Below are 144,179 nucleotides of genomic sequence, written 5' to 3'. Positions count from 1 at the left end.
ACTTTGAGGGTTACACCACCCTTTAACAGACAGACGCACGCTTGTCGCTGCTGCTTTGAGGAAGCAGGTGCGGCTACAGCCCACACAATTCACAAAGAGAAAAAAAAAGATTTTTTTATTTATTGTGGAGCGCACTTTGAGGGTTACACCACCCTTTAACAGACAGACACACGCTTGTCGCTGCTGGTTTGAGGATGCAGGTGCGGCTACAGCCCACACAATTCACAAAGACAGAAAAAAAAGGATTTTTTTATTTTTTGTGGTGCGCACTTTGAAGGTTACACCACCCTTTAACAGACAGACGCACGCTTGGCGCTGCTGCTTTGAGGATGCAGGTGCGGCAACAGCCCACACAATTCACAAAGACAGAGAAAAAAAGAATTTTTTATTTTTTGTGGAGCGCGCTTTGGGGGTTACACCACCCTTTGACAGACAGACGCATGCTTGGCGCTGCTGCTTTGAGGATGCAGGTGCGGCTACAGCCCACACAATTCACAAAGACAGAAAAAAAAATACAAATTTTCTATTTTTTTTGGAGTGCACTTTGGGGGTTACAGCACCCTTCAACGGACAAGCCAGACGGCCCTTTACTTATGACACAGGCGCACGCTTGGCGCTGCTCCTTTGTCGATGCACGTGCAGCCATAGTGCACACATTTCACAAACACAGAAAATAATTCCTCCACCATTCTGTCAGTGGTGACAGTATCATATGCAGTGACAGTAGGCATGTCAGAAATTGTTGGCACGTCCTTCAGTCCGGACCAGTTGTCCAAACCGGCCCTTGACTTATGACACAGGCGCAAGCTTGGCGCTGCTGCTTTTTTGATGCACGTGCGGCTACTGCGCATACATTTCGCACACAAACACAGAAAAAAAATAATTGTTTATTTTTGGGGAGTGCACTTTGGGGGTTACACCACCCTTTAACAGACTTATGGGACACAGGCGCACGCTTAGCGCTGCTCCTTTGTTGATGCACGTGCAGCCACAGTGCACACAATTCACAAACACAGAAAATATTATTTTTATTTTGTTTGGAGTGCACTTTGGGGGTTACAGCACCCTTTAACAGATGAGCCAGCCGGCCCTTTACTTATGACACAGGCGCACGCTTGGCGCTACTTTGTTGATGCACGTGCCGCCACAGTGCACACAATTCACAAACACAGAAAATATTTCTTTATTTTGTTTGGAGTGCACTTTGGGGGTTACAGCACCCTTTAACGGACAAGCCAGCCGGCCTTTACTTATGGGACACAGGCACACGCTTGGCGCTACTTTGTTGATGCACGTGCAGCCACAGTGCACACAATTCACAAACACAGAAAATAATTTTTTATTTTGTTTGGAGTGCACTTTGGGGGTTATAGCACCTTTTAACGGTCAAGCCAGCCGGCCCTTTATGTATGACACAGGCGCATGCTTGGCGCTACTTTGTTGGTAACCGTGCGGCCACAGTGCACACAATTCACAAACACAGAAAATATTTTTTTATTTTGTTTGGAGTGCACTTTGGGGGCTACAGCACCCTTTAACGGTCAAGCCAGCCGGCCGGCCCTTTACTTATGACACAGGCACACGCTTGGCGTTACTTTGTTGACGCACATGCAGCTACTGCGCACACAATTGACAAACAGAGAAAAAAAAAATATATTATTTGGATTGCACTTTGTGGGTTACAGCACCTTTTAACGGACGAGCCAGCCGGCCCTTTACTTATGACACAGGCGCACGCTTGGCACTACTTTGTTGATGCACGTGCGGCTACTGCGCACACAGGGCCTGATTCAGACCCACTCGCGAGCGGCTGTCCGCTCGCAAGTGGGTCGATGTTATGCACTGAGCATGCGCACGACGGAGGGAGCTCCGTCGTGCGCATGCGCCAGACGCGACGAGCGAAGGAAAGTCCTTCGCTCGTTGTGTCCGATCAAAGGGGGCGTGCTGTCAATGTTGATTGACAGCACGCCCCCTTTGGTGGGCGTGCCGGGGGCATGCCTCCCTGACGGGGGCGTTCCCACGGGAACGCCTCCCGTCAGAAGCCGGCCCACTGACATCACTAGTGATGTCAGTGGGAGTGATTTTGGCTCTGATAGAGCCAAAATCACTCCGGAGCTTGCGGTTGAAAACCTCAACCGCAGGCTCCGGCTCGCAGTTTCGATGGTCGCGATGGTCTCGACCATCGCGGCCATCAAACTGCACGCTCGTATAGGCTGTGGGTGGTGACCCACAGCTATACGAGCGTCCAGGAGGACGCTCCATGAAAATGGAGGCCGGCCCTCATTCAGAGCGTGCGCTCTGCTCAGAGCGTACGGCTCTGAATGAGGGCCACAATTCACAAACACAGAAAAAATATTTTTTTTTGCACTTGGGGGAGCACCCCTGATGGACAGAGCACCCCCGGGACAACACTACAGCACCCCTTTAGGACTGGGACACTGCACAGGACTTTGGAGTGGACACAGCCCCTATGGACAACTGACTGCACAACACAGCCCAGCCAGCCCCTATGGACTTTGGAGGAGTGGACACAGCCCCTATGGACAACAGCAGCACAGCACAACACAGCCAGCCCCTACGGACTTTGGAGGAGTGGACACAGCCCCTATGGACAACAGCAGCACAGCACAACACAACACAGCACCTATGGACTTTGGAGGAGTGGACACAGCTCCTATGGACAACAGCAGCACAGCACAACACAGCCAGCCCCTACGGACTTTGGAGGAGTGGACACAGCTCCTATGGACAACAGCAGCACAGCGCAGCACAACACTACACTACACTACACAGCCCAGCCAGCCGTAACTCCCACCCTCCCTCTTCACTGTCCACAGCCGAGTACGAAAATGGCGCAGACGCGGGTACCTTATATAGAATCCAAAACCCGCGAAACCCAGAAGGCGGGATGATGACGTTTTGCCTCGATTTCAGATCCGAGTCAGGCGGGAAAAGTCGAGCCTGACTCGGATTGGCCTCGGATCGGGGGGGGTTCGGATTTCAGAAATCCGAACCCGCTCACCCCTAGTTTTAACGCTAATGCTTGGGTGTGCAGAAATTAGCCACTGCGATTGCATACGCAGCTTAGGAGCCCACTGCGTGCGAAGAGACTTGCAGTGCCTGCGGCTGGTCAGACCTGGAGTAAACGCTGCATGACTGCCCGATGTACGTCGAGAGAAACCGATATTTACGCTGAAGAGCGTGGTTGGACGGATATGAGAAGGCAGCAGTAGACGTATTTATGGCGCATGTGCTTTGGCAGGCATTACCATATGCTCGAGGCTGCATTCCGTGCAAAATCGCAGCTGTGATCGCAATAACGATCCTTACTGAGTCAGGCCCAGGAATCCTGAGGAGCCTACATCTGGCTGACTTTCATTCTGCACCTGTTAGAGAAACTTTAGGCCTCAATTTTTTATATGGTGAAACTCAAGGACTGATTCAGAGATGTACACATGATTAACGTACACATCCGATGTTGACGGTCCGTGCCTGTGATCTTGCTCGCAAACCCCTCCAAGCCACAGCATGATTGACATGTTGCGGCATATGGGGGGGTTGAGCGGTGGCTTACCTGGTCATCGTTCCCGGAAATGGGGCCGTGTCGCCGCTGTTCCCTGGGAGGGAAGAGGCCAGGGTCTGCGTTGGTGGATGCATATTCCTGGCCTCTTATGTAACCAGCACCCAGTCGGGCTGTGGGAAGCTTCAGCTCCCGCTGCCTGACCAAAAGAGGCCATCGCGACCATCGGTTGTGATGGTGATCCCAGCCTGTGATGTCAGTCGCAGTGCTGGGATCGCAAATGCAGCGAGGAGATGTCTGACGTCTCCTTCTGCATTTGCATCTGAGATGGACGGATTTGCACAGCTGCTTGTGAGCGGCTCTGCAAATCCGTCCTTCTCTGAATCAGGCCTTTAAGCTGTACAGAACACATCCTTCTATAAGAGGTCTGTGTTGACATTTTGATCCCCTGATCCGTCCCTACATTCTCTATGGCATGTTCTCAATGAACCACAAATGTTCACAAAGACAAACTCAATACAAGTGGAAGGTAAACATGACATGAATGGGATTTATGGGACAGCTCAGAACGCAGGAACAGATGTCCACGGTGTAAAGATGCTTCCTCCATCCACAGTCCCCTGAATGTGATCATAGTAATTTAACAAATATAAACCGTGTTGAGGAAAATAAAAATGTTGTCACGGACTCGCCTCCCATACTTTCTGGAGGTCACAGGTTGGGACTTTGCACACTCAGATATAATAATTTGCTGTCTCTCCTGAGGTGGTGGGGGCAAATTTATCAAGCAGTCTTCGGCTTGTTTGTGGGAGAGTTACAAACCGCCAGATCCAAACACGCTGGAAAACCACCATGAAAACCACCATTTTCAAACACAACATGCTGCCATTTGCCATCCTGATTTTGTTCATGTTCTGAATACAAATCACCAGACTTACTAAGCTACAAATGGCAAGAAACCTGCCAGAAGAAAAATAAGGTGGTTCTGGCAGGCGATATTGCTTATGATTAAAACTTTCATTGTGTGCACAGATCTAAATGCAGATATCCACCTTTATGCTAAGTTGCGTTCCTCTATTCACCTGCATTGCCCCTAACCATAGCTGTCATCATTACAGTGTGCACTTACACCAGCCCTCTGTTTGGTGCAAGAGATCGGTCTGACTACATACAGACCTCTACATACCAACAAGTGCCGGCGGTGAGGTAAATGGCCGATCGGGCATATTTATAATGGGTGCAGGGTATGCGGTGCGCACGGGCCCCCTCTGGACCCGCACACCTTGCACCCATATTATACTTACCTCTCCGGAGTCCCACGGCGGCGCCAGTGTTAGCACTGTAAAAATTCTGGAAAATGGCCACAGTAGCCATTTTCACGTCATTTTGCGCACGCGCAATAGAGGGCAAATAGCCGCCGTGGCCATTTTCCTGGTGACCTGCACATGCGCTATAGACTCTGGGCCAGGGTTGCCTACCCTCCCGATTTGGCCGGGAGCCTCCCGATAAACGGGTGCAGCTCCCGGCCCCCCGGAAAGGCAGGCAAGCCTCCCAAATGACGCCGATCTCCCCCGACCCCCCACCCCCGTGATTGATGCCGAAACGCGTCATTTTGGCCTCGCCCCCTGCTTCACAAAGCCTGTTTAATTGGCATTGTGTAGCGGGGGTGGGGCCAAAATGACACGATCACGTGGCCCCGTCACACCCGCAAATAACATCTGCCCACCCAGCCACGCCCCTTTTTGCCGGCCACGCCCCCTGCCCTGCTGATAGTCGGCAAGTATGCTCTGGGCACACTCTAGTGCCCAGAGTCTATCAGTGCGCGCTGGCAGCGCTGCGCTCAGTGCGCTGCTGGCCGCCGGACTGAGAGAAGGGGGCCTTCGACTGAGACTACACACAGGCCCCCTCCTCTCTAGAAATGCCCCTGCTGGGGAGGCACTGGCTAGTATCAGAGTCAGATTTACACATACAGTATATGAACCCGAGGGTTCATGCGCAGCAGTATATATTGCGCGGAAATTTGGTGTGTTTTGATCAGGGATGTGCGGAACAGGTAGACAGGGGAGGCAGTGCCTCACCTGCCATACACTTTTTACTCCAAAAAGATATTTATTATATTTTATTTACATTTTTTCTTATAATATTTATAGTCAAAACTCTGGAGTATACCTAAGTATGATAGGAGAGGCTCCGCCTCACCTGACCGCACATCACTGCTGCGAACAGCTCAGCCTGGGCCGCAGTTCTGTATACATGCCATCAACACACCCTCACTAAGGAACATATATTTATTTATTTTAGGCCCGATAATTATAGTTTGTTATTGCCGCTTATTGTTGCAATAAGACATTTTTGTTGTGCACGAACGTATTAATAATTACTCTCTGGGACAGGGTGCATCCCTGTGATGTGTAAGAAGGGAAGTGATTCACTTCTTCTTTGGGATCCTGAAGTGTTATATGTGCGGCCGGTCATTGCCCAGGAACGATCCTGCAGATCCCTCTCCCGGTAACTATAATGTCCAATTCCGTGTCTTCAAATCCCAAATCCCAAAGCTTGGTATATTCCGCAATATACCATAGCAGCCCCCACAGAAACTTATAAGCGCAGCAATCCCCTGTATATACATTTAGGAGAAACAAGGCATTTTTTACATGATTATTCCTGCTATGGACTAAGGGCCTGATTCAGAGCCGGACTCTATTTACGCTCGCTCGTTCATTAAAAAGGGGTGGCTATTCAAATGAACCGTTCGCTCTTTGCTGTCTGTTCACGCCTCTATGTCTGAACGAGCGAACAAAACTTGCGGTCTTTTTTGGATAACTACGCCCCCTGGCCGCTCGCATCCTACGTCATGTCCGCTATTTATTAGATTAATCGAGTACATCGACCAGCGTATGAACTGCTCGCTATTCTTGTGGTTGGTTTTTCCTACCACAATCTTGCGAGCAGTTCTGACTAAAAATCAACCAAGTGACGTGGTTAATGAAGCTCCTGTATTAATTATGCACACCCATAAAACGCCCGTTTTGACCTTTAAGCACGCCTGCGTTCGGATCTCCACTCCCAGTTTTCAAGCACCTTCCCCTGTTACCACCCACATACGCCTCCTCCTGTCACTCCAAAATAGCAGGCATTCGCTATTTAGCGAACAAACGATTTTCGGCCGCACTGACTGGTTCGTGCATGCGTATTAAAATCCGCAGTTGTGCGAACATCGGTCGGAACGAACGAGCGCTGGCTTACGAGCGGCTCTGAATCAGGCCCTAAATGTACATCGCAGGGACAGCAGTGGCGATAATCGCAGTATATTGGTGGAGTCTTTCACATTTTTGAAAGACTCCTCCTGAGAATCTGACGCTGAGCATGCGCACAGTGGCGGGATGCAGCATGGTGAGAAATGTGGTCAAACCCCGAAATTGCGGGTATGACTGCATTTATCATATGCACCAAGTCCCGGAATGTGATGCACTCCGGGGCTTGGATGCGGTGGGTAACGCCATGTTCCTGATTTTTTTCTCTTACCTTTGAGCATACTGTAAATGCTCTCCGCTTCCACCAGTCAAGATAAACAGAACCCTGTCATAGCTCAAACCACAAAGCTGCGGGCTGGGTGGAGCATTATGTCAGCTGTTGTGTTTTGCCCTATAGGATGCTTGGGGGGTGTGGTAATGATAAGTTATAGAACTGTTCTCTTGTTAGACTTTGACCTCTTTCACCTGATGAATTTCCCACCCTCCCTTCACTATTTTGGTCACTATTTAGCATTAGAGTAAATACAGTATTAGTAGTGGAAGATTAGCAGCCTTGGGAGTTAAGTTGTTCGGGTGCACTTACCTTCATTGTCAGCATCACCCTGAGTGTGGGATGTACTAAGCACCTCATCCAATTGGATGTCTATCAGGGGGCATCCTTAAAGGAGCCCATAGGCTCCTATAGGGTAATGCCATCTATAGATGGCATTACCCACCAGGTCGAAGCACCGGAATGCTTAGTACATTTGAGAAATGAGGTAAAACGCCCGAAAACTGCAATTTCAAAGATTTACCACATTTGAGCCCTTAGTACATCCCGGTTCAAACTGTCAACAGGCACCACATCAACATCCTCGGGCCTTATTTATCAACGAGTTTATCAATCAAAGTGAGTGATAAATATCACTGTTTGTGATAAATGGTCCCCCAGCCAATCAGCTCCCAACTGTCATTTTTCTAACCGTTGACAGTTGGGAGCTGATTGGCTGGAGCACCATTTATCATACACAGTGACATTTATCACTCATTCTGAGTGATAAACTCGTTGATAAATAAGACTGGTGGACCTGTTCATAATGTCTACATCTGAACTGTTGCCATATGCAGTATCCACAGTCTGGGATGCCAATGGTTAGGGTGGAGGTTAGGGTTAGGCGCTGGGGGGAGGGTTAGGTGCTGGGGGGGATAGGGATAGGCGCTGGGAGAGGTTATTGTTAGGAGCTGGGGGGGTTAGGGATAGGAGCTGGGGGTTAGGGTTAGGCGCTGGGAGGTTTAGGGATAGGTGCTGGGGTTAGGGATAGGCGCTAGGGGGGTTAAGTTTAGGTGTTGGGGGATTAGGGTTAGGCACTAGGAGGAGGGTAAGGGGGGATATTGGGGGTGAAAACACTCTACGTAACCCAGCTGCTGAGACATCGTTGCCAGAACTGATCCTCACGTGACAGCCAGGACTCAGAAGAAGGCAGCCGCTGGGACAAGGTAATACACCGATAGACCGCCAGGGAACGTTTGTTAACAGTTTATCATGTTGACATATCATCCATGTAGACTTGAGGAATGTCGACATGAGCAATGTTGATATGCTGTTGACCAACCGTACCCAACCCACCCTGATGGGGACAGCACACCAGCTTTCCTGGGTTAGGGGGGGTATTATTTATTGATAGAGTTGGATAGACACTTTTTTGCGTGTTTATAAAGGCGCCCATGGCCCTCGCCGCCCTCAGTGCATTCCTTTTTTGTGTGTTTTTGCATTGTTCTTAGTTTGCTTTGATAACTGTCCATCCTTTATTTGCCACCATTGCTGGAACAGGGTGTGTTATAAGAGATAGACAGTAATTAGATAAACAATGTCTAGATAGAAACCAGATGTTAGACAGTCAATAGTTAGACAGGGACAGAAGTCAGACACACTAAAGTTAGACATGTAAAAAGGTTGACAGGCACAAAAGGTCGACAGGGTCAAAATTTTGACATGAAATCTTCACCCTTATCCTCCCTCTTGGTGCCTAACCCTAACCCTCCAGTAAGTGCCTAACCCTAACCCTCCAGTAAATGCCTAAACCTAACCCTAAAAAAATAAAATAAATTTGTCGACCATTTTTGTGGCGACAATTTTCATGTCGAATTTTTGACAGTGTCGACCGTTTGTACCTGTCGATCTTTTTATGTGTCTGACTTTTGTCCCTGTGTAACTATTGACTGTCTAACATCTGGCGTCTATCTAGACATTGTCTATCTAATTACTGTCTATCTATAGTCTGGAACCCACGGGAGCAGCAGATCAGCGGCCTCAGGTGCAATTAGTTGTGTAGGTGCACTCGCCTTCTTTGCTATGACAGGGGCAGCACACAGCCTTCCCGGGTGGGCTTCTACTTATTGTTGGCAGGTAGAGTTGGATACCCATTTTTGTTTGGTTACAAAGGCCCCCAGAGTGGTTGCTGCCTTCAATGCATTCGTTCTTTGTGTAGGTTTGTGTTGTTATGGCTTCATCTGATAAAGGGCGTAACTTATTTTGCCACCATACAGAATCAAAATATTATATATATAGAGAGAGAGACAGCTGACCTTTTTATGCCAATTTAGAGTCTTTATTATTTTAGGCTAAGTTCTTATTATTATGTAGATGAAGCACACACACGAAACACACATCAGAGGTTTATGCATTTTAAGAATTAAACTAGTTGAGACCACAATGTATATTTCTACACAGAATATTTTCAAGAATCGAGTCTTAGAGCCGTATTCAATTTGAGCGGACCCGCAATACTTTTCCACCTCCTAGACTTTTCACCTACATCGCGTGTTTTGTAGGCGGAAAAGTATAGCGCACGTGCCTGCGTAACCCTGTATTCAATTTGAAAGTAGGTGAAAACGGGACCCGGAGAAACTTAAACAAGAGGAAAGTTCTGTCAGATTTGGGGAAATCAGCCTGACACCTCCCAAAAGATGCTCTGACATGGGGTTAGCTATGGTACCCCCCGATTTGGCTTGCTGAAGGTATTTGGTGTTTTTAAACGGACTCAATAGCTGCTAAATAGCGTTTTTGTATAAGTGGTGCAGAATAGTATTCAGGAGTATTATTACCAGAAAATAAGTTATCCCAGCAAATTTGGGGTACTTAAAAATGGGGGCCAGCATATTTTAAAGTTGCTAAAGTTAAGTTTCAAAAAACGTGAAAAATCCACCGGCCGCAAGCACCTGCAATGAAAAAAACACCTGGGGTATACTTGGGGACCCCCCAGAGTCAAGTTCGCTAGTTTTTAACTTTGACCCCCAACATTTGTTTTTTTTGCCCCCAAATTCAAAGTAATTTTTTCGGGTGTTCTTAAGTGTTTTTTATTTTGACACAGTTTACCTTTGGGGGGACTGTCTGAAGGCTGCAAGGGGGTTCCCGTAACGCTGCACCACAAAACCCCAATTCTGCACTTTTTTCCACCTTCTATTCATAGACTAAACTTTTTCGCCTATTACACTGCATTGACTTTCCGCCTAGGCGTAAAGTCTTTCAAATTGAATATGGTGATACTTTTCCGCCTGGCAAAATGAAGTAATCGGCGAAACTTTTTCGCCGATTCCAGTTTTTCGCCTCAAATTGAATACGGCTTTTACTTGCAAATAAAGTGGCTGATGGTGGCTGATGGTGAATCTCTGAAATTCATCCAAAGTTAATAATCTGCCAAACTGATTCCCCATTTCCATTACCGGGACATTTGCAAAAACATACAGTAAAGCAGAATATGGCCACAATGGATAAGTGGTGGGAATAGACAGTATGTATGTATGAACAGCTCTGAAATAAATCCTATTCCTTTGTCACTCTCTGACATAATCAGTCAGGAGAGATAATAATATTTTTCAATACCGTGGCTATTCTAGGACATATCTCATCCATGACAGAGCGTGACAAACATAATACATCTCACATTGGCTCATACACAGTGTCTGGAAAATAATTACAGCTTCCCTGCATTATCCCTCTCTTCCTCCATCAAATTTACCTCAGCCAGACATTACACATCCTGACACCCCCCAACTGGCATAATAAATGACAAATATATATACATTATATATATATATATATATATATATATATATATATATATATACATACATATGTCTCAATGGATGTTATATAATGTGTAAATATCTTGTGAAAAATTACTACTCCCTTTGTAAAATCCAAAAACTGCTTTTTGTCCTCAGTGACTTTCCCCTCCCTTCTCACTCCCCTCCCCTCTCTCTATCTTCTCCAGTCTTTCTCTCCCTCACTCTCTTTCTGCCCCATACACTGCTGGACATCTGCTACATAGGTACTTGACCTCAAGCACCAACTTCTTGGGGATGTGTCCAGGGCCAGGCTGACCCCCAAGGAATACAGGAGGATGTGTCCATGTAGTACAATGTCACAGCGAGTCATAGTTCTTCTGGCCCACCTTGTTCAACAGGCCAGATCTGCAGCTGATCAGCACGCATCCTAACAGGATGGGTATGGGATGCAGGAGCTTGGGATCCTGGCGGTCAAAATCCCAACACCGGCAACCCGACAGGGTTATGATACCTACACCTGTCGGTAGGTAACTTAACCCTCACCCACTCCCGAACCTCCACCCTAGTGCCTAAACCTAAACTCCCCCTCCCCTCACCCTAAACCTAACCCTCCCCCCCTAGAGCCTAACCCTAACCCTCCCCCTAGTGCCTAACCCTAACCACTAACCCTCCCCCTACCTTGCTACTTACCTTCAGGATGCTGGCAGTCTGGATGCCAGCTCCGGGATTCTGACAGGTGTTGGGATTCCGGCACTGGTTTTCTAAGCATCGCATCCCCTGTACTGGGATACTGAACGTATCCCATCCTAACATCTCCGGACTTTTTAACTCGTCATGCCGGGTTCTGGCTCCATGTTCCACTCAGTTTATTGGTGTGTGTGTTATAAGTGGACGAAAGGCCTAGTGTTCTGTATAATTTTGGCAGGAAATGATATAAAGGCTGGCAAACCCCTGCACACCCCTTACTAAGGATTTAGTGGGCATGAGCCTAGTGCCCAGAATCAATTGCGGGGGCACTGGCCTAATGCCCTCAGCTATGGTAGTGAATGGGTCTAGCACCTGGAGCATGGGTCTAGCACCTGGAATAAGCTGGCAGCACGGGCCTAGTGAGCAGAGTTAGCTGGTGGCACAGGTCTAGCATCCGCAGTTATCTACTGAGCCCAGAGTGTAATGGCTGGTTAACCATAAGAGGCAAAACCTTGGTAGTCTAGTGGATGTAGATAAACAAGTGGTGCTCCACTGAGGCCTTACCTACTCTAATCTCGCCAGGCACAGAGGGGAACATATGTGCCAGCCCTTACCCGCAGTGGTCAGCACCGCTCCTTAATTTGCCAACTCCTTCTTCTGTCTTACGGCATCTTCTTCCCGCCGTGTCTTCTCTCTTCTGCAACATCTCATCTTCTTTGTTAGCTTCTGGTGCTCTTCTCCTCTCCCTGGCCAATGCTAGACTCCTCATGCTCTGCTCACCATGGCTAATATAAGCTATGACGCTGCAGAATGAGATTGGCTGGTTTTGAAGCTTCACAGAGTCAAAAAAGTCAAGAGTCTATATTTGCTGTGGCCATCTTCATTCAGTACGGGGTCCCAATCTTCAGCGCTGATGAACAGTTAACTCCCCTTCTGTTGCTGCTCCTTTTTTGGGTCTGACTCTAGGCGCAGCTCCGTCTCTCCCCAGAGGCGCACATCTGGATACACTGTTGTATGAGACCGGATACATTGTTACACCTCCCTCTTCTTCATTGCAGTCCCTACAAAGGCATCAGTGGCCATCTCCATCTGCGAGTCAGGGCATTCGTCTATGGGCCCAACAGCAGGGATGTGCTCAAGGGCCCAGTCCAGATAGACTGTAGCCCCACAACCTTCTTCTGGTGGCTTTGATCTCCCCTTCTTTGTATCTACTGACCGCTGCTTAAGAATCCTCTTCAGGAGGGGCAACTCGTCAGGGCCACTCACTTCAGATAACTAGGGGAACTACTCTTCTGAGAGTGCAGCAGCCATCCTACACCTCTTTTTGAGTAACTGCACTGGTGATGAAACCATCCACCACCCAACAGTGGGTTCTTCCAGGGCATCCTCTTCTTTATAATAATTAAAACACTAGAGAGTCACTACATGTGACTCTATTGCCGGGCGCACCTCTTTTGGATTGTATATAATATGTTACGAACAAATCTTTACAACATCAAACAATGTACTAAAACAACCAAAATTTTACACATGCTGCTCCCCAATAAGCAAATCTGGAATGATTCAGATCGAAATAGATATATAATATGTGAAAACATTTAAGCACAATGGGTGTGCATTTTAACCAGAACACACAAGATCAGAAAAACATGAATTAAAAACATATAATTTATTGCACCTAAACTAAGAGATAATACGTCCCTCACAAATCAAGTAATATTTTTTATATGTCAAAACAATTATTTGCTAGTCTACAAAACTAGGATATTGGAAATTAAGTTTCCAAAGTAGTAAAAGTCTAGATTTTTATGGAAACAAAGTGTCATGCAATCTCTTTATCTCCTTATAAGAAGGAAGATTAGCTGCACAGTATCCGAATGGTACTGAGCACACACTTTAAAAGATTTTGTTACCACATGCTGGCGTAACCAATAATGAATTTAGCGTCCCAGCTATGGGTTATCTTGGTAATTTCGTCACCGCTGTTGCTCTGTACAAAGTCACCGCTAACGGTTTCCGTGACTCGATAGTGCCTGTGGTCCGCGGGAGATATATCCCAATGGTGGTAAGGTTCCGTGTGGCTCTATATTGCGGGCGGCAGGCTTGTCATAAAGGTAGCAGTCTGCTCTTGTCGTTGTTTGACCCCGCTCTGTCGTACCGCAACTCACAGTGAATTATAACCGCCGCCAGCTGGATAAGCCGTCCGTAAATCAAAGACAGGTCCTTTGGATAAACTCTGACGCGTTTCTCCGTCTTGTTAAAGTGACGGTTTAATTTAGCCAGACACATTTGTGGACAATAAAGTTAATTAACTTAACATGCAGCAATCAGGACATACTGTATGTGTATCTGGACAATGGCATAAGAACAAACATTAAAAAGGTACATTATACAGAATATAGAATAAAAATAAGCATTCAATATGCAGTATATATGACTAGAAAATATACTAAAAATATGTTACAAAACACATCATAAACATTATTAATGGCATCCTCTAAAGGTGGCCACACACATGGCGATCTTCACACGATCAGCCGATGTGTACGATTTCCCTTGAAATTCTCCCCGGCAGCTCTGCACACGATCTGCAAATGATCTGCACACAATTTGGTGTCCAATCTTCAAACGATCTCTCCTGCATCCAGACTTTCACAGTGCATCACCGCCTAGATTGTCAGATCTGCCCTACAGCACGGCAGATCTGACGATGCGATGTACGACCAGTGGGGACGCACATCGCATCGTGATCGTGAGTGGGGACTAACGATTTACTGAGGATTTGGCCATATTTTACACGAATTGTCGTTCCAATGTGTCGGAATCGGCCAGATCGGGTAAAATATCGCTATGTGTGTGGCCAGCTTAAGAGTATTGTAATTAGGCAGAATTGACATATCTGTTTAAAACACAAGGAATGTATAAACCTATCCTATTTCCTGCATCTTTGCTGTGGCTCAACACATAGAGCACCAGTAAAAGCCCATATACTGTATGTGTCCAAGTTTGATCCCCGTTTGTTGAATCTTTTTATCTTTTTATCCCTTAGATGTAGTTGGTTTCATTCCCTATTTTACTTAAGCCGTATTTGGAATCTCGTAAACAAAGTTAAATGTATCTAAATTTCGACTAGATATCGCAATCATTTAAAGCATAGATCTCAGATTTACTTTCAAGTGCTGGCGCTGTGGATCAACGCACAGTGGGCCTGATTCAGAGCCGGACGCTATTTGCGGACGGTCGTTCCAAAAAAGGGGCCGGCTATTTAAATTGAGCGCTCGCTCTTTGTGGTTTGTTGACGCCTCTATGTCTGAGCGAGCGAACGAAAAATACGCTCGCTATTTTGTAAAGACGCCCCTTTGCCGTTCACATCACACGTTATCTCCGGTATTTATTAGATTAATCGGGAACATCGAAAGGCATCAGAACTGCTCGCAGTGGATGTGGTAGGATTATCCTACCGCAATCACTGAGAGCAGTTCAGGCTAAAAGACAACCAAGTGACGTGGTCGATGACACTCCTTTACTAATTATGCACTCCCATTAAACGCCCTTTTGACCGTTTGGCACGCCTGCGTTCGGATCTCCACTCCCCCGTTTTCAAGCACCTTCCCGTTACCACCCACAAACGGTACATTCTGTCAATCAAATTAGCAGCCCCTCGCTGTTTTGCGAGTGCATGATTTCCGACTGCAATGACTGGTTTGCCCATGCGCATTACGACCCATACGCATGCGCAGTTGTGCGAACATCGCTCAGAGCGAACGAGCGGCCGCTTACGAGCGGCTCGGAATCAGGCCCAGAGCACCAGCATCACCATTCAAACAAACCCTGGTTTGAATCCCAACACTATATTCAGATCCCAATGGTCAATTCTTTATTTATTTTGTGTTGTTTATATATATCACCCAAATAGTTAAACAATATACATTGTACCATATTTAGATCTAGTTTATTTTTATTATATCTACTTAACTGTATCTTTATCATTTTTAATATTGATCACAAGAATTCAAGATTACTCATCATTTGATAACCTTATCATGGAACTTATTTATTATGACACATGACTATACATTAAGATGAGAGAATATGTAAACTATGGCCCTCATTCAGAGCCACTCGCTAGCGGCAGTACGCTCGTTCCGAGCGATGTTCGCACATCTGCGCATGCGTACGGTTTTTAGTACGCATGCGCGAACCAGTCAGTGCGGCCGAAAATCGTTGGTACGCAATATAGCGAGGGCCTGCTATTTTGAGTGACAGAATGAGGCATATGTGGGTGGTAACAGGGGAAGGGGCTTGAAAACGGGGAGTGGAGATCCGAACGCAGGCGTGCTTAAAGGTGAAAACGGGCGTTTTAAGGGAGTGCATAATTAATACAGCAGCGTCATTGACCACGTCACTTGGTTTTTTTTAACTCAGAACTGCTCGCAAAATAGCGGTTGAAAACACCAACCACAAGAATAGCGAGCAGTTCATACGCTGTACGATGTACTCGATTAATCTAATAAATAGCGGACATGACGTATGGTGCGTGCGGCCAGGGGGCGTTTTTATCAAAAAAACGAGCATATGTTTTGCTCGCTCGTTCAGACTTAGAGGTGGGAACAGACTGCAATTTGCGAACGGATCATTTGAATAGCCACCCCTTGTTTTTGAACGAACGACCACAAATAGCGAACGGCTCTGAATCAGGCCCTATATCGTAATTAAAAAGAGGATATTAAACTCATCTCTAATGTCGAAGAGAGCAACAACAACTCTCCCTTAGAATAAAAAAATTAATGAAATCCAATGATACCAAGACAGATGGCTGTAACATGTTCTATGTAGAGCAGGGATAGACAAATCCCGGGGGCCATGTCACCATGGCTACCAGATTTTGCTGCCTGGCTACCAGATTTTGCAGTGAAGGAGGAAGTAGATCCTCATCAGCTCCTTCGGAAATTCGTGCCTATAGTATTGTTGTGTTCATATCATGCACAGGAGTGCATGTGCTGAGTGTCGCCTGCGGTGACTGCTGTGCCTGTGTCCGTCCCGGCCTGCACTAACGACTCCTCTCCATCCTGGCCTGCTGTGATCGCTGCTGTCTGTCCCAGTCTACACTAATTCTCCTGTACGTCCCGGCTGTCTCCTATCTCTGGCTGCATAGAACTCTTCGGTAGTAGGGTCTATGCATGGCCAGGGATTGTGGAGTGGCTTCAGAGGATAGTGGTGTGACCACGAGGGGAGGGGGTTCTGTTGGGGGGTGGAGCAGGGAAGCTGTTCATTTTACTGTATCCATTCAACTATGACCATTTTGTGGACTGGTATAGTGTGCATCACAGTTGCATAACACACAGAGCTGTGCTCCTCACTCACTCCTGTAATTTTTTGGGGGGGACGGTGGTCTGGCTCCTACACTTTCATCCTGTCTCCTAGATGTTAGAAAAATTTGTCAAGCCCTAATGTAGAGGAACATGTAACTAGACAGTATGTTTAATAAGTCTACCTAGGGATGACAAGTCAGCAAGCTTACTTCATCAAAAAAACACTATAGTCTGTTATGCCCAAAACTAGTACCAACTCTCTCTTGGGAACAAAATCAGAGTCTAGCAGTAATGTGGGGCAATCAGACAAAACAATCCCCAGCTAATAAATATTGTTCAGTTCTATATTTTCATTTAGACTGTTTGGTACTAGAGACCCCAACATAAAAATCCAGATTGCCTCTCGCCTGCACAGGAGATTGAACCTATCACCACCACTTTCTTTTTTATAATAATTCTTTGCACTTTTCTGTGCTCGGTCTCGATCAAAGGTCCTCTCCTCTCCGTTCGGCAGCAGCCAGCGCCAGAGTTATAGATTCTGGGCACTAGAGTGTGCCCAAAGTCTATAGCGAATGCGCAGGTCACCGGGAAAATGACAGCGGTGACCATTTTCCCTGTACTGCGCATGCGCACACAATGGGAGAATGGCTGCCTTGGCCATTTTGCAGACATTTTTACAGCACCGGACTCCCACGCCAACGTGGGACTCTGGAGAGGTAAGTATATTATGGGTGCAGGGTGTGCGGTGCCGGGCGCACCTGGACCCAGGGACCCGTGTGCTCCGCACACCCTGCGCACATTATACATATGCCCCTGCTTGACCTCACCATATGTTGTCAGTGAGGGTCAGACTTCTAGGACAGAGAGGACAATCATCTGTGAGCTAGGTTCCAACAGGTCTTCCTGATTCCACTCTCCAGCATCTACTTTGCCCGGGTAATCATCCACATTCTTTAGATTAACCAGACAATCTCAAGTGTGGCGGGTGTCTTCCACTGCACCTCCTTGGGAGGAGTGCAATGTTGGCAAGAGCCTGGACTATTCTCTACAGACTTATGTGCCAGGAAATATTCTTCCTCCATGGCATATTTCCTGGCTTTCACCAGTTTCTGTAACACCTTGCTATCCCATAAACTCTTCAGTTCAGCTTATCTTGCTTCTTCTCTCCATTTCTGAATTTGACCATTAGTGATCATCTGGTCTTCATCCCACGAGCAATCTTACCGTAGTCTCTCACAGAGCTCACACCAGGGCTCTTTCTGTACCCTGTACTTCTCTGTTCAGCAGTGCACCACTTGTTGACCCACCTGGGTGATCTCTTCAGGGGACAAATCCTCCTACTCGCCATACATTGCTATCTCTGGTTCTTCCCAGGGACACTCATGGGCAAAGTGTCTTGGCCCTTGACTCTAACAGTAAGAGGTTACTTCAGTTATCGTCTTCTTGCTTTTCTGTATGTTCTAGCACCTTCTCTAGAAACTGGATCACGCTATCTGATGACGACTCCTCCCAGTCTTGGCCAGCATCTATGTCATTCTTTCAGGAGTGCACCACTCCTGGAGACTTGGTCACAGTGCATTGATCCAAGTTGACCTGCCCTTAGTCTTTGTTCTGTCTGCTGTCCTGATTCCAGAGTTAGCTTGTGGCACGAGCCTAGCACTCAGGGTTACTGTAGCTGGCAGCATGGGCATATCTTCTGGAGTTAACTACTGAACCCTATCTTCCCAATGCCCAGTTAACCATAAGGGACAATGCCCTGGTGGTCTAGTGATTACTAGAACATATTCCACTACCTCACTGGTCCTGTCAAAATTCTGAAACTAGTGGGACTACGCTATACAATTCACTCACTTGCAAGAGATCCGGTGCATATGACACCCCAAAATGTAGTAAAATAATAAAGTGTAGAACAGTAGTCCACCAAACACTTTTAAATCATGGCACCCTAGAGGATCATCTTTTTTTTCATGGCACCATTAAATCAAAAGTTTCTATTGAAGAAATCAGCAAACATTATTAAATTAAGTAAACTGTGCTTACCTGTTATTCTTAGGTTCAGTTATGTGGTGGTGGACACAGTTACACTTCCGTTTGTCCACATATTTTATGATTAGCAGCCACCAGCACTGGTTTTGCCTCTCACAATGACCATAAATAATTTGATCGAACCCTGGACTACCAACCCGTGGCACCCCTGTAAGTGCCTTGCAACACCCCAGGCTATAAAGGGCACCCAGTTTGGGAACTACTGGTGTAGAACGTTCAATGAGAGTGAATTATACTGGTGAATTTTATGCAACATACTTTTTTTAGGTAAAAGGAGTCTTTTAGGTGAGAGATGTGGTAAACTTAAGAGTTTCCCACTTCATCATTAGCAGATTCCAACTCTCAGCAAAAGTACTCAGGTAAACCCATAGCAGTTAATCGTCTTCATAAAAAAACAAAAACACATTGACACGTGCTGGGGGGAAAGAAACTCTTCTCAGCCTCTAAGGCCCATAGGCATTGGCCAACTGTGCTTCACAGGAAATCTGTCCCTAATTCATTCAGAGATATTCCATGACATACAGTATATTTAATCAAGTCGCCTGTGCATGCTGAGGCGTTGGAATCCTCTCTTGGCTGAGAAGGCAGATTAAGGGATTAAATGATGCAGCCCAGTGGAAAGTTCCATTACAATGTGCAGGGTCCAACCTGCTGCCCCAATGAAACATACAGTCTTCTTCTATGGTTATAGCATTTCTCAGAAGGACTCTCTCTAATTACTAAAGCCCTAAAGAGAAGAATTGTAAACATTCGACAAAGTCTGACAACTTGACATACATTGCTCATCCCACCAGGCTGGTATCTCACTGACAATGGATGAAGGAACAGATGGCAGTGAAGGAATACTGGCAGATATGCTTTGAAGTAGTTGTAATGGAGATTATAATTATTTTTTAATTCAAAGTTAATTAAAAATAATGTACACCTTTTTTCTTTTTGCAAAACAATCCTTCTTTAATTACCATAAGCACATTCTCCACTGAGCCTTTTTTATATTTGGACATTTTTTACTTTTAAATCATTTAATAGTTGTTTTATTTTATTTATTTATAATTATTATTTTTTTTCTTAGTGATTTCTTTTTAAACTCATGAATTTCGATTAATTAAGAAACCATATATTTCCACCCATAGCGTTGGAATGTATTATCCTTTAATTTAGTAATAGAGGAATAAAAATTATAAAGTGGAAAAGTAAGTGAGGTAATTAAACAACTATAAAATGAGACAAATATTAAATAAATAAAAATAACCAAACAATAAAGTAATAATTTTTTTTATCATTGTGTTCTACATTGTATTATCATGATTTTTACAACTATCAGATTTATGCAGTATACATGTAAAATATACATTAAGTGACCCAGGTGGCGTTGTATTCAGGTGACACAGGGCATATGGTATGTATCAGCATTTCATCATAGTTCATTTATTGCTTCTCCAGGGAAAATGTTATTGATGTAGATGCATAAACACATTTATATCCAATTTCCTCTATATCTAGAATAACAATGCTAGTAAATTGTGCCCTGTGTTTTACTAATTTAATTATTCACATCTAAGTTTTATCTAAGCTTTGTGTTATAATTTTCCTTAGCAAATTGTTACATTGAATTTCTTAAAGCACAAAAACAATTTTGTGGCTTGTTTCAGTGCAAATAAACCAGTTTTCATTAGAAAGCACTTGTATTTGTGGTCCGATGGTGACGTCTGCTGCCACAGTAATGCTTGCTTCGATTATATGGATTTAATTAAGGTGGTCACAACAATTGCAGCAGGACATTGAAGTTATTAATCCATGGGGCACCACTTACTACTGATCTCTCGGGTGACCTTGGAAGTACAAAATTTACTGCTAAATGCACTTTTGTGCCTTCTGTGAAATGTTGACCTGTTTCAAAGAGGTCATTCAAAAAAATCCTATTTTCACTTTTATAAATGAAATTTTTTCTCTTGAGGTTGCTTGGGGTGAGATTATTTATCCAAGTGTCACAGCAGAATATGAGTATTGTCGAATTCCTGCATTATTCCTTCCAGGTCAGGCATTAATGACTGACTTGTGAAAAGGCTTGACCACTTTACAGTATGAGGCAAGCACCTGGGTTACTTGTAGAGATTAGCGGGTCGCGTTTGCTGAAAACCGAAAACACCCGAAATTTGGGTTTCCGAGTCGAACCGGATCCTGACTCAGATTACTTTTTGGGATTCCGTGTAGAACCGAGTCCTGGCTCGGGTCTTCCCACAAGTCGGATCTTGCATGTTAGCCGCTCCCTTGTGATTTCAGGTGCCAAAATTGGTCAAAATGGACTGGTAATGAACAGGGTCGTAGCTAGGGTAGTGCGGCTGGTGCCATCGCACAGGGCACCACAGGTCAGTGGGCTCTGTTTGGACATGTCAAATTTCTGTTTATTATCATTCTTGCTTGTAGCTTCCTCTTATTTCATCTCCAGCATCTCCTGGCCTCTCCTATCTCTTCCCTGGCCCTTCCCCATGAGGCCATTCCCCTTTTTTGGGTGCATTATGTCCCTTTGAAAAATGAGGGGGGCGCCAATGCTCTTTCTGGCTCAGGGCACCAAAAAGTCTAGTTACGGCTCTGGTAATGAATGTTATTAATAAATAATACTAAAGAACAAAAACAGGTCAAAGTTACATGATTTAGCTGTTTTTATAAATTTATTAAAGAAAACCAAAACCGAATCCGAACTAAAGCACTGGATGTTTTTGCCAAAATATAAACCTTACCCATAACATTTGAGGGTGGTTTTGCCAAAACCAAATCAAAAACACGGGGTCTGCGCACATCTCTAGTTACTTGTGGCTATCTGGTTGTCAACAAACTATAAAGCCTAGAATGCCTTACCATATTGTGGATGTACTAAAGGAAAAATGCGGTAAAGACCATGGTTTCTGGCTTTTGTACCGCATTTTCATATGTACTAAGCCCCGGATGCCTGATTTTCGATGCGGAGGGTAACGCCAGGTTTTTCTGGCGTTACCCTATAGAAGCCTATTCTTACCACATCACGCTTCCCGCTGCCTTGCCATCACGCAGTCCTCCAGCACCTCTCACTGCCACGCCCCCCTCCCCCTCAATTCAGCCTCCTGCGTGCTCCTTCTGGGTCCCCCGCCTCCTTCTCTTCTTCTTCCAGGTGCAGGGAGGAGGAGGAGGAGCCCGGGTCTTCCAGCAGATGTCACCAGCAGGAAGCTCCCGAGGCTAGGAGGGGGAGGAGGCCCGCGGAGACCCCCTCACCCAGCGTCGGCAGCTTCGCAAAGGGCAGCTCATCGCAAGAGCTGTCCTTTGTGATACTAATCGCATATGTTAGTACATATGCTATTAGTAATTTTGTGGTGACTGGCGGGATGTACACCGCAAGTTTAGTATATCTCGGCCTTTGTCTGGATCTTACTTTTGCTAGGCTGTGGTTTATATATATATAAAGGTTTTTTATCGATAAATGTTAGAACACTTTCATGTCTCTGTTGAGCTACAGTAAAGTTTATCCAAAACTGGTGAAATATGGAGTGAACTACTGCGCTACCTCTACCTCCCACTCCTAAAGTATTCGGCTTCACCAAGATGGCTGCTGGTTTGGTTTTCTGTGCATGCACGGTGGTGCCATCTTGACACTAAGTTAGAGCACCGTGTTCCACTTAGCTCCGTGAAACTCTGCCATATATTCCTGCAAGTATCTATACTGTGTATAACCACACTGTTACCCACATACATTATCCTCTGGCCCTCTGTGTCCTAGAGGGCAAGTCTCCCAGTCCGACCGCTACCCATGATAAATCCCTCTCACCCTTCCCGCAGTCACCCACCTTCTCCGCGGCCTCACAGCCGCCCACTTAATGCCAGTAATCGATTTCGCTGCCACGCCCCTGCACCGCCCATCATTGCCACGCCTCCTGACTGCCTACCATTGCAGCCACCACGCCCCCTGCAGCACTGACCTGGATGCCTCCAACTGTCCTATACTGTCACTTGGAGGCATTTTACCCCCTGGAGAACACATTTTCTAGGCGCAGTTGGTGTGGGTTGTTGTATGATATGTCGATATTCATAATGTCAACATGAGAATGTTGACGTGGTCATACTGTCGACATTGACCATGTCAACATTCCTCATGTAGACACTGTTAAAAAAATGTCGACATATCGTCCCTGGTGGCCCAGTGGTGACTTACCTGCTCCTGACGGCTGCAGCGGTTCCAGGCGAGTCCCAGGCGGTCATGTGACCATCATTACCAGGTCAGACCTGTGTTCCTCCAGCATTACGGTAAGTATTCTGCTGTCCCTAAGCCTTATCCCTATCTCTCCCTCTAGTGCCTAACCCTAACCTCCTATCTCCTGCAGCCTAACCCCAACCCCTATCGACTGCAGCCTAACCCTAACCTCCTATCTCCCGCAGCCTAACCCCAACCCCTATCGACTGCAGTCTAACCCTAGCCCCCTGTCTCCCGCAGCCTAACCCCAACCCCTATCTCATGCAGCCTAACCCTAACCCCCTATCTCCCACAGCCTAACCCCAACCCCTATCTCCCGTAGTCTTACCCTAACTCCTGCAGCCTAATCCTAACCTCCTATCTCCCACCCCTTATCTCCCACCCCCTAACTTCCTATCTCCCGCAGCCTAACCCTAACCACCTATCTCCTGCAGCCTAACCTCAACCCCTGTCGACTGCAGCCTAACCCTAACCTCCTATCTCCCACAACCTAACCCCCCACACCTATCGACTGCAGCCTAACCCTAACCCCCTATCTCCCGCAGCCTAACCCTAACCTCCTATCTCCCACCCCTTATCTCCCACCACCTAACCTCCTATCTCCTGCAGCCTAATCTCCCCCAGCAGCCTAACCCTAAACTTCTATCTCCTGCACCCTAACCTTAACCTCCTATCTCCCACAGCCTAACCCTAACCCTTTATCTCCCACAGCATAACCCTAACCTCCCCCAGCAGCCTAACCCTAACCTCCTATCTCCCACAGGCTAACCCTAACCCCCACCAGCATACTAACCCTAGCCTCCTATCTCCCACAACCTACCCCTAACCCCCACCAGCATACTAACCATAACCTCTATCTCCTGCAGCATAACCCTAACCTCCCCCAGCAGCCTAACCCTAACCTCCTATCTCCCACAGCCTAACCCCAACCCCTATCGACCGCAGCCTAACCCTAGCCCCCTGGCTAGCGCAACCTAACCCCAACCCCTATCTCCTGCAGCCTAACCCTAACCCCCTATCTCCCGCAGCCTAACCCCAATCCCTATCTCCCGCAACCTAACCCTAACCTCCTATCTCCTGCAGCCTAACCCCAACCCCTATCGACCACAGCCTAACCCTAGCCCCCTGTTTCCCGCAGCCTAACCCCAACCCCTATCTCTTGCAGCCTAACCCTAACCCCCTATCTCCCGCAGCCTAACCCCAACCCCTATCTCCCGCAGCCTAACCTTAACCTCCTATCTCCGCAGCCTAACCCTAACCTCCTATCTCCCACCCCCTTATCTCCCACCGCCTAACCTCCTATCTCCTGCAGCCTAACCTCCCCCAGCAGCCTAACCCTAACCTCCTATCTCCCGCACCCTAACCCTAACCTCCTATCTCCCACAGCCTAACCCTAACCCCTTATCTCATGCAGCATAACCCTAATCTCCTATCTCCCGCAGCCTAACCCCGCCAGCATCCTAACCCTAACCTCCTATCTCCCACAGCCTAACCCTAACTCCCACCAGCATACTAACCCTAACCCCCTATCTCCCGCAGCCTAACGCTAACCCTCTATCTCCCGCAGCATAACCCTAACCCCCGCCAACATCCTAACCCTAACCTCCTATCTCTCGCAGCCTAACCCTAACCTCCCCCGGCAGCCTAACACTAACCCTCCGGCCTGCAGACAACCCCTAATGTCGACATTCTGACGTCGACATGTCACGTGTCGACATCCTGAGAATGATGAAAATTTTAACAATGTCAGCATCATAACTGCTAAAACATACAGTAAGCTATTCATTTTCAGGCAAACATATATCCAAAGTTGTTGCAAAAGTATTTTGTAATGTGTTTGTGCCACCTTGCTTCATGTTTCACAATTAAATGTGTCATTTGTTTAGAACTATATTTATTTCACCCTTGGCAATTGCATTTCATTGCCGACTCTGCAAATCACTCCCTTCCCTTGCATAGCTATATAAATAAAAACATACATCGGACACGTCTATAAATCCTGCATTTTATTTACTTGTAGGTTCCTGCAACGTGGCACACTATTGTACGATAATGTATACAATACATACATCTTCACCTCTTATTTGCTGACGGGATTTATGAAACCACCTCTCAACGTCAACACAGCTTGGAAAGAGTAAACTGTGTTGTATATACAGAGTTCATGTACATTGCAAACACGTTAACAGGCAGTAGGGGCTAATGTCGCACATGCAGTAATGAGATTAGCAGATCGGGTTATGAAACCTCATTGGAAACTAAACGTTTCCTTTATTTTTTGTAATTTTTTTTTTCTGCTTCGTTCGCTGGTCGTGAAAAATTGATTCAGCTGAACTAATGAGCATAAATACAAGCCCATCACCGCAGGAACTTCACAGGGCTAGTAATAAAATGTTAATCTTTCTATCATTATAGCGAGTTGCCGTCCTCATTAGACTGCTCAGCGACATGCTTATATTGCGTTCTCTGTGGGAATTAAGGAAAGTGTATTATTTCCTATAGGTCCCAGAGTCCAGCTAGCCAGTATGATCCTTAAGGCATGGTGAAGCTTTTATTTGTAAATCTACAGATAAAGCAACATTAATACAGATTATATATATTTTTTTAATTTTAGGCAAATATTTTGATGATATAACTGAACACTCAGGGTCTCATGCAGAGGAGTACTAATCTTGTGAAATAGAAAATGAGGACAGGTGCACAATGTGGTCTGTGTGGGAACTATGGGCCTGATTCAGACCCACTCGCGAGCGGCTGTCCGCTCGCAAGTGGGTCGATGTTATGCACTGAGCATGCGCACGACGGAGGGAGCTCCGTCGTGCGCATGCGCCAGACGCGACGAGCGAAGGAAAGTCCTTCGCTCGTTGTGTCCGATCAAAGGGGGCGTGCTGTCAATGTTGATTGACAGCACGCCCCCTTTGGTGGGCGTGCCGGGGGCGTGCCTCCCTGACGGGGGCGTTCCCACGGGAACTCCTCCCGTCAGAAGCCGGCCCACTGACATCACTAGTGATGTCAGTGGGAGTGATTTTGGCTCTGATAGAGCCAAAATCACTCCGGAGCTTGCGGTTGAAAACCTCAACCGCAGGCTCCGGCTCGCAAATTCGATGGTCGCGATGGTCTCGACCATCGCGGCCATCACAAAGCACGCTCGTATAGCCTGTGGGTGGTGACCCACAGCTATACGAGCGTCCAGGAGGACGCTCCATGAAAATGGAGCCCGGCCCTCATTCAGAGCGTGCGCTCTGCTCAGAGCGTACGGCTCTGAATTCAGTTTCTTCAGAAGGAGTACTAATCTTACATCCCGCCACCCACATTACATCGCGCCCCCCACATGTATGCTTGGGAGGGAATTCAATTAATCACAGGTTTACCCTGTGGCTACTTACCCGTGCGGGGAAATGCTATTCAAATAAATAGCATATTCCCCGCGGGGTGGTAATGCGCACTAACTCACTAACTCATGCGTAAACTGCGGAATCAATGGGTATTCCCCATGTGATAACCCCTGCAGGTGCCTTTTCTCGCTGTTGCCTCGCAGCTAAAGGGTGAGGAAAAGTCCATTTCTGTGGATTAGCGTGGGGGATAAACTACGCTAATTGGATCTCCCGGCGTGGGTAATAAGTGGCCAATTAGATTTTCCCCTTGGTGTGATGCTTATCACATCACCATCAGCGCGCAGTTGCACCTCCCTATACTAAGGGCGACAGATATGTTTGAAAACAGGTGTTTACACTTTACACCCACCTCTGCATAAACCACAGATGCATCAACACACCATCACTGAACCATACCCATGTTAGAACGCCCCATTACAGACCAGTTATGCCTCTTTGGTTGTAAGATGAAGTGCCTAGGTGTGCATCACCTGTACTTGCATACGCTCAGTTTTGAAGCCTGCACAGTGCAAAACACTCAATGTATGCTCAGCAAACAGCTATACATTCAACTCAGACTTACGCTAGGTACACACTGAAGTGAAAGGCATTCGTTCCGACATCGGAACGAATGCCAGTCAACAGTGCTTGTGCGTCCACACTAGACGACTTTAATGAACTGCGTAACGGTCACCATCACATCATTTATCAACAATGCTTTGGCCGCTAGCGATATTGCTAGGTTTGATGTGCAGCACATGAAACCTGGCGACCTTCGCTAGTGACTGTGGGAGCGCGCAATCACGCATACACACCGAGCGATGTAAAAGATATCATGTTACGAAACAGCGTATGGTCCCAACATCGCTCCAGTGTGTACCTAGCTTTAGGGGTATATTTACTAAAGTGCGGATTTTTTGAATTGGAGTTGTTTCCGATAGCAACCAATCAGAACATAGGTATTATATTGTAGAAGGTGCTAGACACTGTAGATGTTAAGTAGAAACTGGTTGCTATAAGCAACATCTCCACTTCTAAAAACCTGTACTTTAGTAAATATACCCCTAGGTGTATGGTATTATTTAAAACTCAACAAATCACAGAAGACAGCAATGAGGGATTAGATCACAACTGATTTTTTTTAGTTTTTTTTTTTAATTTATAAACAGTAAAAGAAATACGTCAGTACCCACTGCAACCAGATTCCAATATGAAAGCAGACGTCATGGGAGACTTACATAATGTGACACATATGGGCAGGTCCATTATCCCACGTACAAAATAAAATACTGGAGATTGAAAGTAAAAACAAGCATCTTGCCTTTGCTTTGGCAAAACGCGCCTAAAATTCCATCCCAAATGATAGCAATGCTCCTCCACAGTAACGTACCATCTATTAGATACTTTCCAAGCAGGATTGGATAACACTGTATGAGCAGCATGGTGCCATGGTGGTTAGCATTGCAGTTTCATAGTTCCGTAGTCACTGGTTCGATTCCCGGCCAGGGCCCTATTGGTGCGGGTCTTGCACTCCAAGTGATCCAGTTTCCTCATCCAAACTAAAAGCTTACCGGTCGGTTAATTGGATTCTGATGAAGTGACCTTGTCTGGTTATAGATTGTGGGCTCCACTGGTGCAGGTAGTGATGTGAACAGTTGAATGCTCTCTGCAATAACTGTTAACAAATATATAACAATTAACCTGTTCCTGAGATTAGGGGTGAAAATATTTTGATCAGTCCTAAATTTCCCTTCTACAACTCACCCCTGAGATATTGCGTATACTGTTTCGTTTTGCACCCCCACCCTCCCCCTGAAAAAAAAAAAATTAAATCCAAAAACATTTTTCAAACTATATTTCCTTTACCGTACATTGAAAATGCAGCCACATGTCAGACAGGAAACTGCGCTTTCATATAATAGCATTCGGTTGCGGTAACGATTTTATCTGACAAGACAAATAATGCTTAGAAATTCCTTCGATTTAGACGCTTCCTATTTCTAACTGTTTACAAACTGAATGTTCTATGAAAACGTTTCCATTCATGGACTGCTGTCCTTTGTGCAGAACTCATGAATGGAATTCCTTGCAGTTTAAAAATAATAACATCATGATGGCCCGTGTGTAGACAACATCATTTCGGATAATTAAAATCATCTGTTGTGGTTTCCTCTCTTTTTACTCCATTGACTTCCTCTTGTTCTCTTGAAAACTGGCTGAAAGGAGTGATTTGTTAGCTGTGTTACGTGACGCTTGTTGTTTGGGTTCCAAGAAGTGAAGAGTGCGTCTTCTAATTGTTTTCCAGATTAGCCATTTAAATGCATTATACATAATCTGTGCTTAGGTATGTTAAACTGTTTCCACAGGTGCCAAACTACCCTTACAGTTGAACTTTTTGTTGTAGAGGGTATTTTAGAGTAATGTAGGCAATCCGGTTCCAAAAACACAGCTATAATTCATCATCAAAAATTTCCAAATAATGCCCTCGACCTATCTATCTATCTATCTATCTATCTATCTATCTATCTATCTATCTATCTATCTATCTATCTATCTTTCTATCTATCTATCTATCTCATATCTATGTATCTATCTATCTCTCTCTCTATCTATCTATCTATCTATCTATCTATCTATCTATCTATCTATCTATATATCTCATGTCTAACTATCTATCTATCTATCTATCTATCTATCTATCTATCTATCTATCTCATATCTATCTATTTATCTATCTATCTCATATCTATCTATCTATCTATCTATCTATCTATCTATCTATATATCTCATGTCTATCTATCTATCTATCTATCTATCTATCTATCTATCTATCTATCTATCTCATATCTATCTATTTATCTATCTATCTCATATCTATCTATCTATCCATCTATCTATCTATCTATCTGCCACCAGGTATCACACAGACTTTATCTGTTAGCTCATAGGCTACAAGATATATTTATATATATATATATATATATATATATGGGGTGAGCGGGTACGGATTTCTGAAATCCGAACCCCCCCGAGCCCCCCCGATCCGAGGCCGATCCGAGTCAGGCTCGACTTTTCCCGCCTGACTCGGATCTGAAATCGAGGCAAAACGTCATCATCCCGCCTTCCGGGTCTCGCGGGTTTTGGATCCTATATAAGGCACTCGCGTTGGCGCCATTTTCTCACTCGGCTGTGGACAGTGAAGAGGGAGGGTGGGAGTTAGGGCTGGCTGGGCTGTGTAGTGTAGTGTAGTGTTGTAGTGTAGTGCAGTGTAGTGTTGTGCTGTGCTGTGCTGTGCTGCGCTGTGCTGCTGTTGTCCATAGGGGCTGTGTCCACTACTTCAAAGTCCATAGGGGCTGGCTGGACTGTGTTGAGCAGTCAGTTGTCCATAGGGGCTGTGTCCACTCCAAAGTCCTGTGCAGTGTCCCAGTCCTAAAGGGGTGCTGTAGTGTTGTCCAGGGGGTGCTCTGTCCATCAGGGGTGCTCCCCACAAGTGCTAAATTTTTTTTAATTTTTTCTGTGTTTGTGAATTGTGTGCACTGTGGCATCAACTAAGGAGCAGCGCCAAGCGTGCGCCTGTGTCCCATAAGTAACCCCCAAAGTGCGCTCCAAACAAAATAATATATGTTTTTTTTGTGTTTGTGAATTGTGTGCGCAGTAGCCGCACGTGCATCAACAAAGTAGTGCCAAGCGTGCGCCTGTGTCCCATAAGTAAAAGGCCGGCTGGATTGACCGCTAAAGGGTGCTGTAACCCCAAAAGGGCACTCCAAACAAAATAAAAAATAATATTTTTTTGTTTGTGAATTGTGTGCGCAGTAGCCGCACGTGCATCAACAAAGTAGTGCCAAGCGTGCGCCTGTGTCATAAGTAAAGGGCCGGCTGGCTTGTCCGTTAAAGGGTGCTGTAACCCCCAAAGTACACTCCAAACAAAATAAAAAAATATTTTCTGTGTTTGTGAATTGTGTGCACTGTGGTTGCACGTGCATCAACAAAGGAGCAGCGCCAAGCGTGCGCCTGTGTCCCATAAGTAAAGGGCCGGCTGGCTCATTTCTTAAAGGGTGGTGTAACCCACAAAGTGCACTAGTCTCCAACAAAAATAAAAAATTATTTTCTGTGTTTGTGTGCGCCTTAGCCGCACGTATATATCAATATAACATAAATGGAGGACCAAGCTTTCTCCGATAAAAATAAAATAGGGAAAGATCAAGAACCACTTCCTCCTAGTGCTGAAGCTGCTGCCACTAGTCATGACATAGACGATAACATGCCATCAACGTCGTCTGCCAAGGCCGATGCCCAATGTCATAGTAGAGGGCACATACAATCCCAAATGACAAAGTTCAGGAAAATGACCTTGAAAAAAACATTTAAATCATCTGAAGAGAAACGTAAACTTGCCAATATGCCATTTACGACACGGAGTGGCAAGGAATGGCTAAGGTCTTTCCCTATGTTCATGACTAGTGGTTCAGCTTCACATGACGATGGAAGCCCTCCTCCCACTAAAAAAATCAAACGAGTTAAGCTGGCAAAAGCACAGCAAAGAACTGTGCGTTCTAAGAAGATATCACAAATCCCCAAGGAGAGTCCAAGTGTGGTGGTGGTTGCGATGCCTGACCTTCCCAGCACTGGACGGGAAGAGGTGGCTCTTTCCACCATTTACACGCCCCCTGCAAGTGCTGAAAGGAGCACCCACAGTCCACTTGCTGATATGCAAATTGAAGATGTCACTGTTGAAGTACAACAGGATGAGGATACTGGTGTAGCTGGCGCTGAGGAGGAAGTTGGCGAGGAGGATTCTGATGGTGATGTGGTTTGTTTAAATCAGGCTCCGGGGGAGACAGTTGTTGTCCGTGGGATGAAAAAGCCCATCACGGTCATGCCTGGGCAGAAGACCAAACATTCCACCTCTTTGGTCTGGCAATATTTCTATCCAAATCCGGACAACAACTGTCTTGCCATATGTACCATATGTAAAGGTGGAATAAGTAGGGGTAGGGACGTTAACCACCTAGGAACATCCTCCCTTATACGGCACCTGCAGCGCGTTCATAAAAAGTTACTGTCAAGTTCAGAAACTTTGGCTAAGACCATAAGCAGTCCAGGGACACCTAAATCCCATTGTCTTGTTGTATCCAAGCGCCTGCAAACCACACCGTCAACTCCCTCCTTGTCAATTTCCTCCTTAGTCAGGATCGGAAGTAGTCCTGCAGGCCATGTCACTGGCATGACTGACTCTCCTATCCGGGATTCCTCTGGAGGATCCTGCATTGCTACGCCTCCTGCTGCCGCTGCTGCTGCTGCTGGGAGTCGTTCATCATCCCAGAGAGGAAGTAGGAACACCACTACTTTTACTAAACAATTGACCCTCCAACAGTCCTTGGCGAGGAGGAGGAAGTACGACAGCAGTCATCCTGAAGCAAAATGTATAACTGAGGCCTTGACTGCTATGTTGGTGTTAGACATGCGTCCGGTATCCGCCATTAGTGCAGTGGGATTTAGACAATTGATGGAGGTAGTGTGTTCCCGGTTCCAAATCCCGTCTAGATTCCACTTCACTAGGCAGGCAATACCGAGACTGTACAGAAACGTCAGAAAAAGTGTCCTCAGTGTCCTGAAAAATGCCGTTGTACCCAATGTCCACTTAACCACGGACATGTGGACAAGTGGAACAGGGCAGACTAAGGACTATATGACTGTGACAGCCCACTGGGTAGATGTATTGCCTTACGCAGCAACAGCAGCAGCGTCACCAGTAGCAGCATCTCAGAAACGCCAGCTCATTCCATGGCAGGCTACGCTGTGTATCACCGGTTTCAGTAAGAGGCACACCGCCGACAACCTCTTAGAGAAACTGAGGGAAATCATCGCCCAGTGGCTTACCCCACTTAGACTCTCCTGGGGATTTGTGATATCTGACAATGCCACCAATATTGTACGGGCATTACATCTGGGCAAATTCCAGCACGTCCCATGTTTTGCTCACACAATAAACTTGGTGGTGCAGAATTTTCTGAAAAGCGACAGGGGCGTGCAGGAGACTCTTTGGGTGGCCCGAAAAATTTCTGGCCACTTTCGCCATTCAGCGACTGCGTGCCGAAGACTGGAGCGCAGCAAACACTCTTGAACCTGCCCCGCCATCACCTGAAGCAAGAGGTTGTGACGCGGTGGAACTCAACCCTCTTTATGCTTCAGAGGATGGAGGAGCAGCAAATGGCCATTCAAGCCTATACATCCACCTATGACATAGGCAAAGGAGGGGGTATGCACCTGACTCAAGCGCAGTGGAGAATGATTTCCGTGTTGTGCAAGGTTCTCCAGCCCTTCGAACTTGCCACACATGAAGTCAGTTCAGACACTGCCAGCTTGAGTCAGGTCATTCCCCTCATCAGGCTTTTGCAGAAGCAGCTGGAGAAAGTGAAGGAGGAGCTAAGACGGAGCAATTCCGCTCGGCATGTGGGACTTGTGGATGAAGCCCTTCATTCGCTTTGCCAGGATTCCAGGGTGGTCACTCTGTTGAAATCAGACCACTACATTTTGGCCACCGTGCTCGATTCTAGGTTTAAAGCCTATGTGGTGTCTCTCTTTCTGGCCGACACAAGCCTGCAGAGGTGCAAAGACCTGCTGGTGAACACACTGTCAGCTGAAGCGGAACGTGACACGTCAACAGCTCCTTCTTCATTTTCTCCCGCAACTGGGGCTGCCAGGAAAAAACTTAGCTATCCTAAGCAACCCACTGGCGGTGATGCAGGGCAGGCAAGACCAAGTTTGGACATCTGGTCCAGACTGAAGGACCTGGCAACAATTTCTGACATGTCTACTGTCACTACATATGATACTGTCACCATTGACAGAATGGTGGAGAATTACATCGGTGACAGCATCCAAGTAGGCATGTCAGACAGTCCATACCTGTACTGGCAGGAAAAAGAGGCAATTTGGAGGCCCCTGTACAAACTGGCTCTATTTTACCTGAGTTGCCCCCCCTCCAGTGTGTAGTACGAAAGAGTGTTTAGTGCAGCCGGAACCTTGTCAGCGAAAGGCGTAGGAGGTTGCTTCCACAAAATGTGGAGAAGATGATGTTCATAAAAATGAATTATCAACTCTTCCAGGGAGACCAGCCTCCAGAACATACAGAGGGACCTGTGGTGGTGGATTCCAGTGGGGACGAGATAATACTCTGTGAGGATGAGGATGTACACAACACTGAAGAGGGTGAGGAATCGGTGGATGAGGAGGATGAGGATGACATCTTGCCTCCGTAGAGCCAGTTTGTGCAGGGACACATTAATTGCCAGCTTGTTTTGTGGGGGCCCAAACGAACCAATCATTTCAGCCACAGTCGTGTGGCAGACCCTGGCGCTGAAATGATTGGTTTGTTAAAGTGTGCATGTCCTGTTTATACAACATAAGGGTGGGTGGGAGAGCCCAAGGACAATTCCATCTTGCACCTCTTTTTTTTCTTTGCATTATGTACAGTTTGAGGCCTAGTTTTTCAAACTGCCATCCTGTCTGCCACTGCAGTATCACTCCTAGATGGGTCACGTGTTTGTGCCGCCCAACAAGTGTCGCTTAGCATAGTCATCGAGCTACCTCGGTGCAACCTTTTGGACATAAAAACACTATTGTGAGGTGTGAGGTGTTCAGAATAGACTGGAAATTAGTGGAAATTAAGGTTATTGAGGTTAATAATAGCATATGAGCAGAAAAACCAACACATTCTGTGATTTTAGCTGTTTTTATGCTTTTTTAAAAAAAAATACAGATCCAAAACACAAAATCCAGAACCCAAAACACGGAAGGGTGGTTTTGGCAAAACCAATCCAGATCCAAAACACGAAGAAAGATCCAGATCCAAAACCAAAACACAAAACACGAAAAGTGGCCGGTGCACACCCCTAATATATATATATATATATATATATATATATATATATATAATCAGTAGAAACTGGCGGCATTCTCGTACATACATTGTATACATTGTATATATAAAGACATATTGAGAGAATTGTATTTAAAAATTGTTTCTTTTCTAGGTACAACAAACCTCTTTTCTTTAATCTGGCCCTGTCACTAAATTCTGTAGTATTTGTTTTTCAGTGTAATACATAGGGTCTAATTTAGAGTTGTACACTAAAGCCACTGGCGCTGCTACGAATGTTGACGGAGCTGCTATGCGAAAATATATATATATGTTGCAGCCGTGGGAACATGTAATGAGACGCCCACCTATGGCTTTGCAAATCCGAGCATCTGCGTACAAAGACGCGGCATCTGTTGCAGATCATTCAATGTTAGCCGTCCTGAGTAAGCCTATGGTCCCATAGAATGGTCCTGGTAACTGAGACTCCGGAGCCATATTTATTGCGTGCGTGATCGCAGTCGAACGCTGTTACAAGCCCGGCAAACATTTGCTACATGCCTGCGTTCTTTGCCCGCACTCCCCGATACCTCCCCCAAACATTCTCTGCTTGTCAATCACACTTCAAGTAGATAGTTGCTGCAAGCGACTACAGTAATGTACCTTGACGTATCCGCAGTGTGACACACTAACATGTTATAGTGCCTGTTCGATTGAACGGTCGATATGCTTTATCTGTAGTGCATCGACAGATGTATACATCTGCCCTGAAGCACAGCCGATTCTGATATATCTAGTTGTGTGCCCGGTCGACCCGCCGACCACCCGTATGCATGCTGCAGGGACCCGTTGGTGATTGACATCTCAAGTTGTGATGCCAGCACTGAAAGCGCAGACACATCAGCAGGACAATTGGTAAGTGTGTATGCACTTACCAGTTGCTAGATGGGTCGGCGGGTCGACCAAGTGTGTACCCAGCATTAGACGCATGTGCAGGCTGCTGATTATCGATCAACTGTGAAATCATTTGCATATCGTGCAACTCTCTATCTATCCTATAGTGCCTTAGACCACAGGCCTAAGAACCCACCACCAATATCCAGATGTGGGGGCCCTTTCAATAAAATTGCCACGGGCCCCGCAGCCACTACTATGCCCCTTACTTTGGCTCTGGACTCTCGAATGACCAAGGTTGCAGCATACTACTACATCATGTCCGCGACAGTACTAGGAACCGACTCCCGGCAGCATCGCGGACATAATCTAGTACACTGCCAGAGGCAAATGCAGGATTTAAGGCCCCTACACTCGGAACGATATAGCTGCCGATCCGATGAATTGAAACGATATAACGTTGCGTGTGTATGCACGATGTTGTGCATTGCGCGCTCTCGTGGAGTCATCCGTCGCTTCTCCTGATCTTTCTGCATGTACAAGAGATTAGGAGAAGCGACTGACGATCCCATGCGGGTCTATGCGGGGGGCGGCATATCGGTTGGTCGGGCACCAGATCGCTGTGTGTATAGGGTACACTTGCCTGCTTTTTTTTCTTCTCTTCCCGAGAGAAGCCCGGGTAAGAGAAGCAGGAGGGTGGCAACGGGGGATGGGGGATGGAGCCTGGCGATTTGTATTATTAAACCCCACCCCTTTGTGATAAATTGCCGTGACTGGCTCAAATTTAAATAGGGGGTGGGGCTGATTCATGAAGAAACGCGTCATTAAGCCTACACGGAGACCCGCGATCGCTGCAGAAAAGCTCCCCATTCTGCCCACTTCACTATAAAGTGGGCAGAAATGCAGGAGAAATGCCTACTCTACCGAGGGCTACCTGAAAAATCAGGAGCCTCCCGCGAATTCCGGGAGGGTAGGCATGTATGGTATAGGGACTGTCCAATATGTCGGCCCTGGTGTAGTCAGTCGCATCGGTGGGTACACATCATACCATGTGTACCCACCTTTAGAGTGGTGGGTGAGAAAGAGAGAGGGAAGGAGGGGGAGAGAGACAGGGAAACAGAGAGGTAGGGAGAAAGAGGGAGGGAAGAGAGAGAGAGGGAGGAAGGAGAGAGAGAGGGAGGGAAAAGAGAGATAGAGGGAGAGACAGGGAAGAGAGATGGGGAGACAGAGAGATGGAGGGAAAGAGAGAGAGGGGGTAAGGAGAGAGAGAGAGAGAAAGAGAGAGAGAGGGGAGAGACAGAGGGAGAGAATGCGCAAGCGCACACACACTACCTGGCTGCCTGTTTCAGTATCAGGTGGTTTCTGATAGGGGCGGGCATATCACAGCATTAGGCCCCACCTACCCATACACCCGCGAATCACGGCATGAGCACTGAGGGGGCGGGGCTTTGATCATTAGTCATGGCACTCCCTGTAGAGGTGGAGACAGCTGTATGCTCCATCTCTCTCAGGTAAAAACAAGACAAGTCCATCAGTGTCGTGGCTGTGTCTGTGATACTGCCGGGAGCTGGCAAGGGAGGGTATGGATTGGCCCGGTCTGAGGCAATGTTTACTGCTGTGTGGGGGCCCCTGGATGACCGCCCCATCTATAATCCGGCCCTGTCTGTCTGTATCCCACCCTATTTATTTTCCCACTCCACCCTCTCTCTATCTACTGCTATGGGCAGGATGCAGCAAGGTGAGATATGCGGTCAAACCCCGAAAATGCGGGTATGACTGCATTTCTCATATGCACCAAGCCCCGGAATATGATGCACTCTGGGGCTTGGATGCTGTGGGTAATGCCATCTTCCTATGGGCTTCTTTCCACAGAGTGCTGTGAGAGGGATCCCTTTTTGTGGCTTAGGACAAATGAAAACATAAGCCCCCAAAATAACCTTTCCTCCCTCAAGGACCCACTCCACCCTCTCCTCTCTCATAGGATAAAGTAAGGTCGTAATACAAAACCAGACAAAAGCCATGATTTAGGTAGTACGTAAACAATGGTCTAGGCAGTATGCAACAATCGGCCGATTGTGTGCTTATTAGCATCTGCGATCCAAACTGAATCAGGCCCACGATCTATAGTTCTCTGCTTACCTGCCCTCAATTAGGGATGGACATCGGAAACCGATGGTTGGCAACCAGCAATATTTCCGATTACCGGGAATTCGATGGTTGCCAGCCATCAGAAGCAGCTTTCCGATGTCCATCCAATGGCTGGCTGCGGGGGTAAGCACACATCGCATTTATTCTCTGTGTAAGGGGAGCCTGGGAGCAGCCCAGCATCTCGGAGTGCCGGGCACGCCCCCACAGTGACGTGAAATGTGGTGCAGTGAGGCTCCGTCCCCTGTCACAAGTAATATAAATAGTATTTTTTTTTTTTCAACAAATTTTTGATTGACAGATTGACAAAATAACAAAATACATAAATATTGCAATATCAGGTAAATTAAACATAGTTAATATAGCAAAAAGCATATACAGCTCAGTGCATAAATATTGGGACATTGACAGAATTTTCATATTTTGCCCTCTATTCACCACCACAATGGCTTTGAAATGAAACAAACAAGATGTACTTTAACTGCAGACTTTCAGATTTAATTTGAGGGTAATTACATCCAAATCAGGTGAACGGTGTAGGAATTACAACGGTTTCTATATGTGCCTCCCACTTTTTAAGGGGCCAAAAGTAATGGGACAAACTAAACAATCCTAAATCTAACTTTCACTTTTTAATACTTTGTTGCAAATCCTTTGCAGGCAATTACAGCTTGAAGTCTGGAATGCATAGACATCACCAGACGCTGGGTTTCATCCCTGGTGATGCTCTGCCAGGCCTCTACTGCAAATGTCTTCAGTTCCTGCTTGTTCTTGGGGCATTTTCCCTTCAGTTTTGTCTTCATCAAGTGAAATGCATGCTCAATCGGATTCAGGTCAGGGGTTTGACTTGGCCATTGCATAACATTCCACTTTGTAGCCTTAAAAAACTCTTTGGTTGCTTTTGCAGTATGCTTCGGGTCATTGTCCATCTGCTCTGTGAAGCACCGTCCAATGAGTTCTGAAGCATTTGACTGAATATGAGCATATAATATTGCCCGAAACACTTCAGAATTCATTCTGCTGCTTTTGTCAGCAGTCACATCATCAATAAATACAAGGGAACCAGTTCCATTGGCAGCCATACATGCCCACGTCATGACACTACCACCACCATGCTTCACTGATGAGGTGGTATGTTTTGAATCATGAGCAGTTCCTTTCCTTATCCATACTCTTCTCTTCCCATCACTCTGGTACAAGTTGATCTTTGTCTCATCTGTCCATAGGATTTTGTTCCAGAACTGTAATGGCTTTTTTAGATGTTGTTTGGCAAACACTAACCTGGTCTTCCTATTTTTGTGGCTCACCAATGGTTTACATCTTGTTGTGAACCCTCTATATTCACTCTTGTGAAGTCTTCTCTTGATTGTTGACTTTGACACATATACACCTACTTCCTGGAGAGTGTTCTTGATTTGGCCAACTGTTGTGAAGGGGTTTTTCTTCACCAGGGAAATAATTCTTCTGTCATCCACCACAGTTGTTTTCCGTGGTCTTCTGGGTCTTTTGGTGTTGTTGAGCTCTCCGGTGCGTTCTTTCTTTTTAAGAATGTTCCAAACAGTTGTTTTGGCCACACCTAATGTTTTTGCTATCTCTCTGATGGGTTTGTTTTGATTTTTCAGCCTAATGATGGCTTGCTTCACTGATAGTGACAGCTCTTTGGATCTCATATTGAGAGTCGACAGCAACTGATTCCTAATGCAAATGTCACACCTAGAATCAACTCCAGACCTTTTACCTGCTTAATTGATAATGAAATAATGAGGGAATAGCCCACACCTGTCCATGAAATAGCTTTTGAGTTGATAGTCCCATTACTTTTGGCCCCTTAAAAAGTGGGAGGCACATATAGAAACCGTTGTAATTCCTACACCGTTCACCTGATTTGGATGTAATTACCCTCAAATTAAATCTGAAAGTCTGCAGTTAAAGCACATCTTGTTTGTTTCATTTCAAAGCCATTGTGGTGGTGAATAGAGGCCAAAATATGAAATTTCTGTCAATGTCCCAATATTTATGTACCTGACTGTATTTTAGAACCATGGAACATTGACAAAAAGAGATCTATAATATTCCTTATCAAATTAGAGCAAACACATAATAACCTATCTAAATCTATTAGAATGGCACCCCTGTGGACACTACCTCCAAATTGTACCAGGTTGTTAAACCGAAACATTTTCGCAATGCTTCCCTTATAACATCAGAAAGTGTGAGGACATATGGGAGCCAAATATCAAAAAACCTGTCTGTCATTTTCTCTTTATGTAAAGAAGTTTCGGTCCAGTCCATAAAAAATAAAAAGGAGAATTTAGTGTGAAATAAATGTAAGGGGATAGGTTCTGACGAGATCCAGTGTGACAGGATAGTTTTTTTTGCAGCAGCTGCCAGTTTAATCAGTAGAACACGATTACCTTTTGTTAATATACACCCCATGCAGGCTGGATATATACCCCAAAAAACCCACTCACTAGTAATCGTAAACTCCATTTTCAATATAGTATTAATATAAGTTTGGAGAGATTTCCAAAATGATTGACTTGAGAACAAGACCACAAACAATGCATAATATCTGCATCAGGTTTTTACATTTGTAACAGTTTGAATCTTGCGATTCCCCTATAACAAATTTTAGTTTTGGAGTGAAATAAGCCCTATGCAGAATTTTAATATGCATCTCCATATATGATAATGAAGCTAAAAGTTTATTGAGTCTCATATAGGCATCGAGCATGTTTGCCATGGTAAGTTCAGGGAATACCTCCTTCCATTTCAACAAGCCTACCGAACCAGTTTCCAAATCAAGTTCAGGGCGAGAATGGGTATATATGGTGGAAGTAGTGAGGGGGTCTTTAGGTTTATAATATAGTATCCTATCAAGAGAGCATAGTTGATTTAAGTTAAAATTTTGACTCCTTAAGGAGGTTTGCGCATAGCTGACAGCTTGTAAATACGAAAATAATGGGATAGAAAGGGAGGGAAATTTTTCTTGTAATTGCGATCTAGTAATTGGAGTTAAATCTTCAATATTCAAGAATTGGTAAATATAACATAATCCCGTATCATGCCATATTTTAAAAATAGATGAATTCTGGCCAGGTGGAAAACATGGGTTCCCCCATAATGGCAGAAAAATAGATTTAGGTTTGGGCAGTTTTAGACTAGATCTAGTCAATCTCCACGCCATACACGTGGAATATAGCAAGATATTGTCTTTAAGTGAAATAGGGAGAGATATTTGAGGAGTGTGTAATAAAGAGGTCAGGTTCCAATCAGGAGTAAAGGATTGTTCAATATGTCTTTGCATGTAGACATCAGATCCCCCAATCCAATCCAGCGCCACTCTGTAATTTGCGGCCAGGGTATAATTACGAAGACAAGGTAAATTAACACCTCCTAACTCTTTTTTTTTGCTGCAATTTAAATAAGGATATTCTCGGACGCTTACCTGCCCATATAAATTTTGTCAGTGCTTTGTTCAAATTTGCCAGAAATCTTTTAGGCGGAATTATTGGAAGCATTTGCGCAACATAAAGGAATCTGGGAAAACATATCATCTTGTATAGGTGACATCTACCCAGATATGATAAGGGAAGATGAGACCATTTATTAAAATCCAAAATGGTCTTTGACAGAAGAGGGAAACAGGTAATATCACATAGATTAGCATGATGAGATGGAATTTTAATACCCAGATAGGTGATGCCAACATCAGTAGCCCATTTAAATAGAAATGATTCCCGCCAGCCCAATTTGGCCTCAGAAAAAAATGTTAGGGCCACGGTTTTAGTGTAGTTAATTTTGAATCCCGATATTAATTCAAAAGCTTCAAATAAATCTAGCATGTAAGGCATTGCTAATTTAGGGTCAGCTAAATATAATAACAAATCATCCGCAAATGCAGAACATTTTATTTCTGTTTGCGCCAACATAATGCCTCGCCATCTAGTTTCTTTAAAGATAAGCCTGATAAGGGGGTCCAGAGCCAAGTTAAATAGGAGCGGGGACAGCGGACAACCCTGTCTTGTACCACGAAAAAGATTAAACTATAAATAGTTTTTACCAGTAAATTATTTTGATGCGAATTTCAATGGTGGAAGCCCAGCCATCATTTGATGGTGGGCTTCTGATGTCCATCCCTACCCTCAATGTGCTGCTCCATGCTCCAATACTCCATGCTTCCAATGTCCATCCCTACCCTCAATGTGCTGCTCCATGCTCCCAGGAAGCTGAACTGCGGAAGGGGCGTTGTCACAAACCTGTTTGCCGAGCAACCTGACTACGGACTCTCCGAGCCTCCAGTGAACAAAATGGCATCAAAGCAACAGGGGAGAAGGGGGGGCCTTCACCCACAGAATATGTAGGGTTAAGCTCTCTTCTCCTGGAGGCAGAATGCAGCACTGTAAATGTAGTTACAAAAATAAAGTTCTTTGTATTGACATGACCTATTGCATACCTCCCAACATGACCCTCTCCAGGAGGGACACAATGCTCTGGTCCTGGACTTCCCTGGTAATTTATGATGGGTGGAGGCTCCAGGGCTGGGCTGCAGTGCAGTCCAAAATTCAAATAGGGGAGTCACACCAACTGCCAGTGAGTCCCAGCCAGTGATGTTTGGCAGCATGTGAAATGACAGTCGGTGTGACTCCCCTACTTGAATTTTGAACTGCGCTACAGCCCCACCTCTTACCAGGGAAGTCCAGGACCAGAGCATTGTGACCCTCCTGGAGAGGGTCATGTTGGGAGGTATGCTATTGGTTGAACCTGGATGGTTTCAATCAAATGTCAGTGGAATGTGAAATGGAGTTTAGTCCACATAGAGTGTCCTTAACCAGGCAACCAGGCTTGCAGGTTTATTGGTAACACAGAGGGTTAACAGCAGTAACAGCAGTACAGCGGTTATGTCAGTGATGAACAAGATAAACAGCAGTATACAGTAATAGCTGAGTTGCGCATGTGTACTACACATAGATGCCGGGGTTCTGGCTGCCTCTTCCGGGAGGGGGCAGCCAGATTGGCAAAATGGGGGGGGGTGGGGAGCCATAGCCGCCGATTGTGGGCGGAGTGGGGTGTGTGGTCCCGTGATCGCATCATTTTGCCCCCACTACACAATGCCGGAAATTTCCGGCATTGTGATGCAGGAGGCGGGGCTAAAATGATGCGATTCGGCGTGAATCGCGTCACTGGCCCACCGCTGCAGGGGATTCCCATACAATTGTGGGGGGGGGGAACAGGAGGGGTCAGTGGCTGCCGGGAGGCTTGCCTGCCTCTCCGCGGGGCCAGGAGCAGCACCTGATTTTTGGGAGGCCCCCGGCCAAGTCGGGAGGGTAGGCAAGTATGGTTCTACAGCATCAGGTAGGAGGTCACACCTTCGGCTGGGTCCTAGTGCCTCGAGTGTTTTGCAAAGGAATTTCCTCTCCAACAGTTTGATTACGGTGGGACCACTAGGTAGTAAGGACCCCTTACTGCCATAGGCTACCCCCTGTACCTCCACTGTTGGCGGCCCTGAAAGCTCCTCTTATTTGTCCTTTTTTCTCCCAATCATTGTCACCTTTTCCTTTATAATTTACCTTTATCATTACCGCCCATGCAGGGGAGCGACCGTGCTTACACCGACGTCTAAGCATGCATTTTTGCTGGAGAATGCACACTAAACAATTGGAACTCCTGGATCATACCTGCCGGTATTTATATTTTCCTCACCGATAGTTGCCTGGAGAGGAGATGCAGGTGGCCGGTGATGGAGGGCAGGGCCAGACTATTTGCATCATTAAACCCCGCCCCTCATGGTAAAATGACAGGAATCCCACATATTTAACTAGGTGTGCGGCCAAAAGACGCGATTCTTGTAGAATCAATTCATTAGGACCTGCCCAGGGTTGGACTGGCCCACACTTGTACAGGGGAGATTCCTGGAGGGGCCCACCCCTCCTCTAGGGGTCAGTAACTTGGTTGATGAACTTGGGTGCTTAGTTTGTTTCTATGGAAACTACACCAAGATTAGCCCTCCTGCCAATCCTGACACACCTCTGTCCCCTCCTTTATAAAGGGACCCTGTTCTTTGCATGTCCTATTTAATAGTTGGCCAAATCCCTCTGTGGTGGCTGGCCACACCCCCTCTGGTGGCTGGCCGCACCCCTTAAGTTTGGGTCCCTATCACTGCATTCCCTCGTGGGCCCTTCAAACTCACCTGGCCACTGAGAACTGACGGGGACGCGCAATGAGCACAGAGAGGTGATTGTCCAGCCGCCGCATGCTGGGTTGAGTGAGGAGGGGATGGGCCCGGGTATGTAGGACGCTGCAGTAGTGGATGGAGATGATGAATAAGACAAATAAGAGATTACTAGCAGGAGGAGGGTTATTCTGATTATTATATTTTGCATATACACTAAAGCTCCAATTCTTTAGAATAACCTTGGGTGAATGGGTTTACATATATTGTGATGTATGTGTTGATAAATGAATTGGAGTCTCACTGTAAATTGTATTTAGATTTACGTATTTCTAATATGCATAATACAGAAATTATTCGGATACGATAAAACATGTACAGCCATGGCCAAAAGTTTTGAGAATGACACAAGTATTGGTTTTCACAAAGTTTGCTGCTTCAGTGTTTTTAGACCTTTCTGTCAGATGTTACTATGGTATACTGAAGTAACATTACAAGCATTTTATAACTGTCAAAGGCTTTTATTGACAATTACAATAAGTTTATGCCAAGAGTCAATATTTGCAGTGTTGACCCTTCTTTTTCAAGACCTCTGCAATTCGCCATGGCATGCTGTCAATCAACTTCTGGGCCACATACTGACTGATGGCCGCCCATTCTTGCCTAATCAATGCTTGGAGTTTGTCAGCATTTGTGGGTTTTTGTTTGTCCACCCACCTCTTTAGGATTGACTACAAATTCTCAATGGGATTAAGGTCTGGGGAGTTTCCTGACCATAGACCCCAAATTTTTATGTTTTGTTCCCCGAGCCACTTAGTTATCACTTTTGCCTTATGGCAATGTGCTCCATTATGCTGGAAAAGGCATTGTGCATCACCAAACTGTTCTTGGATGGTTGGGAGAAGTTGCTCTTGGAGGATTTTTTGGTACCATTCTTTATTCATGGCTGTGTTCTTAGGCAAAATTGTGAGTAAGCCCACTCCCTTGGCTGAGAAGCAACCCCACACATGAATGGTCTCTGGATGCTTTACTGTTGGCATTTATTTATACTAAAATATTGTGAAAATGGGTGTTTTCACACCCTTTTTACTTTTTTTTAGTATCACCTAAATGTACTAAAAGGCAATTGTAGGAGAATTCGCAAAATTCTCCTCCAAGCCCTATTTTTTTAGTAAGCAGATCGCATTTCTCATAATTGTAATGGAAGATTGAATCTGCTCAGATTTACTATTGAATTGTGAAAAAATGATGGGAGAAGCCTTGTCATTATAATGCCACCTGGAGATGGCATTATTAGGGCTTTCCACCGTTTCACAGACTGCTCTGCTCTGACCTTGTGTGCCTAAAAGGGTTGGGCACGGGAGGCCGGGGCTCAGAACCCAACGCCGGCATACCGACAGGGTTAGGATGCCAACACCTGTCGGTAAGTTTCCTACCGTTACCCCTAAACCTAACCCTCCGTCGCCCATCCTAAACCTAACCCTCCCCCCCTGCAGCATAAGTCTAACCTTTCCCCACAGCCTAACCCTCCCCTAGTGCATAACCCTAACCCTCCCATTAGCCCTAATACTTACTATCAAGATACTGGCGCTGGGATTGTGACTGGAGTTGGGATTCCGACACCGGCATCCTGAGTGTCGCCATCCTGACAGCCGGGATATAAACTACATCCCATTTAAATAAATTTAGACCACAGGCTGCTTACAATGAAAAAAAATAATCTATTTAATATACAGTATATATATATATAGGATGAGTGCCAGACCATTTTTGCCAGATTTGGTTCTAATTCATCGTCCGGCTCTGGCTTTGGATTTGGATTTGGATTTTTTGCCAAAATTCGCAAAAAAATCTAAAATGACATAAATTGGGCTTTTTTTCTTCCTAGAGTGTTATTTACCTCAATAACATTAATTTCCAGTCATTTACAGTCAATTTAAGCCACCTCACAGCTTAAATTATTGTTTTCACCATTATTGACCAAGGGTTGCAGTGAGCTGACTGGTTACCAAGCGCCAGAGCAGCGGTGCAGTGGCACAGACACCACAGTTTAAAGCACATCTACGAAACTATGCCACACAGCAGTGGCAGAATTGAAAGGTAGTGCTAGATGGAATTGTCCTTGGGCCCTTCCACCCACCCTTATGTTGGATCTTAAAAAGGACATGCACACTTTAACAAACCAAGCATTTTAGCGACAGGTACTGCCACTTTGTGGCTGAAGTGCTTGGTTTGTTTGGGCCCCCACAAAAAAATCTTCCAATCTACTAAAGGCTACAGGTCTACAGTGGCATGATGTCACCATCATTGCCATCCTCACCCTCATCAGTGTGCACATCATCCGATTCCTCACACAATATCAGTTCATCCCCGCTGGAATCCACCATTACAGAAGTATCTGTACTGTGACGTGATTGGCGGGAAAGGTTTTCCTCGTGAAATTTCCAGTTCATTTTAATGAACATCATTTTTTCTACATTTTGTGGAAGTAGCCTCCTTCGTCGTTCGCTCACAAGGTTCCCGGCTGTACTGAAAACTCTCTCCGAGTACACACTGGAGGGTGGGCAACTTAAGTAATGCAAAGCCAGTTAATACAAGGGTCTCCAAATTGCCTTTTTTTTCTTCCAATATTCAAATGGACTCTGTGACATGTCTTCGTGTACGGTGTCCTGAAAATAATCCTCCACCATTCTTTGGATGGTAATCATATTAGATGGAGCTACGGTAGAAGTGTCACTGGTGTTGGGCAAATCTTTTAGACCCGACCAGATGTCAAAATGTTGATTTGACTTATCTGCATCACCACTGGGTCTTTTGGAAAAGGTGATTTTTTTTCTGGCTGCTGCTGGAGAAACCGTAGGAGGAGATGTCATCGTAGTGCAATGTGTCACTTCAGCTGCCAACTTGCTCACCAGGAGCACTTTGGTTCTTTTAAGATCTGGGTCAGTTGTAAAAAAAGACACAGCATACGACTTGAACCTAGGATCAAGCATGGTTGCTAAAATGTAATGATCAGATTTCAAGATCTTGGCCACCCGTGGATCCTGGCGAAGTGAACAAAGGACTTGATCTATCAGTGTAGCATACTTTGTGGAATCACTTTGTTTAATCTCATCCTTCAATTTCTCCAGCTGCTTTTCCAAAAGCGAAATCAGGGGAATCACCATACTCTAGCTAGCAGTGTCAGCACTCACTTCACATGTGGCAACTTCAAATGGTTTGAGCACCTTGCACAAGATAGAAAGTTCTCTCCACTATGCTGGGCTAAGGTACATTCCCCCTCCTCTCCCAATGTCATGGCTTGTCGTATAGCTATGGATGGCTTTTTGCTGCTCCTCCATCCGCTGAAGCATATATAGGGTTGAGTTCCACCTCGTTACCACTTCTTGCTTCAGTTGATGGCAGGGCAAATTAAACTGCTCTTGCAGGTGCTGCAATCTCCCGCATGCTGTTGCTAAATGCCGAAAATGTCCCGAAATTTTTCGGGCCACAGACAGCATCTCCTGCATGCCCCTGTCGTTTTTTAAAAAAACGTGCACCACTAAGTTTATTGTGTGAGCAAAACAGGGGATCTGTTGGAATTCACTCAGCTGCAATGCTTTCACTATATTTGTAGCGTTGTCATAAATCACAAATCCTGAGGAGAGTCCAAGTGAGGTAAGCCATGTTTCTATGACATCTCTTAGTTTTTCTAAGAGGTTGTTAGCGGTATGCCTCTTATTGAATCCGGAGATGCACAGAGTTGCCTGCCTCTGAATGAGCTGGTGTAGTTTGTTAGGTACTGCTTCCGCTGAAGGTGATTCACCCACCCAGTGGGCCGACACAGTCATGTAATCTTTAGTTTGTCCACTATTGCTTGTCCACATATCTGTGGTTAAGTGGACAGTGGGTACAATAGCATTTTGCAGGCTAATAATTAGGTTCTGTTTAACGTCCTGGTACAGCCGAGGAATGGCTTTTCGGGTAAAATGAAACCGAGATGGGATTTGGTACCAGGGACACATGACCTCAATTAACTGTGTAAATCCCACTGCATTAATTGCGGATATTGGACGCAGATCTAATATTAGCATAGCTGCCATGGCGTCAGTGAACCGCTGTGCGACAGGGTGAGAGGTGTCATACTTGCTTCCCCTTGGAAGAGATTCTTTAACAGTCAATTGTTTTTTTGGTATACTACTAGTAGTCTTCTTGGTCCACTTCTGGGATGAAGATCCACCAGCAGCAGCAGCAGCAGCAGGCCTAGCACTCAAAGATTCAGTTTCTTCTGAGGTGTCCTGGAAATTGGAGGAGTCACCGTGACTTAGCATTAACAAATTGGATGCTGTACTACCACTGATCATTCCTGAGGATATTGAGGAGGAAGGTGTTGTCGGCGGAGATTGCAGGTGATGGGATTTAGTAGAGAGAAGGCATCTATCTAATGCTGGGCTGCTTGTTGTTATTTTTTAGCAGTAGTTTCTGTTATCAAACACCTGTCATGAGCTCGCTGCAGATGACGTAATAGCGTGGAGGTTCCTAGATGCTTAAAGTCCCTACCTCTACTAACTGTGGTCCCACAGAGACTACAAATGGCTTGACAAACGTTGTCAGGGTTTGGGTAAAAGTAATTCCACACAAAAGATGTGGATTCGTTGGTTTTATGCCCAGGCATGGCAATGGCCTTCTTATCTTGGCCAAGAGCTGCTTCCACTGGGGCCTGACTTATACAAATAATATCCTCATCCTCAACATCCTCATCAGTGTTAGCGTCAGCTGCACATATATTCCCCTCATCCTCTTGCAATTCCAGGGTTGTATCCTCAATTTCTATGTCCTCGGCAATACTGCTCATCCCCACAACTACAGATGGAAAAGAAACTGTGGAGGGTGGCTTCTCTGAAAGGTCAGGCTTACACATAGCAATGCCACTCGTGGACCCACTTAGACTCTCCTCAGGGATTTCTGACATTTGTGTTTCAAAAAACATAGTTTGATCTACTGCCTTATTGGTTTTAAATTTTTTCACACTTCTATAGTCTGATTGAAAAGGTCTTTTATCGTTATGAGAGGCACAAGATGCCTCACTGACAGTTGCAGAACCACCACTCAGAAATAAAGGGCAAAGCCTGAGTCTTTCCTTGCCGCTACATGTGGTGAATGGTATGTTGCCAATTTTCTGTTTTTCTGCAATAGTAGTAGTCTTTAGAGGTGTTTTTTTGTCTTTACCCCTGTGAAATCTAATTTTTTTAATTTTAGGTTCCCTAAGTTTTTAAAGCCTCTACACCCTTGAGCATCAGCTTTAGATGAAAGTGATGGACTTCCAGCCACTGCAATGCTAGCATTTGCTTGTTGTTTCTGCTCTCCTCTTGGTTCATTCTCATGATCCATATTAATTTATCAATATGAACTGGAGTCACGGAGCTTGTATACACACAGTGGGCTATGCCCTTTCACGGAGCTTGTATAATAGACACAGTGGGCTTATGCCCTGTCACAGAGCTTGTATACAAACAGTGGGCTATGCCCTGTCACGGAGCTTGTATAATACACTCAGTGGGCTATGCCCTGTCACGGAGCTTGTAGAATAGACACAGTGGGCTATGCCCTGTCACGGAGCTTGTATACAAACAGTGGGCTATGCCCTGTCACGGAGCTTGTATAATACACTCAGTGGGCTATGCCCTGTCACGGAGCTTGTAGAATAGACACAGTGGACTATGCCCTTCACGGAGCTTGTATGCACTCACTGGGCTTATGCCCTGTCACAGAGCTTGTATAATACACTCAGTGGGCTTATGCCCTTTCACGGAGCTTGCATAATACTCAGTGGGCTTATGCCCTGTCACGGACCTTGTATAATAGACACAGTGGGCTTATGCCCTTTCACGGAGCTTGTATAATAGACACAGTGGGCTTATGCCCTTTCACGGAGCTTGTATGCACTCTCTGGGATATGCCCTTTCATGGAGCTTGTATAATAGACAGAGTGGGCTATGCCCTTTCAAGGAGCTTGAATGCACACAGTGGGCTTATGCCCTGACACGGAGCTTGTATAATACACTCAGTGGGCTTATGCCCTGTCACGGAGCTTGTAGAATACACACAGTGGGCTGGCTGTGTTGTGCTGTGCTACTGTTGTCCTTCGGGGCTGTGTCCACTCCTCCAAAGTCCATAGGGGCTGGCTGTACTGTGTTGTGCAGTCAGTTGTCCATAGGGGCTGTGTCCAATCCAAAGTCCTGTGCAGTGTCCCAGTCCTAAAGGGGTGCTGTAGTGTTGTCCAGGGTGTGCTCTGTCCATCAGGGGTGCTCTGTCCATCAGGGGTGCTCCGCCAGAGTGCAAAAAAATAAATATTTTTTCTGTGTTTGTGAATTGTGTGCGCAGTAGCCGCACGTGCATCAACAAAGTAGTGCCAAGCGTGCGCCTGTGTCATAAGTAAAGGGCCGGCTGGTTTGACCGTTAAAGGGTGCTGGAGCCCCCGAAGTGCACTCCAAACCAAATAAAAAAATATTTTCTGTGTTTGTGAATTGCGTGCACTGTGGCTGCACGTGCATCAACAAAGGAGCAGCGCCAAGCAGGCGCCTGTGTCCCATGGGTAAAGGGCTGGCTGGCTTGACCGTTAAAGGGTGCTGTAACCCCCAAAGTGCACTCCAAAAAAAATAAAAAAATATTTTTTTTTGTGTTTGTGAATTGTGTGCGCAGTAGCCGCACGTGCATCAACAAAGTAGCGCCAAGCGTGCGCCTGTGTCATTGGTAAAGGGCCAGCTGGCTTGACCATTAAAGGGTGCTGTAACCCCCAAAGTGCACTCCAAACAAAATAAAAAAATATTTTCTGTGTTTGTGAATTGTGTGCGCAGTAGCCGCACGTGCATCAACAAAGTAGTGCCAAGCGTGCGCCTGTGTCCCATAAGTAAAGGGCCGGCGGGCTTGTCCGTTAAAGGGTGCTGTAAACCCCAAAGGGCACTCCAAACAAAATAAAAAATATTTTCTGTGTTTGTGAATTGTGTGTACTGTGGCTGCACGTGCATCAACAAAGGAGCAGCGCCAAGCGTGCGCCTGTGTCCCATAAGAAAAGGGCCGGCTGGCTTGTTCGTTAAAGGGTGCTGTAACCCCCAAAGGGCACTCCAAACTAAATAAAAAATTTTTTTCTGTGTTTGTCTATTGTGTGCACTGTGGCTGCACGTGCATCAACAAAGGAGCAGCGCCAAGCGTGCGCCTGTGTCCCATAAGTAAAGGGCGGCGTAACCCACAAAGTGCACTAGTCTCCAACAAAAATAAAAAATTATTTTCTGTGTTTGTGTGCGCCTTAGCCGCACGTATGTCAATATAACATAAATAGAGGACCAAACTTTCTCAGATAAAAATAAAATAGGGAAAGATCAAGAACCATTTCCTCCTAGTGCTGTTGCTGCTGCTGGGAGTTGTTCATCATCCCAGAGAGGAAGTAGGAACACCACTACTTTTACTAAACAATTGACCCTCCAACAGTCCTTAGCGAGGAGGATGAAGTACGACAGCAGTGATCCTGAAGCAAAACGTATAACTGAGGCCTTGACTGCTATGTTGGTGTTAGACGTGCATCCGGTATCCGCCATTAGTGCAGTGGGATTTAGACAATTGATGGAGGTAGTGTGTCCCCGGTTCCAAATCCCGTCTAGATTCCACCTGCATCCTCAAAGCAGCAGCGACAAGCGTGCATCTGTCTGTTAAAGGGTGGTGTAACCCTCAAAGTGCGCTCCACAAAGAATAAAAAAATTCTTCTTTTTTTTCTGTCTTTGTTAATTGTGTGCACTGTAGCTGCACGTGCATCAACAAAGGAGCAGTGCCAAGCGTGCGCCTATGTCCCATAAGTCTGTTAAAGGGTGATGTAACCCCCAAAGTGCTCCAAAAAATAAAAAACTATTTTTTTTCTGTGTTTGTGACTTGTGTGCGATGTAGCCACACATGCATCAACACAGTAGCAGCGCCAAGCATGCGCCTGTGTCATAAGTCAAGGGCCGGTTTGGACATCTGGTCCGGACTGAAGGACGTGCCAACAATTTCTGACAAGTCTACTGTCACTGCATATGATACTGTCCTCAAAGCAGCAGCGACAAGCGTGCGTCTGTCTGTTAAAGGGAGGTGTAACCCCCAAAGTGCGCTCCAACCAAAATAAAATAATCTTCTTTTTCTCTGTGTTTCCATGTGAAATGTATGCACAGTAGCCGCACCTGCATCCTCAAAGCAGCAGCGACAAGCGTGCATCTGTCTGTTAAAGGGTAGTGTAACCCTCAAAGTGCGCTCCGCAAAAAATAAAAAATTCTTCTTTTTTTTTCTGTCTTTGTGAATTGTGTGGGCTGTAGCCGCACCTGCATCCTCAAAGCAGCAACGACAAGCGTGCATCTGTCTGTTAAAGGATTACATCGGTGACAGCATCCAAGTAGGCATGTCAGACAGTCCGTACATGTACTGGCAGGAAAAAGAGGCAATTTGGAGGCCCCTGTACAAACTGGCTCTATTTTACCTGAGTTGCCCCCCCTCCAGTGTGTACTCCGAAAGAGTGTTTAGTGCAGCCGGGAACCTTGTCAGCAAAAGGCGTAGGAGGTTGCTTCCACAAAATGTGGAGAAGATGATGTTCATAAACATGAATTATCAACTCTTCCAGGGAGACCAGCCTCCATAACGTACAGAGGGACCTGTGGTGGTGGATTTCAGTGGGGACGAATTAATACTCTGTGAGGATGAGGATGTACACAACACAGAAGAGGGTGAGGTATCGGTGGATGAGGAGGATGAGGACGACATCTTGCCTCCGTAGAGCCAGTTTGTGCAGGGACAGATTCATTGCCAGCTTGTTTTGTGGGAGCCCAAACGAACCAATCATTTCAGCCACAGTCGTGTGGCAGACCCTGGCGCTGAAATGATTAGTTTGTTAAAGTGTGCATGTCCTGTTTATACAACATAAGGGTGGGTGGGAGGGCCCAAGGACAATTCCATCTTGCACCTCTTTTTTCTTTGCATAAATGTACTGTTTGCGGCCTAGTTTTCAAACTGCCATCATGTCTGCCACTGCAGTGTCACTCCTAGATGGGCCACGCGTTTGTACCGCCCACTCGTGTCGCTTAGCATAGTCATCCAGCTACCTCGGTGCAACCTTTTGGACATAAAAACACTATTGTGAGGTGTGAGGTGTTCAGAATAGACTGGAAATGAGTGGAAATTAAGGTTATTGAGGTTAATAATAGCATATGAGCAGAAAAACCCACAAATTCTGTGATTTTAGCTGTTTTTATGCTTTTTTAAAAAAAAAATACAGATCCAAAACACAAAACCCAGAACCCAAAACATGGAATTGTGGTTTTGGCAAAACCAATCCAGATCCAAAACACGAAGAAAGATCCAGATCCAAAACCAAAACACAAAACACGAAAAGTGGCCGGTGCACACCCCTAATATAGCTATATACGTATGTATATATATATATATATAATATATATATATATATATATATATATAATAAAAAATAACAGTTACCTAAACCCAGGGACCGGTGATCCAGTGAGCTCCTCTATGCTTCTGGTCAGATGATGTCCCAGTTCCTGCTCCGTGACCCCAGTCATCTAATGTGTGATGTAAACCGGCAACTCAGTTTACAGCACAGAGCAGCTGACCTGGTCATGGAGCAGGAGCTCGGCGATCAGCTGACCGGAGTCACAGAAGAACTCACTGGATCACCGATCCCTGGTCCCTGGGTGCAGGTAAGTGTAAGCTTGGCGGTGACAGGGATAAAGTGAACGGTGATAAGGTACCAGACAATCAGCTCCTAACTGCCATTTTTCAAACACAGCCTGTGACATGGCAGTTAGGAGCTGATTGGCTGGTACCTTATCACCGTTCACTTCTAACTAGGGGTGAGCGGGTTCGGATTTCTGAAATCCGAACCCCCCCGAGCCCCCCCGATCCGAGTCCGATCCGAGTCAGGCTCGACTTTTCCCGCCTGACTTGGATCTGAAATCGAGGCAAAACGTCATCATCCCGCCTTCCGAGTCTCGCGGGTTTTGGATCCTATATAAGGTACCCGCGTCGGCGCCATTTTCTCACTTGGCTGTGGACAGTGAAGAGGGAGGGTGGGAGTTAGGGCTGTGTAGTGTAGTGTAGTGTAGTGTAGTGCTGCTGTTGTCCACTACTTCAAAGTCCATAGGGGCTGGCTGTGTTGTGCTGTGCTGCTGTTGTTAATAGGGGCTGTGTCCACTACTTCAAAGTCCATAGGGGCTGGCTGGACTGTGTTGTGCAGTCAGTTCTCCATAGGGGCTGTGTCCACTCCAAAGTCCTGTGCAGTGTCCCAGTCCTAAAGGGGTGCTGTAGTGTTGTCCAGGGGGTGCACTGTCCATCAGGGGTGCTCCCCCCAAGTGCTAAAAAAATAATATATTTTCTGTGTTTGTGAATTGTGTGCGCAGTAGCCGCACGTGCATCAACAAAGTAGTGACAAGCGTGCGCCTGTGTCATAAGTAAAGGGCCGGCTGGCTTGACCGTTAAGGGCGCTGTAACCCCCGAAAGTACACTCCAGTCCAAACCAAAAAAAAAATTATTTTCTGTGTTTGTGAATTGTGTGCGCAGTAGCCGCACGTGCATCAACAAAGTAGTGCCAAGCGTGCGCCTGTGTCCCATAAGTAAAGGGCTGGCGGGCTTGTCCGTTAAAGGGTGCTGTAAACCCCAAAGGGCACTCCAAACAAAATAAAAAATATTTTCTGTGTTTGTGAATTGTGTGTACTGTGGCTGCACGTGCATCAACAAAGGAGCAGCGCCAAGCGTGCGCCTGTGTCCCATAAGAAAAGGGCTGGCTGGCTTGTTCGTTAAAGGGTGCTGTAACCCCCAAAGGGCACTCCAAACTAAATAAAAATTTTTTTTTCTGTGTTTGTCTATTGTGTGCACTGTGGCTGCACGTGCATCAACAAAGGAGCAGCGCCAAGCGTGCGCCTGTGTCCCATAAATAAAGGGCGGCGTAACCCACAAAGTGCACTAGTCTCCAACAAAAGTAAAAAATTATTTTCTGTGTTTGTGTGCGCCTTAGCCGCACGTATGTCAATATAACATAAATAGAGGACCAAACTTTCTCAGATAAAAATAAAATAGGGAAAGATCAAGAACCACTTCCTCCTAGTGCTGTTGCTGCTGCTGGGAGTTGTTCATCATCCCAGAGAGGAAGTAGGAACACCACTACTTTTACTAAACAATTGACCCTCCAACAGTCCTTAGCGAGAAGGATGAAGTACGACAGCAGTGATCCTGAAGCAAAACGTATAACTGAGGCCTTGACTGCTATGTTGGTGTTAGACGTGCATCCGGTATCCGCCATTAGTGCAGTGGGATTTAGACAATTGATGGAGGTAGTGTGTCCCCGGTTCCAAATCCCGTCTAGATTCCACCTGCATCCTCAAAGCAGCAGCGACAAGCGTGCATCTGTCTGTTAAAGGGTGGTGTAACCCTCAAAGTGTGCTCCACAAAGAATAAAAAAATTCTTCTTTTTTTTCTGTCTTTGTTAATTGTGTGCGATGTAGCCACACATGCATCAACACAGTAGCAGCGCCAAGCATGCGCCTGTGTCATAAGTCAAGGGCCGGTTTGGACATCTGGTCCGGACTGAAGGACGTGCCAACAATTTCTGACAAGTCTACTGTCACTGCATATGATACTGTCCTCAAAGCAGCAGCGACAAGTGTGCGTCTGTCTGTTAAAGGGTGGTGTAACCCTCAAAGTGCGCTCCACAAACAATAAAAAAATTCTTCTTTTTATTTCTGTCTATGTGAATTGTGTGGACTTTAGCCACACCTGCATCCTCAAAGCAGCAGCGATAAGCGTGCGTCTGTCTGTTAAAGGGTGGTGTAACCCCCAAAGTGCGCTCCACAAAAAATAAAAAATTCTTCTTTTTTTTTCTGTCTTTGTGAAATGTGTGGGCTGTAGCCGCACCTGCATCCTCAAAGCAGCAGCGACAAGCGTGCCTCTGTCTGTTAAAGGGAGGTGTAACCCCCAAAGTGCGCTCCAACCAAAATAAAATAATCTTCTTTTTCTCTGTGTTTCCATGTGAAATGTATGCACAGTAGCCGCACCTGCATCCTCAAAGCAGCAGCAACAAGCGTGCATCTGTCTGTTAAAGGGTAGTGTAACCCTCAAAGTGCGCTCCGCAAAAAATAAAAAATTCTTCTTTTTTTTTCTGTCTTTGTGAATTGTGTGGGCTGTAGCCGCACCTGCATCCTCAAAGCAGCAACGACAAGCGTGCGTCTGTCTGTTAAAGGATTACATCGGTGACAGCATCCAAGTAGGCATGTCAGACAGTCCGTACATGTACTGGCAGGAAAAAGAGGCAATTTGGAGGCCCCTGTACAAACTGGCTCTATTTTACCTGAGTTGCCCCCCCTCCAGTGTGTACTCCGAAAGAGTGTTTAGTGCAGCCGGGAACCTTGTCAGCAAAAGGCGTAGGAGGTTGCTTCCACAAAATGTGGAGAAGATGATGTTCATAAACATGAATTATCAACTCTTCCAGGGAGACCAGCCTCCATAACGTACAGAGGTACCTGTGGTGGTGGATTTCAGTGGGGACGAATTAATACTCTGTGAGGATGAGGATGTACACAACACAGAAGAGGGTGAGGTATCGGTGGATGAGGAGGATGAGGACGACATCTTGCCTCCGTAGAGCCAGTTTGTGCAGGGACAGATTCATTGCCAGCTTGTTTTGTGGGAGCCCAAACGAACCAATCATTTCAGCCACAGTCGTGTGGCAGACCCTGGCGCTGAAATGATTAGTTTGTTAAAGTGTGCATGTCCTGTTTATACAACATAAGGGTGGGTGGGAGGGCCCAAGGACAATTCCATCTTGCACCTCTTTTTTCTTTGCATAAATGTACTGTTTGCGGCCTAGTTTTCAAACTGCCATCATGTCTGCCACTGCAGTGTCACTCCTAGATGGGCCACGCGTTTGTACCGCCCACTCGTGTCGCTTAGCATAGTCATCCAGCTACCTCGGTGCAACCTTTTGGACATAAAAACACTATTGTGAGGTGTGAGGTGTTCAGAATAGACTGGAAATGAGTGGAAATTAAGGTTATTGAGGTTAATAATAGCATATGAGCAGAAAAACCCACAAATTCTGTGATTTTAGCTGTTTTTATGCTTTTTTAAAAAAAAAATACAGATCCAAAACACAAAACCCAGAACCCAAAACATGGAATTGTGGTTTTGGCAAAACCAATCCAGATCCAAAACACGAAGAAAGATCCAGATCCAAAACCAAAACACAAAACACGAAAAGTGGCCGGTGCACACCCCTAATATAGCTATATACGTATGTATATATATATATATATATATATTATATATATATATATATATATATAATAAAAAATAACAGTTACCTAAACCCAGGGGCCGGTGATCCAGTGAGCTCCTCTATGCTTCTGGTCAGATGATGTCCCAGTTCCTGCTCCGTGACCCCAGTCATCTAATGTGTGATGTAAACCGGCAACTCAGTTTACAGCACAGAGCAGCTGACCTGAGTCACAGAAGAACTCACTGGATCACCGATCCCTGGTCCCTGGGTGCAGGTAAGTGTAAGCTTGGCGGTGACGGGGATAAAGTGAACGGTGATAAGGTACCAGCCAATCAGCTCCTAACTGCCATTTTTCAAACACAGCCTGTGACATGGCAGTTAGGAGCTGATTGGCTGGTACCTTATCACCGTTCACTTCTAACTAGGGGTGAGCGGGTTCGGATTTCTGAAATCCGAACCCCCCCGAGCCCCCCCGATCCGAGTCCGATCCGAGTCAGGCTCGACTTTTCCCGCCTGACTCGGATCTGAAATCGAGGCAAAATGTCATCATCCCGCCTTCCGAGTCTCGCGGGTTTTGGATCCTATATAAGGTAGCCGCGTCTGCGCCATTTTCTCACTTGGCTGTGGACAGTGAAGAGGGAGGGTGGGAGTTAGGGCTGTGTAGTGTAGTGTAGTGTAGTGCTGCTGTTGTCCACTACTTCAAAGTCCATAGGGGCTGGCTGTGTTGTGCTGTGCTGCTGTTGTTAATAGGGGCTGTGTCCACTACTTCAAAGTCCATAGGGGCTGGCTGGACTGTGTTGTGCAGTCAGTTCTCCATAGGGGCTGTGTCCACTCCAAAGTCCTGTGCAGTGTCCCAGTCCTAAAGGGGTGCTGTAGTGTTGTCCAGGGGGTGCACTGTCCATCAGGGGTGCTCCCCCCAAGTGCTAAAAAAATAATATATTTTCTGTGTTTGTGAATTGTGTGCGCAGTAGCCGCACGTGCATCAACAAAGTAGTGACAAGCGTGCGCCTGTGTCATAAGTAAAGGGCCGGCTGGCTTGACCGTTAAAGGGTGCTGTAACCCCCAAAGTACACTCCAGTCCAAACCAAAAAAATTATTATTTTCTGTGTTTGTGAATTGTGTGCGCAGTAGCCGCACGTGCATCAACCAAGTAGTGCCAAGCGTGCGCCTGTGTCATAAGTAAAGGGCCGGCTGGCTTAACCGTTAAAGGGTGCTGTAACCCCTGAAAGTACACTCCAGTCCAAACCAAAAAAAAAATTATTTTCTGTGTTTGTGAATTGTGTGCGCAGTAGCCGCACGTGCATCAACAAAGTAGTGCCAAGCGTGCGCCTGTGTCCCATAAGTAAAGGGCCGGCTGGCTTGACCGTTAAGGGTGCTGTAACCCCCGAAAGTACACTCCAGTCCAAACCAAAAAAAAAATTATTTTCTGTGTTTGTGAATTGTGTGCGCAGTAGCCGCACGTGCATCAACAAAGTAGTGCCAAGCGTGCGCCTGTGTCATAAGTAAAGGGCCGGCTGGCTTGACCGTTAAAGGGTGCTGTAACCCCCAAAGTACACTCCAGTCCAAACCAAAAAAAAAATAATTTTCTGTGTTTGTGAATTGTGTGCGCAGTAGCCGCACGTGCATCAACAAAGTAGTGCCAAGCGTGCGCCTGTGTCATAAGTAAAGGGCCGGCTGGCTTGACCGTTAAGGGTGCTGTAACCCCCGAAAGTACACTCCAGTCCAAACCCAAAAAAAAATTATTTTCTGTGTTTGTGAATTGTGTGCGCAGTAGCCGCACGTGCATCAACAAAGTAGTGCCAAGCGTGCGCCTGTGTCATAAGTAAAGGGCCGGCTGGCTTGACCGTTAAGGGTGCTGTAACCCCCGAAAGTACACTCCAGTCCAAACCAAAAAAAAAATTATTTTCTGTGTTTAGCCGCACGTATATATCAAATTGATATAACATAAATGGAGGACCAAACTTTCTCCGATAAAAATAAAATAGAGAAAGATCAAGAACCACTTCCTCCTAGTGCTGAAGCTGCTGCCACTAGTCATGACATAGACAATAACATGCCATCAACGTCATCTGCCAAGGCCGATGCCCAATGTCATAGTAGAGGGCACATACAATCCCAAATGGCAAAGTTCAGGAAAATGACCATGAAAAAGACATTTAAATCAGCTGAAGAGAAACGTAAACTTGCCAATATGCCATTTATGACACGGAGTGGCAAGGAACGGCTAAGGTCAATCCCTAGTATGTTCATGACTAGTGGTTCAGCTTCACATGACGATGGAAGCCCTCCTCCCACTAAAAAAATCAAAAGAGTTAAGCTGGCAAAAGCACAGCGAAGAACTGTGCGTTCTAAGAAGATATCACAAATCCCCAAGGAGAGTCCAAGTGTGGTGGTGGTTGCGATGCCTGACCTTCCCAGCACTGGACGGGAAGAGGTGGCTTTTTCCACCATTTGCATGCCCCCTGCAAGTGCTGAAAGGAGCACCCACAGTCCACTTGCTGATATGCAAATTGAAGATGTCACTGTTGAAGTACAACAGGATGAGGATACTCGTGTAGCTGGCGCTGAGGAGGAAGTTGGCGAGGAGGATTCTGATGGTGGTGTGGTTTGTTTAAATCAGGCTCCGGGGGAGACAGTTGTTGTCCGTGGGATGAAAAAGCCCATCATGGTCATGCCTGGGCAGAAGACCAAACATTCCACCTCTTTGGTCTGGCAATATTTCTATCCAAATCCAGACAACAACTGTCTTGCCATATGTACCATATGTAAAGGTGGAATAAGTAGGGGTAGGGACGTCAACCACCTAGGAACATCCTCCCTTATACGGCACCTGCAGCGCATTCATAAAAAGTAACTGTCAAGTTCAGAAACTTTGGCTAAGACCGTAAGCAGTCCAGGGACACCTAAATCCCGTTGTCCTGTTGTATCCAAGCACCTGCAAACCACACCGTCAACTCCCTCCTCGTCAATTTCCTCCTTAGTCAGGATCGGAAGTAGTCCTGCAGGCCATGTCACTGGCATGACTGACTCTCCTATCCGGGATTCCTCTGGAGGATCCTGCATTGCTACGCCTACTGCTGCCGCTGCTGCTGTTGCTGCTGCTGGGAGTCGTTCATCATCCCAGAGAGGAAGTAGGAACACCACTACTTTTACTAAACAATTGACCCTCCAACAGTCCTTAGCGAGGAGGATGAAGTACGACAGCAGTGATCCTGAAGCAAAACGTATAACTGAGGCCTTGACTGCTATGTTGGTGTTAGACGTGCGTCCGGTATCCGCCATTAGTGCAGTGGGATTTAGACAATTGATGGAGGTAGTGTGTCCCCGGTTCCAAATCCCGTCTAGATTCCACTTCACTAGGCAGGCGATACCGAGACTGTACAGAAACGTCAGAAAAAGTGTCCTCAGTGTCCTGAAAAATGCCGTTGTACACAATGTCCACTTAACCACGGACATGTGGACAAGTGGAACAGGGCAGACTAAGGACTATATGACTGTGACAGCCCACTGGGTAGATGTATCACCTTACGCAGCAACAGCAGCAGCGTCACCAGTAGCAGCATCTCTGAAATGCCAGCTCGTTACAAGGCAGGCTACGCTGTGTATCACCGGTTTCAGTAAGAGGCACACCGCCGACAACCTCTTAGAGAAACTGAGGGAAATCATCGCCCAGTGGCTTACCCCGCTTAGACTCTCCTGGGGATTTGTGATATCTGACAACGCCACCAATATTGTGCGGGCATTACATCTGGGCAAATTCCAGCATGTCCCATGTATTGCTCACACAATAAACTTGGTGGTGCAGAATTTTCTGAAAAGCGACAGGGGCGTGCAGGAGACGCTTTGGGTGGCCCGAAAAATTTCTGGCCACTTTCGCCATTCAGCGACTGCGTGCCGAAGACTGGAGCGCCAGCAAACACTCTTGAACCTGCCCCGCCATCACCTGAAGCAAGAGGTTGTGACGCGGTGGAACTCAACCCTCTATATGCTTCAGAGGATGGAGGAGCAGCAAAAGGCCATACAAGCCTATACATCCACCTATGACATAGGCAAAGGAGGGGGTATGCACCTGACTCAAGCGCAGTGGAGAATGATTTCCGTGTTGTGCAAGGTTCTCCAGCCCTTCGAACTTGCCACACGTGAAGTCAGTTCAGACACTGCCAGCTTGAGTCAGGTCATTCCCCTCATCAGGCTTTTGCAGAAGCAGCTGGAGAAAGTGAAGGAGGAGCTAAGACGGAGCGATTCCGCTCGGCATGTGGGACTTGTGGATGAAGCCCTTCATTCGCTTTGCCAGGATTCCAGGGTGGTCAATCTGTTGAAATCAGACCACTACATTTTGGCCACCGTGCTCGATCCTAGGTTTAAAGCCTATGTGGTGTCTCTCTTTCCGGCCGACACAAGCCTGCAGAGGTGCAAAGACCTGCTGGTGAACACACTGTCAGCTGAAGCGGAACGTGACACGTCAACGGCTCCTTCTTCATTTTCTCCCGCAACTGGGGCTGCCAGGAAAAAACTTAGGTATCCTTAGCAACCCGCTGGCGGTGATGCAGGGCAGGCAGGATCAAGTTTGGACATCTGGTCCGGACTGAAGGACCTGGCAACAATTTCTGACATGTCTACTGTTACTGCATATGACACTGTCACCATTGACAGAATGGTGGAGGATTACATCGGTGACAGCATCCAAGTAGGCATGTCAGACAGTCCATACCTGTACTGGCAGGAAAAAGAGGCAATTTGGAGGCCCCTGTACAAACTGGCTCTATTTTACCTGAGTTGCCCCCCCTCCAGTGTGTACTCCGAAAGAGTGTTTAGTGCAGCCGGGAACCTTGTCAGCGAAAGGCGTAGGAGGTTGCTTCCACAGAATGTGGAGAAGATGATGTTCATCAAAATGAATTATCAGCTCTTCCAGGGAGACCAGCCTCCAGAAGGTACAGAGGGACCTGTGGTGGTGGATTCAAGTGGGGACGAGTTAATACTTTGTGAGGATGAGGATGTACACACTGAAGAGGGTGAGGAATCAGTGGATGAGGAGGATGAGGATGACATCTTGCCTCCGTAGAGCCAGTTTGTGCAGGGACACATTAATTGCCAGCTTGTTTTGTGGGGGCCCAAACGAACCAATCATTTCAGCCACAGTTGTGTGGCAGACCCTGGCGCTGAAATGATTGATTTGTTAAAGTGTGCATGTCCTGTTTATACAACATAAGGGTGGGTGGGAGGGCCCAAGGACAATTCCATCTTGTACCTCTTTTTTTTCTTTGCATTATGTACAGTTTGGGGCCTAGTTTTTCTAACTGCCATCCTGTCTGCCACTGCAGTGTCACTCCTAGATGGGTCACGTGTTTGTACCGCCCACTCGTGTCGCTTAGCATAGTCATCCAGCTACCTCGGTGCAACCTTTTGGACATAAAAACACTATTGTGAGGTGTGAGGTGTTCAGAATAGACTGGAAATGAGTGGAAATTAAGGTTATTGAGGTTAATAATAGCATAGGAGCAGAAAAACCTACAAATTCTGTGATTTTAGCTGTTTTTATGCTTTTTTTCAAAAAAAATACAGATCCAAAACACAAAACCCAGAACCCAAAACACGGAAGGGTGGTTTTGGCAAAACCAATCCAGATCCAAAACACGAAGAAAGATCAGATCCAAAACCAAAACACAAAACACGAAAAGTGGCCGGTGCACACCCCTACTTCTAACACAGCTTAGTAAATAGACCCAAAGTGTACATGTTGATCTATCTAGTGAAAATTACATAATGAAAGCAAATCGGTTGCTTTAGGTTAATGCACTTGTATGGATCATAATATAACACCCCTTGGGGTACATGTAAGAATACCATGTACTATTGAATGGAGTTACCCTCAACAAGCAACCATACTATAGTCTGTCTTATTTATAATAGGGCATAAGGGACCCAGGGCATAGACCTTGCACATATTTCATGACCAAGGAACCAAAAGCCAGGCATTAAATCCGAGGTAAATAATTATATGACTATTTTAAACAATTCTATTCATAGTCTGTTCAAAATAACACCCTATGCATCCAAAGTTACAGACAAATGGGCCGACGGGTCATTTGTTATACGTTATGTATATGAAATAGATACTGTGTGGTTGATTCTGCAAAACACTTTAGTTCTGCAAATTACAGGGTTTATTGAAATTCTGTTTATTATTAGGTATTAGGGCCAGAAAAAATTTCTTCTTGGTGTGGATTATACGTAGAAATGTTCCACCGCTGATCCAGTGTTTGTGCTCAATTAAAGTGAAAAAGACACTCACAGATTTCATGATGTATATAATATATATACCGTAGAGATGTGCGGGTCCGGTTTTCTGAAATCCGAACCCACACGAATTTAGGGGTTCCAAGTAAAACCAGATCAAGGTTTGGGTTCACTTTTGTCACCCGGTTTGAACAGAGGGCCTGATACAGGTTGGTTCGCAAGGCTGCGTTTGCACGCAGGCAGCCGATGTTTGCATTCTGCGCATACGTATTAGTTGCAATGCGCGTGCGTGAACCGGCCACTACGATTGGTAAGCGATCGCAGTGAGCACACAGAGGCCCTGATTCAGAGCCGGACGCTCTGACAGAGCGCTCGCTCTGAATCAGGGCGTCTTTTTTTTTTTAATGGAGCGGCCTCCTGGCCGCTCGCATTGCTGTGGGTTGCCACCCACAGCTAATGCAAGCGGCCAGGATGATGGTCGCGATGGTCAAGACCATCGCGACCATCGGGCTTGCGAGGAGACCGTTGTGGTAGGGTCTCGTGGTCGCAAGCCCCAGAGCGCTTTCGGCTCTAACAGAGCCGAAAGCACTTCCACTGACATCACTTGTGATGTCAATGGGGCCGCCCCCAAACAGCAGGCGTTCTCATGGGAACGCCTCTGTTTGGGCAGCCACCCCCCCCGGCCCGCTCACCAAAGGAGGCGAGCTGTCACTCAACATCGACAGCTCGCCCCCTTTGGTGCGAGACCCGGAGCGACGGAGTGCCCGTCGCTGTCCGGGTCTCGCGCATGCGCACGACGGAGCCGGCTCCGTCGTGCGCATGCGCTCTGGTCCACCATCGACCCGGTTGCGAGCGCTCAGCGCTTGCGACCGGGTCTGAATCAGGCCCAGAGTCCTCACACAGTGATTGACAGGAAGTGACCATTTGAGGGTGATGACCGGGTGGTGGTCAGAGAAATGCAGGCGGCCTGGGGCATTTAAACGCTGTTACAGGGGTGTGCATAATTAAGCCCCTGCGATAGCATACGCTGGTAGAGGTCTAGATGGCGACAGGAAGTTCAGCAGTTTCTGCGGTAGGGCCAGGTCAGCCACAACTGTGCATATGGTTCCGATGTTACTCGATCATACCGATGTTTTCACTGACTTGCGGATACATGTCATGGGAAGTGGGCGGCTTTATACCATGGTGGGCATCTTGGTATTGGCACTGCGATTGCATTCATTAGCATATTTTCACAGCGAGCGGGGTGTGTGCGAATGCGGCCTTGCATTCCAACCAGAATCAGGCCCAGAGTCCCGGTTCAGATCTGTTACCAGTTCGGAACTTGGATTTAAAAAACAAACTTGGGTTTTGGATTCAGACATTTTAGCTGTTGTTACCGATTCTTTATACATTTTTAATCGATTTTTATCTGAATCCAAAACCAAAACACTTGAGGCAGAGGCGTCACCTGGTCTGGTGACACCCGGTGCGCACTCTGACTATCTTTGTGTGACGGAAGCACGCCCGCACCTGAAAAGATTGTGAGGCCTAAAATAAAGGGATGTGGGGACCCCGATGACTTCACCCCGGGGGCAGCCTAGCACTGGCGGAGATGCTTAGCTGCCCCCAGAGACTGGGCAGTTAGCACTGTCGGCTCCTCTTCTATGACAGGAGCCGGGTGCTGCAGAAGATGGTGACACTGCAGCACCCTGTCACTGTTGAGGAGCCGGCATTTTGGTGTCATCCACTCAGAGGGTGAGAGCCAGGTGCGGCCTGCACCCCTCTCATGACGCCACTGACTTAAGGGCAGAGTTGCCGACTTGTAGCTCCCTCCTTCCGGGAGGGAGCTGTCGGGCATCCTCAGCAGGGGGGCGTGTCCCATCAGAAGGGGGCGTGACCCAGACTATGACTAGTCAATGGGGGCGGGGCATGGGCGTGACAACGCGATCGCGTCATCGCGGCCCCGCCCCCTCTTCACAATGCCAAGATAAATGGCAGTGTGAAGCAGGGGGCGGGGCCATGATGACGCGAATCGCGTCATCGGGCCCCCCGCTGACGGGGATAATACTGTATTTGCGGTGGGAGCGGCGGCGAGCCAGATGGATCGCCGGGGACCGGGAGACCTACCTACCGCTCCGGGGGGCCGGGAGGCTCCCGACCAAATCGGGAAGGTAGGTAAGTATGCTTGAGGGTGGTTTTGCAATACCAAAACACGAAGATGAATCTAGATCCATAACCAAAACCCAAACCCATCTCTAATATTCGGGTTCTGTTTTACACATATATAATCCTTGAAGATGGCAATAATCGAATAGTTCACCTAAAATGCTTACTCTGTGCCTGTTTCTTCACTGTTTCCTTTGCAATATAATTTACTTGACAATAAGTAAAATACAGTAAGTAAACTTCTGCAGCTTCATATTACTTTAATTTATTTTGACTCTCCTGCAACTTGTGCTCATTATATTACTTTAGCTCTCTGGTCGCCTCCTGTTTTTTTTTTTCTGCCGTGTTGTTACATTACTAGCGGAACAGTTGGGACAAAATGGCGGCTGTCTTGTTTGTCTCCTTTCTGGACATGTGTTTTATGGGTATAATTGCTCCTATGATTTCTATGCAATGCTTGTCCATACTGATCTTAGTAGTTTATTGTTTGGCAGTCTGAAGCGGGGTGCAAACTGTATAAAATATATTGACTGGCGTATACTGTAATGTGTATCCCCACATTACACAATGAATTGTGCAGTCGCATCTTCCCATCTGGTGTGCTGCACATCAGACGGGACGAACCATCGTTCGATACTTTGTGGGAACATTAACCCTGCAATGATATAACATGTCATCGTATGGTGGATTATGTAGTGTATACGCTGACGCAACCATCCTTAAATCGTATCGCAGGTCGTCCAACTGTGTACCCAGCTTTAGGAGGAGATTTATCAAACATTCTAAGGAGGACAGATGGAGAGGTTGCCCGTAGTATTGTATAGAATGTACTACAGTAACTTATAGCTAGCGGGAAATTTACTAAGATTCGATTTGGTCCTGATTTGTCCCGTTTTTGAACTCGGATAAGATCAATCAAAAATGGCCCTTTTTGTTTCACTTAAAAAATCGTGAATTTACCAAGGTCCAGGTTTTGATAGGATCGTTTTGATTGATGGTGAATTTGGTCGATCCTGTCCGTTTTGAAGTCCCGATTTCACCGCCCGAATTTCTCTCCCGAACAAGCAGGCTGCAGGTGATATATGTGCAGACTGTTGTTTTTTTTCCAAATTTTTTGGGTTAATTTAAATTTTTTATTTTTTTATGTGAGCCCCCCCCCCCCCAAAAAAAAGGCTAACCAGCCAAAATGAGTCGGGTTCCACTGTGATTTAGGTACCAGCACTAGGCCGTATCTGAGCGTTCATTGGCTGAGAGAGGTGAGCTCCCGCCTCTCTCAGCCAATGAACGGCTCCTCCATTGAAGTCAATGGAGAGCCGCAGGTTGCTAAAGTTTATTCTGTTATAAAGTTATAATGCCCCTGCATGCTGGTACTTGTGGTTCTCCAAGTACCAGCATGCGGGGAAGGCTTGCAGGGACCTGTAGTTCCACTGTAAAGACAATGTTATTTCTATTTTTTACAGACTACTTACACTATCAACCTGCCAGCCACCGCCCTAGGGTGGCGGGGATAGCCCCGGGCTATCAGCTTAGGCCAGGGGTGCCCTGGAGAGGGGGATACCTTTATTGGGGGGGATCCCTGGCCTGACTAGCAGTCAGGACTGATGCTGCGGCTGGGGGGCCCGGTGAAAGGTCTCCCCTGGCTGTGGCATCAGCCCCCTGCTAGAATGCGTCCGATGCTGGCTTTAATTATAGGGGGACCCCTACGCAATATTTCACCCCTTTAATTAAAACCAGGACTGGCCCTGCAGCCTGGTGCTGGTACCTAATTTACAGAGGAACCCTACTTGTTTTGTTCCCCATACTTTTAGGTACCAGGACAGGCTGGCAGGTCCGGGGCTGGTCAGCCTTTGGGGGGGGGGACCTCACGTCATTTTTTTTATTTAATTAACTCTTAGAACACGCTTGCCATTCAGAAACATACACAAATCACACTGATTTGTGTATGTTCGATGGCAACTCGCAGCTCAGGAGGTGGTGCATTTAAAACGAATAATGGTAAACTCCTGATTTGTATAAAAAAAGTCAAAAGTACTTCCGATTTGAGCTGATGGTGATATAATTTCTATTGTTCCAAACGGGCGAATTTGCGGCATTGAACCACCCGATTTTTCAACCTGAAAAAATTAAGAAATTATCCGACTTTAATAATAGTAAATTCCCAATTTGCTAAAAGGTGATATCACCCGAAAATGCAAATCGGGACAAACACGGATCTTAGTAAATTTACCCCCTAGAATCTGTTTGGTTGATTCTGCTATTTAGAAGGTTTGATAAATCTTTTATTACTTCTTTACGAAGACTGCTGGCCACAATTAAAATTCCAGTGCAGGTCCCCCATGTCTTGTGTGATGCGTGATCTGATTTGACACCATACCGGCTTTTAATCCATTTTTTAAACATTTATTATACATGTGTCTGGCACTTCATTTACTCAAACTGACACACCTAATACCACTGGTATCCTACGCAAGTCAGCTGTTGCTATCAAGTGCTACACATAGCTGGCCCACAGTGCTGGTTTAGCAGCAGGGCAGCCGGGGCAGTCGCCCAGGGCCCCCCACACATTGGCCGTGTGGGGGCACTGTGGCATATGTGAACTGGGGTTTCTCTGTGGCATAATGTGAACTGGGGGCAATGCGGTGTATTTGACACATTTGTGCTGCTGGGAGTATTTACACAGTATAGTTTATTAATATCATCGCCAGCAAGTCATATTGACAATTTTATGGGTAGGAGCCCTCATATGTTAATTGCCAAGGGCCCCCACAAACCTTAATCTGACCCTGCTGGCCCAATATTATTGCATCCAATAAAGAGATCCCAGAACATCTGTGTGGTATCCACTGACAACGAACATAAATAAATAAAAAAAATACTTATCTATAAAAAACAGAGAGGAACATAAAACGAGGTTTTTAATGAAGCTCGTCATAAATGCAAAGATTTGCATGTTTGAGAATAAACAATTTGATTTATCAAAGATTGTATAAATCTCCACTTTTTAGAAAAATATAGATTTTTGAAATACAAACAAATTTGAAATAAAACAAATGGCATCCAGTTGGTCACTCTACGCATTGATGCCATTCTGCGCTGTCGCAGGGCAACAGTGTGCCCTGTGCCTGCCCCGCCCCCATAACCCGTGCCTTTCATGACATCACACCAAGGACTCAGGGCTACTGCCTCTGGGAAATAAACCACCGCCCAGAGCATCCTAAGGACTCTCCGTACAGCTCTACTGGTTGCAGGGTGCCTACTCTGAGTGTCCTTTGAACTCTCCCGGTGACTCTGCGGAACCGCTACTGGCTGTAGGGTACCTTTCCATGCACACTGCAAACCACATGTAGGTGCTTTGGGGCAGCGACCCCTAGTTATGGCCCTGGTGCCATTTACTACTGTATGTATGTAGTCCCTGTGTATTAACTATAGCTCCCAAAGTGGTGCCATCATCCTCTCAGTCCCAGCCCGCATACTGTGTATAACAATAATATATATCATCGTGGTAGCTTCATAACAACTAGCAGGGGCAAACGCAGGAATTCTAGAGGGGGGTTTCCAAATGCTTAATTTCTGTGCAGAGCAAATAAAATAAATAATAGAAATAGAAAAGATATTTAAATTTAATAACATATGTTGAATTAAAAAGAGGCATAAAAAGTTGTAGATTAATGTAAAAAATAAATCCATGTTGTAAAACTCTACTAACCCACCCTTATATTCTATGAAAATAATGCTGGGAACGCATTTAGATGACGGTTCGGTCGACAGAGCGATCCACTGTCAGAGCGGCTGATTGGTAAGCTATACACACTTACCAATCAGCTGCTATACTGTATATGTCTGTGCTGACATCAGAACTGGGCGGGCATTTCAATTTGCCTGCCCATTTGTTACGTCAGTGTCGGCAGTCCCTGTACATTGTCTGTGCTGCAGATCTGACCTGATATGTTATGCTATTCCCAGGGGAGGGCCAGGGGGATAATATTTATTAGATTATGCCAGGCTGTCAGCTATTCCCAGGGGTGGGGGGATGGGAGGATAATATTTATTAGTTTATGCCATCTGTCTGCTATTCCCATTCCCCCACCTCCTGGAATAACATACAGAAGACAGCTGGCATAATCTAATAAATATCCTCCCCCCTTCATCCCCCCACCGCATACATGGAGCAGTCGAATGTAATGTTTAATACATTATATCATGAACCCCTACTGGCTGCCCCGCCGCCCGTACCTCTCCTCTCCTCTCTCCGCTACACACCACACCGCCGCCCGCCCCCCCACCGCGCAGTAGAAAATGGCACCATTCAAAAAAAATACTACTAGGACTCCCAGCCCCCGCCGCCCGCCCGCCCGCAAGATCCCCGGCGCTCCCCCGACACAGCAGTAGCTTAAACAACTAAACATTATCCCCCTCGGGTGGGTCGGCGCCGCACCCGGCGGCCACCTACGTCTTGCGGCCGCACTCAACTGCTCCGGAGCCTGGCGCAATCCACACAGCGCGCCGCTGACAGTGTCCAGGGCGGCATGAGAGGCGCTAATGACGTCACGGTGCCTAGCCTGGGAACTGGCTGGGAGGGGCTTGCACGCTGCAGCTCCCCCTACAGCCAGCCCAGGCAGTGTCAGTATGTCTTAAAAAAATAATAATTTGTTAAGCAGCGCTGCTCGCCGGGTCGGACAGGGGGGGTTTCCAGGGACTCGGAAACCCCCCTGTGTGCGTGGGTGACTAGAGCACAGGTTCTCAAACTCGGTCCTCAGGACCCCAAACAGTGCATATTTTCCAGGTTTCCACACTGAATCAAGTGAAATAGCTCCACCTGAGGACCTTTTAAAATGTGTCAGTGAGTAATGACTACACCTGTGCACCTGCGGAGTGACCTGCAAAACATGAACTGCGTGGGGTCCTGAAGACCGAGTTTGAGAACCACTGAACTAGAGGAAACAGATCTCAAAGCATCGCTGACCCAGAACTCGCCCCTTTAAAAAATCTACAGCAAAATATTTCCTACCGTCAAATTTCAATACGTGTTCCAAGAACCTATAAAAAATTAGTTCACTTTAAAAAAAAAAAAAAAAAACACATAAAAAAGAATAACATTAAATTGCAATCATTGTACTCTATGGCAGCTGCAACACAGTTTTGCTTCCTATGAACTTATTTTTAAAATAAAGACAATTATTTTTGAAGAGAATGCAGAAATTTTGGTCCAGGATGCCAATGACGGTCCGAGCTTCAGCGTTATTGTCCGGCCTGGCCTCTCCACATCTTCCGAACAATTTCCACATCTCGGGCAATAACCAGGAATAAGCAGGCATTGGGATACAATCTCTATACTCCTTATTAACACTCCATTTAAAAAAAAAACAGGAAGTTGGAAATAAAAAAACACCATCACTTGTCGGACTCAGGCCTCGGAATGAATGAAATATATAAGAAAAAAGACATTTTGGTAATTGCTTGTTAGAATCAGCATTTATTGTGCAGATTTTTTTTTACCTCTTGTGTGTCCTTTTAAAAAGAATTTGCACAAGACATCGGCATTGTTTGTCAGACAGCTCCAGGGCAGCACAAAATGAACTAATTGATTTCTGCTGAAAGCAACGCTAGCGTACTTCTCCGCATTCCTCGGGAGGAGTGATTAATATTTGGTACCTCATCCCCAGATTTCCTTTTTCATGTAAAGCTAGAGCCTTCGATTCTCACAAACTATTCTCGCAAATTATCCTCTCCCAAATATCTTGTCTAAGAGCGTAGCTGGAGAAGGTCAGGGCACGCAGTGAGAATAGGGGAACAGGCAGTTGTGCTGCAATGAAAGGGGCCTTACAATCGGTTCTTTAGGCTGGTACGGGAGAGCATGTCAGAATGACTCAGTTTACAGCATTACAAAAAGCAATCCTATGGCAGGGATCCTTCCACTACTCCACTTCATCCAGAGCACCGTTAGCTTGTTATTTCCAGTAAAATAAATTCATTATTAGCCAAGCTATTGCAGATGAATGGTGGGGTTCAATAGAGTCTTGCACAGAGTGAACACTGCCATCTCGGTAGAATGGGAAAAGAAAAGAAAGTGTAAAGCACCGTTTTAGGAGCTCGTTCAGACCCGCTCGCTAAGGCACGCTCGCTCGCTGGGAGCGATTTTCGCACATCTGCGCATGCGCATAATTCGCAGTGCGCAAGTGCAAGTCATTCGTTGCGATCTGATTTTGGTAGCTCGCAAGCCACATTCAGGTCGCTGCTTTGAGTGCCGTTTGTGGGTGGTAACAGGGGAAGGTGCTTGTGAACGGGGGAGTGGTTGTGCGGATGCAGGCGTGTCAGGCCACCAAAACACGCTGGACTGCAAGGTATTACGGATGTGAAATAGCGGCAGTGGGCGTCTCTATGCTGGCTGTGCGATAGCTTTCATTAGCATATTATCGCAGTAGGTCTGCGTGTGTAATCTCAACTCCGAACGCAATAGCCAACTGCAGTGAGTCAGGCCCTAACTTGGCGTGAAAAAAGCTGCATCGTGGCACTTTGTAATTGTATACAGACTCAGCTGCACGCGGGCATACAAGTGTCGCGCAAAATCAGTGCAATTTTGCTGCATCACATTGCAATTAAGAAGCACATTCGAGTGAAAAAGACAGTCATGCCAGCAGGGGCGCACTGGACCTAGCATGCTGAGAGGGGCTGTTTGGTGTGACTGCAGCAATAGTGTATGAGGAGGACACATCTGTTATCAATATTCAGTCCTGTTATCGATCCTCCAGTGTATTTGTAGGGACCAAGGGCCTGATTCAGAGAAGGACGGTATTGCGCAAGGAAGCAGCTGTAGGAGGTCTCTGTAGGAAATAGACACCTCCTTGCTGCATTTGCAATCCGAGTGCAACGTCCGTAGATCGATGCTCGCAATAGTTTCTCCATTGACCAGGCTGCGTAAGCTGAGACTTAGGTTCCTGGCAGTCTGCGAGGCTAGGAAATATGCATCCACCGATGCAGACCCTGGCTTCGTCCCTCCTGAAAAGCGGAGTCGACATGCCACATTTCTGGGAACGCTAGCCAGGAATGCCCCTGTTCTGCCCCCCAAACATCGCAGTGTATCAATTAGGCTGTGGGATGGAGAGACTGCGAGCAAATTAGCAGATGGAGGGCTGCACAGGTGCAGTACACATCCTGCGTATGCGCAGTGCTCCCACCATCGGAAATGTACACTAACCATCAGGTTAGCGTATATCATACTTGTCTACACTCTCGCGGGAGGCTCCACATTTTTCAGGTAGTCCCCCGAACCTCTGAACGTGTAGGCAGATCTCCCGCATCGCGCCCACTTCCCAGTGAAGTGTGCAGGATGGGAAAATTTTAGACAAGTCCGTCGTGAGGGGCTAAAATGACGCGAATCTCGTTATTTAGCTCCACCCCTCCTCGTGGACCTGCAAATCGTGGTCTTTTCCTGTGTTGGGGCCTAATGACATCTACAGTCCAGCTCCGCCCCCCAAAGATGTTTGCAGAATCTCCTGTCTGGGCTGCTCCTGGGGAGGAATTCTGCAAAGTAGGTAAGTATGGCGTATATCTCTGAACCAGGCCCCAAGTCGCGTTTTGTATTTAACATAATTTCCACTTTAAATGTCTCTTAACTCCTTTGTAAGCATTTAAATTAAGAGACCAAAAAGTATCATAAAAAAAATTATTATTTTCGAGTACTGCTATTTGCATCTTTGGAAAGGTGGATTAATATACCAAAGCAAGCACCACAATGTATCTATTTGTAAATGTATCAACCCCTGTTTCGTTATCTGGCCATATGATGACACAGCTCTGCAGAACTACCAGCGCAAGACCATGGGCATTCCTGGGAGGTGGCTTGAAGTGAACGCAAAAAAGGCAGTGTTGCGGGCACGTTATGGGAGGGTTACGGGCGTGTCAGTGAACGCAAGGGTTAAAGTGGGCCGGAACGGGGCGTAACTGCGTTCCGTCAGTTCTATTTGGAGACGGAATCAGTTCCGCCACCTCCTCCGGCCCGCCTAACCCAGCCTGTCAGCCCGGCGCCGCAGGGAGATGCTGGGCGCCCGCTGAGATTTTGTTACCAGTGGGTGCCCGGCTCCTTCCCCACAGCGGCAGCACGAGGCTGGAGTTCACTCCTGAGCTCTGGATTCCGGCTCCTGCAGTGTGCACTATGGGAGAGATGTCATGACAGTTGGACGGCAGCAGACACAGGAGTGGGGCCTAAGGTAGGTATTGTTTTTTTGTGTAAGGGACACTGCTAATTGGGACACTGCCACTTGGGGCATTACTACTGGGGGTCATTCTACAGGGGGCATTACTACTGGGGACACTAATAATGGGGGGGCATTTCCACTGGGGGCACTACTAAAGAGGGCATTAACACTGGGGGCATTACTACTGGGGACACAACTACTGGGGGGCATTACTGCTGGGGGCTTTGCCACTTGAGGCATTACTACAGGGGGCACTATAACAGGGGGCATTACTAATAGGGGCATTGCTACTGGGGGCACTACTACGGGGGGCATTACTACAGGGGGCACTACTAATATGGACATTGCATAGGGGGCACTGTATATGGGGCACCACTCCTGGGGACACTGTATAAGGGGCACTACCACTGGGGGCACTGCATAAGGGGCACTACCACTGTGGGCACTGCCACTACAGTGGGCATTGAATAATGGGCACTACTGCTATGTGCCTTATGTGTAATGGGCACTATTGCTGTTGGGATTGTATAAGGGGCACTACTACTGTGGGCACTGCCACTACAGTGGGCATTGCATAATGGGCACTACTGCTATGTGCATTATGTGTAATGGGCACTATTGCTGTTGGGATTGTATAAGGGGCACTACTACTGTGGGCATTGGCACTACTACTGTGGGCATTGTGTATAAGGGGCACTAATGTGGGCATTGTGTAAATGAGGCACTACTATGTTTCATAAAATGAACAAGGGACACTACTGTGTGGTGTGATGTGCATCAGGGGCACTATGTGCGGTGTTATGTGAATAAGATTGTGCTACTGTGTGAATTAATTTGGGATACTATTATGTGACCACACCCCTTTCTTGTTGAGCCCATGCCCCTTTTGAGACCACGCCCCTTTCTGCACCGCACAGTCCCTTTATTAAATAAGCACAGAGGGGAGTGAGTTCCACCACTTCTCTAGAACCACTTTAAGCACTGAGTGAAGGCATCTGCATTCCCAAACGTAGAATCTGTGTACAGCAATTTCAGAAGGAGACACTGTGCCAGCCATAGGCATTGAAAGTGGGCATCTCAGGGCTTGCCATGTCCGATGCACGCTAGTACACTAGGGGGAAGCTGAAACTATCATTTGCATATTATATATATTATTATTACATCTATTACATATTACATCTGAGTCAGGCTCAGTGTTTCATCACTCAACTGATATCCCTACAACCTGAGGCCCCTGAATAAGAAAGGAGTAAAAGTCCCACTTTATTGTTATAGAGAAGCGAACGCCAACACATACTGTAAATGGAGCAACAGCAGCAGCCATATAGAGGGAAATAGATGCAGGAAGGTAGTGTGACTAGTTTGGAGGGGTTAATGAGAGACAGGATGAGACAACAGAAGAAGGAGGAATTAGAGATGGACATCGAAGATCGATCTATCGGACCAATGTGTTTTAGTTTTGGTTCTAAATAGAGATGCGCAGTTCGGTTCTCCAGAAATCCGAATCCAACCGAATTTCGTGAATCCACGTAAATCCGAGTCGCGGTTCTGATCTCCTGAGGAGATTCGGGTAAATCTGGGTCGCGGTTCTGATCTTTTTGCGGTTCGGAATTCGGATTTTAAATCCGAATTTAGGGTTTTGGATTGCATAAATTGCATGATTTTAGCTGTTTTTAAAACTTTTTATCTATTTTTTTTTTTTTTTTTAAATCCAGATCCAAAACCAAAACAGCTGAGTGTGGGTTTGCAAAACCAAATCCATATCCCAAACCTTGAAGATCCAAATCTAATAACAAAACATGGGGGTCGGCGCACATTACTAGTTCTAAATCTAATTATATTTTGGTTCGGATTTGGTTTTGGTTCCATTTAGGATTCCTTTAAAATCAATAAAAACAGCTAAAACCGATTTTGGTTTTTAAATCCGAGTTCAAAATGATGAGAACACCCGAGCTGGGATTTGGTTCCACTCGGAACCCCATAGTGATTATGAACTGGAACTTGATTCACCTAAGTTTAGGTGTGTTTGTTTTTCACATCTCTACTTTTAACAAATTAGTAGGGGAGCTTGCCTTAATCAGTGTCTTTTTTCGTCTATGTTTTAAGCTTGTGCAGGAGGATTAGGAGAGTAATAGATGGCAGTTGCAATTAATTTGTGGACACCTAAGACTGTGCAGGAGGAGTGAAGAAGTTGTACATATTTTTGCTTTTTGTAACCAGTTAGATGCTTGAGGATCTATTGGAGATTTCCATATTCCCTTCAGGTTGCAGCCAAGTATGAATAGCCTGGTGCCCAACTTATTGTGTAGCACCGCGTCATTGCGTAACATCTGTGTCCACACTCGGGAATCACTAGATGTACAGTGCATCTGGAAAGAATTCACAGCGCTTCTCTTTTTCCACATTTTGTTATATTACAGCCTTATTCCAAAACGGAATAAATTCATTTTTGTCCTCAAAATTCTGCACACAATACCCCATAATGACAACGTGTAAAAAGTTTTTTTTGAGCTTTTTGCAAATTTAATAAAAAAAAAAATCACATGTACATAAGTATTCAAAGCCTTTGCTCAAGACTTTGTTGATGCACCTTTGGTGCAATTACAGCCTCAATTATTTTTGAATATGATGGCACAAGCTTGGCACACCTATCTTTCGGCAGTTTCACCAATTCCCCTTTGCAGCACATCTCAAGCTCCATCAGGTTGGATGGGAAGCGTCGGTGCACAGCCATTTTCAGATCTCTCCAGAGATGTTCAATCGGATTCAAGTCTGGGCTCTGGCTGGGCCACTGAAGGACATTCACAGAGTTGTCCTGAAGCCACTCCTTTGATATCTTGGCTGTGTGCTTAGGGTCGTCATCTTGCTAAAAGTTGAACCGTTGCCCCAGTCTGAGGTCAAGAGCGCTCTGAAGCAGGTTTTCATCCAGGATGTCTCTGTACATTGCTGCATTCATCTTTAACTCTATCCTGACTAGTCTCCCAGTTCTTGCCGCTGAAAAACATCCCCACAGCATGATACTGCCACCACCATGCTTCACTGTAGGGATGGTATTGGCCTGGTGATGAGCGGTGCCTGGTTTCCTCCAAACATAATGCCTGGCATTCACGCCAAAGAGTTCAATCTTTGTCTCATCAGACCAGAGAGTCCTTTAGGTGCATTTTGGCAAACTCCAGGTGTAACTGCCATGTGCTTATTACTAAGGAGTGGCTTCCGTCTGGCCACTCTAATATGCAGCCCTGATTGGTGGATTGCTGCAGAGATTGTTGTCCTTCTGGAAGGTTCTCCTCTCTCCACAGAGGAATGCTGTAGCTCTGACAGAGTGACCATCGGGATCTTGGTCACCTCCCTGACTAGGGCCCTTCTCCCCCGATCGCTCAGTTTCGCCAGCCGGCCAACTCTAGGAAGAGTCCTGGTGGTTCCAAACTTCTTCCATTTACGGATGATGGAGGCCACTGTGCTCATTGGGACCTTCAAAGCAGCAGATATTTTTCTGTACCCTTCCCCAGATTTGTGCTTTTATAGACAGGTGTATGCCTTTCAAAATCATGTCCAAACAACTGAATTTACCACAGGTAGACTGCAATTAAGGTGTAAGAATATCTCAAGGATGATCAGAGGAAACAAGATGCATCTGAGCTCAATTTTGAGCTTCATGGCAAAGGCTGTGAATACTTATGTACAGGTGATTTCTAAGTTTGTTTGCTTTTAATGAAATTTGCAAAAATTAAAAAAAAACTTTTTACACGTTCTCATTATGGGGTATTGTGTGTAGAATGTTGAGGACAAAAAAAAAATGTATTCCATTTTGGAATAAGGCTGTAACGTAACAAAATGTGGAAAAAGCGAAGCACTGTGAATACTTTCCGGATGCACTGTAATACCTGCATGTGCAGAGACTCCGTAGTAGAGATGTGTGCCGACCCTCGTGTTTTGGTTTTGACTTTGGATCTGGATCCCGTCTGGTTTTGGATCTGGATTGGTTTTGCCAAAACCCCTCCTCCGTGTTTTGTTTACGTGTTTTGGTTTTGGATCTGGATTTTTTTCTTAAAAACCATAAAAACAGCTAAAATCACATAAAATGGGCCTGTTTTTTGTTCCTACAGTATAATTAACCTCAATAACATTTATGTCCAGTAATTTCCAATCAATTTTGACCACCTCAAAATATTATTTGCTTCATCTAGTTAAGGCCAAAAGGTTGTATCCAGCTAGCTGGCTGACTAAGCTAAGTGACACAGTGGGCGGCACTAACATGTGACAGTGCAGCTTCTAATTTCCAACATGGATACAGTGTGGGTTGGATACACCAATAGTGCACTTACTGTGACAGCAGTGTCGGCAAAGCGGGGTTGCTGATGGTGTCCTCAGTACATGGAATGGCAGTGCTGCGGTGCTGGCAGTGTCCTCAGTGAAGGGTACCGGTGATGTTGGCAGTGCGGTGGTGCCAGCGGTGTCTTTAGTGCAGGTTTGCTGGCTGTGTCGGCAGTGCGGGGGTGCTAACGGTATCTTTAGTGCAGGTTTGCTGGCTGTGTTGGCAGTGCGGGGGTGCCAACGGTGTCTTAGTGCAAGTTTGCTGGCTGTGTCAGCAGTGCGGGGGTTGCTGGCGGTGTCCTCAGTACATGGAATGGCAGTGCTGGGGTGCCAGCGGTGTCTTTAGTGCAGGTTTGCTGGCTGTGTCAGCAGAGTGGGGGTGCCAGCAGTGTCCTCATGCAGGTTTGCTGACTGTGTTGGCAGTGCAGGGTTGTTCTCAATGCAGGGTGCCAGCTGTGTCGGCAGAAGGGGGGTGCCTGCAGTGTCCTCAGTGCAGGTTTGATGACTGTGTCGGCATTGCAGGGGTGTTCTCAATGCAGGGTGCCGGCGGTGTCAGCAGAGCGGGGGGGCCAGCGGTGTCCTCAGTGCATGTGTTCTGACAGTGTCGTCAGTGCAGGGGTGCTGATGGTGTCGTCAGTGTGGGAGTGTCGGTAGTGTCGGCAGTGTGGGGGTCGCTGACAATGTCCTCAGTATGTGGGGCAGCAGTGCAGTAGTGTCGGCAGCTGTGGTGTTGGCAGCGGGGGATGCTGCCAGTGGGGGTCCCGGCGGTGTCAGCAGCGGGGGGTGTTGGTGGTGTCAGGAGGCGGAGATGGCGGGCGCCATCTTCTTTTTCTTTCTCTCTGTGTATTTTCAATGGGCTTAACGCTGATTGGCTGAGAGCCGTGACAGATGGCTCTCTCAGCCAATCAGCATTGCGCCCGCTCAAAACACAACCTCTTGACCCGACAGCAGGGTCGTGAGGTTTTGCAGGGAGATACAAGCTTTGCTCTGATCGCCCCGGATCCTGAAAATTCGGGTGGGTTCGGATCACTGAGATCCGAACCCGCTCATCTCTACCCCATAGTCACTAGTTGCCCACATCCATAAGCTAGCCAGGACAGAGGGGTGTATCAGCGAGGAGGTAAGCTGTCTACCCATGCACCGCATACACAGTATCACAGGGTTACATGGCCTACCTGCATCAAAAGTGCAGCAGCAGCCTCTTCAGTGCCCCCCCCCCCCCAGTCGGTGGTGCTTCAGCTAGCACATCTGAAGACTGCTGCCGCTGAGCTCCAGATGGTCAGAGACTGGAGCAGGTACAGATGCCTTGCCCCTCCCCCTCTGCTCTGCTCTGGTAAGCCTGCATGTCAGACACTGGCACCACCATGGAAGCTCTTCCACTAGCCACCCTTGCCAGCACCTGGCAGTCAACTTCTGGTTACCTCTAAATCCCCTTCAATTAATGGATCCTGACGTCATCATTTACAATCATCGTGTACATCTATAGGGAACAGTAACCAGTGACGAGCGAAGCTTACCACCATGCCCTAAGTGCGGCAAGCGAAGCGAGTACTCGAGGGTAGAAGTTTCTACTGTCGGTGGCAAGATACTATATTTGGGACAAAATAACAGCTCTTTAATAGCATGGAACCACTCTTCCGTCCTCACTCAACGTCACATCCAGGTCTATTAACTGAAGGGGATCTAGACACAACCTAGTGTGTAGATGCCCTTCGCGGAGAGGACCCTGACATCATCAGCTACAGTCCAACATCATTCCCTACCATCCTCGTGGACATAGAGGGGGAATATAGTCTTGTGGCTAGCGAAGCGAGCCACAGAGCCCAAAGCGTGACGAGCGTAGCGAGCTCGCAAGGGGATAAGTTTCTTCTTTAGGTGGTCCTCACCTCACATCACTTCCAGGTCCTTAGCTCGAAGGCAAAATAAGATATTGATGTTGGATGTGATGCGCTTAAATGTCACAAAATGGGCAGTGAAGGGGTTAAGTGAGTTTCATGCTGTATCTTTCCCCTAAACTTCCTGCGCCCAAGCCGAACACTTTTTTTCTTTGCTGTGAATGGACAAAGGAAGAAAATGGAGAGCATGGCACTACAGTTTCTCGATGGTATGCGGTGCCTGAATACCGTGCGCGCCTTTTACGCCAATGGTCACTGCTGCGTTTGTTTACCATCATCCAGTTTCCTATTCTTCTTTCTTTCACATGCTGCCTAAATTAACCGCTTTCTTTCCTCCCCTTGAACTCTTAAGCCGAAGGTCCAACCTCGACTAAGCTCTTTCTAATTACACTAGGCAGAAAAATGTTAAGAGGTATACTTCACTCTCTCCTTACTCTGGCATAAGGATCAGCGCTAGTCACCAAGGGAATTTCATTAAACTAATTAACTTAATTGGATTGTTTAATCAATTGCTTACTTTAATTGGGCCCTGCTCCTAATGAATGGTATGATCCACTGCCAGAAACGAGTGGACTTCTGTCTCCGTATGTGGCACCACTGCTAAAGAATGAATACATTCCTAGCTAAAAAGGCAGATTCTCATACATACCCCGTCAGTTATCAGGCACTAATGACTGGCTAGGAATCTATTTTAACAGACCATGTGGTTCTACACTTAATTAGAGCTTTGGCAATAAAACAAAACGTTTTTTTTTTTTTTTTGCAGTATACTCTTCACTTTTGCATTAAGAGACTCATTTTCAGAAAAGATTAATTCACGCTGTTATTAACATGGTGTAACATAAGGAAACATTTAACAAGAGTCTGTTATTCAAAATCACTAATGTATCTTTTAATGTTTGTAATTCCATATAAAATTTCTACTGTTTTTCATGATCATTTGGTCACTAAGTGGCGCTGTTCTATTAATGGATGATATTTAATTGATGTCAGTTTAAAATCACATGACTGTGGTCAGCCCCTAGGATGCTGCAAGTAATGTGCTTTCTTTTTAAATATGAACTTTAGATCTATACATGCAGCTGAAGAACCATTCAATTATCTAAGGGTAATTTCATTCTTCTAAGCTTGTTTTTCAAATATTTACATCAGTATTAAAAATATAATTTCACATATTGTTACAAATATACTGTATTATTTTTTTTTTAATTATCACTACAAATACTAAACACTACAATTATTATTATTACTGATGGATGTATATATATTAGGGGTGTGCACCGACAACTTTTCGTGTTTTGGTTTTGGATCTGGATCTTTCTATGTGTTTTGGATCTGGATTGGTTTTGCCAAAACCACCCTTCCGTGTTTTGGGTTCTGGGTTTTGTGTTTTGGATCTGTATTTTTTTGGAAAAAAGCATAAAAACAGCTAAAATCACAGAATTTATTTTTTTGTTGTTCCTACGCTATTATTAACCTCAATAACATTAATTTCCATTCATTTCCAGTCTATTCTGAACACCTCACACCTCACAATATTGTTTTTAGGCCAAAAGGTTGCACCGAGGTAGCTGGATGACTATGTTAAGCGACACGAGTGGGCGGCACAAACACGTGGCACATCTAGGAGTGACACTGCAGTGCCAGACAGGATGGCAGTTTGAAAAACTAGGCCCCAAAGAGTACATAATGCAAAGAAAAAAAAGAGGTGCAAGATGGAATTGTCCTTGGGCCCTCCCACCCACCCTTATGTTGTATTAACAGGACATGCACACTTTAACAAACCAATCATTTCAGCACCAGGGTCTGCCACATGACTGTGGCTGAAATTATTGGTTCGTTTGGGCCCCCACAAAACAAGCTGGCAATTAATCTGTCCCTGCACAAACTAGCTCTACAGAGGCAAGATGTCATCCTCATCCTCATCAACCGATTCCTCACCCTCTTCAGTGTTGTCCTCATCCTCACAGAGTATTAATTAGTCCCCGCTGGAATCCACCACCACATGTCCCTCTGTACTTTCTGGAGGCTGGTCTCCCTGGAAGAATTGATAATTTATTTTATTGAACATCATCTTCTCCACATTTTGTGGAAGCAACCTCCTACGCCTTTCGCTGACATGGTTCCCGGCTGCACTAAACACTCTTCGGAGTACACACTGGAGGGAGGGCAACTTAGGTAAAATAGAGCCAGTTTGTGCAGGGGCCTCCAAATTGCCTCTTTTTACTGCCAGTACAGGTACAAACTGTCTGACATGCCTACTTAGATGCTGTCACTGATGTAATCCTCCACCATTCTGTCAATGGTGACAGTATCATATGCAGTGACAGTAGACATGTCAGAAATTGTTGGCAGGTCCTTCAGTTCGGACCAGATGGCCAAACTTGTTCCTCTCTTCCCTGCATCACTGCCAGCGGGTTGCTTAGGATACCTAAGTTGTTTCCTGGCAGCCCCAGTTGCGGAAGAAAATGAAGAAGGAGCTGTTGACGTGTCACGTTCCACTTCAGCTGACAGTGTTTACACCAGCAAGTCTTTGCACCTCTGCAGGCTTGTGTCCGCTGGAAAGAGACACACCATGTAGGCTTTATACCTAGGATTGAGCACGGTGGCCAAAATGTAGTGGTCTGATTTCAACAGATTGACCACCCTCGAAGCCTGGTAAAGTGAATGAAGGGCTTCATCCACAAGTCCCACATACCGAGCAGAATCACTGTGTCTTAGCTCCTCCTTCACTTTCTCCAGCTGCTTCTGCAAAAGCCTGATGAGGGGAATGACCTGACTCAAGCTGGCAGTGTCTGAACTGACTTCACGTGTGGCAAGTTCGAAGGGCTGGAGAACCTTGCACAACACGGAAATCATTCTCCACTGCGCTTGAGTCAGGTGCATACCCCCTCCTTTGCTTATGTCATAGGTGGATGTATAGGCTTGAATGGCCTTTTGCTGCCCCTCCATCATCTGAAGCATATAGAGGGTTGAGTTCCACCGCGTCACAACCTTTTGCTTAAGGTGATGGCAGGGCAGGTCCAAGAGTGTCTGCTGGTGCTCCAGTCTGCGGCACATAGTTGCTGAATGGCGAAAGTGGCCAGAAATTTTTTGGGCCACCCAAAGAGTCTCCTGCAAGCCCTGGTCATTTTTCAGAAAATTCTGCACCACCAAATTTATTGTGTGAGCAAAACATGGTACATGCTGAAATTTGCCCAGATGTAATGCCCGCACAATATTGGTGGCGTTGTCAGATATCACAAATCCCCAGGAGAGTCTAAGTGGGGTAAGCCACTGGGCGATGATTTCCCTCAGTTTCTCTAAGAGGTTGTCGGCGGTGTGCCTCTTACTGAAACCGGTGATACACTGCGTAGCCTGCCATGGAACGAGCTGGTGTTTCGGAGATGCTGCTACTGGTGACGCTGCTGTTGTTGCTGCGTAAGGTGATAAATCTACCCAATGGGCTGTCAAAGTCATATAGTCCTTAGTCTGCCCTGTTCCACTTGTCCACATGTCCGTGGTTAAGTGGACATTGGGTACAACCGCATTTTTTAGGACACTGAGGACTCTTTTTCTGACGTCTCTGTACATTCTCGGTATCACCTGCCTAGTGAAGTGGAATCTAGATGGGATTTGGTACCGGGGACACACTACCTCCATTAATTGTCTAAATCCCACTGCACTAATGGTGGATACCGGACACACGTCTAACACCAACATAGCTGTCAAGGCCTCAGTTAAACGCTTTGAAACAGGATAACTGCTGTCGTACTTCATCTTCCTCGCTGAGGACTATTGGAGGGTCAATTGCTTAGTAAAAGAAGTAGTGGTGTTCGTACTCCCTAGATGGGATGATGAATGACTCCCAGCAGCAACAGCAGCAGAGACAGCAGTAGGCGTAACAATGCAGGATCCTCTGGAGGAATCCCGGATAGGAGAGGCAGTCATGCCAGTGACATGGCCTGCAGGACTACTTCCGATCCTGACTGAAGAGGAAATTGATGAGGAGGGAGTTGACGGTGTGGTTTGCAGGCACTTGGATACAACAGGACAAAGGGATTTAGGTGTCCCTGGACTGCATACGGTCTTAGCCAAAGTTTCTGAACTTGACAGTAACTTTTTATGAACACGCTGCAGGTGACGTGTAAGGGAGGATGGTCCTAGGTGGTTAACGTCCCTACCCCTACGTATTCCACCTTTACATACGGTACATATGGCAAGACAGTTGTTGTCCGGATCTGGATAGAAATATTTCCTGACCAAAGAGGTGGAATGTTTGGTCTTCTGCCCAGTCATGAACGTGATGGGATTTTTCATCCCACGAACAACAACTATCTCCCCTGTGCCTGATTTAAACAAACCACCTCACCATTAGAATCGTCCTCGTCAACTTCCTCCTCATCGCCAGTTACACCAATATCCTCATCCTGCTGTACTTCAACAGTGACATCTTCAATTTGAATATCAGCAAGTGGACTGTGGGTATTCCTTCCAGCTCTTGCAGAGGGCATGCAAATGGTGGAAGGAGCGACCTCTTCCCGTCCAGTGTTGGGAAGGTCAGGCATCGCAACCGTCGCCACACTTGGACTCTCCATGGGGATTTGTGATATCTTCTTAGAATTAGAACGCACAGTTCTTTGCTGTGCTTTTGCCAGCTTAACTCATTTCATTTTACTAGCGGGAGTAGATCTTCCATCGTCTTGTAAAGCTGAAACACTAGTCATGAACATAGGGAAGGACCTTAGCTGTTCCTTGCCACTCTGTGTCGTAAATGGCATACTGGCAAGTTTACGTTTCTCCTCAGACGATTTAAATTTATTTTTTAAGGTTATTTTCCTGAACTTTGTCATTTGGGATTTTATATGTCCTCTACTATGACATTGGGCATCTGCCTTGGATCCGGCTCAAATCGGGGGGGCTCGGGTGGGGTTCGATCTCAGAAATCCGAACCTGCTCATCCCTAATATATAGGGACAGACAAAAACACATTACTGGCTGCAGATAGTTTCCATCCAATACCGTTGAAACATGAATTACCTTTTCCCAAATGCTTAGGGTTGTACGTATCACCTCTAATGCTTCCGAACTTCCTACAGCATTAAAACACATGGGTGACAAATTCCTTGATGGAGGGTACTCTACAACAGAAATTGATGACGCTATTAAACATTGTAGTGGACTTACACAATCAAGTGCATTATTCAACAGCAAGCGCAGTGACCAGAACAACAGACTACCTTTTATTTCCACTTACTCCATTGCCTCTGCTCATACTTGGAATATCATACTCAGACATTGGCATTTTATTCAGTCTGACGAAACCATAGGGCACTTATGCCATGAGAAGCCACTTTTCTGTTATAAAAAGAGCAGTAATATCAAGGATGCAATAGCTGAATCTGATCTTGGGCTGATCAAATCCACCACTTGGCTGATGCCAAAAAATTAAGTTTTTAAATATCGCGGTTGTGGGGGAGGGGCCCTGCTGCCCAGGGGAGGGGCACCGCTGCACATGGACCCCCTCGGACGTTGATACTCCCCTGTGCAAGAGATAGAGCAAAATGCATCAAGCCTTCTAAAGAGCGGAGAAGAGGATAAGTGAAGTTGCCCATAGCAACAATATCAGCTTCTAGATAACATTTCTCAAGTACATTCTATAAAATGATAGGCTGGAAACTGATTAGTTGGCAAATTCTCCAATTGTCCGCTTCTCCTCCTTAATCTAAGTGATCGTATCGTTATCATTCATATAGTGTATTTTTCGGTGGCCAACGACCTGCGATGCGCGGGCACATATGGACAATAACAATATCATCCATCGCCCGTGCATGCAGGCCAACCTGGTCGATATCGACCAGGTTACTATAGGGACCCGCGATCAACTATATCGTTGGCCATCATTGGTGGGTTCATGGTGTGCTGGATGTTCGATAACGAACGTACAGCACACCCGGGAGATCGTACAACTATAGAGCAGGGAGTCCACTCGGCCTTACAGGAGACTAGACCCTACCACAGGGTCTTACCGCAAGGCAGATGGTCGCGATAATCGCGATGGTCTCCAGGCCGCTCGCATAAGCTGTGGGAGGTCTCCCATAGCTTTGCAAGTGGCAGGAGCAAAAAAAAATGCCCACAGATGCTGCGAGCTGCCTGCGACAACGAGCGGGTCTGAATCAGGGCCATTGTGTACCCAGCTTAATTTGACCAATCAGGAAGAATACAAGTCGGAGATGTGAAGATAAACAAGTGAATGGGAGTTTAAATATTTTTTTACAATGTGTAATTCTGATATGTGCAATAACCCATAGCAACCAGTGGAATAATTGATGATTGGTTGCTATGAGTTACATTTAAGAGAAGACTTGAGTGCAAGTCAGCCGTAATTGTTCCTGGATTGGATATACTAAGGGCTCTATTTACTACAATCCGTATTTGTAATGCAGATTGTAGTGTGATATTATCGACTGAATTCAGATCACAGGGATTTACTACAAATCCCTTGCAGGGACAGAGCTTGCGAGAAAGCTCTGTCCCAGCGAATCCCCTCCGCACACTAGTCAAGATATTTTTGCACGCACCAACCGGCCGCCGCTGCTACCCCCCCGGCATAAAGCCCCGCCCCTGACACTAAGCCCCACCCCTGCGATCGCGGAACCCCCCGCGACAACCCCCCACGACCTCCCCTCCCTTAATAGCACTTACCTGCAGTCATCGGTGCTCCAGCGATGTCTTCCATGCCTCCGGTCATCTGATATCCCATACTGCACTGGGACCCGATCACCTGATGACCGGGCCGCAGTGCAGCATGGGAGACCAGCTGACCGGAGGGGAGTCATCACCGAAGCCCCGACCACCGGTCCCTGGAGTCATGTAAGTTAATTTTTTTTTTTAGTATTTTTTCAGCTTGCGGTCTGTTTAGACCACACAGCTGATCACTGGGACCGGCTCTGGGATCTGCTCTGCACGTTAGAGCAGAGTAAGAGTCAGGTAACCGGGGGAGACCCTGGATAACGCCACCTACAGGTGGCATTATTATCACAGGGCTTTCCCCGGTATATTTTTACAATTTATTTTTACTAACTTTGGTCGGATCACAGGGCCTGATTCAGAGCCGGACGCGCTCGCTCTGAATCAGGGCCCTCCTACCTAAACTTGGAGCGGCCTCTTGGATGCTCGCATAGCTGTGGGTTACCACCCACAGCTTATGCGAGCGTCCATGATGATGGTCGCGATGGTCAAGACCATCGCGACCATCGGGCTTGCGACAAGACCCTGCGGTAGGGTCTCGCTGCCGCAAGCCCTGGAGTGATTTTGGCTCTATCAGAGCCAAAATCACTCCCACTGACATCACTACTGATGTCAGTGGGGCCGGACCTAGACGGTAGGTGTTCCCATGGGAACGCATCCGTCTGGCAGCCACGCCCCTGGCACGCCCACCAAAGGGGGCGTGCTGTCACTCACCATCGATAGCATGCCCCCTTTGGTGCAAGACCCGGAGCGACAGCTTGGCTGTCGCTATACGGGTCTTGCGCATGCGCACGACGGAGCTCCCTCCGTTGTGTGCATGCGCATTTGGGTACCATCGACCCGCTTGCGAGCGTCCTGCGCTCGCGAGCGGGTCTGAATGAGACCCACATTTCCCATTACAATTATGGGAAATGCGATCTGCTTCCTAAAAATAAGGGATACTTAGGGGTTGGAGCAGAATTTTACGAAATCTACTCCAATTGCCCTATAGTAACTGTAGGTGATACTAAAATAATGTGAAAAGGGTGTGAAAACACCCTATTTCACTTTATTTTAGTAAAAATAATGTTAATAAATAGAGCCCTAGATGTTTTTACTTCTCATGACTAGTTTCATTTTTTTGTGTTTTTGTGAGTCTGCCAGTCCGCATTATATTTTATTCTGTATTATTATTGATATTGTTTGATTGTATATTATGTGTTTTTGCCTAAATTTAGGCTTTATTTTCCATTTTGACTACCGAATTTATCAATCTGTTTTATGTTCATTTTATATTTATCAATTGATCATTTTCTTTTATTGTGTTACTATGCTTGGCATTGTGATATCTGTTGCTCTAATTTATTTTACAACTCAAAATATAAAAATACTTGATTAAAAAAAAATGGTTTTACTCGCCTGCGTGATCAGTAAAACGCATGCCTGAGACTGGTGGGAGTGCCTTACCCTAAGTTCCCCCAGGGGGTGCCTAAACCTAAGCCTCCCCCGTGGCTAAGACTTACCTGGGTCCGGTCTCTTACGATTGGGATGCCAGCTGTCAAGATTCCGACGCCGGTTTCTAGATCATAAGAGAGATAGCGGCGTCTGCATCCGGTGGAGGGATATTGGCTACATCCCCATTTTGTTTTGTAGCCATCATCCTTATCAGTGCGAGCTTACAACAGCCCTATTTTTGGTGCAAAATCCATCTGAAAACAGGAATAATTACACGTATGCATGGCTCTGCATACGTGTAATAAGCGGGTTGGGTATGCAATCCCGGCTGTCGGGATGCTACTGGTCACAATACCGACAGTGGCATCCCGGTAGCCAGAATCTAAGTATTTTTTTAACCTCTACCCTAACCCCTACACTAACCTTCCCTCCCCGGTGGCTAATCATAACCACTCCCCTGTCACGATCCAGAGTGCGGAAACACACTATTTACCTATCCTGGTTGGCACAGAGGAGATCCCAGCTCGCGCGCTGCATCCGGATGGCTGCTGGGCACAGGCATGGTACTCCGTGTCCCTGTACTCCAGGCAGGCAGGCCGCCCCTCCAGAGCCAGTCATGGGCGCGGCCATCTTGGACTCTGTCACATGAGTCCAGTCATCCACTCAGAGCATGGTCTGTGTGTCTGTTGACTGCACTGACCTATCATCTGGAGTCCAGCCATATAAATTCTTTCCTAGGACTGAACTCCTCTACCAGTACAACGTCGCTTCTACTCAGTGGCGTAAGTTCATCCTAGACGCCCAGAGGCAAGTTATAATGTGGTGCACCCCACCCCCCCATCACAGCCGCTGACACTGTAATATAGCAATTCACATGCAGACAGGCCATAGATAGACGAAGGCAGCAGCTGCTGGTCTGACATGGAGCTCTCCACTAGTGTATGGTGGCTTTTCAGGTGCCGGGAAGGGGTGCCATGTATTGGGCGGCTGTGACGGTACGCTACGGGTACATGGTTACAGCCCTAAGTGGGGTGAAGATGTTGTGGACAATGGAGGAGGCGCCCCTTCATCTGGTAAAATCATCAGCTTCCTGTATTCATTGGGTCCGTGACTGTTCATATACTTTTGGGACTTGTAGTTCCACACACACTAACTTTTAGCCATAGGAGGCTCTTTCCATTTCTAATATATGCATTGTAATCATTGGGATCAACTACACAAACGGCTCCTGTTATATTATTCTTTTACTAGAGTGAACTATCATATTTTAGGATATACAGTATATGTGACTCGGATTATTTATTACCAATTGCAAGCAATACAGTGATTTTAAATTCAATCCTAGTAATATTAGATATTTATATCATTTTAAATATGCATTTTATATTTATTAGTGTGTCATACAGTATTTAATATTTTCTTATATTGGTATTAGCACAGATTCACTTGTTTGTGTTGGCACTGTTTATTAGGTTTTTTCACTGTGTGCCTTGAAACTAGCTGTTGCTGGTTAATTAATCCCACTATTAATTAATCCCACGTATACTTTTTACATATGTGGAGTAATTTTTCAATATATTCCCACAATTTTGTTTAATTAGCGCCAAGGATACTGTTTTTACTGTAAAATCACTTTGTATTAATTCTTCACTAAAGATAACCATTAAATGGCTACAGCTGGCTCTTCACAAGAAATATATTTATCTAGTAATCCTACAGATCTACTTGGTGTATCACAAGAATTATCCTATCATTGGCGTGCTCTAGTGCCGACATGGGGTGTTTCAATGGCCCTTCCCACTGCCGGGTCATAGACTACTCCCCCCCTCTTCAGGGCATAGACTACTCACCTGGACGGCCCAGGTGAGTAGTCTACAGTATGTCCCAGAGAGGGGGGTAGTCCATCTATGTCCCAGAGAGGGGCTATTTCATGACCCAGTGGGAGTGGGAGGTTCCGTTCCAGCACCCCCATTGCTGGCTTCTGAGCGCACCTACATCTATACTATATGTATTTAAATATATATAACCTCAAGTGTAAAATAAAGCTTTCCCATGGAATTTTATAGATTCTGACTACTATTTAGTTCAGTAAATGTTATCTTTAAATAGATGAGCTTCTCTAAACCTAAATAGCAATGTCCAGGACCAGTCTCGGACTGGGGCATGAAGGGCCTACTAGGGGAGGCAGTGGTAGGGGCCTATGCTTAAAGGGTGTGGCCAGCCACCACAGAGGCTTGGCCAACCATTATAGGGGACATAGCCTGCAGATAACATGGATACTACAGTGCATGGTCTGTTCATCCATGTTCCTGCTCTACCAAGTAACTGACCCACCCTGTAATTGAGGAACAATGTTTAATTTGAGTGCACTGTCAAAAATCTGACATATTGTAGGAAGGGGAGGTGGGGCCCTCAGGCAGTGGGGCCCACCGGGGATTTCCCCTGTACCCCTGTGGGCCAGTCCAACCCTGTCCAGGACACAATGCAATGTACGGAGCTACTGGCTTTAATCATGACAACCTGGGTCACATGGGGATCTTGATGTGTGCACGAAGTGTAGTAATAACAAAATGGAAGCCTTTTCTTTATATGGTACCATTGCAGCTCTGTTATATATTTATGTCAGCAATAGAAGAAATATCTATCACAGCAAATAGGACTGGAGTGTGTGAGCAATAAATGGGCTCATCCCACCAAATAAATGTGTCTCAAGCTAGAATCAGCTAGAACATGACACTCTGCGCTTCTCTCTGGATCGGATCGATGCACCACAAGTCTCAGCAGTTTCTGTAACTGATATCTGTGCTGAGTTTTCCATGTAAGACCTCTGGTCTCACTGGACACTTTCTGCAGCTGTATGCCTCTTGTTGTTTTAATCTATCTTTATATATTTGCTGCATATATTCTGCAACATTTCGCTCTCTGCAGCATCTCGCAGACAGCTTTTTCTACAGCACCATCCGTACTCCCAGCGGAGTCTCCTCAGCCCAGCTCTCGTGAGGTCCTTCTGCCCTGCTTATCATTCAGTTCTCACAAATGGGCTCCAACATAAAAGCTCCAGTGTATCCTCCACACACACACACACGTTGGCCTGCTTTCACTGGCTCACCGGGACTCAACACCTGTATCCGCGGGTCTGGACTCTGTCCTCCTCCAAGGAGACCCGTGCTTTCAACTGCCCAAAGCTTGCAGTCTTCCTTGCAGTCGTGGCAACTGCAAGTGTGCTGGCACGCCGATCAGGTGATTCCTTGCAATGGCGGGGTACCAGACTTACACAATAAGGGGTCTAGTTACTAAGCAGTGTTAGGAGACAGAGTGAAAAGTGATAAGGTGCCAGCCAATCAGCTCCCAGCTGTCATCTCACAGGCTGTGTTTGAAAAATGACAGTTGGGAGCTGATTGGCTGGCACCTTAGCACTTTTCACTCTGTCTCCTAACACTGCTTATGCTGGGCATACACGGCCAGATAAAATGCCTGTCAGACCGACAGACATTTTATCTGGCCGGCTGCCAGCCGCAGATGTCGCTGGCATACACTGTGAGATTTCTCTCACAGTGTATTCGGCAGACATCCGCGCTCCGCCCCCGGGGGAGGAGACATTTCCCTGTTCCTTCCGTAGGAAGGAACACAGGAAATGTCTGTCTGTCGGCCGCGGCTGGGCCTACTCTGCCCGATGCGGCCGACAGTTTACTGGGAAATATCGCATCGGACGGGCATACTGGACAATCCGGCATGCCCGACTGAGCAATATTTAACCCTCGGTCGCCCCCCCACACGCTACAATTATCGGGGCGATCCGCCGATATCAGGCGGATCGCCCCGATAATTGTAGCGTGTATGGCCAGCATTAGTAAATAGACCCCTTAGGCTTCAAAAAAACGTAACCAGCTGTACTGCAGCAGCAACAAGCACCACATGTACAGAAAAACAATACATGCAGGAGCAAGGAAGGAAACTGTCGCCGTCACCGGAACATTCTGCCAATCAGAAATGGTTAAATAGTGCCGGTGACCGCCATCATAGTAGTTATCATGTATTTGCAGTGACAAATGATATGACTTGGACAGGCGAATAGGGATTTCTGTGTCTGCATCTGTTAGCAATTTTATGGACACACTCTTCAGTTAGTGCACCACTTCCTCCCCGCACATCTGGGTGCTTGGTGATCCGGTTAGGTTATGATAGCAGTAGGTGTTGCCAGCTTTTGGCTGTGACGGTTTTCCCCAAAGTGGAGAAAGCTGCTGCTTGCTACTGAAATGCCATAATCCATAGATCCTGTTTTAGGTCAACTGCAAGCTGGAAACAGTTTAGCAAAAAAAAAATGTGGGGGGATAGAATAAGATATATAAATATATATATTTTTTTTAACTTTTAGTAAAGACATTTACAGATCTTTCATCTGGTACAAAGTGCTCCGCTCCTGAACTTTTTATTTATTATTGCAACTATCTGGTATGAATTAGCTAATTAGGCCGGGATGTACTAATCTTTGCTTTTGACTCCCGGTAAATTGGCAGTGTTTTTTGGCTTCTTATCGTGATTTTTTTTTTACCCAAATTTTTGTTCCATGAAATGTACTAAGTTCAGTTATCATTTATATAGAGTGCGGTCACAGCTGTCTGACGCGGTGTCATAGCGGAGCACCATTTCATTACCGCTCATGTGCGGTATCCGGGGGCGTTTTAGATGAGGAGGGTGCCCCTGTGCAGCCTCCGTTTGGGCCCCTTCCTCTCTGTCAGCGCAGTAGATTCTGGCTTCCTGCCAGAATCTACTGCACATGCCCCGGTCTCCTGGAAAATGGCATGCGCACCTTTCTCCCGAAGACATCTCTTCTGCACATGCCCGAGTCACAGGGAAAATGGTCGCCGACAGTTTCCCTGTGATTTTTTGCAGTTCTGCACCATCGGCGGAAAGGTGAGTATTATTAACTATGGGTGCAGGGTGTGCGGTGTGGGCCCCTCTGGTCCCAGGAGCCAGCGTACACCACACACCTTGCACCCATTATAAAGATGCCCCTGGCGGTATTGTATCACAGACATGCGCTGTAGGTCTTTAGAGATGCCAGCCTGTTCCAGGGCGCGGTGCCATTTTAGTTTACTGATGAGACATATGATAAAATACAAATTTAGGTATTATTCCTCAACAAAAATATACATATAAATATATATAAATGTATACACAGTATATATATATACACACACACATATATATATATATATATATATATATATATATAACTATTGAAAACTATTATTAAACAGATATCTACTTTTGGTTTTTGCACATCCATAAATATAAATGCCTGTGTTTGGGAAAATCATATTATTTCATGGCACTAGCCAATAATGATACACCTAACACTTTCATTACCTTAGCTTTACATAAACAGTAACATCTACTACACTCCCCTGATGTAACCAACTAAAATCGCCAGCTACATATGGCGACTGTTCACCGGCAATCTGTCACAAAAAAAATAAATCCTATGCCCTTAGTACATATGGCGGCAGCAAAATCACCACAGGAGTACACCACCGGAGCACCGATCACCAGCCCCGGACTCAGGTAAGTTTTGTTTTATTTTTTTTAGAGAGATCAGCTTGTGATCTGTTTAGACCACACAGCTGATCACTGGTGCCGGCTCCGGGCTCTGCTCTGCCTGATAGAGCAGAGCAGGAGTCCAGTAACCGGGGGAACGCCCGGAATTTTTTCACAATTTATTTTTAGTAAATCTCAGGCAGATGGCATTTCCCATTAGAATTACGGAGAAAAGCGAACTGTTTGCTAAAAATATGTGATAATTAGAGCTTGGAGTAGAATTTTACGCCATCTTTAGACGGCCCTTGTTCTTTGATCCCTGCTCCTTCCTATGGGAAGGAGTTCCGGGGATGCGAAAAGGGATCCGAGCGGATCCATTCACTGTCTCCTCACCGACCCCCCGGCGGCTTTGCGCATGGGTGATCTCAGGCCGTACAGAAGTAACCATCTACTTCTGCTTTTTGGAGAAGCTGTCCCTGCAGCGGAGCAATGATGAATTGCTCCGGTGATAAGTATCCTCTGGCCCTTGATGATAAATAGGCCCCCAAGAGTTTATGTTAAATTTTTTACAACTACATTCTTTGGGCCAGATTTAATTAGCCGGGGTAAGTAAAAGGGTGGTAGCCTCAGGCTTTTACGCCCGAGGCTATTCAATTACAACCCCTTTTCCTTGTGTGGTAAAATTGTGGCTAACGCACGTTTATCCATAGGTTCAGGTTAAAGTACCTGCAGCTAAGAGTTCACACGTTTGCTTCACTCGCAATAACAACACTTCACATGGTGACACTTCAGATATCGTCATTGTGAACATGTCGACATTCTGAGGAAGTTGACATGGCGGCTGTCGACAAGTGAACATTCTAATGTTGACATTGTGGTGTTGACATTACGATTGTCAGCACGGTAAATGTCAACCATGTGACCGGATCCCAGAGGAAAGCCATTCTGCACACTCGCCAGTGTGAAGTGAGTGGGGTATTCTGGGATGTTTGTTTTAAAACTTTTAAGGGGTAGAAGCAAAACTCATGCACTTCACAAGTTCCTAGGGGAACACAATCACTGGACCAATGGCGTCTTCATCGCACCGCAGGGAAGTCAATTAAATATTAATTGAATATGTGTCTCCTTACAAAATACTGTAGCCTATAGCTAGCAAGCTCACCTAGGCCCCTATTTGCCGCAATCTGCATTTTTAAATGCAATTGTAGTGTGATATATTGGACTAAATTCTATCATTCTGCCCGTTGTACCATACAGTACACCTCTCTACTGCCACCACCCATAGTAAATAAATGAGCCACAGGTCCAACACTCTATAATAATTGTACAGCAACACAAACTAACTCACAGTTAGTTTGTCTTTCCCTGTTTCTAGCAATAAATAACATGAAGGACATATGATATGACAGGAGTGTCATAAACCTCCAGGCCTGTGCATTTTACTCTCCTCACTGGCAACTCAGGAGTTAAGTTTTTATGGGGAGGGACTTTGTTTTTTGTAAGGTCCAATAGTTGCTTGTCTAATTGTAGATGGGAGGAGCTTAGAGTTTTTCAGGGGTGGGTGTATATACTTCTTTCTCTTCCTTTTTGAAGTTGGATAAGAGAAGTCCCGTTTTTGTGCTCTATATATATATTATATTAAAGTATTTTCTATTGCCTTTTTCCTGTTCAACTCCTCTTTTTCCTTAATTTTCTTGTTCTTCTGTTTCTGTTTGCTATCTGGAGGGACTAGGAACAGGCCTTATAGGGATGGTAGGTCTTATGCTGAAGTGGTTGCTCTGCCCCTTTCGTCCAGCAGGGGGGTTTCAGCTCGGGTGCGCAGCTGCTGGTAGTGATGCTGCAGCTCGGGAGATAGGGTGTTGTTTAGATGTTTCAGCAGTGTCGGCTTTATGTGCATCGGTCGTTTTGGCAATAGTCCCCCTTTTAACCACTGGGCCCGGTGGGTGGGTGGGTTCAGCCTTTGCGACACAGCAGGATTCTACACATATGGCGTCACGATTGGCGCAAACAATAAAACCGGCGGTTACTGCTGCTGGTACTACTCATGCAAGGGAGGGCAGAGTTTCAGTGCAGGATGTTATGGGGGTTTCAGATGTGGTTACTAATGTTGTGTCCTCAGTTGCAGAGCATTCCTCTGACAGTTTGGTGATGGACCCTGGTCGAGCAGAGCAGGCTGCGTCTGGTCGCAGGAGTTTGGGAGAGCTGTCCCCAGGGTCTGGTGAGTCTTCTCCAGATCCAGATTGGGCTCCTAGTGGGGCATCCTCTAGCGAGTCGCATAGATCCAATTCAAGGGGTTCAGTTAATTCTGGGGATTGCAATCCAGCTCGGTTGTCTAGTCGCAAACGCAAGCAGGATAGTGGGTCTAGAAGTTGTCATAGCCTATAGTCTATCTCTTCCGGATCCTCTTCCAGAAGCGGGCATAGTATAAGAAAATCCGGAAGGTCTTCTAGCAGCAGCATGTCGGTGGAGTCAGGTCACTCATGGCTGTGGTGTGAGGGCTCCGGCCCAGAGTGAGGGAATCAGGAAGGGGCGTTATGTCAATATATTTGCATTATCGAGCAAGGCAAAAAAAGCACTGGTGCGTGCGAAAAGGAAAGGTGTCAGCGGGGAGGAAACGAGCATGTCCTATCATAATTGGCTTTTGGGGCATATACGTTTTCTCCGCATTTTATTTAGAAACACACCAGGAGGAACATATGAATGTTATCCGTTACTTGCACCTTATTCATGAGCTTTTAGTTTTTAGTTTGGTGAGGGGTGCCGCATGGCGCGTTTATGATGAGGAATTTCGGTGCAAGCAGCATGGGCGCGAGTTTATTGATTTTGGTACCAGAGACGTAGAGGAATTCGTAGATGTGACGCAACCTGATCTTGCTTTGTCTGACGGCGTTAGTCAACGTTGGATGGGAGGTGGTTTGTTTGCAGGGGTTTCTGTGGGGGGCTAAAACTCCCAGTTTGCGGCCAAGACACGGTAAATGTTTCAAATTTAATAATGGACAGTGCTCTTTGGGGTCTCGGTGTCGGTTTCTGCATTTTTGTATGCGGTGTGGGGGGCCCCATCCCATCAATGACTGCTCGCGTGCGTTTGGCGGTGGAGGAGGGGGCAGTTCAGCTAACGCCCAGAACCGCACCCCGTGGCCTCTTCCGCTAACTAGAGCCCCTACGCCGGTAAGTGTGGGAGCGTTGTTGCCCTGGCTAGTTTTGTACCCCTTGCGTGCTGATGCGATCTTTCTAAAGGAAGATTTTAGTGACGGCTTTTCCTTACCTGTTGTACGTCCAGTTTGTGCTAGGAGTGTTCAAAACTTGCGCTCGGTGCGTGAGTTTCCATGTGTTTTGCGTGGCAAAGTTCAACAGGCGGTAGAGCTCAGGCGTATGGCGGGGCCTTTCACGGTACTACCGATACCGGATCTGGTGCTGTCTCCGGTGGGGGTGGTTCCTAAAAAAACTCTGGGGAAGTTTAGGCTCATTCAGCATCTGTCTTGCCCCGTGGATTCCTTCGTAAATGACGTCTAACCTGATGACTTGTGCAGGGTGGTTTATCAATCTTTTGATGCTGCCCTGGACATGGTGCGGTCTGTTGGTGTGGGGGCTTTGTTTTACAAGCTGGATGTTGAATCGGCTTTTCACCTGATACCGCTTCATCCGTCTGCGTTTCGATACATGGGTTTCCGCCTGGAAGACGGGTTCTATGTGGATTTGTGCTTACCTACAGTATGGGTTGCTCGTTGTCGTGCTTGTATTTTTAGTTTTAGCTCCTTTTTACATTGCTGCTTGGAGACTTTTTTGGGAGAGGATGGTTTAGCCCATCACTTTGATGCTTTCCTTTTAGTAGGTCTAGCTCATTCCATGCGTTGCGCAAAGCTTTAGGAGGTGGCCATCGCTTTGTTCACTGAGTTTGGAGTTCCCATTGCGAGCAAAAAAACTGAGGGGCTGGCAACTGTCATTACTTATCTGGGTATCGAAATTGACACAGTGGAAGGTTTATGTCATTTACCAAACGACAAGGTTTTGCGCTTGCAGGATGGGGTGTTGCTGACCCTGGCAAATGGTAAAATGATGCTCAAGCAAGCCCAATCGCTTTTGGGTTTGTTTAACTTTGCGTATAGGGTGATACCCATGGGTAGAGAGGTGTGTTGTAAGCTGGAGAGGGCTATGGCAGGGGTGCATCATGGACATAATTTTATTTGTCTAAGCAGGGAAATGCGTAAGGACTTGCTTGTTTGGGAGGAATTTTTGAGGAAGTTTAACGGGGTTAGGATTTGGGTTCTACCCAAGTTGCCAGCCTGGCGCTTCAATTGTTCACTGATGTGGGCTGGTTCCTCTGATTTTGGAGCATATTTCAATGGGAGGTGGTGTGTGGCACAGTGGCTGGTGGAATGGGTTGCTGACGGGCTAACGAGGAATTTGATATTGCTTGAGCTATTTCCTATTATGGTGGCTTTGGAGCTGTGGGGTGGGCTTTTGAAGTACCGGGCTATGATCTTCTGGTGTGATAACCTTGGGGTGGTACAGGCCATTAATAAACAAAAGTCAACATGCAGCAAATAACACAAGTCATAAATATGTGCACCACCGAGTTGGCCAAAGGGTTGTAACCACAAAGACTTGGTTCAGGGAGGCACTGTTCTTCAATTGGTAGTACACCTATTCTTGTACCTATGTGTGCACATACCAATGAATTGCATTCTTATATTATTTATTTGTGTATACATTTATTCTAGTTAATATATATTAGTGTGTAAATATCTATGAATTGGGGTTAAAGACATATGAATATATGTGAATATTGATGAAATGTACTTTGTGTAGGTAAATAGTGTCAGATTTATAGGGTTACTAGTTTGGGGGAGTGATAATATTTTCTAAGAGGAAATTTCTATGGTAAATTTATAAGAGGATATAAGTCTCTGGGGGAGATGTACTGAGCCTCGAACAGTGATAAAGTACCAACCAATCAGCTCCTAACTGTCATTTTTCAAATAGAGCCTGTAAACTGACAGTTAGGAGCAGATTGATTGGTACTTTATCTCCATCCACTTTATAACTTTCCAGGCTTAGTACATCTCCCCCTGAGTGCTAAAAGTAATACATATGCCGAAGAAAGGTTATAGTGTGAATTTACCTGATGTTGGACAAGGTGTTGGACAAGACGGGTTTTTCCAATTGCTAAATGTACCAGCATAGTGTAACCAGTATAATAAGGGAACGTCCTATTCACTAAAGTGTAGTGTTTATTGTGGGGGCTAGAAAGTGTGCAAGAAGCACTGGTAAGTAAAGTACAGGGGGTATTACTAAAGTGAGAGTTTTTAGAATTGGAGATGTTGCCCATAGCAACCAATCAGATTCTAGCTATTATCTTTTAGAAGGTGCTAGTTAAATATTAAGTAGAATCTTATTGGTTGCCATGGGCAACATCTCCACTTCTAAAAACCCGCACTTTGGGGGCGATTCAATTCAACACGAATTGAATAGCGCCTGGAGTGAGCTCCCAGAGTTATTCAATTCAGTGCGCTGTGTGGTCGGAGAATGCAGGTTATCGCGCCTTAACAAGGGTGTTTGAATAGGTATGGGAGCTCACTCCCGGCGCTATTCAATTCGCGTTGAATTGAATCGCACCCTATATTAAATATACCCCCCAGACTCTACCTCATAGGATATGCTATAGTCAGGGGTACACTACCTATTGTATTCTAACTAAAGAGTTATTCAGATCTCTGGAAATAATCTCCCAGTAAATGATTGACAGTTCTTGGCTGCCTGAATTAGCATACACAGTCCCCCTGCAACATTATGGCAATTAGAGGGCTGAATCATATACTGCAAGTCCGTCCACTAATAACACGAAAACCCTAAAACAGCGTTTAAGCTGGCGTTTTTATTTTTTCTGTGGCCAACCACTAATGACTTTGTTTCAGAAGATTTAGAAACTGGCACACAGATAAACAGAGAGTGATGTCACCGGGACGCTGCAGCAGTTTTTCCACCAGTTCTTCACCTAGCTGCTGTGGAAATAAAATGCTTATTTATAGCCTGTAAGAAATACTGCATCATGAGAGACAGCAGCACGTTTGTAGTCCAAACCACATTATTAGTTTGCCACAAGTGGTAGAAATCCAAGGCTGTCATTAAGTATGTAGTGACCTTTGGTCTATGCCAGTGACTGCATCCAATAACTTTCACTGTCTTGCAAATTATTTGCCAGTGGTTGAGTTCACATGAAAGGCAACCATTTGGGGTTACTTTAAGTGTCCCCATTGACCACTCACCGTGGCAGAGGGGGCAGGAAGTCCACTGGAAACTAGTGGCATGGGGAATTTCATACCCTATGAATTTACAGGGGTTTAGGGGTCTATGTACTAAGCAGTGTTAGGAGAAGTGAAAAGTGAAGAGTGATAAGGTGCCAGCCAATCAGTTCCCAACTGTAATCTCACAGGCTGTGTTTGAAAAAGGACAGTTGGGAGCTGATTGGCTGGTACCTTATCACACAGTGAAATCACAGTGTCATTGCTGAGGCATGGGGTATCGGAGATAGATTAACTAGTCTCTATACAGTGCTGCATAAGATGATGCTACAGTATATATACAATTTAATAAAGGAAGAAATCCCCCCTGCTTTCCTTATAGGAAGGTCCCAAAATTCCTGCCTGTATCTAAAGCGGTGTGCCGCATCACTATGCCGACAGCCTATATTGCCTGCGGCATCCAGGTGGTCCTACAGACTGTCCAGAGCTCTTAATAAAGCTATACTGAAATCTATTAAAGAGAATGAGCTATAGATGAGTTGCAACAGTTTTACATTCAATCTCTAAACTCAAATAGAACCTATTATAAATCATCTTGAAATTGGCAACATCATCTGACACAGATGCAATAGAAATGGCTGTATTTATGTCAGTGCTGAAAATACCACAGCGACATGCATACACAATGCTTTGTATTGTCTGTAAATTAAGTTTTATTAGAAAGCAGTGCACAAAATTCAGAAAAAGTTGAATAGTTCTTGGGGACAATTTTTGCAAACTAGCGAATATAATTTTTACCCATGTTACAGATTTATCAGTCAACGCTGCGACTGTTTTATTTGTTTTAATGCAACTTGAATTTAGCCTTTTTGTATAAAACTTTCAGACCATATTAATGAAATTCTAAATGCCTAAAAAGTAAATTTCCAATGGATTACAAATTCCTTTTAGTGGAAAGCAGTTCTGAAAATTCTGTCGATTAGAAATTTAAATAATGGGTTTAGATCCACTAGAAGACAGGCAAAAGACTGCACGGTTAGGACATTGTAATCGTGCAGTCGTTTGTCAGAGTGTGATGTGTCTACACTGAACGTGCAGTCGCTCAGTGTAGGCTCATCAATCACCTCCTTACATGCTGAACCTTATGACGTTACCGTCGGGCTGTCCAGCATGTTTGCCCGATGATAGATGTCTAAACGACCAGCGGGTGTGCGCATCGCTGGTCGTTTTAGACATTTTTGCAAACGATTGAACGATAATGATATCATTATTGTTCAATCGCTCAATTTAATCTTCTAGTGGATGGGCACGATAGATAGCTAGATAGATAGGTAGATAGATAGATAGATAGATAGATAGATAGATAGATAGATAGATATGGGATAGATAGGTAGATAGACAGACATATACACAGTCTGATAAGACCCCCAATAAGTAGCATGTTAACGGGTGAAGAGACCTTGTTAACTTATTGATCCATGATATTATTATTATACTTTATTTATATGACACCACAAGGGTTCCGCAGGAATGTGAAATGAGATAAAGTCAGAGATTGGGTGAGGGCTTTTTAAGTGAGCATGAGAAGTTTGAATTGGGTTCTGAAGTGGAGCCAGTGGAGGGCTTGTAGGAGAGGGGAGGCAGATGTAGTGGGTTTAGAGAGGAAGATGAGTCAAGTAGCAGCATTGATGACAGATTGGAGTGTAGGTTGTGAGCATACATTTGCAATGGGGGAATTCTGCATTGGAGTGCATGAACACTTTTGCAGATGTCTGGTGCATTTGGAATTCCAAGGTTGAGTTATGGATCTTCGAGGGTGAGAAGTGACCTCCAGAGCAACAGAGTCAATCCGAACCCACTCAAACATTGGGAATCTGAGTATATCCAAGTGGTGGCTCAGCTCTTCCCGTCTGACTCAGATTCCACTTTGAGGCAAAACGTCATCCTTGCGGCGTCAGATTCTCGTGGGTTTTGGATTCTATATAAAGCGCCGTGGACTGGACTCTGCACCATTTCCTTGTTAAGCACACTGCTGTACAGTATGCTGTGCTTAACTATGCTGTATAGGCTGTGCTGTTTAGTTAATGTGTACAGTATATAGGGGGGTGCATGCTGATATACTGTACTCTGCTGTATAGGCTGTGCTTCTTAGTTAATGTGTATATAGGGGGGTCCATGCTGCTGTGCTGTACTCTGCTGTATAGACTGTGTCCAGACTCACAAGTCACAAGTGGCTGCGCTGCTTAGTCAATGTGTATTGTATAGGGGGTGCACACTGCTGCATGCTGACACTCACAAGTCACAAGTGGCTGTGCTGCTTAGTTAGTGTGTATAGGGGGTGCACGCTGCTGTATGCTGTGCTGTACTCTGCTGTATTGGCTATGCTGTGTCCAGACTCCATCAATAAGACAGTCACGTGCATATATAAGCCCTGTGATTCGACGTAGTTTGAATAGAGCTGCGCCTGCGATTAATGAACAAAAATTAAATTAAATAATTTTATTGTTTGTACTTTTTTGTTTTGCTCACGTGCATATATAAGCCCTTTGGCTCCAGTTCACGCAGGAATAGAGCTATGACATAAAATTTTTTTTCATTGTTTGTACTGTTTGGTTCACTTTATTCACATGCTGTATATATAAGCCATCGCAGAGTGATTGACAGGCAGTGAGCGTTTGGGGTTGGTGACGGAGAAAGGCAGGCGTGTCTGTCCGTTTGAACGACGTTGCATGGGCGTGTATAAATTAGCCATTGCAATTGCATATGCAGCCTGAGTACTCACTGCTTGCAACGAGGTTAGCACTTTCAAAGTAAGGTAAGGGCTGCTGTAATTGTGCATGAGGGACCGATGGTACTCGATGTTACCGATGTTTATGGAGGTGTGCAAGGTATTACCTCCATCTCCTTGAGATAGCAGTAGTGGGAGGCAGTAGGCATCTCTATGCTGGCAGTGCGGCGGCATTGTGATAGCATTCATTAGCATATTTTCACAGCAGACCTGCGTGCGATTAAGGAGCTGCGATTGCAATAGCGATCCTTAATGAATCAGACACCTAGTCATGTGTATATGGTATTATTTATAAAAAGAATAAAAAACACAGAATATTTTTCATCGTTGTCTCCTCACTATTAACACCAAATTATATTAGTTTCACAAAAAAATGGATCATGTCAGTTGTTTGCTGAAATTGTGTACTTTTTTTTATCAGTCCGTTTTACTTCATTCGCTTTCATTTCACTATATGACAGTCAAAGCGTTTTCAGAATTATGAAGGCCAAAAGCTGTCAGAAAAAGAGACATCAAAGTCAATTCATATAATTGTTTGTCAAACAGCCCATTTTGTCCTGTAGGTCAGTAGTTTTATCAATTATATGTGTCCATTCTCTGAACCACTTAACTGGCTAATATTTTTCCAAAAAACGCTCAGAAATTGTCAGGTTTTTTGTGATTGAATTATGTCAAAAACATCTATTTAAAACTTATCCAACACAATTTTATTACAAAAAATTATTTTTATTTAAACAGATAACATCTATTTTTTTAAATATCAACTGGCAATATATCTGAAAATCAATCATTGGATCATCATGACATAGCGACTTTACATTTCCCCAGCAGCTGCTCCTCTCTGCAGCCACCAGGTGAGGGATACTGCCGGGCTGTCCGATCAGCCGTAATCGGCAACACAGCAGACACCTAGGGGTAAATTTACTAAAGTGAGAGTGTTTAGAAGTGAAGTTGTTGCCCATAGCATCCAATAAGATTCTACCTAACATTTAACCAGCACCTTCTAGAAGATAACAGCTAGAATCTGATTGGTTGCTATGGGCAACATCTGCAGTTCTAAAAACTGTCACTTTAGTAAATTTACCCCTTAGGGAGAGTGCAGGGATACAAAGGGGCCATGCTGCTGGAAGATTATCTTCTGGAAGCCGCCCATTTGGCGTTTCAGACTGGACGCATTGTTTGCGTCCAGGTCTGGGCGTGGTCGCAAATGTTGGGACCGTGCCAGGCAAGTGGTTAAGGAAGATATGCCTTGTTGTGAAATCTTGCTAAAAACCGTGAGATGAGGATCTGGCTCTGCTATGTGCAAATTACATTTTATGGAGAGTGCTTTTTTCACGAGATATAGGTCAGACTCTATCTGTTCCTTCCCACTGCAGGATGGATGCAAGTTATGCACAAGATCCGCTAAAACGTGATTTGATTCTGCAGGACACAATGGCCGGCAATCCCAGGTGCACACTGCTATCAGAAGTCCCATGCAGACATCCGCTAGAATTCTGAGTCTTATAGGCAACCATACTGGCCCCAGCCATCTGCTTACGAGAGCAGACATCATCACTATCATCAGCCCCATCCTTGTTGCAGGAGATCCAGCTGAAATCTCGCCATGCTCACAACTCAGAACAGCACGCAACTCCATGTACATGCCCACTGCATGCCAACGTCACATTGCCACCCAGAAACACCCATCCAGCTACTGTACAAGAAGCGATCAAGAATCATTCGTTAGCACTGTAAGATGCATATACAGTCTGTGATGTGTGCAGTTTGCTAAAACTCGCTTCATCCATCCACATTCTGAATTACCAGCAACTCAGAATAAGGCGCAATATTTGCATCTTCAGGATGAGGTAGAGTTAAGTGAAACATTATTGAGGGTCAGACGATTTCAGCTGGTGGATTGCACTTTCCCTTTTTTGTAAAGGACCTCATACAACTGCGATGTATTGGGCCAATTCCCCGATCCCCAGACGCTGGGGTTGGTCATCTGTGAAATCCAACATGTTGGATATCACTGATTTGCTGATCCAGTCCAAAATATAACCGGGATCAGTAAATCGGGGAATTTTAACATGAAGAATTTCACTGATTTCCCGTTGAGACGTTCAGGGAATCGGGGAAACAGCCAGCAGATGCATGGGACCCTCATATGTTCATATAGGGGCTGATTCTGAGATGGGAGCAAAGCAAGAAAAAAAAAAACTTTGCACCTTGGCTAAACCATGCTGCACTGCAGATGAGACAGATTTTAAAGGTGCAGAGAGATTTAGATTTGGGAGGGGCGAGTCCAAACTCAAACCTAATTTGCAGTATAAGAATAAAGCTATACAGCATTTGTAGGCTACATGCAAAAGCTGCCAGTATTTAACCCACATGCAAAATTATGTGCTTTTCCGCCCCTTACATTACAACATGGATTGTTGCAGGGACGTGCAGTCAGGGGAGGCAGAGCCTCTCCTGTCATACTCCCTCCCCTATCATACAGTACTCCCTGTCACGCTACAGTTTTTATATAAAAGCTGTGTTTTGATAGTACATGTGTGCCTCCCAAGCCATTGACCTCACCGCACGTCACTGGATTGTTGCTTTGCTCCCAAATCAGAATAAGCCCCATATGGCACATTTGCTGCAAGCTGTATGACTTTTCACCCCTTCTATGAACTTAATAGGACTTACACTGACCCCTGGAAATGGCTCGGAACAAATGTCAAATCCTGCCAGTAGAAGAGGACCCAGCGTGTCCTTTTAAAGTGAATCTTATATGGAGCAAGTGCTTTGCACAAAGAACATTTTTCACTGCAAACTAATTAATCGCCGTTGTTTGAAGATTCCATTGTATTCTCATAGTGAATATTAGTGTTTGTATTGCACTGTGTGTGGTCACAGTATATCATATGGAAATGTCATGCTTATCAGGATAATTACAATTTCAATATTGTTCCCAACCATGAAGAATAATTGAACATGAGCAGAAGAATACAGGCATTAATCAGTAGTTCTACCCCAGACGTTCCATTGTAGCAAGTTCTTAATCTTGCAGAGCCTGCAAACCTGGCATATTTATGGCTACCAGTTCATAGCCCTTTGCTGTGCAGTACAGTGGCGGGCACGGTGAAAGGGAAACGGTCTCATGGTGCCTATGTAGCCTTTTATTAATATACTGTACATGCTAGTTATTCATGCCCCTGATTTACTATATATTGTAATTCAAGGTTTGGCATTTCCACCCAATATGACTGAGATGGCCATTTTTTGTTTTGCAATACTGTAAAGTGGTATCTAATCATGATAACTGCGTCTGCTGACAAGGGTGGAGAAACAGCAAAGTTCTGGGATCATAGGTTGGTGAATTGAATGTACTGTACATTGATTGCCTCTGCTGGAGTGTGCATACTGCATAACGTATTGATTGTATTGGCTCAAAGGCTTGGAGCTGGGACAGGGGCAAGTTTTTTATTTGTAAATTTCACTTTAAAAGAAACAAAACAGAAGCTGCAATTTGCATAAGCAAGATTTATGCCCAGATGCTTTGTTTTATTAATATTATTAACAATATTATTAATTGTTACTTATGTTAAAACACTTGAAGTACACATTAAAGTATATGTTGCAGGCTTTTTCATGTTAGACTTTTTTTGTCATTGGTTCTGTAACAAATTATTTGGAAACCCCCCTTTCAAAATCCTGCGTTTGCCACTGGCGGTACACGCCCACTCTAACACGCGCTCGTAGGTGCTGCTTTCACAATCTCCCTGAAATGCTTTTTCAAAAGTAGGCAAGTATGGCCTGGGCTATTACCCTATGCTGCAAATTTGCACATCAATTAATTAATATCACCATAATCTCTTCAAGTTATTATCAACATGGACTGACTATTATAATATGCCTAAATCTCAAGTTTTAGTGCAGTTTTGCCAAAATAATAAACATGCAGGGGTTAATTGGGCCCCAGTCGGCTGCTTGAGGTTTGCGACTAAAAGGGATTGGGGGTGTGGCCTAGCAGTCTGCAGATATGGCCACAAGTGTCCTGATCATTGTATGAGCAAGTAAAGATGACCGAATAGCAGGTTTGTGGACATTTAAGGGGAGATGCATCAAAGCTTGGAGAGAGATAAAGTGGAGAGCGATAAAGTACCAACCAATCAGCTTCTAACTGCCATTTTTCAAACACAGTTTATAAACTGGCAGTTAGAAGACTGGTTGGTTGGTACTTTGGGGTCTATTTACTAAGCAGTGTTAGGAGACAGAGTGAAAAGTGATAAGGTGCCAGCCAATCAGCTCCCAACTGCCATCTCACAGGCTGTATTTGAAAAATGACAGTTGGGAGCTGATTGGCTGGTACCTTATCACTTTTCACTCTTCACTTTTCACTTCTCCTAACACTGCTTAGTAAATAGACCCCTCAGTGTCATTGCTGAGGCATGGGGGTAGATAGATTAACTAGTCTCTATACAGTGCTGCATAAGAATCGAGCCAAATTTGCGGTAAAGTGGTGATAAGAACCGAGTAAAACCGAGTAAAACCGAACTCGCTCACCCCTAGTATATATACAACTTAATAAAGGAAGAAATCCCCCCTGCTTTCCTTATAGGAAGGTCCCAAAATTCCTGCCTGTATCTAAAGCAGTGTGCCACATCACTATGCCTAACACTGCTTAGTAAATAGACCACAAAGTACCAACCAACCAACCTTCTAACTGTCAGTTTATAAACTGTGTTTGAAAAATGGCAGTTAGAAGCTGATTGGTTGGTACTTTATCGCTCTCCACCTTATCTTTCTCTCCAAGGTTTGGTACATGTCCCCCTTAGTACTTGCTTCGAGTTTCTTTACTCCAAAAATGGTGATTGAACAGAAAAGCTGACATCGGTGAAGAGCAAAGAAATCAAAGTTACTGAAGTTATAAACTTAAACATTGCCGAGCAAATGTGCCTTACTCCTACACAGATTCTCCAGATCTCTAAGGAGACGCAGCCAAACATGCATATATACAAAGGCTAGAACAGGATACAATATATAAACATACACATTAAATGCATTTGCATAGATTTATCACTTATTAGGAAAAAACGAGCAATCTTGAAAGAGGAAATAAACCAATGAAAATAATTTATGTTTCGGGTACTATATTTTAAATGACCGGTCATTTTGTATGTAAGTTATTTACATTTATACATTCTGCTTGACGCTTTTATTACTGCTATTGGGAGTAAGCGGTTTATAGATTTGTTTGGTTTTGTAATGTAATACTGCTTTTATACCAATGTTCCGGGCCTGATCCAGAGGTTGGAACAGGGTTACAATCCGAATGAGACCCGGAACTTCCCTGGTGCCGACCCAGGATATTCGAGAGTCGGCGCCATTCACACCGGAGCCGGGTCTGCATTGACCCGGCTTTTACTGCATTGAAGTGGACGCTTGGAGATTACATCATCTCCAAGTGCCACTGAAGCCGGCTAATCGGCTGGCATGCGGTTTGATCCGGGTCATTGTGACCCGAAATGCGCCATTTACACTGCATGGTGGCAGGGAAACAACCCATGGCCAACCTTGCAAAATACACAAGTTGGATCCCCGGGACCCTGGACCCGGGTGGATCCATTTACACCGACAAAAATCCTGGGTTGATGCTCATCTACCGGGGATTATTAGCTCAGTGTAAAAGGGGTTTAAGTGTTTATAATATCATTTCATAGAAACCCATCCTTTCACTTACAGTCACATCTAGTACCACTAATTTTTCCAATATGCAACATGGATCTTTATTTAGAACTAGGGGCAAACCAGACACACGGTGTAGCCTTGCACCATGGCACAGCCATGTAGCACCTCAGATGGAGGAGGTCGAATGTGCGGACCGATTTGGAGTTGGGAGAGGGGCACTTCCTTTTGGGCAGCATGCATTAAATGCAAAATGCGGCCAAAACTACAAAAACTGCAGTTTTCGGAGTTCTGGCCACAATCCCCATATGTGCCAAACTCTAGAATGCGATACTTTCTGGAGTTTGGACTTGTTAGGCAATGTTTATGGACTACTCTTCGCAATGTTCACTGAGAGGGATCCAATCGTATCCCTTCCAGTGTCATCTGCAGCGCGCGTCACCCTCCCAATGGACTTCCTGGCCACTAACCCGAAAGTTCTATGATTGCAAAGGACAGATTTTTTTCAGAAGCGCTGAATTTTAGTCGCAATTCTAAGTTCATATTGGCATTATTAACGTCTCTATGCACCCGATAAGGATGTACCGCATCCAAAATCCCGCCAGACAGTGCACAACTTTCCTACGTAAAGGAGCATGATTTTAAACAGATACAATTTGTAAGAAAAGTGTCATACCAGTTATTAGAGAAAAGCAAAGATGCACAGAGACTATGGGGTATATTTACTAAAGCGCAGGTCTTTAGAAGTGGATATGTTGCCCATAGCAACCAATCACATTTTAGCTATTATCTTCTCGAACACAGGTTCTCAAACTTGGTCCTCAGGACCCCAAACAGTGCATGTTTTCCATGTCTCCTCACAGAATCAAAAGTGAAATAATTAGCTCCATCTGTGGATCTTTTAAAATGTGTCAGTGAGTAATGACTACACCTGTGCACAAGCTGGGTGACCTGGAAAACGTGACCTATGTGGGGTCCTGAGGACCGAGTTTGAGAACCACTGTTCTAGAAGGTGCTAAAAAAATGTTAAGTAGAATCTGATTGGTTGCTATGGGCAACATCTCCACTTCTAAAAGCCCGCACTTTAGTAAATATACCCCTATGCATCTTTGCACGACTATGCAAAAAAAACCTAAATGCCCCATTACAGTGTGATTAAACAATGACAAATCTCTACAAAAATACAACAAAAGTAACTGATTTTGTTTAAAAAATCTCTTAAACAAACATTTTCTTTATATCATAGCATCTTTTTAAACTATGTCTACTGCTCACACAGAGAATATAAAAAAGAGAGAGAGCTCGAATTTGGCAACAAAAGATGTCTAATGGGCAATACGGACAGCCAGGAAAATGAAGAAAGCAGGACGCATGTTCACCTCTAGTTACAGTACTTTACTGTATTGTTATCACTCAGTGAGAGCCCTCAGTACAAGATATGACTTTGCTGTAGATATCCGCCACTTATTTGGGTAGCTGAACTTCAAAGCTTAGTAAATGGGAATTTTTTAAGAGCAATGACTATTAAAATCATATAACGCTGTCTAATAAAGCTTTGCTTATCTGTTTCACAAAATACATCATTCAAAAACTTTTGTCGGTTCCATGTTAGAACATGATACTTTGTTGAGACATAAGTGTTCTAGATACAAAATACATGTCTGCTTCCATCTAATAACAAGCCTCCCTCCAGACCATTAGCGATTGTTTATTTCACCCACTTGAGTGGTGACCGACCTTTGCCTTTGTGATAAATTGCAGTTGTTTTTTTTAAACTTTGAAATAAAGAGTAATGAATTTATCTTAAAAGCTGTGCCGTTACATGAAAACACTAGTGCAGACAACTGCTCGAGGATCTTTCTCATGTCTTTTTAGTTTACATCTTTTGTCAGGATCATCTTACCCATAAAAAAAAAAAATCCCTCGAAATTCTGACCTTTGGGAGGAAATGTGTCCAATAAAAATAGATCTACAGTTTTGTTTAATCCAGTGGAAAGCCCAATGTTTATATCTCCATCTTCTGAAAAGCAATACCCATGACAAATGAAACGCGTAGGGTTTATTGTTCTTATTATTATAAGAGGCTATCAGTATGAAGTGCAGTGTATAAAATGTCTACAGCAATATGTGACCAGGCTAACAACACTACCGGGCTGTCAAGAGATAGGTGTTACATATCTTGTTACAGTACTGTCTAGCGTGCTGCACCTAAGGGATCAGAGAGGGCAGATTTTAGGTTGAAGGCCAGCAGTCCAGGAGACAAAATGAAGTCAAGGCAAGCCAAGCTCCGTACCAGAACATACAATGAGGTATCAAATCACTAGATGAAAAGGACAGTGTGTGTGGTCACAGGCAAATGACTGCCAGATTTCTGAGAAAGACATGTAGGGACTGCCAGAACTGGTCTTAGATAGAAGAAAAGTTCACAACAGGGAAGGAGCGTGATGTCTACAAATTTATGTAGACACGGGAGAAGCTGACAATCAATAACAAACACGACAATTCTTTTTTATTTCACAACGGACCCTCTAAAACTCTAAATATAATACCTGATATTCCAGATAAAGTGATTTATATTGTATATGTACCCCCTATTGTAAATTCTATTTGAAAGGTATTCGAAGTCAATGATGTATTTGCTGACCATATAAAGGCACAAGGCACCAGATCTCTTTTATATATACCACTACATGGCCAAAAATAGTGTATGTGGGTACCAGTACACCACATCCATTATGCTTGTCAAACATTCCAAACTATGGGCATTTAAATGGAGATGGTCCAACCTTTGCTGCTGTAATAGCTTCCACTCTTTTGGGAAGGCTCTCCACTAGGTTATGGAAAATGGCTTCAAGGATTTGCATTCATTATGCCACAGGAGCATTAATGATGTCGAGCACTGATCTTTTGCTAAAATGCCTCGCTCAAATTCGCTGTTCCAATTCATCCCAAAGATGTTCAATGGGGTTGTGGTCAGGGTTTTGTGCAGGTCAATCAATGTCTTCCTCATCAAACCATTTTAGGCCTTGCCTTCTCCAAACAACTGTCTAAAATGTCATTGCATGATGTAGCATTAAGATGTCTCTTCACTCAAATTGGCCCAGGCCATACAAAGGAAACATTCCCAGATCATTATTCCTCATCCTACAAACTTGACAGATGGCAGCAGTTAGACCAGGGGTTTCCAACCTCAAGGCACACTAACAGTCCAGGTTTTAAGGATAGCCATACTTGAGCACAGGTGACTTAAGTAGTACCTCAGTTATTTTGATTTAACTATCTGTGCTCAAGCACGGATATCGCTAAAACCTGGACTGTTTGTGTGCCTTGAGGACCGAGGTTGGGAATCACCGTCTTAAGGTGCCTACACACTAGACGACTCGCAAACCATGCAATGTCGTCAACTCCCTGGCACTCCCGGACATACGATATCGTGCTTTTTAACTGTGCAATCTGACCAATGACCTTAATCTCATTAATTAGATTGGCAGATTTTACTGCATGTAGGTAAGATCTGAGGATACGACAAATGTCCCACAGGACCGCATATCAGCTTCGTTATCGTACGTGGACACTACAAGATTTGCACGATCTGTCGTTCCGATGTGTTGGATTTGGCCAAATCATGCAAAAAAATCGTCTAGTGTGTAGGCACCTTTATACAGGAAGCATTTTCCCATCATTGCCAAACTGATTTGTTCATCAGACCGCCAGGTCATATGCGTAACTCCCCTGCTTCAGAGTACAATAGCGGTGTGCATTACATCACTACAACCAGCATTTAGCATTGCACATGGTGATCTGAGGCTTGTGTGTGGTTACATTCTTCAACACTCAGCGTTGCGATTCTATGAACTTGGATGGCCTACCACTTTGCAGCTGAGCTATTATAGCTCCCAGATACTTTGACAATTGCAGCTCTTGCATGGAACAAACTGGCTTGATGAGAGGGTGAAATCGTATGACAGTGCCACACTCTTCAGTACGTGGTATTGTTTAACTGTAGAGATTGCATGGAGATTGCACCTGTAAGCAATGGGCAAATTGGATGCAGTCAGGAAGCCGACGGTCAAAATGCCAACCGCCGGCTTCCCGACTGTCAAATTCCGGCAGGGTACTAATGACAGGCATCGAAATCCCAACGGCTGTCATTATACCTACGCCGGGAGCCTGACACCCGACATACCGATCGAAGGGGGGGAGGGTTAGGTTAGGGGCTCCCGGGGGGGACTTAGGGTTAGGCACCCACCCGGGAGGGTAAAAGGTTAGGCTAGGGGAAGGGGGTTAGGGTTAGGCACCCCAGGGGGGAGGTTAGGGTTAGGCACCCCCCCGGTAGACTTAGGTTTAGGCTGTGGGGAAGGGGGGGTTAGGTTTAGGCACTTAGGGGGGGTTAGGCACTCTGGGGGAGGTTAGGGTCATGCACCCCTAAGGGAGGGTTAGGAGGGGTAGGATTAGTGATACTTACCGAAATCCCCTGTCCGGATTTCCACTGCTGCCGGTCTGCCGGCGTCGGGATTTGAACCATTCATACTGATTCCGGGCAAATGGCCAAATGCACTAATTGGAAAGGTTGGCCGCATAGTTTTGGCCATGGATTGCATATAGATATATTTGCAGGAATTTATCCACTACTAGCATCATTTGCATATTATACAACTTATACAATGGCAATTGACCGTTTGGAGCAGTGGTTCCCACCTATAGTCCACAAGCCCAGGTCTTTAGCATATTCATGCTCCAGCCCAAGCAGTGGAATCAGAAGGACTGAGTAACTATGTAATTTAGTCACCCATTCAAGCACAGATATCTTAAAAACTTGTACTGTTAGGAGACCTGCAGTTGGGAAAATGTATAGAATGTAAGCTCTCACGAGCAGGGCCCTCTTCCCTTATGTGCTTTTCCTTCCCTCACTCATACGATCATTACTCTAAACTCTCCACAAGGGCACCTAGCACTTTGTAGCTGCTTTTTTGAGTGTTATGATCGCTGCAGCAATGTTTATAAGCCATGTTCTTATTCTGTATTGTCTTGTACTGTAAGTCGCTGTTTTAAGAGTTTGCTCATTTGTTAATGTACTTTGTGAGGCGCTGCAGAACCTTTGTGGCGCCATATAAATAAAGGATAATAATAATAATGATACAAATATTTCTGTTTTCCAGGCTGTATAAAGGGGATGTTGTCAGCATCACAGCGCAGACAATGGCCGGCACACGGAATCCCGATGCCAGTATCCCGGTGGCTGCAATCCCGATGGTGAGTATTAGGGTTAGGGTAAGGCATGGACGAGGATGAGGGTTGAGGGTTAGGCTGCGGTGGGTGACAGTTAGGGTTAGGCTTCAGGGGCGGCAATTAGGGTTAGGCTTCCGAAGGGGAAGATTAGGGTTAGGCTGCATAAAAGGTGGGTTAGGGGTACAGTTAGGGGACGGGTTAGAATGCTTACCTGCATGCATCAGGATTTCCACCATCAGGATTACGCCGCCGGGATTCCGTTCCTCCTGCATTATCAGCACCAGGATTGCGTACCCAACCTATATAAAGGTTTACTTATAAAAATGACTGAAAAGAACAGACCACCAATACTGATCCATAGATTGAACAACATAATCCCTACAGTACAGTATCTAATGCTTTTACAATCACATATGTGACATCACCTGCATTCTTAAAATACATTTTGCAGTTCACCTGCTTATAAAAATGAGTCCGGCTTGACAAGAAAACCAGCCCTTCATAAGAATATGCCAAATCGGAAGGAAGGAAGGAAGGAAGGAAGGAAGAGTGGAGATCAGGTTCTCATATGCATCACAGGGCTACCACCAGGTGGGTACATGGTGCAAATGTGAGGGTAAGCCCTGACTAGGGGGCCTTCACCCAGGGCCATCTCTTCCATTGGGCTTGTTGGGCAGTTGCCCAAGGGCCCGAAGCTTGTAGGGGCCCGCCAACCCGCCTCCCCGCAGCCGTGGCCAGTTGGTAAATTTGTGATATTTTTATAAGTCGGCCGCCGGTGCCCTGTATTCTGACCTAACCTCCCCCGGTGACGAGTACTCACCTCAGTCCCAGTTTCACTTCATCCGCTGGCTTCATACTAGTCAGACAGAGGGCCTGATTCAGAGCTGAACGCTCTGACCAGAGCGCTCGCTCTGAATCAGGGCCCTCCTACCTTTTTTTGGAGCGTCCTCATGGACGCTCGCATAGCTGTGGGTTACCACCCACAGCTATAGCGAGCGTCCATGATGATGGTCGCGATGGTCTTGACCATCGTGACCATCGGGCTTGTGACGGAGACCCTGCGGTAGGGTCTCGCTGCCGCAAGCCCTGGAGTGATTTTGGCTCTATCAGAGCCAAAATCACTCCCACTGACATCACTAGTGATGTCAGTGGGGCCGGCTTCAGACGGTAGGCGTTCCCATGGGAGCTCCTTTGTCTGGCAGGCACGCCCCCAGCATGCCCACCAAAGGAGGCGTGCTGTCAATCAACATCGACAGCACACCCCCTTTGGTGGGAGACCCGGAGCGATGGAGAGCCCGTCGCTCTCCGGGTCTCGCGCAGTGGGGGACATTGACCCGCTTGCGAGCGTACTGCCGCTCACAAGCGGGTCTGAATGACCCCCAGATTCTTTCTGCATGTGTGGGAGGTCTGAGGGGCATGAAGGAGGGTTTCATTTTATAGATCATTTAATTTTTTTTCCTGTAAATGGGTGGGTAGGGGCCCCAGTGCATTGCTTTGCCCAGGGCCCACACTAACCCTGCCTTCACCAATGATACACTTACAGTATACCTGTTAATCAAAAGCAATTCGCAGCCAGGATCATAAGCACCAAAAGGGCCCCTAAGACAGATATAAAGGAATCCCCAGTCCTGGATGGGGATAGCCTATTCCCTGCCACATTAGTGACATGTCGTCGCCCTCAAATCATGTGTCATCATCTTGCCAGGATAGTCAATGGGCCATGTGGGGAAGTCTAATTGGCCTATAAGGGGCATATGATGACATGTGGGGATACCAGATTGGCATGTAAAGAGCATTTGGATGCCTGATAACAGCATGTGGGCAGGTCTGATGGACATTTAAGGCCAGGTGGGGAAGTCTGATGGCATGTGAGGAAGTCTGATGGCATGTAAGGCCAGGTGAGGAGGTCAGATGGCATGTAGGTAAATCTGATGGGCATACAAATGGCATGTGTAGTGGCCTGATATTAGCATGTGGTGAGATTATGTGGAAATGGGGTACATGCAAGATGCATGTTGTACACTTCAGTACTAGTGGGGCCCCCTTCACATGTGCAACCACCAGACCTGTTGTGGGGGACAGGGGATTGTTGAGGAGGAGGAGAGGGAGGGGGCAGGAGTATGCCTGCTTTATTTGTACTGGAAACCAACATTTCTGATGACACCTCACTTTGAAAAACCAGCAGCCTTTGAAATGTTTGTTTTTGCTGCCACAACTTTTGCAAATTCATTCAGTTGTTAAAAATCTGTCAAATTAAAAATGTACTCATTCATTGATTCCTCCCTAGATGCGTCCTAAAATTAACAGAACAAAATGTTAATCCCACTAAATTTAATTTATTTTATTCACACATAGGATAATATTATTATTATTATTGTTATTATTATATTGTAAGACATTTTAAAAAATACTTGCATTTTATATTATTTTTGTTTTTAAATTTGCCCCTTTCTCCTTTTCAACTCTGGGGTAATAAATTACATTGTTGTACTATAGGGACTTGCATTTTCTTAACCCTAGACGACTATGGGCCTGAGGGCCTGATTCAGAGCCGGACGCTCTGACCAGAGCGCTCGCTCTGAATCAGTGCCCTCCTACCTGAAAATGGAGCGGCCTCCTGGCCGCTCGCATAGCTGTGGGTGACCACCCACAGCATATGCAAGTGGCCAAAAAGATGGTCCATCGGGCTTGCAACGAGACCCTGCGGTAGGGTCTCGGTGACCGCAAGTCCTGGAGTGATTTTGGCTCTATCAGAGCCAAAATCACTCCCACTGACATCACTAGTGATGTCAGTGGGGCCGGACCCAGACGGTAGGCGTTCTCATGGGAACGCCTCCGTCTGGCAACCACGCCCCTGGTACGCCCACCAAAGGGGGCGTGCTGTCAGTCACCATTGACAGCACGCCCCTTTGGTGCGAGACCCGAAGCGACAGCTTGGCTGTCGCTGTCTGGGTCTCGCGCATGCGCACGAAGGAGCTCCCTCCGTCTTGCACATGCGCATTGGGGTAACATCGACCCGCTTGCGAGCATCCTGCGCTCGCGAGCGGGTCTGAATGACCCCGACTCACTACGGGCTGCAATATTCCGTACGCATGCAGTTCAGCTGCGATAGCCTGATAATCCATTGCAATCACAGTGCAAACTCAGCACAACATAAGGACGCCCACTTTCCCTTACACACATTCGTAACACTTAGCAGAATAGCGAAACCATCTGTACAATCAAGTACCATGGCAGCCTCATGCATACTTGCACAAGCCCTGACCTTACTCAGAAATTGCTAACAGCCACGCACGCTATGAGACCTCAGGCTGCATATGGCATTGCAGTGGCTAATTTATGCACATCCCTGCAACGGCGTGCAAACGCATTGGTACGCCTGCATTACCCCGACCAACCCCCATCACCACCCACAAACGGTGCTTCCTGTCAATCACTCTGTGAGGGGTCTGCGTAGCCTCTGTGATCGCAGTCCCGATCGCAACAGCTAGTTTGCACACTGCAATGCATACGCATGCGCAGAACGCAACAATCGGCCGCAACAACAAGCAGCGTGCGTATTAGCAACTGCGATCCAAGCTGTATCAGGCCCTATGTAATTATAGTATTGCAAAATGGTGTGAAACCATCTATTAAGGGCCCCATACATCTGTCTGCTGTTTCCGCGATGCGACCGGAACGCTGATCCGCGGATCAGAAACGCAGATTGGAAGCCATCGATGATTGGCGATCCGTCAGGGAATCGGTGAAATTTTTCATGTTAAAAATCCCCAATTTGCTGATCACAATCATATTTTGGTTGGGATCGGCGAACCAGGGAAATCCAACATGTTGGATTTTACCGATGCCCCAACCCTGGCATCTGGGGAAAGGGGAATTGCCCAAAACCATCGCAGATATATGCCTTTAGACCAGTAACAGCCCCAAAATGCACAATCTCCCCTCTAATAGGATAATAAATGAATTAATAAACACACACTTACTCATATAAATCAGCGCAATTGCGCAAAAATAGGCAGGAGGTGGAAAATAAACATTTGTCCTTCAAGCCTGCTTTTTTGCGGCGTTGCACATTATTCTTTGAACCTTTATTTGATAACAACCAAGTATTAATCATGTTTTATGTGCCAGAGATGGTTTCAGCTTCAGTTTTTAATCTGTGAGCACAGTAAAATTCGGACACAATTTCTCAGACAATACTAAATCACATTCTGATCACAGGTAACGTTTAACTTTTATCTCCTTTTTATGTTTTGTTCGTGAGTGTCGCAATCACTTCTTTTTTTTTAACTAAACCCCAGGGGCACAATCTGCTTTCAGTACCTTACTGAAAGGGAGCAATAAACAGCATTAGAAAAAGTCCTGTGTCTGGAACTTTTCCCAAGTTTCAAGGTCACGTCTAATTTCTTTAGCCTCGCACATAAAGTAATGCTAGGTTTAGTAAGGAGAAGAATAAAGATGAATTAAGCCAGCTTTCACAATAAGCAGGTCTATAACTCTTATTACAATTACAAGCTGAGTGCCCCGTGTCATATATCACTATGGAAGTTGTCAGACTTTGTTCACAATTAAATAACGGACAAAAATAGGCAATCTTTTGTCTCAGTGGCAGGAACCTTGTTTCAGTTACTCCACAGCACTTTGCCAGGAAACTCACTATTGTCCAGTATAACAGTACCGACAACAGGAAATGGCACCTGGGTCTCTTCAGTTGTTATGTCCTGGCAGACGACCGGGACTTAAAGTTCTGAAACAAAGTGCAATGACATGGAGCTAAGTATACTGTAATGTAGCTAAGTTCTGCATCTTGCCAACCACTAAACTTTCGCTCCTGAAAATGTTCTCAATACAATGCTTTTATTATTATTATTATTATTATTATTATTATCGTTTATTTATATGGCGCAACAAGTGTTCCGCAGCGCCTTACAAAGTACATAAACAAATAATTTGACAACGGACTTACAGTAAAAAATAGGACAAGGACATGGATAATATACATTGATACATAAGTGACCATAACACCTAGATATGCAACAGAGCGTAAGCAACCAAGTGTTAGGTGCCATGGTGGGGGGTAAGAAGTAGGTGAAAGTTTTACATACACTGGAGCTAATTGTGAAAGCATTTGAGGCCTTGCGGTCTTGGTTCTGTCACCCCCAGATCTCCTCAACATCAAATTGCTGTTGCCTACTCAAAGGCCAATTGCTGCATCCTGGTGGCTTACTGCTGTGCCCTGAAGGCATCCTGCTGCACTGATGTAGCCTGTAGCTAGACCTTAACTATCTCCATGCTATCTCTTGGTTCAGATGAGAAGCAAAAGCTGACTTCCATAAGCATCTGCTGATGACATCACCAAGTAGTTTACAATTTAACATTCTTTTCAAAAAGTAAAATGGGTGTCTATCACTTAAGTTTTCTATGGCCACAATTTCAATGCAATGCACGTGTTGCAAGATCAGGGTGAGGGTGCCATCTCCTGTGGTAAACGGTTGCACTTTTCATGCAGCAGCAGAGCAGTAATACATTAGTCCAGGGCCTTGGTACAAGTACCCACAGCTAGTTTAGTTAGCATCACAAAAATAAACAAAACATAAAAGTAAATCCTGGCCTGTCTGGCTCTAACTAAACAAAATGATCCCCTCCCTCAGAGTGGAGGGACCTTATGTCCCTCCAACAAACAGAAATCTTTAGCACAGCACTTACATCCAGTAATCACATTGTCTCTCGACAGGCCTCTATCATGTTCCCCAGGCAGTGAGCTACTGACTACAGAGACTGACACACCCTTCTCAGCCTCTTACAGGTGGTCTGGCAATCAAGGATGCTAATCAGTTTCTGTCTACTAGACAGTAGATAAATACCTGGGGCATATATATCTCCCATGGACATCCTTTCCAGTGCTTCAAAAGATGTATAAAAGAAGAAAATACATAAAATAAAATCGGGATGAGTACGGTCAGAATCCCAACAGGATTAGAATACTGGTACTTGTCAGTCACTATTCTAACCCTCCCCCTCTCTCTAACCATCCTTCCCCAGTACCTGACCCTAACCTCCCACCTAGTGCCTAAACCTAACCTCCCCCTCTCAGCACCCTAAACCGAACCCTCCACCTTAGTGCCTAACCCTAACCCTCCCCTAGTGCCTAACTCCTAAAGCTAACCCTCCCCCCAGCTCCACTGCTTACCTTTGGGATTCTGGCGGTCGGGATGCCGGCCCCAGGAATTCTGATGTGTCGGTATTCCAGCGCTTTAATTCTAACCACCGGAATACCCGCAGTCGGGATATTGACCGCATCCCAATAAAAACATAGTAAGTTCATCTGGAATACTTATGTAGATTCTAAGTTTTTGTTGGTCTTTTCCCAGTATGAATACTGATACTGCATATACAGTATAGATACTGTACATTGTTTTGCATTGGAAAATAACATTGTACAGTAATTATTCTTTCATATCTGAAACAGAAAGATTGGCCTAAAGCTGCAATTTTGTAATACTCCCCTACACTCGCCTGAGACAACATACTATTCCTGACACTACAGAAAACTACAGCAGGGCTGCTTATGTTATGAGCGGCTGTAATTATAATACAATCATTCTAAGAATTACTCCTTGAAAGATGTTGCACTCAGTTGAGCTGCACGGTACAAGCAGAATTATGGAGAAACGCGCTTCTGGCTGTCTCCCAAAATTTCTCACCCTGCCAGCTGGTTCTGACAGATTTCTTCAGCAAATGGTTAATACATTTAAACATGTCAGGCATAAAATAAATACTTACTGAGAAGAAACAGATAGCTCAGAAGGTTCACACTAAAATATAATACTGCTGCAATTAAAAGTGTGAGGTCCTGAAGGTCTGTATAAAAGAGTTTCAGAGAACTGAAAAGTGCCTATAATGGCCGTGCAGGGGTTGTGCTACCTCTGCCTCCAGCTGTTGTGGGATTAAAGCTCCCACTTATACCCTGCCAGCCAGTGTGAATATTTACAGGCTGGGCCATAGGTTGCAGCATACTGATCTAATGGTTATGATTATGGTTGTGCAGCAGATTGGATTCCCCTGCCTTGGTTGTAAGGGGTTGTATGGTTGTATGATTTACCGCCGCCCGCATGGTTCTAATCCTGATAGCAACAGCCTGGCAGAGGTGAAAATCCTGATCGTTATTTTTGGTTAGTATCGCTAACCCTCCCTTAGGGGTGCCTAACCCTAACCTCCCCCCCCAAGTGCCTATCCCTAACACCCCTCCAAGTGCCTAAGCCTAACTCTCCATTCCCCGCAGCCTAACTCTAAGTCTCCCGGGGGGGGGGTGTGCCTAACCCTAACCCTCTTTCCCTAGCCTAACCCTGTCCTCCCCGGGAGCCCCTAACCTAACCCGCTCCCCCCTCGCGGCTGTCCGTGCCCGGCACCCGGCTTACCTTTGATCGGTATGCCGGGTGTCGGGCTCCCAGCGTAGGTCTAATGACAGGCGTCGGGATTTCAACGCCTGTCATTGGTGTACCTTGCCGGGATTAGACAGTCAGGAAGGTGGTGGTCAGGATTTTGTCCGTCGGCTTCCTGACTGCATCCAATTTGCCCATTGCTTACAGGTGCAATCTCCATGCAATCTCTACAGTCAAACAATACCACGTACTGAAGAGTGTGGAAGAAGCCTTCAAGATATTGATCCAGCGCTAACACTGTGTTCGATTTCCATTCCTTACCAGGTGTTAGAGTACATAATCTAAGAGTCAGGATGCAAAACATATTAGCAGAGTTTTGTGCTGCAGGTGCAGGACACTGTAGTCTGCAAACTAATAACTTGTGGCTGCTGTACTGCGCCTGTAGCCTGTTAAGCAGTATGTGACAGCAGAAGATGTCAGGGTTCAGCACACTGGGTGTTATTTAATTGGTCCTGTTGGAAGACAATGCACTTGGCCACAGTGTATAATGGTAATAAGCGGGTGGTATGTTGGTGCTGGTGGCGGTTAGTCCACACCTGGTGTAGCTTAACTAGGTGTTAAGTTTATTTAACCAGGTAGAGACAACATGTAGCGCAGAGACACAGGGATGTACAGGTATAGAAACTGGGCATTGAAGCGCGCTGGACGGTATGATGACAAACACCCTGGTTGTTAGAGGCACTATGCCTCTATATGGTAGCATTGGTGATATAGTGTACTTGCAGTACTCTGCGGGCTCGGTATGGCTCTGTAGTAATGGGAGACTCGGACGGTACATCCATTAACATAGAATGATGGGGTGGAAAGGCGCCAACAGGGCGTGAATGTGCAATAGCACATGTCAGAGGTCAGACCTCATGCTGAGCTCCAACAGGTCCTAGAGACCACTGACTCAGTCTTGCAAAAAAAATGGTAGTTGCTCAGATCAGCTTAATTGCATAACACAGGTGCATGTAAAGGGCGGGGTTTACACTGAACACAGAAAAAAAAGAGATTTGCCCCCCAGCACACTGTAGCAAAAACAATACTTAAATCCTACATGATAATAGCGTTTCAGAGGTATCAGTTACATACATTTGCAAATATATGAATAAGCGCCAGGCCAATCGTCAAGGCTCCTCTATACTGGCGTCCCTAGCATTAAGGGGTTCACGTCCAAGAAGCAAGGCACCCCAAAAAAATTCCAACCAAGGACCATCCCCAGGGCATCACACGAAAAAGGGAAAAAGGTGATAGTGAAGTATAAAGAAAAGATGTGTAAGTATAAATCAATAAGTGTTAATGAAATGAGAAAGAATTAAAATGATACAAATAATATACAAACAAATAGAGAAGTGATAAAGGTATTCTATGTGAATTAAGTGGTGATGCCATGAGAAAGGCCCAGTCAGAACCCCCCCGGGGGCCCCACTCCCAAATGCTCCCCCCAAAATAATTATTGCTACATAATGGTTGCACCCACTCTGGGTCATATAATTACAATTGATGTACTGCATGATAACAGTACATATAAAAGCTGAGAGCTAACTTACCTTGGAGGTACCCCAAAAAACCTCCACATTGAAAAAAATTTTTTGGGGTGCCTTGCTTCTCGGACGTGAACCCCTTAATGCTAGGGACGCCAGTATAGAGGAGCCTTGATGATTGGCCTGGCGCTTATTCATATATGTGCAAATGTATGTAACTAATACCTCTGAATCGCTATTATCATGTAGGATTTAAGTATTGTTTTTGCTGCAGTGTGCTGGGGGGCAAATCTCTTTTTTTTCTGTGTTCAGTGTAAATCCCGCCCTTTACAAGCACCTGTGTTATGCAATTAAGCTGATCTGAGCCACTACCATTTTTTTTGCAAGTTTGGAGAGGCATGAAAGCAGTCAGCATTAGGAGGATGTGCTGATGCTTATAGTGCCATGTGGAGGTTTTTTGGGGTACCTCCAAGGTAAGTTAGCTCTCAGCTTTTATATGTACTGTTATCATGCAGTACATCAATTGTAATTATATGACCCAGAGTGGGTGCAACCATTATGTAGCAATAATTATTTTGGGGGGAGCATTTGGGAGTGGGGCCCCCGGGGGGGTTCTGACTGGGCCTTTCTCATGGCATCACCACTTAATTCACATAGAATACCTTTATCACTTCTCTATTTGTTTGTATATTATTTGTGTCATTTTAATTCTTTCTCATTTCATTAACACTTATTGATTTATACTTACACATCTTTTCTTTATGCTTCACTATCACCTTTTTCCCTTTTTCGTGTGATGCCCTGGGGATGGCCCTTGGTTGGAATTTTTTTGGGGTGCCTTGCTTCTTGGACGTGAACCCCTTAATGCTAGGGACGCCAGTATAGAGGAGCCTTGACGATTGGCCTGGCGCTTATTCATATATTTGCAAATGTATGTAACTAATACCTCTGAATCGCTATTATCATGTAGGATTTAAGTATTGTTTTTGCTGCAGTGTGCTGGGGGGGCAAATCTCTTTTTTTTCTGTGACCACTGACTCAGTCACCTGGATGCAGTGTGGATGGTGGCAACGCCTCATCCGACAAACCACGGGTCGCCATACAACTTAGCAAAGTGCGCCTTCATTTTATTTTTAGAAAAATAATCATTCATGCTTGGAATTCATATTAATCTTTTAATACTACCATGATGCACAAATTTATTTGTGATCACAGAATGTGAAAAATCCGTTTGCCAGGGACTTTTAATGTGCCCCTGGTGCCAACAGAGCATAATGTACAGTAGGTGCTTCTCAGACATGCACCTACCTATTGCTCTGGGTTCTTCCAGACTGGCTCATTCTTACACTATTTTCAAGTTCTGTGAAGTTGAAAGCATAAGATCCATATGAAAATTTGATAAGCGGTTTAGTAGTTGAGGTGACTCAGACAGAGAACCCATTGGGTGGGGGGTGGGGAGCACAAAGTACCTAGCCCTGGCTTTCTCTAGGCACCAGAGCTTGACATGGAGGAGTAGCCACACCCAAGATGGTGCAGTCACAATCACTCCCCATTGATATGCAATTTCTGCATCAGGAATAGGATGGAGCATAGCCACACCCTCTTGGCCACACCTCCCTAGTACCAGGGCCTCATCGATCTCTTGGTGGCCCTGGACATGGAGATATTGGTTCAGTGCATAAAACGATGCCATCACTGCTTTCTGTTGAGGATCCATAAGTTGAACAGAGATAAAGAACCAGCCAATCAGCTCCTAACTGCCATGTCACAGGCTGTGTTTGAAAAATGACAGTTTAGGAGCTGATTGACTGGTACCTTCTCTCCATCCACTTTATCTCCATTCAATACTTAGTAAATAGACCCCAAATGCTCTGTTTTAAAAGCAACATACAAATACAATTTGCTTCCCTTGAACCTTCTGTCTTCCATCGAGTAACCTAATTTAGGTTCTCTGCTCTACGAAATTCAAGCAAGTCTCTTATGGTTATCTCACAGTCTCTGCATATCCGGATTACAGGTTCAGTGATCCAGATGTATTATGCTGGGGCCCCAGTGGGCCTGCCTGTCATTGCTGTCTGCTATAGTACTTTTTACCTAAATTGCCTTGGAGACAAGTGGTATCTGGATTTGGAGGGTGAGCAGCCGGACAACTATAGGGTTAATGAAAACTATTCTAACAGTACAGCAGGGGCACTTCTTCTGGCTGCATCTCTTTCTAGTGAAAGGAGTTAGAGGAACATGTGCTAAGTACTGATTGGAGGAGCTCAGCAAATACTGATTGGAGGATCTTGGCACATGTTCCTCAGGCTCTAATCCCTGGAAATCTGTAGTTGGACTCTATTTTCTCTGCATGGCCCCTCTGTGTAAGTATCCTGCATTTCCTTTCTTTCTCTACAGATTTAGCCCCTTTTCTCCTGTCTCCCCTCCCCCTCTCATAACATCTCCTAAATATCTGTTTTCCCCTCTGCATAGCTCCTGCCTATATCTCACCCTCTCTGCATTACCTGTCTCTCTCTCTCTCTGTATGTTTCTCTCCCGTTCTCCTTTTCACACATGATGTACTAAGCTTGCGGTGACCATTCTGCCGGTGTATGTCTGTTTCTAATTTTGTATGTGCACCTTTATCTGTCTTTTGCCCGTCCATCTCGGCATTGTGGGTGCCTGTCCTTTCTTTCTCTCCTTTGCATGTCTGTCTCCCTTAAGCCCTCTTATCAAATCACTATTCATCTTGCCCTGCTCCTTCTCCTGTCTCCTCCTTGTTCTTCTCCTTTCCTCGCCCTTTTTACCTTCCTCATCCTCTTCTGTTAAAGTTCCGGGTGTTCTGCTGGCAGCTGATCAAAAGCAACGTGGACAAACCAAGGCACAAGTGTGTCCAAGGCCACATAACTAACCCTGAGGGGGCTCCCTATTCATAAAGCTTAAGACCCCAATAACAAACATGCTGATAGGGTTTTGACACACTGTCAGTCGAGGATTCCTCAATGAAGAACATGCACTAAACATTTCTTCTAGAAGATTTCTTATAGAACGGCAAACAGCTCTATTACCGGTGAACATGGATCAAAGGGGAGTGAGGGTAAACCAGTATATTGCCCATGGCCCTTTGAATGTCTTAATCCAGCTTTGAGTCTTAGCTCTCATCACACTTTTTTGGTTCATTTTTGGTGGGGTTAACGTCCATTTCTCTGCCCAACATATAGTTTTTGGACAGGTCAAATAACGTTCCCCACCCTTCTTCTAAGTCCAGTCGGAAACTAAGGAGAAATGATGGCACATTGACCATGTAGTATGGTGTATCTATCATGGTGGTTCTCCATCTGCTTTTCTGTAAATAGTGTTTTCGAATTTAAGATTTTTAGAGGGTGATTTCTCAAACCTTCTAAATGGGACAAGAGGTGGTGTTTCCCATAGAAACCAATCACATTCTAGCTATTTTTTTATCTACTACATTCAATAATATACTAACTAGAATTATATCTATGGACAACACCTCCAATTGTCCGCGGCTGTGCCCACCTCTGAGTTACGCCCGTTATGTGCAAAGAAAAATCTTTACATACTTGTGTCGTTTTCAAAAGGCAAAATAAAACCTTAACCAGAGTACAGTCCCTCATTATTGTGTCTGGTGTTTTTGGAATGTTTATCTACAGTAGTTTCGGTTACAAATAACTTCCTTAATATTTTAAACTTTACAATATTTGGAGTGCATTCCAACTTCCAGACGCTGCGCCAAAGTAACTAATTGTTTAATCTCAGCAATATGTCACCTGGCAGAAAACTAATTACACAAAGTATAATTGTTTTTACAGCTGGTTGCATTTTCATATTTTCTTTGTTCTTTTGCATATTGACAAAATCCTTATGGCAGAGACAATAACACCTGAGAAGCATCTGGATCTAAATACATGTATATAATGTCTGCATGGACTATGGGGGTCATTCAGACCCGCTCGCGAGCGGCAGTACGCTCGCAAGCGGGTCGATGTTCCCCACTGCGCATGCGCACGACGGAGGGAGCTCCGTCGTGCGCATGCGCGAGACCCGGGGAGCGACGGGCTTTCCATCGCTCCGGGTCTCGCACCAAAGGGGGCGTGCTGTCGATGTTGATTGATAGCACGCCCCCTTTGGTGGGCGTGCCGGGGGCGTGCCTGCCAGACGGAGGCGTTCCCACGGGAACGCCTCCCGTCAAAAGCCGGCCCACTGACATCACTAGTGATGTCAGTGGGAGTGATTTTGGCTCTGATAGAGCCAAAATCACTCCAGGGCTTGCGGCAGCGAGACCCTACCGCAGGGTCTCCGTTGCAAGCCCGATGGTTGCGATGGTCAAGACCATCGCGACCATCATCATGGACGCTCGCTATAGCTGTGGGTGGTCACCCACAGCTATACGAGCATCCAGGAGGCCGCTCCATTTTCATGGAGGAGGGCCCTGATGCAGAGCGAGCGCTCTGGTCAGAGCGTTCAGCTCTGAAGCAGGCCCTATATTGAAAAGTCATTTTAACTAAACAGGGATCATTTTTCAATTACCTTTAGCAGTTGAAAAAAGTGCAGATTTGGGGTTTAGGGGTGCAGGCTTTAAAAAACTAGCCTGCACCCTTGGGAATGCCCCCTTAAAACTAAATGTGCAAAAAAAAGTTAAAAAACAAATCGGGACATACCAAAAAAAAAAAAAAAAATTTGGGAGTGAAAAAAAAAACTAAAAACCACTTCTAAAATAGACAAATTAAATCCACAGGGGTCCCCTTATATGCGGTAGGTGTTTTCTACATTGCACAGAGTAGCGGCTGGTGGAGTTTTGCTGAATTTTTTAAAAATTTGTTTAGGGACTTAAAAATATGCTAGTACCCATTTTCAAGTACCCCAAATTTGATGGGACCACTCTTAAAAACGAAAAAAAAAAGCTAAGTGCTCTTCTGCATCACTTCTTCAATGTCGGGAAAAAAGCACCTGCCGCGGCTATTAAAAAACCCAACTTTCTTCTGCAGGCAAAAATGGGGGTACCCATAGTGATACCCCATGTCTGGACATCTTTAGTGGGGTCCTACAATTATTTCCCAAAAATTCCCGTATTTTTTAGCTGATCCCAGTTTAGCCTGTTCCCGTTTTCGCCTATTTTGGAATTGAATACAGGGAATAGCGGGCACGCGCGCAATACTTTTCTGCCTGGAAAACAGGCGAAGGAGGCAAAAAGTCCAGCAGGCGAAAAGTTTGGACTTTTCACCTCAAATTGAATATGGTCCTTAGTGTATATTGAGTGGGGTGAATAATATTTATACAATTAATTCTATTTGAAACACATTTGGTAAAATGGTTACTCCAGTAATCAAAATTTAATTAATTGACTGGAGACTGAACATCTAAAGACAATTAATTAACAGAAGAGTTAAACTAGTATATATAAATAGCAGTATAAAATACAACTGAATCAAATACCACTGCACAACAATGAAAATGTTTCCGATGTGAAAATAGTTACTTCTAATTGATTTCAGCATGCAAAGAATGAATGTGATATTTAAAACTCTCAGTTAGCTCTGAGTTCCGAGATATAGCCCATTTCTGACGATGTATGGGGTATTCCTAGTGAAGTGGGCAGAATGGAGAGAATCTTACCAGCAATCTGCGTTCCACGCAGAGTGGGCTGGGCCTAATGACCCAATTAAATGAAACAGTTATTTGTCCCCTCCCCTATTCAAATATATGCGATTCACGGGATTACCCACACAAGATAACTGTGGTGCACTGAGTGACAAGCATAGTGAGCGATTCCATCAAAGACATTTCAGCAATGGAACAAAGATATCAGGGTAGGAGAATCACTACTGTTGGACAGTGACAAGAGATGCCCCAGAAGAGGAATACAAGCGACAAGCAAAGAGAAAGCACCCCCATGATTAGACCACTATATTACATAGTACTTTCCTATGCTGTATGTTTGTTCCGTATGCTGTATGTTTGTTCCGTATGCTGTATGTTTGTTTCGGTTTGTGATTGATTGAATTAAAACAACTGTTATTTATTTTCTATCAAGAAAATAGATTATTTTAAAATAGCTTTTCACTATGACTATATTACTAATGTACATACTGTATAGTGCAAGTAGTGTAGCTCAAAAAATAGAGCTAGTAAAAACATTCTGAAATCATTTTAGTTTTTCTTGACCTCAAATTAGTAATGTATGACTATTATTAGAAAGGAAACAAATTAAAAGTATTAATTTGCTGTGTAGTGTACTTAGTAATCTTGTTTGGGAACAAAAGTTCACACAATCATTCAAGTCATATTTCTCCAACAGGTCATAATACTGTATAATAGGCAAAAGGGGTATATGATATGGTTAATGTGTATCAATCACAGATGCCTCAAATAGGGGTGTAGAGCATTGTTAATGGTAAATAATAAAATGGTAACGTGCAGATCCACATATTAATAAAAGCATGAACATAAACAAATCCCCTTAAAGCCTATCAAATGTTATTCTAAAGATAAAATGTTGCCTGGTCATGTACTGTCAGAAATTTCTACTTTCCAATCATGTGTCAGAATTAGACAGTGAATGATGGATGAGAGAATCCCTGACAGTTTTTCAGGCAGAAGAAAGACACTTCTGCTGTCTGTATAAAGTAGTTAACCCCTAAGTCACCCTGTTGCCAAGCATTGCAGGGTGAAAACAAAGGAGACCAGATGAGAGACTGTCCATAGTACCTTATGAGCTCAGTCTAGTGTTCAAATAGAGCAGTCCTATCTGCGCAGACCAGGTCCTGCTATTGCTGCTTCATGCAGCTCCTCTCTGACACGCGTTTCACCCGTATGAGGGCTTCTTCACAGAGTAGCCATGTGTGATGTAAAAAAAAACATGCCTCAAAGCAAGCAGGCTGATACAGGCTATGTATCAAATGTAGATAGTGCACCATATTCAGGTGTTCATCCGGACGTGTGCACAAGTAACATGCCCTGAACACACAAAATCCACTCAGCCAATTCGTATAAGATTTATACGAATCAACTGACTTATCCTTCTGTGCCATCATCAATGATCTGCAGGCTTTTGAAGTCAAAGCGAAAATGTTGACATAAAAACCAACGCGAATCAGCTCCCTGACCGCCGTGTGTGCACAGTGGATAGCCGCCTCTGGGTCCTCTAAACTGGAAGAGCTAGAAGACTGCCACCTGCGAAGCCATTTGGAACCCCTTTTGTCATCAGTGGATGACTCAGACGAAGGTGACTCCATGGACGAAGTTGAAGTTTCCTCCCGGTGGCTTTTCTTAGACCGCTGTCCCCTCCATCTATGCTTGAGCGCCTGTCCTGATAACTGACGCAGTGGAGCATCAAACTCAGGATCTCGGGAACCGGTGCTAGAACTAGAGGTACCCCCTGATGACACCATCTCCATCCCCCAATCTGCATCGGAAGTGGAACCAGACTCACCAGAGACGGCCTTGTGCTCTATGTCCCCAGATACAGCAGGAGTAAAGTCTAAACCCCTAACCCCACCAACAATCTCAGATCACCCACAAGTAACCCTTTCCTGGCCGAATACAATCACCCCCGTGCATATTAAATGCACTTTGTTTCCCTATGTATCTGGAAATCGGGTCTGTGACTGTAAAACAACATTATATAAATGGGAAACTCAGTGCATTTTCATGCTTGAAACATTGGTGTCCTTGGGTTTTAAGAATAGTTTAGATTTGCTTGGATTTTTGGGAAAATAAGTATCTGTTGTACGCTATTGCACTTTTATTATATATATATTTTAACCCTTTTTTATATGCATGTTTATGATGCTTTATTTTTATGCATGCTTTTCACCTTCATTATTGCCACCTATATATATTGTGCTCTTTTCCTCAACACACACATCATGGGTTCATTCTAAGGCCCATATTAAATTAGAGGCGAAAAGCCGTGATTGGCGATAAACGCAATGTTTTCGCCTCATTCGCCTGTTTTTTGCGGTGAAGTTTTCGCATACTTTCACTTTGCTCGCTCCCGCTTTTCGCCATATTCAATTGCAAAACAGGCAAAAACGCGGACGTGCAAATGCCACGAATAGTGAAACTAGCGAAAAAGACTGTACCCCCCAAAAAAGCATAAGTGACCCTGGTAATCAATATAAAAGTGTATTAATAGCTGTAATAAAAGTATTTGGGGTTCCTAAATTGAGTCAAATGGCTGCTATATGCAATTTTGCATTAGTGTGAAAAAATTATATAAAGCAAATTCTTTGGGGAAAAATCATTTCTGTAGTTAATTTGGGGGTATCTGTAGTTAATTTGGGGGTACATTTAACTGGGTACTAGTATATTTTGGAGTTAATAAATTGCAAACTATAGCATAAAAAACTGCTGCAGCCTCCTGCGATTCTAAAACTCCTGTCCCATCCATACAACACCCAAAAATACCTATCCCAGACCCATTTTCCAACATGTTTAACATTTTCGCCCCAAAAATGACATCACTTTTTTGGGGTGTATCAAGATATTTTGTTTTTTGCCTAATTAGTCATTAGGGGGATGCCCAAAGGGTTCTGAACCAAGGGCTTGATTCAGACCCATTCGCTAGCTGCGTTCGCACGCAGCCAGCGTATGCAAAGCCAGCAAACCCACAGCAAGGCAGGCGATCGCATGGCAAGGCATTAGCACGCCCACTATGTCTTGGCGTGTGAACGCCCTGTGTATGCAGACGCCCACCAGCCTGTCTTAAGATGCCCACTTGCGCACGTCATCACCAGGAAGTGTGTGCAACCATCGATACCATCGGGTACCATCGGGTACCATCGGACCCATACGCAGCACTTGTGGCTGACCATACCCTACCGCTAGCACTGCAGCGAGCACTTCAGCGTAATAATTAAGCACGTGACGTGTACTATGACGCTGCCTCTTACTTATGCATGCCTCTGAAGCAGCGTTGATATGCTCAGGCACTCCTGCGTTTGCTCTTCCACTCCCTCGTTTTTAATGGCCAGCCCCTGTCACCACTGTCGAAGCCGGATAATTGGCTGAGACAGGATTGGTTTAAAATCAGAACTGCGCAACGCCATTTTGTGAATGGCAATGAGACACCATTTTGCGACTGGCCGTCCAGTGCCATTTTAGTGAAACTCGCCTTAATAAGTACATACGGCGATGCTATTATTTAGCGTTGTGCGATTCCCACGCACTAGAAAGAAGTTAAAAGCCCTCACCATGTAAATACAGTCACTAAAACATATAAACTAATTATCCCTGCAAGACACGCACCATAGTATACTCCACAAACACATAGTCGCACAACGCTAACTAGCGTCTTTTCCCATTTCCCCAATACTTACACACTGCACACTTACATGAAAGGTTCCTTAGTATTAAAGCGTAAAATTCAAGGTTTATTCAGTGATTATTAATGTTGTGTAATAAAGGTTATTTGATATCTAATGTTTAGTACATGGTAAGCAGACCATGTCTGGTGTTGTACTGATCCACTGTGTCTCCACAGATTTCCGGTACCATCGGTGAGAAGATCAGAACCTGCGTCTGCAAACTATGGACTATAGAGAGTTAAAACATTAAAATGTACTGTGTAATGTTAGCAGTTTAGATTAGCATGCAGCGGGAAAAAGGACACAAAGGGCGGCTGGAGGCTGTTTGTGTCCATTTGAAATTGTCCAATAATCTATCATGTAACAGAAACACCTTTAAGAAGAACCAATGGAATCATGCCAAACTTGCCTATTGTATTGCCTATCCCTGTAAGAGTATATATGTGCGCTCTCTGACCCCAGTCGGGAGTCTTCTTGCTGATGCTGTTGACGGAGGTTTCTTACTGATGCCGGTATCTGGCCCAGAGCGCGTGCGTATGTACCTTGGGTCTGTCTGATTTATTTGCGCTAATTGTCTTTAGATCACAGCATGTAACCATCTGTTTTTATGTTGAATAATAACTTTTTGTGCTTTGGAACCACACTCAAAGTCTGAAAGCATTTATTTACTGTGCGACTCATTACGCTAAATTGCGACAATTTTAGAAGGTATAGGCAGGATTTAGAAGGTATAGGTAGCATTTAGAAGGTATAGGCAGGATTTAGAAGGTATAGGTAGCATTTAGAAGGTATAGGCAGGATTTAGAAGGTATAGGTAGGATTTAGAAGGTATAGGCAGGATTTAGAAGGTATAGGCAGGATTTAGAAGGTATAGGTAGGATTTTAGAAGGTATAGGTAGGATTTAGAAGGTATAGGTAGGATTTTAGAAGGTATAGGTAGGATTTTAGAAGGTATAGGTAGGATTGCATAGAGGTTTAAATCAGGGATCGATAGCACCCACAAACGTCTTCTCCTGTCACTCATATAGCTGGGCTGTCTATGAGCGGCAAGCAGACACTCCACGATCACTCGGACTGGTTCACGCACACGCACTGCAATGCATATGCATGCGCAGAAGGCAAAAATCGTCTGGCTCCGTGCGAACGCTTCATAGCGAGCGAGTCTGAAACGGGCCCCAAGTCCCCATATTTTTACCCCAAAATATGGAGTTTGCACTTCTTTTCTCCTGCTTTTGGATGGAGATACTGTTTTTGTCTATGAGAAAGAGCAAATAACTTTGTACCTGGACAAACCACATTGCACTGCAAAGGGTGCAAATACATTTATTTATCATGATTGCCGGGCAAATACCGGCTGCAATTTAGATTTGAGCCAGGAGCCGCCCCTCTCGGGTCTAAATCTCTCTCCCTCTGCACATCTTACATTTGCCCCACCTGCAGTGTAACATGATGTTACCCAGGTGTAAAGTTGTTTGTTGTTTTTTGTTTTACTCCCCCATATGTCCTATATGTCCTAAACAGCTCGTAAAATAAATAAATATTTTTGAACCACGCAGCTGAGTGACAAAGGCCCTCATTCAGAGCCGTACGCTCTGAGCAGAGCGCACGCTCTGCATGAGGGCCGGGCTCCTTTTTCATGGAGCGTCCTCCTGGACGCTCGTATAGCTGTGGGTCACCACCCACAGGCTATACGAGCGTGCATTGTGATGGCCGCGATGGTCGTGACCATCGCGACCATCGAAATTGCGAGCCGGAGCCTGCGGTTGAGGTTTTCAACCGCAAGCTCCGGAGTGATTTTGGCTCTATCAGAGCCAAAATCACTCCCACTGACATCACTAGTGATGTCAGTGGGCCGGCTTCTGACGGGAGGCGTTCCCGTGGGAACGCCCCCGTCAGGGAGGCACGCCCCCGGCACGCCCACCAAAGGGGGCGTGCTGTCAATCAACATTGACAGCACGCCCCCTTTGATCGGACACAACGAGCGAAGGAAAGTCCTTCGCTCGTCGTGTCTGGCGCATGCGCACGACGGAGCTCCCTCCGTCGTGCGCATGCTCAGTGCAGACCATCGACCCACTTGCGAGCGTACAGCCGCTCGCGAGTGGGTCTGAATCAGGCCCAAAGTTATCTGGGTTGATGTTTGTTCTAATATCGATGGCATGTGGTGAGTGTCTCAATGCTAACTTACTGGCACATGTTGTAAGTACAATATGTTCTACTTCACAATTGTTATTAAACACACTTTGATCTATTGGGGGTCTCTCTCTTCTTGTTGAAACGAGCCCTCACCGTGTCATTCTGATTAATGTTTTTTTTTCTAAAAAAACAATCATTAGTGACACTCGTCACGAGGTAAATATCCAAATCCATCTGTTAGCTCCTCTGCTTGTGTTACTTGTGTTCACCTTTGAACCTGCACGAAAAAGTTTTATTGACGCCAAGGCTGATTAACTCCTTTCAATGTACAATGTATTATTGCTTAAAACTGCATATGTCACTATGACATTTACGGACAATCACACACATAATCAGTGGCGCAACTCCCGGAGACAATGAAGTCATTTGCCGCCGGGCGCCAGCCCTGAAGGGGGCACCTGACTCCATTGTCACCCGGCCATTCCGGGCACTGCTGAGGAGCTGCATGGAGAAGGAGCACTGCTGATCGGCGCTCCACCTCCAGTGGCATAACTACGGAGGGTGCAGGGGGTGCGGTGGTACCCCTGGGCCCTCCATTTGGCGGGCACCCGGCTCCCTCTCTCCCCCCGGCGGCAGCCGGAAAACGGAGCTCACTCCTGAGCTCCGGCTTCTGGGTCCCGCAGTGCACTATGGGAGTGACGTCATGACATCACTCCCATAGTTCCGAGGAGCAGGCGCCGAGGACGGATGGCAGCAGACACTGGAGCGGGGTTTACAGTAAGGAATTTTTTTTTTGTATGTGTGTGTGCGCACGTGGGGGGGGCTTACTACTGGGGGCATTACAGGGGGCTGCCGCTTACTACTGGGGGCATTACAGGGGGCTTACTACTGGGGACATATTACAGGGGGCTTATTACAGGGGGCATTGCAAGGGACTTACTACTGGAGGCACTACAGGAGGCTTATAGGGGGCTTTCTACTGGGGGCACTACAGGGGGTTTACTATAGGGGGCATTACAGGGGGCTTACTACTGGAGGATTATTACAGGGGGCACTACTGGGGCCTTACTACTGGAGGCATTACAGGGGGCTTACTACTGGGGGCACTACAGGGGGCATTACAGGGGAATTACTACTGGGGCATTATATGGGGCACTACAGCAGCATTACTACTGGGGGCATTATATGGGTGCACTACAGGGGCCTTACTATTGGGGACACTACAGGGGCCTTACTATTGGGGGCACTACAGGGGCCTTACTACTGGGGGCACAGCATAAGGGGACCACCACTGGAGGCACTGCATAGGGGGACCATTACTGGGGGGCACTATATAGGCGGACACTGCATAGGGGGACCTCAACTAAGGGCACTGCATAGGGGGATCACTACTGGGGGCATTGTATAAAAGGAACTGCATAGGGGGGCGGTGGCAGCTGGGGCTGGCCTAGGTGCTGGGGGTGGTACATTTTAATATGGGGGTGTGGCACCAACATTTATCTTGCCTCCGGGCACCTGGGATGAAGTTACACCACTGCACTTAATGCAACTGTTCCTATGCATAAACTCTCTGAACATTGATAATGTACTAGAGCAGCAGTGGAGTTAGAAGTTATAAACCTTTCATAACAAAATCCCAGTTCCGACCCGGTGTACTGAACATGGTTTCAACCCGTGTTACAGCTCTTCATACCCCTTTCACATTGAACCCATGTCTGCCCTGCAAAAGCCATGCTGTCTGGTCTGCAGCTTGAAGATGACATCATCTGCAAGCGCCCGACCAACCAACCAGATTCTTTTAATGTGGCCCGGTTTGAATAACCAGGGTCGCGCCGTTCACACTGAAGCCAAAGCGAGTTGGACACAGGATTAACCTTGGTCTGGGTAGCGAACATGGGACGCACCAACACCGGTCAAGCCTTTCACACTGAGCCAGGACCTGAGTCATGACGGCTTGCCCCGGCATTAATCCGAGTTATTAGTGACATTAGTGGACACGCCATTACGTGTTCCTTTAGTTCCCCCCCCACCCCCTTCCCCCTCATTTAAGCCTCATTTGCCCTTTGCTCTGAGAGATCTACTTTGTTATTCCTGGCAGCTAATATGAGGGCGATTTATTACCTTTGTGGCATGTACCTTCCTAACCTCATGGCTTCACCTTATTGTTTCATTTTAGTTCTACTTGTCCTTATTCATTGAGATATGGCCTACCCTAACCCATCTACCAAATGCTCTGCCAAACATGACATGCAAGAAATATGGAGAGATTTATCAAAGCTTGGAGAGCAATAAAGTACCAACCAAACAGCTCCTAATTGTGCAGGTACAGGCTGTGTTTGAAAAATGACAGAAGCTGATTGGTTGGTACTTTATCTTTCTCCACTGTATCTTTCTCCAAGCTTTGATAAATCTCCCCCATAAGCTCATACGTGTGCAAATATGCCATTTAAATACCATACATAAATGCAGTGAGACTTCACTATCTGCATGGTTCCTATCCTCAGAACATCATTCAGATGACTATAATAGGCCTGCTATCATTACTTACATTATATTACAAGACAGCAAGGTACAAATATGAACCTAAAAAAAATCATCCTGCCCATTTCAGATAGAAAAGAATATAATTTGAAACAGGTAACCAGCAAGGAAGAATTGGGTTTATTAATCTCTAACAAGTTTGAGAATTAGCAGGAACAGCCTCTCGAAAGTGACTGTTCAACCTTTAAAACAAAACATATCTGGACCGAGACTCCGGAATGCCTTCGTTAATCCCTGCGAGTCTGTGACAAATTGTTCCGCCAGCGCAACAGTGTATTATTATGACTTAAAATAAAACCAACAAGCTCCCCTGTAATGTAATATGAAAACAATTTTCACTCTGTGTGTTATCTGGACCAGGGAGCTATGTATATCAACATACATCACTAAAATAAAGCAATGCGGTTTTCTGCGTTGCTGGCAAACCTCAGCGCTTAATGGTTTGACTGGATAAATCCAGCAGCTACATATACAAACCATTTAATAGACGTTTAGAATTTGTGTTCGGCACTGTGGCCAAGGCATAGTTTAGTAAGTGTTTAAACACAGGCTAAAATGTAGAGTTACCTTCCAAAAAGGAGACAAAGCAAAATAAAGAATTTATGAGAAGGCGAAATCCAACGTTGGGAGACACGGAATGGGTGCTAGCTGCTTGTTTTTTAAAGAGAGCTTTCCACATATATAGGAACAGAACTTTTAAAAGTCCTCTGAGTGCCACCCGTTCTGCTGGATATATCGCAGTGTGGGTATTGGTCTGCCGGGGGAAGGCACCGGGGCGAGATAAATGTGTTATGCTTTGGAGTGCCGGTCTACATGCTGCAATATATATATATATAAATATATAGGCTGCGATCGCAATGCAAATGCAACAATTTGCATATCGCCACTGATATTAGCAACTGTGTTGCGTGCGTATTAGTAGAATAGCGATCCTTGCTGAGTCAAGCTTAAGTCGGATGTATTTTTCAGTTCAGACATTTTTAGACCTGATTTGATGTCGTACGTCATCTGTCATGTTTAAATCATCCACCTTCGCAACCAGGATGTGTAAAAGATATATCAATGAACGGGAGCAGTTATTTGATGTGCACTATTACAGCACAGGAGTACAAAGTTGCTTTATAGGAAGCCCTTAATATATGCAGTCATAATTACCTTCCTACCCTAGGACTGTACTCCTGCTTAAACTATCCAAAGATACTTTCAGCTTCAGTCCCATTTGTGGCTAAATGCCCCTGGTTTTATAGGGTGACGAGATGGAGAAGGACACTCCTGCATTTCAATTTCAACCCACATGCAAACACATCATTTCTTTTTTTTTGGATGAGATATTTACACAATATAAAGCAGAGTCAGTGATGTCCGGCATTTAGTGGGCGATGGCAGAGCCTCTGCCTATTAACAAAAATGCTCAGGGAGGTTCCTGTAGCTGGGAGTTGTCCAATAGTAAGAGGAAACGGGTTTATTAATTGCTAACAACACGAGACCGCTATTTTATCACCTAGAAGCATTTGATGCATATATGTGCATTCGCATGCACACAAATACCTATGTAATCAAAATATTCAAGCACAGATAAATGACACAAGACATGACAAAGACTTTCCAACTGTCACTTTCCAGATGTCACCTCACTCTTGCGATCGTGTGCAGGACATAATTGATGCTGATATGTACAGTAAGAGAAAAATGTAGTTCAATTTAGCAATGACTTAGAACCAAAGGACTTAGCGGAAAAGTATTAAAAACACCAAAACCACTTAATTGACAATTTTTTTTTCTAAAAACCACACCAAAATTGTCGTTTTTTTTTTCATGAGTGAATTAGGTGAGGAACATCCATTTTAACTTATCCAAAATGGTTTCATAAAAAAAAAAAGATTTTATTTTTTAAAGATTTGTAAAAAAAAAATATTGTTTTTTCAAACATCGGAACCACCAGCCGAACATCGGAACATCGTGATGTTCAATTTGAGACCTTATCCAGGCACCAGGTATGTCAGGGGCGTGAGGGGCGAAGGTTAATTTACTTTTTACCAGCGGCTGCTAATCTTTGCAGCCGCTAGGTGAGGGGTCCTGCTTTTGTTGACCGATCAGCAGTGACCTCTGAGAGCAGCAGCTGCGGGAAGATTATCTTCCTGCAGCCGCCCGGTGCCCTCATGTTTATCTGAATGGTCGAAATGTTACGACCAGAGCAAATAAAGAACTGGCTGGTGTGGTCAGAAAATTATGACCATGCCAGGCAAGTGGTTAAAGAAGATAAATGGAAATTACCTGTGACAACCAATCAGCTTCTAGCTACCATTTGTCTAGTACATTCTATAAAATGATAGGTAGACGCTGAATGGTTGCTATAGGCAACTTCACCTGTGCTCTTTAGAAGGTTTCTAACATCTCCCGCTGAGAGGTGCTGCTTACACCGTGCATATTTCCCAGCCAGAACGCAATCCCACAAAAGTAGCAAACACGTAATGTTACGGGTGCAGTTCCAAAAGGCTGAATATTGGTGTACACTTGCTATAGCTAACTGGAAAGTGAATAAATAGATCTGTGCTAGAGATGAACGGTTTGATTTTGCTGAAATCCGGACACACCCCAACTTGGTGGTACCAAATCAAACCGAGGCATGCTTTGGTGCCCCCAGCCAAATCCTGGTCTCAAATCAAGGCTAATAAAATGAAGGGTCTTGTGTGAGCTACCGCCCTCAGCCAATTAGCACTCCCCCCATTAATTTCTATATAGTGACCGGCAGTAACTGGTCACTCTGCTTCGGGACCCTTCGCGGGTGACAATGCTACTTTAAAAAAAAAAAAAGAATCGTGGATGATACATGGATCAAAGAGGTCGTGAACCCTGCAGTATGTAAGTAATAAAATGGTGAAAGGGTGTGTGGGGGTATGTTTCCCCCCTATAGTGTCAGCCCCCGGCTGGTTCAGCCTGGTGCTGGTTATTGGAAAATAGAGGGAACTCCCCATGCAGTTTTTCCCCCCTAATTTCCAATACCAGACCAGGCTCAGAGATCTGTGGCTCGTTATTGATTTGGGGTGTGGGGGGACCAAATGCAGAAATCTCAGTTACATACAGTAGCAAACATATGGTAAGCCACCAGGCGCGGCAAGGCGTCACTGCTCTGGTGTTTTTATTCTAGTTTAGATAAGCTTCTCTCTTACATGCACCTGTGATAGGCCAATAAATTGATTAAGCAACTGTCATTCATTGTATCACTGTTCTGAGAGGCATGTATGGGATCAGTAGCTGGCGGGTATGCTGATCATTGTAGTGTCATTTTGGAGGATCCTGAGGTGTCGCCATCTGAGTTAACTCTCAATTTACCTAATTTGGTGCGATTATCATGTAGTGTAGGACCTGTTGATCCGTGGGCCTGATTCAGAGCCGAACGCTCTGACCAGAGCGCGAGCGCTGAATCAGTGCCCTCCTCCCTAAAAATGGAACGGCCTCTTGGACGCTCGCATGGCTGTGGGTTACCACCCACAGCTTATGCGAGCGTCCATGATGATGGTCGCGATGGTCAAGACCATCGCGACCATTGGGCTTGCGACGAGACCCTGTGGTAGGGTCTCCCTGCCACAAGCCCTGGAGTGATTTTGGCTCTATCAGAGCCAAAATCACTCCCACTGACATCTCTAGTGATGTCAGTGGGGCCGGATCCAGACGGTAGGCGTCCCCATGGGAACGCCTCTGTCTGGCAGCCACGCCCTCAGCACGCCCACCAAAGGGGGCGTGCTGTCACTCACCATCGACAGCACGCCCCCTTTGGTGCGAGACCCCGAGCGACATATTCCTCGTCGCTCGCCGGGTCTCGCGCATGCGCACGACGGAGCTCCCTCCATCGTGCGCATGCCCATTCGCCCAACATCGACCCGCTTGCGAGCGTCCTTCGCTCGCGAGTGGGTCTGAATGACCCCCTGTGTGCACTATTTGGCGGTGGTATGCAAAGTAAATAGTTTACACCAATGGATTCACCAGATGTGCTGGACAGCTCAGGACTTAATCAGTAGTTTGGTTTATTGTGTCATAGTATATTTGTGGTGATCGGCATGAATGATCGGTTCAAATCCAGACGCCGGAACACCGGCAGCAGTGAATATCCCGACAGTTAAGTAAACTAACTATACCTAACCCTAGTGGCTAACCCTAACTCCCCCCGTAAGTGCCTAAAGCTAACCCCCCCATCCCCGCAGCCTACACCTTTCCCTAGTGATAGGCATTGGGATTTCAATGCCTTTTATTAGTCCCCTGTCAGGATTGCACAGTCGGGAAGCCGGCGGTCAGCATTTCGACCGTCAGCTTCCTGACTACATACCATATTTGTGCAGCCGTACTCACTGTTGTACACTCAGTGGATCTAGATGGAGTGGAGCTTGATTGGAAGATACAGAGGACCAGCCAGTCATGTTTGAAGGTAGTGGGGCCGCAATATAGCGGTATTTGCAGGGTGCAATGCAGGATACCAGGGTAACTGGAGATGAGTGGAACATGTCCATGTACCATTGTGACGCACAAACGCAGTAACAAGATGGTGTAGAAGACCAAAAGGTGGCCATCTTAGCAAAGGAGAATGCTTCCTTTATGGAGCATTCATGGAGACAGCACAGTAACGCACGTCATATTTCAACACCCCTTCTCCTTGCTGTAAATTTCTCCATGATACACAAACAATTTTTACTATTAGCTTTGTTGCAGCAACCTGTAAATAACTGAGGGTTGGACAAGCAAGAAAGAACATATCAACATTTCAAAGGAAGTTCTACTCCACAATTCTCTATAAACATGACAAAGGACTGTGACATAATTCTATTGATAAGCAAGTCAGCAAGATTCTTCTCACTTGCTAAGTGAACCACGCCAATAGATCCTTTCTCCTTGAGTTCATGAATAAAGTGATGTCTGATCTCAATGTGCTTGAATCTTCTATGATGCTTGGTGCTGTATGAAAGATCAATCACTCCTCTATTGTCAAACTCAATGTTGATCGTGTCTTCCCTGTTTATGAGGCTCAACTCACTGAAAGGGGTAAAGTTATCAAAGGTTGTTTTTACTCAATTTTAATATATTAAAAATTGATCTAAATCGCTCAATATTGATGTTGTGTTTCTGGGGCTAAATCTCACACATTTACTAATACTTAAAAAAAACAAATAAAAAATTGTGTTAGTAAATGTGTGATATAACCCTAGAAACACAACATTAATGTTGATCGATTTAGAACAATTTTGCAATCAATTAAAATCACTTACAATCGACCTTTAGTAAATATACCCCAAAGTCTCTTTGAGGTGTAGGGCTTCCTTGTTCGATTCTGTCAATGCCAAGTACTCTGCCTCGGTGGTAGACAAGGCCATTGTGGATTGCTTTCTACTCGTCCAGCTTACTGCTGCACTTGCCATTAGAATCAAGTATCCAGTATAAGAATGGAGATCATCCTCATCTGCTCCCCAGTCGCCATCACAAAATTACTCCACTGTGGAGTTACCGGACCTAGTAAACTCTAACTTTATGCAAAATGTCCCTTTTAGAAATATGATAATTGTTTTGACTGATTCATTCTGCTTACTGCATGTGTAATATCTTGACCAGTTCCAACACTTGCGTACATCAAGTGCCCAATGGCATTTTGGTAAGGAACATTTTTCATATGTTCAGCTTCCTCCCGACTCATTGGTGAAATGTCTTTGGTTATCTTGGTACCTTTGTTGATGGGGCTTCCTATTGGTTTGGAATCTCACACACCATATTTTTCAAGTAATTTCTCAACGTATGTTTGCTGATCGACAGGTACTGTATAATCCCTTTCTCTAAGTCTTGGTTGATTCTCAGACCTAGTAAGTACAGTAATGTGCAGGACGTAGATCTTCATTTGAATCTTTTACCAAGCAACTCGTTGACTTCAGCAATGAGCTCTTCGTGGCCGGCTAACAGTATATCATCCACTTATACGATGATGATAAACAGTTTCCCCCTATATACTTGAGATAGAGGCAATGATCAGTCTTTCAAGTGTTAAAAACCCATCTCTTGCAGTTTAGCATCTACTGTAACTTGATGAGCCAAAATTGACCACTCTGTGTTAAGCCATATAGTGCTTTCTTTAGGAAACAAACTTCTCCTTCTCTGAACATGTTCTCATTATAATGCTACAGATGTTCCATGTATATCTCCTCCGTCAATTTTCCATTCAATAAAGCAGAGTTGAAGTCCAAATGATATAACAGACCACATACCATTTTCATTAAGTGACTCTGGGGTCTATTTACTAAGCAGTGTTAGGAGACAGAGTGACAAAGGTGGACGCAAATGCATCCACAGCTGCGATTCTTTCCGGATTCGCAGCTGTGATAATATGCAAATGTTAGTTGTGTAACCAGCGTGCGACAGACTGAGCAACCACTGAGATGCCCACTTTCAATGCCTGTGGACAGTGCACCTGCATTGGCGGTTGTAAACACTCCACCATCGGTGCACCATCGACACTGGCGACAGCCTCTGGGCTGCCCAGTGATTCCTTCTTACATCTCTCTGAACATGGTCCCTGTGGCTGTAGATCTGCGTATGGGACCGCAGCCCGTGCTCACTGACCCACCCATGACAATCCCAAAACAAGCCCATGGGACAGCCTTTATTTTGTTTCAGGTCACCTCCCAGTCATATATTTTGGTGGCTTTTAGCAAGAGCACTTATATTTCAGACAGCAACAAGCATGGCAGCTCTCATTTAACTACTTGCATATAGCTCTACATAAAAAAAAAATCTGTATTATCATAAAAGAAATTGTGCTGCATAAAATAACTTTTCAGAATACTAATAGTGATGCTTTGATGTTTATTTTGGGAAGGTTTTAATTTTTCCTTCATTTTGTTTTTTTAGTCAGATCTTTCATAATTGTTATGTTTAAAAGCATTTTTTTTTTCATTTTAAAGCTATGGGGCTTATCTATTATTTATGGGGTCTTAGACGCGATAATTATAATTTCATGTCACCGCTTATAGCGGCAATAATGATGGGGAAGGTTCCTACAGATCTCTCTCCCGGTCGTATTTGCGGAATGTAGCTCATCTGAGGATGGCGTTGCTGCCGGGTGTTTTTGTGGGATATCCCACAAATATTCTTTTATAATTATGCCCCCGAGTAACTAGAAATATGTAAAGTGAAAGTTCATGTCCTGATAGACTTCAAAAAATTATCTGACGTTCCCCTTACCTCAGTCCTGATTTCCGTGCAGCCATTTGTCCAGAAGCTCCGTGTAACTTATTGCCCAGTGGCACACAGGGATGTATTACTGAAGAAGAGGTGAAGGTGGTCATATTAAGATTAGGACATTGTAACACAAAGACAGGCCGGGACGTCTAGCAGGCAACGATTCAGCATTGTATTCTTAGAAAAATAATTTGCAACACTTTTGGCTGTATTACAACACAGGTCAAGAGCAAATTGACTTCAAGACTATTTAAAATATATTTGCATTACCTCACTCCTGGAAAATGTACAAATGACAACTCTATTACAGATATAAATGATGTAATCAGAGACAATCACGTGCTAAAATAATAATAATAACATAAATAATGTCATGTACAATCACTATTTCCTGTCATGGCAGTGTTGGGAAGCACCATTACTAATAGAATGTGCTCTAATTTCTGTTGAAATTAGTTTGACAATTGTTTTAGTAAAACATGAAAAGAGCCAAGAACTTTGCTGGTAACTTATTATCGCTTCAGACTTCAAAGTAAACATCGGAGCACAGGTCTTGGGATTTATGGACTAAAGTACGAACTTTTTTTTAACCCTGAATTAATAAAAGAAATAATATTATTCTCCTTGTCCTTTTATATATGGAATAGCAAACTCATATACTAATTCAATGTGTAGGCTAATTGCCCGCTTTAATGCTCTTACTTCGTGTAAAGAGTAAGACACAAATAAATATATATATATATATATATTTATACCCCCCAGAAAGTACAGAAGGCGGCACTCGGAGACTGACTATATGGTGATAAAAATCCTAAATGGGGTGATTTATTAACTCAACGTTCCCCTTCCT

The sequence above is a fragment of the Taudactylus pleione genome, unplaced genomic scaffold, assembly GCF_031769625.1.
Source record: "Taudactylus pleione unplaced genomic scaffold, aTauple2 ptg000638l, whole genome shotgun sequence".
Classification (NCBI taxonomy): domain Eukaryota; kingdom Metazoa; phylum Chordata; class Amphibia; order Anura; family Myobatrachidae; genus Taudactylus; species Taudactylus pleione.
This window is presented reverse-complemented; position numbering follows the sequence as displayed.